Source organism: Zingiber officinale, chromosome 6A (genome assembly GCF_018446385.1).
Source record: "Zingiber officinale cultivar Zhangliang chromosome 6A, Zo_v1.1, whole genome shotgun sequence".
Lineage (NCBI taxonomy): Eukaryota > Viridiplantae > Streptophyta > Magnoliopsida > Zingiberales > Zingiberaceae > Zingiber > Zingiber officinale.
Window position 1 is genome coordinate 142,864,633 of NC_055997.1, and position 144,179 is coordinate 143,008,811.

A 144,179-nucleotide genomic window follows, 5' to 3' on the forward strand; every position below is an offset into this window, starting at 1 on the left:
TATGCTTGACCCTTCCGGCGATGATTCCGGTGAAGAGCGGCCTCGCTCTGATACCACTTGTTAGGACCGAAAAGTAGCTAGAGGGGAGGTGAATAGCTCTTCGCGTGCTCGTTGCTCGGCGTTGCTTGTTTCTTCAAGGATGCGCAGCGGAAATACAAAGAAACAAATACAAACACGCTAACACTTGGATTTTACTTGGTATCCACCTCCAAGGGAGGTGACTAATCCAAGGATCCACACAACGCACGCACCCTCCACTAATGAAACTCTCCTTTATGGTAACTACCAAGGGCGGAGAAGCCCTACAAGACTCAATACAAGAAGAGAAGAAAGGGATACAAGAAATACAAGCTTACAAGCTTACAATGAGTGCAAACCCTAACCCTAGTTTCTTCTTCTTGGCTTTGATCCGCCTCTTGACTTGGAGAACTTCCAAGATCCTTCAAGAACTGGCGATCTGAGCTTTGTGAGTGCTGTGGAGGAGCTGGCGAGAGATCTAAGATGAATCTGTGAAGTGATGCCGAAGACAACGCTCGCCTGCGGCTCAAATACGACGCAACGGTCGGATCCCAATCGATTGGATTGCTCCCAATCGATCGGGGAGGCTTTGGATCGATCCACGGATCGATCCAGAGCTCCTCTGTGCTCTGGAAAAATGCCTGGATCGATCCACGGATCGATCCAACGCTTATCGCGCGAAGCAGCAGCGTTCCAATCGATCCACTGATCGATTGGGACCTCTGGATCGATCCACTGATCGATCCAGAGGCTTTCTGTTCGCTGGGAAAGGTCTGGATCGATCCACTGATCGATCCATAGCCTAGATCGATCCACTGATCGATCCATAGCCTGGATCGATCCACTGATCGATCCAGAGCTTGGTTTTTGCCCAAAACCAAGTCCCAAACCTCCCAAACCAACATCCGGTCAAACTTAACCTGTTGGTACGTCATGCCTAGCATCTAGTCACTCCCTTGACCTGCTAGGACTCCCTCACCAAGTGTCCGGTCAATCCCTTTGACCCACTTGGACTTTTCTTTCATGCCAAGTATCCGGTCACTCTCTTGACCTACTTGGACTTTCACCTAGCTTCACTCACTAGGGTTTTCATCCAGTCAGGTATACCTACTTGACTCTTCTTCATTCACACTGATCAGCCCCTGATCAGAATCTCCCCATATGAACAACTGCACCTGCATTGTCCATGTGTCTACATGTATTGTCAAACATCGAAACTATGACCAAGACTCAAGCTTGGTCAAACTAGTCAACCTTGACCTAAGGGATATTGCACCAACAAGATTAACTTTTATAGTTAATATTGTTGGTTCTTCATGTAAGAGTAATGATGAATTGAAGAATGCTCATGCGGATGACATTGCACATTTGATTGCAATAAATGAACTCGAGACAGGGCGTGGACTTAATCAAATAGGTACTTTACAACGAGCTGTTGATACACGCTGGAGTTCTCATTTGAGATCATTGAAAGGCCTAATTAAGATGTTTAGTGCATTGTGTACGGTATTGCTCAAGGTTATGGATGATGGGCTTCCTTCTCAACGAGCAGATGCAACATCTGTTTATGATGAAATGACTTCTTTTGATTTTGTATTCATCTTGCATCTTATGAATGAGATTATGGGGATCACAGATATTCTTTGTCAGGCTTTACAAAGTAAGTCTCAGGATATTATAAATGCAATGGAGCTGGTATTATCTACTAAGAATTTACTTCAACATATGCGAGATAACAAATGGAATGATTTTCTTGCAAAAGTGAAATCTTTTTGTGAACTTCGAAATATTGATATTCCTGATTTCAATGCTTCGTATATTGATAGGCGAGGACGAGCCCGCATTCGTCAAGACAATTTCACCATTGAGCATCATTATCAGGTAGACCTCTTTTATGCTTCTATAGATTCACAGTTGCAAGAAATTAATGGGCGCTTTAGTGATGATGCTATGGAATTGCTCATTCTTAGTAATGCCTTAAATCCTCAAAATGTGATGGAGTCTTTCAAAATTGAGGATATTTGTAAATTAGTAGAAAAGTTTTATGCCCAAGATTTTACAAGAGATGAAAAAGAGCAATTGGAGATGCAATTAAAGCATTATGAGCATAATGTAGTCAAAGAACCCGACTATAAAAATCTTTCAACCATTTCAGAATTATGTCAATGGTTGGTGAAGACTAACAAATCTGTTACATACAACCTTATTTTTAGAGTGATTATACTTGTGCTTACTCTTCCGGTTTCCACTGCTACTACAGAACGATCATTTTCTGCGATGAATATTGTGAAAACAAGGCTTCGGAGCAAAATGGTGGATACTTTTCTCTCGGATGCATTAATGGTATATATTGAGAGAGAAATTGCTAGAAATATAAGCATAGAAGATATCATTGAAGACTTCGAAAATTTAAAAGAACGTCGAATTCCTTTTAGTTAGAGGATTGTATTTGATACTTAATTGAATGTACATTAAGTCCATGGTTTGATCTTTGACTATGAGACTAATTTACAATTAGTTTTATGCCATTTCATCTATTTGAAAAAAAATCTACTGCTCTGTAAATTCAGCAAGTTTGTAGGTATGTTGGAGGTAGTTAATTCCTATTCGTTACTGCTTTGTACAATCTGGTGGAGAGTTTGGCTGTGGTGTAAAATCTTGGATTCCTATTTGCTCCCTATCTGTCTATAAAATCTGCTGCTTTGGGAAATCTGCCGCTCCTATTTGCTGCTGCTTTGTAAATTAAATTTAGCAAGTTCTAAAAAAAATCTGCTTCAAAAGTTCTTATTGGAGGTTTGATAAAATACATTTTAGAATATCTTATTACCTTGCTATTGATTTTCTGTTACACAACTTATGATGGTCTTGTTACTTTATAGGTTTTTCATTTGGCACTGAGGATTGAGTTTAAAAGAAGCATTTACAAATTATGAAGTTGTTGATGGTAAGTCGTGATTGTTTTTCTGATTTCTTTTTAATATTTGCAGTACATTATACTCACTGGTATTTATGCAACTAGAGTCATTATTGATATGGAAAGTGGAAGGTCTAGACTCTAGAGGGTTTGGTTTTATGACTTTTACATGCAGTGAAGGAGCTTCAGTTGCTATATGTGGCATGGATGGGAAGGTAAACATGTTTTTCTATTCTTTTTGTTTATTTTAGATAATGTTAATAGAATATGTAGATGTTGTGGCATCATTCATTTTAAAAAAATATGAAAGTGATGGGCACTTTATGGGATGCATAGTACAAATTAGTAATCTAATGGTACGGAGTTTCATATAGACACAGTGATTATATTATGCTATGTTAGATTTCTTAACTAAGGACTATAAATACTAATTTAGTCATTTTTTTTCTTTTTTAATCATTCAAGTGTTTAAGATTGTGCTTAGGTCCTTGATAAGTGCCTTCGGAGGGTTTCTGAGTTCGAAAGAGCATATAATTTTCATTATATGGCCCCCTCAAATATAAAATCTTAGATCTGCCCCTGCTCTGACAGGTACAATGGCTGTCAGCAAAGGCAAAGACAAGCTCCCAGCTATTCCTTCTCCTCGCCTGCACTATGTTCCCAAGCTCCTGAATAAAATCCTCAGTAGAAGTTCTCCATCAGCCGTGAGGCGGAGGCGGAGGAGACCCACCCACTTCAGTAACCAAAGGCTGAGGAGACAATGCATAGGCCGGCCCTGCCTGCCCCTATGCCGCCGCTCTGCTAATCTCTCTCAGTGCATGATGACATTATTGATCGACAATTAATGCATGTATGAAATGATCTACCAGTTGAGAATTAAATTCTGTTTTCTTGAACTGGAAGTTAGAGCTCGATCGTCAATTTTCACTGGGAATCATTGAACAAGTACTGTGTCGAATCAGACAAACAAGTTTTCCGCGTGAGGCGTGGCTCTAGGAAAAGGAACTATAATTAAATCGAGATTTTATGACGCGGTTTTTGTTGACGAACACATCGATCTCAGACATGAGACACTTCCATCATCAAGCGAGATCCTGTCTTGGAAAGTGTACATATCAAGCAGACCCTGTCTTGCTTTTTTTTTAAAAAAAAAAAAAGAGGCTAAAATAAGGATTTAGTTAATTAACAAAGGCTAAAATAAACTAAGGAACAAAACGCATTAGTAGGAAGATTAGCACTTGATATGAAACATGTTTGTGTATCAGATGCTGATTAAAGAGTTTGTTTAGCGAACACTTAGCCATTGGTGGATTAATTAATTAATTAATTAATAATATCATGGTAGGATCCACACGCAGTGCCCATTGTCTCTCAAACGCAAGTTAATTTTATTTTCTGCTTTTTTTGGTCTGCTTGATTAGAAACATATATGATGAGTTGAAAACAATGTTCAATTCATTCCCCGACAAGTCGGGTCCCACGTATCTTATTTATTCTTTTATTCTTCTGTTCATAAATTTCACTGTCAAAAGTCCACCTTTTTCACTTGTTAGTCAATTACTTGAAAAGCTTTATTTCACTCTTAGGTGATTGATGATTCATTCCTACCATTCAATGGTGTTCATATGAGGCCAAACCATTTTATTGTTGAGGGAGAAAAGTAAATAAGAATTTTAGATATAAATTTGAAAGATTACTGAAAAAAATATTAACACAAAAGTTTTTATGCATAAAAACATTATCTTGGAACATCCATTAACATAATCATATATAAGAAGTTTATGCTGCTCTTGCAGATAACAAAGACAAACTTAAATTATGCAAATTATTCGATCGAACTACATACGCAATCATCAGATCACCTTTTTCCTTGATTCAGTTCTTTCGAAAGAACTGAATCAACGAACTTAAGATGCTCTTCAAGACTGACCCTCGCTGCGGCGGCGGCGAGCGGCGAGCGGCATCGCTGCGTCGGTGGAAGCGGCCGTGCCGCCTGCTGGGGGTTGGGCTCTGATGAGACTTCACCCTCCATGTAGAAATTGGCTGCAGAAGCAGGCGGTAGCTAGCTTGTGTTAGCTACAAGCAGATGGGAAGGCTGTTTAATTTATAAAGGTTCAGAATTGCATGGATGCTCAGACCGTGTCTTCCGGATTCGTAATTTTATAATTCTAAATTTATGGTTAATGTCATCATCTTCTCAATCGAACGCGTTTTTATTGTTTATTTTTTGTTTCAGTAAATCCTTGTCGGCTCTTGGAAGCAGGTGTTTTGGGAGTATCGGAATCTGTCAGAATAAACGACCACTTTGTTGCTTGCAGCGAGTGCCATCGTCCAAAACTGCGACGACTTCTGAAAACAACGCATGTGTTTAGGATGAGATATAGAGTATTTTACTAAAAGTATATTATTATTAAAAGTAGACTTTCAATAGATGATTAAACCCATTCAAGAGAAAAAAAAATAATGTTTTCCAAGTATATGGCTTCCTAGATTGATATGATTAGGTGATCAGCATCCATTTTATTTCTGCTACTCTTTTATATGCTTGTTATCCATAAAAGATGCAGTTTGATTGTCATTAAATATCTTCAAATCTTAATTTAGATCAAATCATATTGCCTTCTGTTCATGTATTTTTTTTTTTTTTTTTGAAATAAAGAGACCAACTTTCTCAATATGAATCTGTTGGTGCTATGAGATTGAAAACTTGTTTATTATTTAATAACTCTATAAAAGTAGGCAATTATGGATCCATACACTGGACTCACATTTTGGCACTTCCAAGTATCATGTCAAATGTTGATAGCCGTGTGTTTTCATATTTACAGGAAAGAAGCCATTCATTTACAAGTGATTAATTCAATAGAAAGACAGACTCTTTAGTTATATATGGATTCTCATCACAGAGCTGCTTAGTATGTTACCTCCAAATGGAATCTATCTTTACTACACAAGTTGCTTTGACTGTTTATCACCATCTATCAGTACACGGACAGTATCACACTTTTTACCTCCTCACATATGGTTATGGGGCCGCCGTGTGAGGCCGTTGGGATGACGAATTTCATTTATTTTTTTTTTTTGTTTTACTACCATATAGAGGTTGAGAGGAATGAAATATGTTGGACCAAGATTACCTAACTAATGTAAACATAGCCCCAGTTTGGACTATGACAAACTAGAATATGAAGATAAGAAACAAAGGATCTTCCCTTTCAAATATTGTGAAAAAGGAAAACTTGAAATTAGAATCATGGAGGAAAAATTCTAGAAATTAAGGGGGCGTTTGGTTTGCGTTTTCTACGCTGTTTTTTATTTTCATTTTCTGAGAAAATGGAAAACGTGTTTGGTTTGCGTTTTCCACGTTCATTTTTAAGAAAATGAGAGAGTGTTTTCTAAGAAAACGAAAAACGCAGAAAAATCATTTTCTAAAAAACGAAAAACGCACATTTTTCAAAAAATAAAAATGAAAATGGGACAAACCAAACGCACCCTAAATGTTTTAAGAAGAACTAGAATTGCATATCATAAGACGGTAAATCTTAATGGTATTACATGCAATCTTAATTAATGCATGACAACTAAAAAAATAATATAAAAAGTTTCATTCTCGCTGACTAAATTCTGATTATTTAGTATTGTTCATCATAAGATGCAGTGTTAATAATAAGAAAAAAAATCATGATGACAGGTAGGATGGATGAACATAAAATTCATATGAAAAGCATAAAAAATCTTGAATTAAGCATGCAATAGAAAATGGAATACTGATGACAATATTATTAACAAGTAAAACATTGTAGAAGGAAAAGTGTTTCTAGAGCATTAGGTTGTCATGTGTATCTTCAGTTAGGTGAATTCAATTGTCAGAATAGGTGTAAAGGGAAGGGGAATAAAATATAGCAAGTTATTGTAACAAAAAAATATGATTTAATTAATTTGAGTATCACTAGTGATACAATTAACGTTGCATAAAACTCAATGGAGGAATAAGATCTATGGATGATGACAATGATCACCTTTCAAATTAATAATGATAAAAATGTCATCCATTAAGGAAGTAGGAAGAAAATCATTGCATGAAAAGAAAATAATACCAAAAAAAATCATTGCTTGTGGTATTATGTTTTGATGAAAGTTCAAAGCAACCAGTCCAGCCTCCAACTTCATTCTGAGCGGCAGTATCCTCCCCCGAAATGTTCTGCCTAGTCTGTTCATCTTTTTCAAGCCAGGATGACCAGCCCAATGCACCATCTTCGCCAACTCTGGCAGCACTGCTTTTCCAAAAGTGTTCAAAGAGCCTTTGCTTACTATTTGAACTGAGAACCAAGGATGGGCAAAACAAGCTGTATTCCATTTCAGCTTGAAATAAACCAGTCGCTAATTCCTGGTAACCTACTTGCCACTCAAACCTACAGTAGCTTAGAAAAATATCAACCAGGCCAAGTTCTAGTTGAACAAAAGAAGAATCAACTGACTGTAAACTTGCAGATCCCTGCAACAAATAGAACACACTAAAGGAAGTCATAAATGACTACAAACACAAAGTATGCAAAAGTGATAACATATAACTTTCTAATAACAATGATGAATAAGCAAATTAGAATTCTGAGTTAAATTTTAGCGTCAACGCAAAAAATTTTAAAAAAAAATGGAAACAAATGAGGAGTTAAAAAAAATGGAAAAGAATGAGGTGGAAGAGGAGTTTTTTTTCATCCCAAGAGTCTACTTTGTCGTCTATAATCTAGTTACTGTCCTTCTGGCATATCTTCTTATTTCAATTATACTGGTCTTGCTTGGTTAATCAATTTATACACATGAAATGCAAAATCCAGCATATTTTAATTTCAGATATTTAACTCTTGGATTATAAAAAAATATATTTCTTTTTTAATTTTTTTTATTAAAAAATATTATTATAATGAATCACAAACGGAGGATAATAAGTGGCTGCGGCGGCTGCGTGCTTATTTACAAGGGCTGCAGTTCTTATTATGCCATATTATTATAATATTTAAGCGATAAAAAATAATATAAAGTAAAATAAATATTTTTTGCAAAACTTAAAATTGAATAAACTCTAAATAATTAAATTATTTGATATAAAAAATTACGCATATTTTTAAAAACTAGATTAAATGTGTATGTAAACCATGTTATATTATTTAATTTTTTATTTTATTAATAATGTTTTACCATTTAAATTTTTTTTATTAATTCAAGTATCAAGTTTTTTTGAACAAACTAATACTAATCTTAGAGGTGAAATCGACCTTACTAAAATTTACTACCAATCACTGAGATAAATCTAGAAACATAAATGGTGAGTGACCAAACAATCCAACATCATAGATTTTTTAAGTAGATTTTTCATACTAGTTAAGAAAAATATCCTACAGAAAATTAATTAGATTTTTCATACTACTCGAGAAAAATATCCTACAGAAAATTACATGGACATTCTACCACTACACCGTAACCAGTAGCATTTATAAACAAATTGAATAGTTTAGAGACGTAAACAATTGTCCGGCTTGCAATGGCTCACGATAAGCAATGGGTTTCCCATTTGTCAAACTCGCAAAGGGATTAAAAGTTTATAATAAGAAACAAAGCGAGGTGATTAAAACAAGAGAGTTATGATACTCTTTTGTAACAGTGGTTTATCCAGTTTTCATATAAGCCAACATAACTAGCTTGCTACAACTATTAGAGGCATCGAAAACAATTTTACAGGATTAGAAAACTTGTAAATTTTTGTAAAATCTACACCTTTTATCCAATATTGCTCAGATAATTTACAGTAAGTGAATCGTGCACATGAAAAACCAATCGATCAGATTAACAGCAGACCTAAGGGAGCAGAGATTTAAGTGCCAGTCGCAGGTTAAACAAGTCACACTCGGCATCCAATCGTATAATGGCCATTGTTCCATGGAGGTGGAAACTTTCTACAGGTCTATTGTCACAGAAGTAGAAGAAGAATGCTAGAAAGCTTCTTCAGCCATTGTGGTGGCAAAAATGACATCATCATGAAGGCATCTCATCTTGCAAGAGGATTTCATAAATATCAGTTCTCAGGTTCAGCTCCTTATCGCGCATGACTTCTTGGAGATCAGATAACTCCTTTGCGGACAAGACGTTGCTTAGTTTCTGAAATCCATCCAGCCATAACCTTTTTGACCTGGAAATAGAAAATGAGTAGATGAGGTATGGTAGCCAAAAAGGATACTGGCAAAACCGATGGGTTTCCACGTAAGAGTATAATATTAACCACAAATCGATAATTCCTCATGCGGAGAGGGCAACCTTGGAAATATTTTAGCAATCTCGAAGCATTGGTACATGGACAGTAATTAAATTAGCAATTGTGTATGTGTTTCCTAATAAATTATCTCAAGAGGAAGCAAAGTTATCCTGAAACATTTTTCAACATTGAAGTATGTCAGTTTGCAACTCTACAGCAAGTTATACGATTTTTGAAGCTTATCAATTTGCGATCCAATCTTCAGCCACAGTAAGCATTGGTACATGGACAGTAATTAAATTAGCAATTGTGTTTCCTAATAAATTATCTCAAGAGCAAGCAAAGTTATCTTGAAACTTTTTTCAACATTGAAGTATGTCAGTTTGCAACTCTACAGCAAGTTATACGACTTTTGAAGCTTATCAATTTGTGATCCAATCTTCAGCCATAGTAAGCATCACTGAAGGTTGACTCGTGGAAAATTGATAATTCTCGAAATTGACCTCTTGAGTGAAAAAAGGTGTATTACTGCACCCTCTCACCTCAATCTAGAGTTAGAACCCCACTATATTGACGCATGTAGGGCCATATTAATTGCAAAGTTCAGACAAAATAGTCCACTGTAAATCAAACACGCTACTTAGCCAAGGGATATGAACAAATGGTATTGTTTGACCAAAAAATAGCAACACTTGTATCCAAAAAGTAGTACTATAGCTTGAGATTAGATTTATTTTTTTTTTACTAGAGTTAGTATTTCATTTATTTTGTTGGATTCTTTCTACAAAGGATAAATAAAATAAAAGAATCAAGTGAAAATTTTAAATCATTTATAATAAGAAATTAATTATTTCAATATTTAGCATAACATTATAATTCAATAATATTTCTAAAATGCATGTCAATTTTTTTTTATCTCAGTAGCTGTAAGTGAAATCAAACTTTAACTAAAAAAATAGAATGTGTGAGCAGCATCTTCCCTGCTCAATAGATGGACTGTAGATGGCATAAAAGACTGATTCTTATGAGTAAGGACACTGAAAAGCAAGCAATGCAGATAAACATGCATGATAGATTCATACAACAATAAAGAGGACAATCAGTATCATGAAGGAAATTCTAACTAGGAGTGCAGATTTTGTAGCAATAGTACGTCAAAAAACCATTATAAATCAGTTTAAGCAGAATACATACCAAGGACATGCATGAATAGCTCTAAAGAAAATTCGTCTTGCTGCTGACAGGTTATGTGCTATATTTGCTTCATACTCCAAGTAGCATCGCCATAATAGCACAGACTTCTGTAATTTTTCATTAGCTAGTGCTCTCTCAAAAAGACTATGGATTCTGTGATATGAACCGGCCGCACCAATTTCAAACGCCAGCGCAAAAAGACACATAATCACAGATGGATACCTGAAAAATTAGCAAGCAATACTTATTTGTGATACACTACACATTTAGACAATGTGATAGATCTTAAATAGGGTTCCTTCTTGGGATCAAAAGAGAGGATCGAAAGCTTCATGGTTATTGTGAATATCATGCATCAGATTGCAGGTGGTCAGCCAAGGATCTGTTAGCCACTTGAAATGGGCACTCAAATTTGCAACGTTAGGCCACATTTTATTGTTCAATTTTGTTGATATGAACAACTTACCAAGATACACCAGATATATAGGGATGTTTTTGCCAGTAACGCACAAGAAAAGTGCAAAATGGAATCAACAGATTCCAATCGGTTCATGCATAAACATGTGTTGCACATTACCTTCTCTGTTATTTTGGATTATAATGTTCACAACCGTCATAGCACCAACATACAGATTATATGTTCAAGGGCCTTGACAGAGAAACATAAGAAAACTATAAAAGCCAATCAATTATGACTATTTTATTTTAATGACAGAAGCATGCAGTGTGAAGGGGAGCCTTAGCGCAACGGTAAAGTTGTTGTCATGTGACCAAAAGGTCACGGGTTCGAATCCTGAAAACAGCCTCTTGCAAAAAGTAGGGTAAGACTGCGTACAATGGATCCTTCCCCGGGACCCCGCATGGCGGGAGCTTCGTGCACCGGGCTGTCCTTTTTTTTTTTTTTTTGACAGAAGCATGCAGTGTCCAAAACAATAACAATAAGCTGGCAAGTGTAGGTTGTGAGAACACACCAAGAGGACATTGGATGACGTTGATAGGTAGCAAACTAGGCATAGAACCAAACAAGGTGGCAAGGAGATCAAGTTGGTAGATCAATGAATGCAAGGTTGTCAGATTAACAAAGAGGTTGATAGATATGCGAAGGAGGGGTTGACAGTTCAGTGAGGACAGGTCATGTTATGGGATGGTAGTTCAAAGTTGAGTCAGGAGTAGGACAAACGGAGATGGGCGCAGTGCGGTTTTAACTATTAGGTTATTTTATCTTATTGAATGTTTATAATTATTAGGATTTTATATTCATTGCTAAGTTATAAGATTATTAAACAGACTAATATTCAGATTATTAATTAACTATAAAAAAGTAAGGTTTTATCATTTATGTTTATATTATGTTGACTATAAGTCAGTTACAAATTTTATTGTTTAATTGATAATACCAGTTGAAAATGTTTTGTTAATTATTTTTTTATATACTTTTACAGTTATTATATAGTTAATTTATCATCAACTATCATCACATTCAAGTGAAGTATATTTAATTCAATAGTTAGATAAATATTTAGCCAACTTCAGATAATTGGGACACATGAGTTAAGAATATGATGATGATGAGCTAACCTAAGTTTTTTATTTAAAATCATAATTTAATTGCGTTGTTTCAAGAATTTTATAAGTAAACAAGTCAAAAGGAACAGGATTAAAAGAGTACAACCATCTTAAAACTATCTCTGCATGTTTCAAAGCAAGTTGGGTGTCAACACATATGGTTGTGAAACAACTTAGTTGGACACTGAACTCTAACATATAAGGAAACTTCAAACCTTGAACAAGGGAATACTTTGGGCTGAGATAGTTGGCAAGCACTTGGATAAATAGCAACAATACCACTATGCATCATCCATGTTAAAAATTAGACAGCCATATTAGGGCCTGGTGTGGAGCAAAATAGGACACAATTCTTACAATTGCTGTGGGTCAACACGCCTAAAGAAACTAATCTCTGACAATATTAGTATGGCCAGTTGTAATTCTTTTACAATTAGAGCAACTGTATGCATCTCCATTGCACGTGGATAAAAGATTTTAGTCCGATCATCAAGCATTCTTTTGTATTAAGATTTTACAGAAAAGTTAGGTGAACTATTATAGAAAATGGTCTTAAAATTAAGAGCTAATATTTTTCAAGCTTCAATAAAAATACAACCAAGATGCATGTTCTTACTACTAGTACCTATATCAATTTTTTTTCCTGAAGCTTCTTAATATACTCTTTTAAAAGTTTAATAAGAACAGACTTGTCTTTATTTATTATACATATAAAAAGAATATCCAAATCTCTAGACAACTTCTCCCAAACATTAGCAATCTAAGAACTGATTTTTTCTTTAAGGTTTTGGCACAGCCAATAGGAACTTAATAAGAAGCCTATGGAGGAAAGAATATTCCTCCCACAATCAATCTGCTCAAGTTAGCAATGTTTACACGAATATTAAATGCATTAAAATATGTAAACCAAATATGATTTACTGTCTAGTTTGCAAGTGAAATAGGAAAGAAGGCTTGTTGAGAGTAAGAAGTGTTACCTTTGACAACATTCATCAAATATCCGTCTTACTTTGCTGGACACATTATAGAGGTAGCTCACTTGTAGTATGGCTCTAAAAGATTTTGGATTATAAGGATATGTTTGATATCCTTGTGTTGTCGTCTTCCACACCCGTGAGAAATTCAATTGCTTATGCCGTTCAAGCATTTTAATATAATAAACCCACAGACATTCAAGTTGCAAGCTCTGGCTTCTTCTTTCTGAGAAATTAATCACCAATTGACAGTCAAAAATAAGTCAAAGTAGAATTGAGACATCGTGCCAAGATAGAAATCCTATGTTTAAAACCAGACAAAAAAAAAGGGGCCAAAATACAAGCACTTTAGGCTAGTTATCGAAATCACACATAATATGAAGGTTAAGAATCATAGTTGCTAAAGGCTCAAGGTGCAGTGAGTCACCAAGTATGTTTGAACCAAGGAAAAAAGCTTAATGCACACAGAGAACTAAGGCACATTTAATGCAAGGGTCCAGGAAGCAATGCAATTCAATTTTAATTTCAAAAAGTTCAGGGTATCTTAACAAATGTCAATTGCTGATTATTTAAAGCTGTAATCACACTACATTCGGTGAACAAAAGGAGGGACTATAACAATGAAAGAGTATCTTTATGGACTTAACAACAACATATACGGAAAGATAAATATAAATGCACGAATTTAAAAAAAAATAAAAAATCAAACTTAGCTTGTGAAGATCATAGACTACATCGTGACACATCCTTCTCTGGTTGACTACAACTCTAATTCTTATCCTTATTTTCCTTTCTCAAAAACCAGACAAGTCAACTCTAACAATTAAATATGATCTCAAACTTTTATCATATAAATTTAGTTTTAAAAAAAAATCATAAAACGATTAGGAGCATAGACTATAAATAGGGTTCCTTCTCCAGAGACTTTGTACAAATAGGTGCATTGTGTATTAGCCAAGGCTTGCTTGAGAAGGCCTTACTTATGCTGATAGCCTAGCACCAATAATAAAACGTATTATTAATTGGACAAAATATGCATCTAATGGAAGTACATCACCAAGATTCACATTTAGGAGATGGTAGTAATTCAATATAGCACTTCATCTTAAACCAAGTTAGAATGTGATGACAAATTCTGTGCCATCTAGACATACTGATATAATATGATAAAACATTATTATCCCAAAAAAGAAATAACTGAATAAAGAGATAAAGAATAATAGTAGATGAATAACCTGGAAGTACCATTGAGAAGGCTTCCTCTATAACTTGAATGCCAGTGAACCAATCATTGGTTAAAATCTCAAACAAAGAAGCTGCACAAATAATAGCAAGTGATTGTTCCCCTATAGAACCACGAGCACACACAGGTCGTAGGCTTTTAATCAGTTCTTTGAATCCTTGACGTGCTCTCAAGATTTGAACCGGAGATGGTTGACTACTAAAAGGAGTATACTTGACATTGCCTCCTAAGCAAGACAAAATATGAATAGCACGCTGAGAGGATAACTCAGAATTGCTATTAGAAGTGGACCTAGCTATTTCCATGTCTGCATACCAGAAGTACAGAAGCGGAATATTTTCCTGAAGATCCTGAGCCATTAATGTCAATCAGAAAGCATGCTTAAAGATGAGAATTGACAATAGAGAGTACAAAGGAACCCTTTTTAGTTCAAGAAATTAAAATTTGAAAATCACTAAAAAGGGATAAACTTCCCAGGTAATGGAACAGGTTCAAAATGATGAACTGAACGTTAAAATAAAACTAAAAAACTTTCCAGTTCAAGAAGCTCAAACATCCAAATGTCATCCATCTTCCATCTGACAGATTCATGAAGGTAGAAAACACATCAATATCTGAGAAGCAGTATGCATGTAGCACCTAACAAATCATGCTAAGTAAGAAGGTTCCATTGTCATTCACACAGTCAATTTTGTAGTACAAAAATTATGTTAGCTTGTATAATCTCTTCCTTCTTCAGGTATTGCTTCAGCTCCTTAAGAACAAAAACGTAAGCCTACAAAAGAGTAAGAATCACCTAATGCACATAAATAAAGTGGTTCCAAACTTCAATTTGGAACTGCACTGGAAGAGTCAGTGAACTACTTCATCTTGGAAAATCCAGCCTTGTGCCCTGTCTATGAAAGGTCTAGTTAATGGAACAACAAACAGTGGAAAATCTAAATGATCTGGGATTGGCTACAAATTGCTGCTGCTGAGTGGGCAAATGTATGGAAATGTATCAAATACTCTTATTATGTATGTCACCTTGTGTAATGTACTTTTGTAATCACTAATCTAGTGAGCAAATGTTGAGAGACAGCTGCTGCCATTCAAAGCATAGAAACATAGTTCTGATTACAAAGAAGAAATCAATGAGCCCTATCAATCAGTATTACACACAACTAGTTCAACTCTTCATAGAAAAACTTGGGATGTGCTATCCCTGGTGATATCTTATCCTTCCATGTATCCAGTTGTATCCAGCACAAAAAATTGGGATTACATGGCTTGTTGATGTTAAAATTAACCATCCTAATGCAGGTAATTAATTGTAGCTAAATCACAAAATTCTAAGCAACGTCTTGTCACTTGCCTAGCTTATGCACCTTAAGCATCCTCTCCATTGAACAAGGGTCTTGACAGCTGAACCCGATTCCAACCAGAAGTGGGTGTTCATGATCAAAAGTGATGCAAGGAAGTATGCAATTCAAAATCCTTCCAATTGCAGATAAGCATCTAAGGTTACATTGTTACGAGGCCCCAGCTCATGCAAGCATACAACAATCAAGGCAGAGGCAGATAGCACATATTAGGCTAATTGCAGGCATGACAGATAAACACACTTGCTGTATAATTAATCAATAGAAAAATTAAGGAGTTTTTTTTTTTTTTGAGAAATTACCATAGGCAACGCATCCATAGACAACAATGCCATGTCAAATATTTTCCTTGCCATATCCATATTCCCATACTTAGCTTCAGTTTGTGCATAGACACCACAAAGTAGCAAGTCCTTTTTAACAAGAAAATGTCTACGTTAGCATATAACTAAAGAAATTCATTAAAGTCAGACAGATTAAAGCTGATAAATATATTTCACAATCAAAGTTTAAAGACAAAGCGTATTTCAGAGGATGATAGCACTAAGGAAGAATTTAGAGGCGAGCAATGAGATTATAACTCGGTGCAATATATAAGCATTTTGACTTCTCAGAGAATATGATTACATAGTGACAGTATATCGCACACGAAACGAACAAGTTGAGACTCCACCCATTAACCATTAGAGGGCGCATTTGTGCCAAAAAGTGTCAACCAATATATGACCAAAATGTAATGCAGATTAATTGTATTAGACTAAGATTGTCAAATCAAGACCTTGTTAATCGCTTTACTGAATTTTCATTTTTCAGATTATGAATCATAAAGTTCAGATAAAAATATAATAAAATGTGCGAGATGAATTCTACTTTCTTCAAAATAGTCTTGACATCCACAAATGTAGCATAGTAAGTTGATGTTTATTCATTACAAAAATATATATGTTCAAAACAATGTACAAATTATTATGGATTATCATTCAGCTTAGAATTGAAATGAAATGAGCAAATATGAAATTTCATCACCAAATGGTTTAACCTAGAAAACCATGTCATCAAATAGAAGACGGCTTTAATATAACATAAAACTTTTAAGTCGTCAATGATTTAGACCCCACAATCAATTTGTATATTGATAGAGACAATATTTCCTCTTCTTAGTCATTATTAGGTGTCGAGGCCCCCTTGATTATCACTTTGTCTCTGTGCAATAATTTTTTTCCTATATAATCAGTAAGTTCAAGGTGGCAAAAGGCGAATACGCTCGCCCTCAGCGCCCCCGCCAACCCGTACCAGGACCAACACGGAGGAGGTAAATCACGGGTGCCTACTAGCCTCTGGAATAGTGACTAGCACATAAGGGAGGAATTTACCTCAGCTTTGCCGAGATTTGAACCCTAGACCTCATGCGCTAGCCACTAGACCGTCCCGAGGAGGCGCATATCTTCTGAAAATAGAGCTCATCACGACAATAGCCGGCCATGAGACGAGTTATTTCAGTAAGTCCAAGACTCTACTCTATGTAGCCTTTAAACTTCTATTTCTTCTTCTATAATGATTTTGACTTAATTATTAATTAATGGAATTTAATTTAGTTTCTTATTGGGCTAGATTACTTCCAACTAGATAGAATTAACTTTCAATGGTTTTCTTCCTTATTGTTAAAAGTTAAAACTATACAAACTAAGATTTGTATTGAATCATATTGAATTGAGTAGAATCATCATACTTCTTTTCAATTTCAGTTTATAGTTCATAAGTAAGAATAATATCATTTTACAAAAGAATCATAATTTATCAAAATATACAAATCAAGGTTTGAAAATTTGTCCCATGATTGTCGGTGCAAGCAAAAGATACTCAAGGCCGCAATACAAAGAGAGGGCTTCTGTTGATCCACAAGTAATGACTGTTGGACGTTGGTACTAATAATCAAACTCAAATTTTGATGCATGACAAAAGGTTTAAAAGGAGATGAAGGCTCTACGTTCAAGAATAACAATTCTCTACTCTTAAACTCTGCGCTCAAAAGACAACAAGGTTCTACAATGACAACCTTCAGGGACAAGTGAGGACGGTGGGTAGGATTTGTGCAACAAGGTATGTTGATTCCTTCCTCTTTTCTCCTTTCCTCTTGTTCCAAATCTTTCCCTTCTCCTCTTTCTCCTCCTCTTCGGTGATTCCTTCCTCCTTGGTGCCTCGAGCACTACATAACGGCATGCCTGACACAAACCAGTACTATATCATTTTGGTTGAGACCAAAAGTCCCCACCAAAACTTCAGCTCAAATGATATTTCAAGCTATGCTACAAATCGTGAACCAAATGATTCTGACAACTATGTTTTACTCTTGACTCATTCTAGAACATAATATTCAGGATCAAGATTTGTTCATCAAAAATTGGAGAGAAAAACATGAGGCACTTGTTCTAAACTAATGAAAAAGGGAAACTAGAAGAATAAATGATTACTAATGAATCAACATTCTTGTCATAAGCCTATATATCCTCATGTATAAATTGATGACCAGAAGTGACAGAATTGAAGTGAGAACCTGTCGATCTTTCTTCAATAAGCTTTTGGCTAGAGCTCGTGATGGATTGATTGAACGAGTAGAAGAGTTCATGTTGGACCTGAAGAACTCTTCAGCAAAAAGCAGTGCTTCTTGTAACATATGATTTCGTGGAAGAACATCAAGACAAAGTAATATTGCATTTCGAAGGAACTTCATCATGTTAGTTTTTGATGAGGTACTTGTGTGGCTTAAGAGAGTCTCCAACATGAAATGACTTGAATCTTGTTGCTTATTTACCAGTTGAAAAATAATCCTCAGATCATCTAAAATAGCATGTGGTACTGCCTCTAAGCTGAGAATTCGCTCGATCCAGGTTGATTTGTTAGTGTTTGTCCTAGATAAAAAAAAAAAGGTTAGTGAACAAGAAAATAGCATATATAATAACTCAGACCAAAATGAACAAACTTGAAGGATTCACTTTTAAAGACATGGAAATAGGAACTAATATGCATACCAAAATTTAAAATTCTGGATTCCTTGCAGCTAGTATGAAGATGAATTTGATTAGTCCAGACAGAGGCAGTTGGCAACTCAAAGCAAACTTGATACTTTATCTATCGGGCTTACTGAGTGACCTTACATCATTTGCCATCACCTAAGCAATGTATTTCATATAGTTAAGGTGGAGAGTATATGTATGTACAACGGTGATTCCTACTAACTAGAGGATTTAAGTCCAAAGTATTAAAAATGGCTCCATGCAATGGACGATTGGCTTGCTAACACACACCTAAGTAGGGAATTAGGCGGTCAACATTAAAAATATTACTAAAATAGGATTATACACTGAAGTTGATGGAAAAGAGGATAAAGGTACCTAGTTGTGAGGAGAGGATGACCATGAATAGAAAAATAGTAAAAAGAGGAGAAAAATAGTCACAAATCTAAAAAAAATCAAAGGCTAAGCATAAATACTGAAAAAAAAATTAAAAATATAGGAATAAAAATTAATCAAGGGAGAAGAGGTAAACCAAACCTAGAAAACAAGAAGGAAGAAAATATGGGCAGGCAATGGTTGAAAAATGGGTACGTTTAGACAAATAAGGAGTCTCGACATTGCTAAAACAGTTGGCAGTGAGGTGCTAGGCAGCAAATTAGAGGATTTAAGATTATTTTTTTAATAGACAAATGAATCCATGACTAGCCGATAACTTTTTTACCCTAAATCCACATGGACCATCTAGACGAAGTGCCTATCACCAAGAGAGACGCCTTTAAAAATAACCGCTTGCCAAGGGTTGCCTATAACAACCTTTAGTCAAAAATGTTTAGGTGACCATCTAGTGTGCTTTTTAAAACATTTTAAGTGGCAACTCCAATACATAGAGAACCAACCTTAACATGCTATAGAAGTATAGAAAGCAGATAAAATTTTGCATGTGTAACCAAGAGAAAGACAAAAATCAATTAAGAGTCATGAAATTGATTCTCATGTTAGATACATTTCTATAGGTGGCAAGGAGCAATTGTCATAGCATGAACCTCGATCACCCACTTCAAGTCGAGCCATGTCAAGCCTAACATAGCTTCTAATAACCATGTTAAACGAGGCAAGGATACTGTCAACTAGGCCCAAGCATGGACACAAGCACACTTGTCCATTGTTGTGACAACCAGTGAAGTAAGATTTTATAATAAGAAATATAAAAACATAAAATTTCTACATATACAACAACAACAACCAAGTCTTCCCACTAGGTGGGGTCGGCTATATGGATTCTTTTATACCATTGAACTCTATCCCCTATTATATCCTCATTTATATTTAAATAAATTTTATTTTATTTTATTTTATTTTATTTTATTGTTGCTAATTAAGTCTTCTTTGGTCTTTCTCTTCCTCATTTGATGTGCACATTTGTTATAATTTCACATCGCTTATTGGTCGTCTACATATATGTCGATACCATTTTAAACGTGTCTCCCAGAATTTTTTCTCAACCCAACTTTCTCTCGAATATTTTCATTTCTTATCTTGTCCATCCTTATATATCCACATATCTACCATCTTCATTTCTGCAACTCTCATCTTCTGCTCATTTGCTCGAGTCATAGCCCAATTTTTTTACATATAATAAAATAATATGAAAATGTCAAAACAAGGGAATATTAAATAATTAAGAAATTTTTAAGGGTGAGTTACTAAGACTTTAAATTCAATTTAGTAACTTTAAGGGTATAAGGGTAATATATAAAATTTCATCAATTCAACAAAAGAGAACATGGGTCATGGTGGGCTTATTATTAGTCATTCTTGGCTTGGCATATGGGTTGTGCCTAACTTGTACTCATGTCGGACCTAACACGGGTCGTCTTCATGTCAAACCGAGACTGATGCACAGACCCAAAACTTCACACATAACACAAGGCCACAAGCCTCTCCATGTCAAGCCAAGGTAGGCCCATCTAGGATTGAGTCATGCTAGACCTAGGAAACGTGCCCCACTAGACACCTCTAGCTATCTCAGTAGATGATTAACCCCATTCAAGAGAAAAAAAAAATAATGTTTTCCAAGTATATAGCTTCATAGATTGATATGATTAGGTGATCAGCATCCATTTTATTTTTGCTACTCTTTTATATGCTTGTTATCCATAAAAGATGCAGTTTGATTGTCATTAAATATTTTCAAATCAGTCGGGTAATCCTATAATTTAGATCAAATCATATTGCTTTCTCTTCATGTATTTTTTTTTGAAATAAAGAGACCAACTTTCTCAATATGAATCTGTTGGTGCTATGAGATTGAAAACTTGTTTATTATTTAATAATTCTATAAAAGTAGGCAATTATGGATCCATTCACTGGACTCACATTTTGGTACTTCCAAGTATCATGTCAAATGTTGATGGCCGTGTGTTTCATATTTTCAGGAAAGAAGCCATTCATTTACAAGAGTGATTAATTCAACAGAAAGACATACTATTTGGCTATATATGGATTCTCATCACAGAGCTGCTTAATATGTTACCTCCAAATGGAATCTATCTTTAACTACATAAGTTGCTTTGACTTTTTATCATCATCTATCATTACACGGACAGTATCACACTATTCATAATGTTCTATAGAGGTTGAGAGGAATGAAATATGTTGGACCAAGATTACCTAACTAATGTAAACATAGCCCCAGTTTGGACTATGACAAACTAGAATATGAAGATAAGAAACAAAGGATCTTCCCTTTCAAATATTGTGAAAAAGGATTAAACTTGAAACTAGAATCATGGAGAAAAAATCTAGAAATTAAATGTTTTAAGAAGAACTAGAACTGCATTAATAATAAGAAAAAAAATCATGATGACAGGTAGGATGGATGAACATAAAATTCTTATGAAAAGTATAAAAAATCTTGAATTAAGCATGCAATAGAAAATGGAATACTGATGGCAATATTATTAACAAGTAAAACATTGTAAAAGGAAAAGTGTTTCTAGAGCATTAGGTTGTCATGTGTATCTTCAGTTAGGTGAACTGAATTGTCAGAATAGGTGTAAAGGGAAGGGGAAGAAAATAAAGCAAGTTGTTGTAACAAAAAAATATGATTTAATTAATTTGAGTATCACTAGTGATACAACATTGCATAAAACTCAATGGAGGAATAAGATCTATGGATGATGACAATGATCACCTTTCAAATAATGAGAAAAATGTCATCCATTAAGGAATAGGAAGAAAATCATTGCTTGGAAAGAAAATAATACCAAAAAAAATCAAGGAACCTCATGAAACATGGTCTTGGTTCTAGTTAGAATGAAAGATAATAATTCAAGGACAACTAACCATTGAGAAATCTTGCCTCCGTAGAAATCAATGAATTGGCACACTAAGGACAGATGTGCCTCCTTTGAGGACAAAGAGAATAGGTAATCACAGACATCTTCAAAGAGGATAACTCTTGAAAGTTGTTCACCATCATCCTTGCCTGAATTATCGTTAGAATGAGGGGAAGCCACCATTCCAGTTTCATCTACACATAGAAATCTGAACGAGTTAGAAATTAAAGTGCAAAGAGGACATATCTCACAACACTCAAAGTTCATCAATCGATGACAATGGAAACCAAAAATCAACAAAACCAACCAGGATTTTCATGAACAGGCATCCACTGCTCATCATCCCTTATCAACTCCTCCTTTGACCATCTATTCCAAGTTTCTGAGTCTTTGACCTCATTATTTGGCTCAGCATCTATGTCGATCCCAAGTTTTTTTAGCAATGTTTCAACATCATCTGCTGGAGGAATCTCTTCAGAGTCAAGGTTCTCTTCAAAGTCAAGGTTCATTTCGGCTGCTGTATCATCTACATCTGGATCTGCTGATATTTCTGGTTCTCTGCTTGTGGTATTATGTTTTGATGAAAGTTCAAACCAACCAGTCCAGCCTCCAGCTTCATTCTGAGCGGTAGTATCCTCCCCCATAATGTTCTGCCTAGTCTGTTCATCTTTTTCAAGCCAGGATGACCAACCCAATGCACCATCTTCGCCAACTCTGGCAGCATTGCTTTTCCAAAAGTGTTCAAAGAGTCTTTGCTTACTATTTGAACTGAGAACCAAGGATGGGCAAAACAAGCTGTATTCCATTTCAGCTTGAAATAAACCAGTCGCTAATTCCTGGTAACCTACTTGCCACTCAAACCTACAGTAGCTTAGAAAAATATCAACCAGACCAAGTTCTAGTTGAACAAAAGAAGAATCAACTGACTGTAAACTTGCAGATCCCTGCAACAAATAGAACATACTAAAGGAAGTCATAAATGACTACAAACACTAAGTATGCAAAAGTGATAACATATAACTTTCTAATAACAATGATGAATAAGCAAATTAGCATTCTGAGTTAAATTTTAGCGTCAACGCAAAAAAATAAAAAATAAATAAATGGAAACAAATGAGGAGTTAAAAAAATGGAAAAGAATGAGGTGGAAGAGGAGCTTTTTTCATCCCAAGAGTCTACTTTGTCGTCTATAATCTAGTTACTGTCCTTCTGGCATATCTTCTTATTTCAATTATACTGGTCTTGCTTGGTTAATCAATTTATACACATGAAATGCAAAATCCAGCATATTTTCCTAGCTTCATGTCATAAATGATAAAATTGCAACAATAATGGATATGAATCCAGATATGTATGAATACCTCTGTCTCGTCTATATAACTGCATGAACACCATAATCTTAAGAGCAAAGCACATTCCTAAAATTTATCAATTTACAGCATATCCTATTGAGGGTATGCTGGACCCAATCCAGTCCTAGCCTCCTAGGCTTTCATAATTTGGTTTAGAAAATTATTGATACAGAGTACAGACTACATGATAGTATTAGCATAAACTCAAAATTTGGAACAAATCTTATACCTCTTCAATCTAATTTAGTTGTGTTTATCAGGGTGTCATTATTTGTGACATTTTTCCTTGAAATGTTGCAATGTTTCAGGTGGCTTGATGGGAATATGCTTACAAATCCGAGTCTAATGCATAATATAGAAGGTTGCTTGAATCTCAAAAACTTGAAATAGTAAATATTGTTATTTTTGTTGTATCTTGGACAATTTACTAGAACATGCACCCTCTAATTGGTTTTTACCAAATCACACCCCACTAATTGGGTTTCTCCAAATCATGCCCCTAGACAATTAATCCATTCGGATGTGAGAGCCCCAAAATGATCATTCTAAGTACAAATGGACTCAAACAAGTCAATTTTAAGTGAAACTACTGCAAGCTAAAATCAATTCGAACAAATTGTGGACCATTCTAGGCCAAGACCCATACAAGCTGATTATGGCATTCATCTATATTTATACACCATTAGGATTTGAAAGACTCCAAAATAAAATTTCTAATGAAATCATGTTGCAAGGAGAATTGGAAATCAACATGTAGGCCATTATGTGCCAGTTAGACTCATGCAAATCAACTTGCATGGGCATTGATCTATTATATTTATGCACCTCTATATTTTTGCACACTCAAATGTGAGGGACTCCAAAGTGAACATTTTGGGCACCCAAAAAAAACTCAAACAAACCAACTTTAGGTGAAAATCATACCATGGTTAAACATGCCCCTCGACAATTGGTTCATTAGGAAGTGAAGGCCCCAAAATGAACATTCCAAGTGCAAATGAACTCAAACAAGTCGATTTTGAGTGAACCACGACGAGATGAATCCAGCTTGAACAAATTGCAGACATTCTATGCTAAGACCCCTACAAGCTGATTCTGAAATCAGCTTGCATTGGCATTTCATCTAAGTCTTATGAACCATTACAATGTGAGACTCCAAATAAAGTTTCAGGTGTAAACGAACTCAAAAAAACTGATTTTTAGTGAGATCATGCTGCAAGAAGAATCGGAAATCAATATATAGGCCATTATGTGCCAGTTAGACCCATGCAAACTCATGAACGATAAATTATTCTTTAAACTTTCTGTTTATAATAGTTAACTTGAGAACAATGAGTTAATAATGATATTCTCGATTTGAATTAGTATGTTATGACAGAATACAAAACATTCCTTCCAGAATAAATAGATTGATATTTGGGTATCCTATGTGAGTAAAGGAATGCAGAGATCCTGTTGGTTTTAACCTTAAAGTAACTTATGCAATGCAGCAGGTATGATTTTAACAAAGGGACCTCAGTGGTTATAGATGAGATAACAACAATGATACAAGAGTTAGACATAATTAATTTGATTGTTGATTACATTTAGCATGACATGCAAATGCAATAGAGATATGATATGCATCAGATTTTGGGGATTACAACAGCTGAGCCATACAAGTACAATGTGTTGAAGGTTAATTTCGCTAACAGTTATCACCATGAGACAGAAACAAGCAATGTTGCATGTAAAATCAGAAGGAAAATATTTTTCATATGCATAAAATCCAAAATCTGGTCATTATAACAGAACACATATATAGCAAAATAAAAAGGCAATAGGTAGATGTAAATATTGTAAAAGAAATCAGGGAAAAAATGAAAGATAACACATAGAACCTGCCTACGTTGTTTGTCAAGGGCTGCAGATAAAGCTTGGATTGCATGAGCATAAGATTTCCTTATTTTAGAAACCTTAAATTGAGAAAAGTCTCCTTGACAGAAAAGTAGAAATTCTTTCCACAATTTACAACTGTCAGAATGCTGGATGAGTATTTTCTCCCATTTTTCCATGGCGATATCAATGGTATCCCTATTTAGATAAGTCTTCAAAAGACAAAGTAATAGTTCCTCACTATTTGGATTAAACTCCACTGCTTTCTCCAGTATGCTAACTTTCTTTTCGAGCATCTGCAATCGAGCTGCCTTTTTAGTTAGAGTGCTTGCAACCTTATCCTGCATGTGGTTGAGATAATTTACTTTTCCGCCAAATCAAAATGTAAAAAACAAGACTTAAATTACAAGCAGAACAGAAGAATTGAAAAATATAGGATACTTAAATTCGTGCATCCTAGATGGATTACTGACTTTTGAATATCATGAGTCAGAATCTCAATGCCAAAGAATTCTGGAAGAGAAGGCAGCTAAATACCTGAAACTCAGCAAAGGATAGCCAAACTTTTTCATCATTAGGACGATCCCTGGAGATTCTGTTGAACTCTCTTGTTTTTCGAATCATTTCATCTTCCCAAGACTCCTCAAGCTCATTATTTACAGAAGGACCATTTTCAGCGGAAGAATGAGATTCTGGCAGAGGAAGAAAATCTTCAGGCATCACTGAAGATATCTTATTGACAAACTTAATATTCCTAAAAGCCTTATTCCTTTCGATCATAGTAAATTTGGCTGAATAATATCGGCCTTGTGATTTTTGCTTGTTGCCTAGAGCATCATTATCTCCCTCATTATTCATATCCAGAGCTGAAGTTCTCAAGTGATATAATGCCCAAAAGTTAGTCCCAGTGGATTCACCATAATTCTGAGTCTTATATCGAGCGATGTCCATTCTGCAATTTTTATTATACAGCAATGAAAAAAAAAGAAAAAGCCCATATAGATGAATTGTTTCATTTATACATAAACAGAACCAGACAAATATAACAGCAAAAAGATGCATGGTTAGAATAAGAAAAATGCATGTTGAGAACTAGAAGATGACCAACTAAAATAAAAAACATTTAAATTGTTTTTCTGCCCTTTAATGGCATAATACTAATAGTAACACAAGAGCCAAGTGCTTCTTCTTAACATAAATATATTTTAGAAAAATATTCAGCAAAAAAAAGGATTTGACAAAAAAAAATGTAAAATATATTCCTCATTGTCAATTGATTGAACATCACTGAACAAGGTGGCAGAACAATGTAAAGGAAATAGCAATTAAAAGACCAAGTTAGGAGCCGAAAAATATTTGCTATTGAATCATTAGAATAGTCAAGAGGAGAGAATTGTTAAGATCTGGCTTCTGACCTATCCCACTAAGATGTCATTGTGATGAACTTAAAAAAATATATAGGAACAAATCAAATTTAAATTGAATGTGACAATAAGTTGTTCCAGTAAGTTAGCAATTGATCAGAGGCAAAGGATAAGTGGTTAGGAAAGAGATAAACAAATTGAATTAATGAAAAAAGGTATAGAGAGGATGGAGGATACAGGAATGGTCTGATTGTACTCTCCCTCAAACAATCATGTAGCTATTTCCCTTTTTCAATTGCTCAACTTTCAATACAAATGGGTTTGGACCCTATCGTTTCAGTAAAACTCTTCAATTACTCATTTTATGATTTGGTGATTTGGTAGTACAAAGAAAATACTAACATATTAAACAGGGTTGACAATATTCTTGTGACTTCTTCAATAAAAATAACGACTTTAAAATGAAAGTGATGCATGTCCGTGGTTAAATTAGAAGCAACATGAGGTAAGACGAGCTTAAATCATTCATCCATAAGTTTGCCATAATCATGTCTCCCAAGATTTAGTACTATGTATCACATAATTCCATCAAGGCTATCAAGGATTACTAAACAACATGAAACAACAAGAAATAAAGAAAATGACGCTGTTTACAACACCTGATTAAGGCATTAGGTTGTTAGAGAATTAAGGATGGTTGCAAAAACACTTGTTAATCACTGGAAACTGGAAATCTTAGGATACAAGAGAATGAATTGTGCCACAAGTGTGAGTTTCATGAACATGACATGTCTATCTGACTCCCAGTGTAACTCCGAGACCACAGATCTACTATTTCCATTATAGTAGTATGTAGTATTGTACTTTACATAGATTCTCAAATATACCAATAGAAAATCAACCCCCCCTCCCCCCCCCAAAAAAAAAAAACATTTTTCTTGCATTGCCTTCATCACGTCATAGTTAACTTAGGGGATGGTAGGAAAGAGATTGTAGCTTATATAATGACAGCTTTATGAGCAGCTACATATGATTAGGAAAATCCAAGTAGATTGAATCCAAATCTAAAGTTAATACAGAAATTTGCAACAACAAAAAAAACACTATTTTATTTGCTGTAAGTGTTGGGCCATAGGACTAAATTGAAAGAAGGATGAATACTTATATAATTCGTTAAAGATATCCTTGGAGGATCATGTCTGCTATAAAAGTAAAATTAACATGATTGTCAAAAAAGAATTAGAGTTAGAAATTCGATATAAAACTTGAACATCTGATGAAACTTAATAACATTGCTCCTCTCTCCTTTTAGAATAGCAATAGATGAGCCCAATGCCTGCTAGCCTATGGACAAATGCATATATCACACAACACAAGCCATGCAAAGCTGATTTCCGGCATCTCCCCCATATGATCAAATTTCTATATCAGTCACCTGTTGGAATGGTATGCATTATCCATGTCAAGCAATACCTACTGTACCGTTAGTCTGGACGAGGGAGAAGTTAGCATATAAAATGAATAACAGAACCACATTCAAATCTTCTAGAACTGATTGCGCCATCAAATCAAAACCTGGACATCTAAACTTAAATTCAGATTTTAAAACATAATGATGACATATCCGTATGTAACTAAAGGGCGTTGCAGTTAACATTTTGGCATTAGGAGTATCCATTTGCCAATGAAGTTAGCGTCAGAATGGCAGCTGAGAAACACCATCGGCCAAAGGATGGATTTAAACAGAAGTATAAAAAAAACGAAGCTTTGTAGAGAAGTAGTGGACCTGTAAAGGGATCCAAAAGCCAAATTGTCCTTGTCACCATCAGCATCGAAATAGTAATCCTTTACGGGCTTCATGACCGATCCAGACCACGATCGAACCGCTGACTTCCTCGGAGCACCATCACCTACCCCCTCTCTTTCCCTCTTCCTCTTCTTCCTCCTCGCCTTGCGCTTCGAGCGCCGCTCGTCCTCCGAGGAAGTGACCGACGGCGAGGACGGCACGAGGTCGTAGGATGGCGGAGGAGGCCGCGCGGCTGCGGGGACCTCATCGTCCGAGTCCAGGTTTGCCGGCTCCTCGCGAAGAGCATCCCCGGCACCGCTTCCGACAAGGGAGGAGACGTCGAAGGTGAAGCTGGTGTTGGCGAGCCACTGGGAACCACTGGAGAAGGGCGGATCGGAAGGAGAAGAGTTCGATGGGAGGGGGAAGAGAGGAAAGAGCGAGGGTTTGGGAGTGCTTGGATCTTCCCCTTCTTTTGCTTCTCCGCCTCCCGCCCGCTCCGCCTCCATTGTGTTCGATCTTCAACAGAAGAGGAACGCGAAGGCAATGATATCGTGTAATCCGGCCACAGGATCGGGAAAATATTCATGATTCCCCTTGGCAGTTTCATTATTTTAGTTTTGCCTCCCACATAATTTTAAAATATATATATATTAATATACTTGCTTTTTAATTAATAGTTCAATTGTTCTTAATGCTTCAAATTTTATACAATTAGGAAGTTTTTTTAGTTTCTTTTAGCAGTGTATAATATTTAAAAATACAAGAATAAAACCAAAAACTTGTAAAGTAGGAGAGGGGGAAATAAAATTTTCTCCTTATTGTTTATTCAAATTTTATTTATAGAATTCAAGTAAATATTTTACTAATTATTTAAATGATTTTCACATAAAGCGATTGCTTCAATAGGAGTCTTCTTTGTTGGTGTAACCTTAGGTCATAGTTGACCTGGTTGACCTGACTCGAGTTGTGTTTTGATGTTTGACGATGTTTGACGAGAAGAGAGTTGTATTCTTGATGTTTGACAAGAATAGGTGTTTGGGAGATTGTAGGTGCAACCTTAGGTCAAGGTTGACCTGGTTGACCTGATTCGGGAAAAGTCCAAGCAGGGAGCTTGGCACGCGAAAAGTCCAAGTATGGAGACTTGGCACTGGAAAAGTCCAAGTACGGAGACTTGGCACGGGGAAAAGTCCAAGCAGGTAGCTTGGCACGCGGAAAGTCCAAGTATGGAGACTTGGCACGGGGAAAGTCCAAACAGGGAGTTTGGCACGGGGAAAAGTCCTGGTGAGTGAAGCCAGGCAGTCGGAGAAGTCCTAGTGAGTGAAGCCAGGCAGTCGGGAAATCCTGGTGAGTGAAGCCAGGTGAAAATCCTAGTGAGTGAAGCTAGGTGAAAGTGGAAGTCCTGGTGAGTGAAGCCAGACATTCGGGAAAGTCCTGGTGAGTGAAGCCAGGCAGTTTGGAAGTCCTGGTGAGTGAAGCCAGGCAGATTGGAAATCCTGGTGAGTGAAGCCAGGTGAAAACCCTAGTGAGTGAAGCTAGGTGAAAGTCCTGGTGAGTGAAGCCGGGCAAGGGAAAATCCAGATGGATCAAGGATGATCGGACATCTGGTGTTGAGAAGGTCAAGTAGGTCAAGGGAGTGACCGGATACTTGACATGAAGAGAAAAGTCCAAGTGGGTCAAAGGGATTGACCGAACACTTGGTGGGGAGTCTTAGCAGGTTAAGGGAGTGACCGGATGCTGAGCATGATGTACCAACAGGTCAAGGTTGACCGGATGTTGGTTTGGGAGACTTGGGACTTGGTTTGGGCAAAAACCAAGCTCTGGATCGGTCTGAAGACCGATCCAGTGATACGTTTGTGTATCTGATCGGTCTGGTGACCAATCGGATAACAAACAGAAGGGATCTGTAAGGCTTCTGATCGGTCTGGAGACCGATCAGCATGGAGTCTGATCGGTCCGGGACCGATCAGGACGCTACCCGACGGTGGGATTGGTCGAGGACCGATCAGATTCCACAGAGAGTTGGGCAACTCTGTGAAGCCTCCGATCGATGGGACCGATCGAGCCGGCCTGATCGGTCCCCACGACCGATCAGGCAAGGCCCAGACCGATCAGGGTGAAGCCTGATCGGTCTGGATCTAGCCGTTGTGAGTAACAACGGCTAGGTTCTGCATCTTCTGTCTTCGTTGCAGGTTCTTCGCAGGCACAAGTAATATAAAGAGGTCGAGGGCTACAGGGCTGAGTCACTCTTCTTTCTCTCCTTCTTCTAGCTTGCTGCTGCTTGCGATCTGAGCTTTGTTTGAGCTCTCCCCAGTAAGCTTCGTGTGAGCTTCCAGTCGACGGTCAGCTGCTGCTGTTGTCCAAGAAGTTGTTGCTTCACAGGCAGTCGACGAGAAGGCGAGTTAGTGTTTGTACATTGTTCTTGTCTTTCTACTTGCTTTCCTTGTACTCCTTTCTTGTTGTTACAAGAAACATTGTGGCGAGGTTTCTCCACCCAGAAGGAGTATATTGTATTAGTCGGTTCTCCGGGGACTCATCCACCGACGGATTGGTAGGCTTCGTCCACCTTACGGACACGCCGAGGAGTAAGAGTTCATCTCCGAACCTCGTTACATCCATCGAGTTTGAGGTTTGATCTTCTCACCGTTTCCTTTCTACTGTTTTATTTCCGCTGCTAACTCGATTTGTAGAAAGAAAGCGAATTTGGGGTCGGCTATTCACACCCCCTCTCTAGCCTCCGTACGAAGGATCCTAACAAGTGGTATCAGAGCGAGGCGCGCTCTTCGTCGGATTAACACCCGTGGGAGCACAAGCTAGAGAATGGATCGACTCGGAGAAGACATTACGTTTCCACCCTTCTACGAGTGCTGCGACTTCGCGTATTGGAAGGTAAGAATGAGGTATTTTCTTATGTCTAACCTTGAAAATTGGAGTTGTGTTCAATTAGGTTTCAAGCCTCCGATGGACAAGAAAGGAGAAACCCTAGAGAAGAAGGAGTGGACCAAGGAGCAAATCCACCAATCAACCATCAATGATGAGGTAACGAAAATCATTGAATTCTCTTTACCTAATGATGTTTTGTGTAGGATAGGTGGATATAACGATGCCAAGGAGTTGTGGAATAACTTGGCAATGTTCCATGAGGAGAACTCCACTTCAAGTCATGAAGAGGAGTCAAGTGAGCCAAGGAGTTCACATCATGGAGGAATGGATTTAGAAGTTGAGGGCCACTCAACATCTAAAGAAGAAGAGGAGAGTTCTTCTTCAAGCTCGGAGCAAGAAGAAGAAGCTTCTACCTCCGGAAGGGATGAAGGAGAGAGCGTTCATCCATCCTCAAACCTAGGTAACTCAAGCATTTTAATTTCTAGCAAATTACACATAATGTGCTTTGAGTATAGGGAATTTGGGCACTACAATAGTAAGTGTCCAAAGAGGGTTAGAAAGTCTCCACCGGCGCCAAAGGTCAAGAAAGCCGGAGTCCCGATATGCAAAGGCAAAGAGCACGTGGTGTGCTTTCAATGCAAGCGAAGGGGACATTATCGAAGTCAATGTCTGAGGGGGAGGAAATCTCACAAGGACAAGAGACCGAGCACGTCGATAGGGGGAGCTAAGGCAAACCCTAAGGTAACATTTAAGGCACATTCTTGCAATAATAATAAGACTCATGCTAGTAGTTTTATTGTAATTGTCAAGAATGATAAGCATGATAATCTTAGGAATCAATATATGTGCTTAGGTGCCAAACATGTGAGCCTAGATAAGGATAACACTAGGAAAGCCAACCCTAGAATTAACTCATCTAAGGCTAAGGAAAACCTAGGTAGGAATCCCAAATCGACTAGACACATGCCTAGGAATGCCTCAAAGAACAATGACAAATTAAAACTTGAGGTATTAGAGAAGGAGAATCAAGTCTTGAGGTCAAGACTTGATACTTTGGAAAAGGCTCTTAAGAACTTGGAGAAGTCATCTCTAGGGTTTAAGGGTCAAAAACCAATGTCCAAGGACAAGAAAGGTTTGGGTCACAAACCTAGGTCCCAAGTGGTCAAGCCCACTTATCATAATGTTCCATTCGATTATGGAACAAAATCTAGGGCTAGGAAGACCATCACCAAGGTCACAAGGGGAGTCACCCCTAGAGTTGATCTTGATGAGTCCCAAATGACCAAGGCTTTAAAGCCTAAGAGGGTCATTAGGAAGGTTGCTAGGGAAGTTATCCCCAGTGAATATTTAGTGAACCCAATGAGCTCAAATAGGTATTGGGTTCCTAGGAGCATCTTCTCTACCCCATAGATGGGTTAGAGAGTGTCAACTCCGATTAGAAGGGTAGTTAACCCAACTTTGAGGAAATTGACGCTCAAGGAGCATTTTCAAGGTTTTTGGGAACCTTTGAAAATGAAATGGAATATTTACTCCTTGGAAGAGTAAAATGTGTCATCATGGAAAATGATGATGTTAATTTCAATTGACACAATTTGGGAAAATCTAGAGAACTCTTGAGGAAAAATGAAACATGCCAAGATTTGAGGATAAATTTGATCTTTAAGTGGCATGAATGAATCTAGAGTTCAAGAAGTGTCAAAATTAGGATTTTGGCATATTAGGGCAATCAAGGGTTAAAGCTTAAGTATTAGCTAAGACTAAGGATACTTAGATAGGTAATCTAGGTATGTCTTATTCATGCTAAATCTTGCCATGATTATTTGCCCTCACATGTCATGACATCATATTTAAGTTTATCTTTTGAAATGTCATGATAATGCTTAGGTTAGTTTTATGTCATGTTTATTTAAGTTCCAAACTTTATGCCATGACATCATGACATTGGCACATGCTTCTATTTATGATATTATTTCATGTCATGTCATCATCTCTTGCATTAATGATCAATTTAAATTGATTTAAGGATAGAAACACAATTTGATATTGAGATCAAATTAGTGTTTAGAAAATGCATGAGAACTTAGCCTAAGATGACCTAAACCCATATCTCACATCAAAATTGACTTGGATGTGTTTGATACACTTTAGATGTGTGTGAGATATTATGATCATGAGTTAGGATCAAGGTGCATAGTTTTTGTACCTAGATGAGCCTAATTCAAGAAATTGAGGATCATAGGGAAAGCCTATGTACAAGTCATGTACATTTAGCCCTAAGATTGTGATCCTAAATTAAAGGGTTAAAAATCATTTCAAAATTGATTTGAGAAACCTTGATGAAGCCATTCTAGTGATAGCATTCATCATTGAACATTGTGATACAAAGTTTACTTAACTTTGAACTATTTCAAAGTCTTTTAAACTTTGTATCAAGATTGAAAAATGGAAGTTATTTTCATAGAAAACTATTTTTCCTTGACAGTATATGGTATGAGGAATGTATCCTCAAAATTTCACAATTTTTTGAATTTTCTAGAATTTGTTGTGAGTTTCTGAATTTCGGGAGAGAATAAATCAGAAACCGCCTGATCTGAACTTAGATCGGTCACTGGACCGATCCAGGGACCGATCCAGAGGGGTCCTGATCGGTCCGGTGACCGATCAGGAGTGCTGAATTTGCTGAATTTCGACTGTGGTCTGAAATTTCAGCTGTGGGAGTTGAGTTTCGGGTTTCTAAAGGTTTGAAACTCTCCAAGACATTGTTGGTGCAATGGTCAAGGGGGAGTTGACCTTTAGGGGGAGTCTTAACTAATTGTTAAGGGGGAGTTGACTTTTAGGGGGAGTTTTTAAGACTTTTGAGGATCAGTGATATGGGATTGTCACTAAGTTGAGTGTTGAGTTTAGTATCAAGGGGGAAATTAAGGGTTTCAATGAAAGGTATGGGACTTTCATTAGGAAGAAACTCTTGACCTTGATTCCCTCTTTTTTATGTGTGTCAAAAAGGGGGAGAGATGTCCCAAGGGGGAGAGTGTAGGTTTTGGAAGAATGTTCAAGGAAGAACATTGGAAAACCTAAGTTAGGTTATCGGGTTAACCTAACTTGATTTTGGATTTTGTCAAACATCAAAAAGGGAGAGATTGTTGGTGCAACCTTAGGTCATAGTTGACCTGGTTGACCTGACTCGAGTTGTGTTTTGATGTTTGACGATGTTTGACGAGAAGAGAGTTGTATTCTTGATGTTTGACAAGAATAGGTGTTTGGGAGATTGTAGGTGCAACCTTAGGTCAAGGTTGACCTGGTTGACCTGATTCGGGAAAAGTCCAAGCAGGGAGCTTGGCACGCGAAAAGTCCAAGTATGGAGACTTGGCACTGGAAAAGTCCAAGTACGGAGACTTGGCACGGGGAAAAGTCCAAGCAGGTAGCTTGGCACGCGGAAAGTCCAAGTATGGAGACTTGGCACGGGGAAAGTCCAAACAGGGAGTTTGGCACGGGGGAAAAGTCTTAGTGAGTGAAGCCAGGCAGTCGGAGAAGTCCTAGTGAGTGAAGCCAGGCAGTCGGGAAATCCTGGTGAGTGAAGCCAGGTGAAAATCCTAGTGAGTGAAGCTAGGTGAAAGTGGAAGTCCTGGTGAGTGAAGCCAGACATTCGGGAAAGTCCTGGTGAGTGAAGCCAGGCAGTTTGGAAGTCCTGGTGAGTGAAGCCAGGCAGATTGGAAATCCTGGTGAGTGAAGCCAGGTGAAAACCCTAGTGAGTGAAGCTAGGTGAAAGTCCTGGTGAGTGAAGCCGGGCAAGGGAAAATCCAGATGGATCAAGGATGATCGGACATCTGGTGTTGAGAAGGTCAAGTAGGTCAAGGGAGTGACCGGATACTTGACATGAAGAGAAAAGTCCAAGTGGGTCAAAGGGATTGACCGAACACTTGGTGGGGAGTCTTAGCAGGTTAAGGGAGTGACCGGATGCTGAGCATGATGTACCAACAGGTCAAGGTTGACCGGATGTTGGTTTGGGAGACTTGGGACTTGGTTTGGGCAAAAACCAAGCTCTGGATCGGTCTGCAGACCGATCCAGTGATACGTTTGTGTATCTGATCGGTCTGGTGACCAATCAGATAACAAACAGAAGGCGATCATGGTTCTGTGGGCTTACTGATCGGTCTGGGGACCGATCAGCATGGAGCCTGATCGGTCCCCGGGACCGATCAGAGACGCTACCACGTGGGATCGGTCCAGGGACCGATCAGATTCCACACAAAGAGTTGGGCAACTCTCTGTGAAGCCTTCTGATCGGTCTGGGGACCGATCAGCACAGGGCCTGATCGGTCCCCACGACCGATCAGGCAAGGCCCAGACCGATCAGGGTGAAGCTTGATCGGTCTGGATCTAGCCGTTGTGAGTAACAACGGCTAGGTTCTGCGTCTTCTGTCTTCGTTGCAGGTTCTTCGCAGGCACAGGTAATATAAAGAGGTCGAGGCTACAGGGCTGAGTCACTCTTCTTTCTCTCCTTCTTCTAGCTTGCTGCTGCTTGCGATCTGAGCTTTGTTTGAGCTCTCCCCAGTAAGCTTCGTGTGAGCTTCCAGTCGACGGTCAGCTGCTGCTGTTGTCCAAGAAGTTGTTGCTTCACAAGCAGTCGACGAGAAGGCGAGTTAGTGTTTGTACATTGTTCTTGTCTTTCTACTTGCTTTCCTTGTACTCCTTTCTTGTTGTTACAAGAAACATTGTGGCGAGGTTTCTCCACCCAGAAGGAGTATATTGTATTAGTCGGTTCTCCGGGGACTCATCCACCGACGGATTGGTAGGCTTCGTCCACCTTACGGACACGCCGAGGAGTAAGAGTTCATCTCCGAACCTCGTTACATCCATCGAGTTTGAGGTTTGATCTTCTCACCGTTTCCTTTCTACTGTTTTATTTCCGCTGCTAACTCGATTTGTAGAAAGAAAGCGAATTTGGGGTCGGCTATTCACACCCCCTCTCTAGCCTCCGTACGAAAGATCCTAACATTCTTGCTATGTATTTTGTTTTAAATCCAAATGTTCAGTTCTTGATATCTGATTAATTTTAAAGGTTTCCACAAAAATTTCTCACATATCACATGCAATAACTTTTTGGTACTTATTCATAGGATCATAATTTATTAACTAACCAAAATAGAGAAGGATATAAAAGAAATTTTTAAATCTGATTAAATAATCAGGTATTTGGGTATGAATATTTTTGGATTCAAGATGGATATAGTAAAACCTTACTCATACCCTATCTGATATCCGATATATATTTTTATTCAGTAAAAAAAACTTTAATTTGCTTCCCGTATTAAAAAAAACTTAGTTTGTTTCTTTATCCAGTCATCAACACGTATCTCATTTTCTTTTCTACGAAAAATCTTCACCCAATCAAAGGAGTGAGAGACGAGGAAGAATAGACTGGTACAATAATTTAATAAAGTTTTATAAGTTTATTGAAATATTTTTTTTAAAAAGAATGGTATATAGTAATAGAATGATTGATAGTATGAACAAAGCAAATAATACAAATAGAATGCAAAAGACAACACAAAGAGAAAGAGAAAGAGGTAGCCGCAAAAGAAGGCTAGTGAATTGTATTACAAAAAACTTAGGTTTACAAAGGAAAAAGAAAATATAAATAAACAATACAGTAATAACAAAAGACTAATCTACTCTTATATATAATAATTTATCATATACTAATATCCCCCCCCCCCAACTCATGATGCATTAACCGAAAGTATTGAGAGTTTGTTAACCAAAAATTGAGACCGTGCAGCGGAATGCGCCTTGGTGAGCAAATATGTAATTTGCATAAAAGATGAGACCGATGGCAAAGTGATGATGTCATTCTGATAGTGATAGCGAGTGAAATGACAATCAATTTTGATATGCTTGGTGCACTTATGAAAGACAGAATTGTGAGTAATTTGATTAACACTGGAGTTGTCATAATGCATTGGGGTAGGGTTCGAGAGAAAAATACCCATATTAATAAATAGCCAACGTAACCAAACAATTTCAACAGTAGCAGAAGCCATAGCACCGATATTCTACTTCGGTAGAAGAACGAAAGGCGACATCTTACTTTTTACTCTTCCAAGAGATAAGGAATCTCACAAGAAAGCACAAAATCCTATAGGAGACTTACGATATGTAGAATCACCACCTCAATCTACATCTAAATAGGCACGCAACTCTAAAGTAGAAGTGGAAGAATAAAGAAGACTATAAAACTAGGTACCTCGAAGATATTGAAAGATGTGAGACGCAGCTCCCCAATGTATTGAAGTAGGAGAAGTAACAAACTGACTGACAATATGTACAACAAAGTAATGTCAGGTCTAGTAATGGTGAGATATACTAGGCTGTCAACTAGAATACGATATAAAGATGGATCTAGCAAGGGAACACCATCAACATAGAAGAGTACAGAGCATTAACTTCCAACGAAGTATCAACAGTACGAGTGTCAAATAGATGAGCTTGCTCCAGAATGTCACCAATATATTTGGATTATGAGAGAAGATAGTCACGGGGAGAATAAGTCAGTTCTTCAACTCCTAAAAAATAACGCAGAGGACCCAGCCAAATCTTTCGTATAAAACTCACGAGTCAAATGCAATTTCAACTCTTCTATTGATGGTGTTCCCTGTTGGAGAACTTTTTGGATGTTAGGCAAAGGGGGAGAAGTAAAGTTTAGTTAGAAAAATCTGAAAATACCTTTGCAATCGTAAAAATCCTAGCTCGGGAGCATAGGTGTAGGGGGAGCCTTGTGATAGGTTCTTAAATAGCCCTGTGGTAAAATTCCTAACTCAATGGGGAGCTTAGGTGTAGAGGGAGCCTTGTGATAGGTTCAAATGCATGTTGCATTGTTTTTGATTTGGCAGTGTAAGTCCAAGTGTGTAGCCTTGGCAACGTAAGCTCATTCGGCAGTGTAAGTCCAAGTGTGTAGCCTTGGCATCGTAAGTCCATTCGGCGGTGTAAGTCCAAGTGTATAGCCTTGGCAACGTAAGTCCATTTGTTTTAGCATGTTTATTTGCTATATGTTTTCCCTAACTTAAATATATTGCCAAACACCAAAAAGGGGGAGATTGTTGGAGCAATCCCAATGGTCCGCGGGACCATGTGTTTTGGTGTTTGGGCAAAGGGTTTAAGTTAGGTTCACCCTTATATTTGATATGTGTACTTGAGTTGTGCAGGACTGCAGGATACACATGTGACTCAGGTTGATGGCTTCGGATCCGGTGAAGGATGGAGCATCCGAGGGACCGTAGACAAGGCAGCGAGGACAAGGCCCGAGGGAAGCGACTTCGAGGCATACGCGAAGGATGACATTGGGGGCGAGCCGCGGGCTTGAATGCATCCGAGGGACGAGAGTCAAAGGAAGTAGGCTTGAAGGCAAGAGGTCAAAGCTGCAAATGAAGCGTCAAATGAGTCATAAGGGTGAGGGTACGAGTGCATGAGAGATTGTACTTGAAGTAAAATCCTAGTTTTAGGATTTTACTGTAGCAGTATTGTAGCGCTGCTGTAGTAGTACTGTAGCGCTACTGTAGCAGTCGACTGCATGTTTTAGCAGTCGACTGGTGCAGTCGACTGGCAGCGAACAGAATGTCTCTGTTCGCTCGGTTAGTGTGGAATCGAGCCGTTGGGATGTAACGGTCGAATTTCCACATAGGGCAGTCGACTGCATGTTTTGACAGTCCATTGGTAGGCGGGGTTTTCAACCCGCGGCCTATATAACCAAGGCTTGGAAGTTTGGTTACCCCTGACTAAATTAGACTTGGTTAAGGTCTAATTAGTAGTCTACAAGTGCTCAAGAGTTCCCCTTGTGTCCAAGAGGTCTTGGTGAGTTTGTGGTGAGGTTTCTCCACTCACAAGGAGATTTGAGCTAGCCGGAGGTCTTCCAGGGAGTAATCCACCGACGGATAGAGATCGTCCACCTTACGGACACGCTGTGGAGTAGGAGCTTTATCTCCGAACCACGTAAATGATCGTGTAGCTTGGTTTGCATTTCTTGTCTTGTATTTTGTTTAGCTTGTTTATTTTTGTATTATTCCGCTGCGCAAGCTAACAACGTAGGAAGCGAACGATTTGGGGGCATCGTCTATCCAACCCCCTTCAAGTCAGTCACCGATCCCCCAACATTCCCTTGCCAGATGCATCTTTATATCGTACTCTAGTTGGCAGTCTAGTATATCTCACCATCACTAGACCTGACATTCCTTATGATGCATATTGTTAGTCAGTTTGTTCTCCCACTTTAGTACACTGGGGTGTTGTGCTTCGCATCCTTCGATATCTTTAAGGTACCCAGTTTCATAATCTTATTTATCCTTCCACTTCTATCTTAGAGTTACGTGTCTATTCAGATGCAGATTGGAGTGGTGATTTTTCAAATTGTAAGTCTGCCATAAGATTTTGTGGTTTTTTTGGGAGATTCCCTTATCCCTTGGAAGAGTAAAAAGTAAGATATTGTCTCTTATCCTTCTACCAAAGCAGAATATCATGCTATGACCTCTAGTACTACTGAAATTGTTTGGTTGCATTAGCTACTTGCTGATATGAATATTTTTCTCTCGAACCCTATCCCTATGCATTGTGACAACTCAGTGTCGTTCAAAGTACTCGCAATTTTATCTTTCATGAGCGCACTAAGCATATTGAGATTAATTATCATTTCACTCACCATCACTATTCAAATTACTCCACTGAGACACCTTTATATTATTCTATTATAGTAAAGTTATGATTACAAAGATCACGCACAACTCTCATTTGTTGCTCCTCGTGCGTTTCATCACCAAGTTCTTTAGCCTCAACCACCTAGACTGATCTCATCCTCCGCCTCATCTAGTCAAACCTCCCTCTTGAGGAGAGTCTGATTCGAACATGTTAGTATATGATAAATTATTAGACAGAGGTAAATTAGTCTTTTTATTATTTTTTTATTATCTATTTATATTTCCTTTAGAAGTTAAGTATTTTAAATGAGAAGAAGAAACATGTCTAAAACGAGAATGCCATAAATAAAAATCAAAAGAAATACAGCTTAACTAAAAGAATGACAAATCAACAATAGAAGCTGTAATATCCGGAACTTTCAACTCTTCTAATACATATTATCTCCTTGCCTACGTCCTATCCCAGTCAGCTTATGGGATCGCAAATCCTGTACATAACATGGAGATGAAGTAAAAGAAACTGAGAAATCAGAATCGCAAAATTGACCGACCGAGATAAGATTCAAAGTAAGAATAGGAATATAATATACATTAGACGTAGATAAATTAGACGTACAAATAGAACCAACATCAACTAATGACATGGGAGAACCATCAGCGGTCATGACCGACACAAAAGGAGATGAATTTATAGATATAAAAGAATTAACATTTGGTAACATATGATGTAAAACTCTAGAATCAAGGATCCAAATAGGGAGATGAATACCTGAGGTACCACTAGAGGACAAACTTATGTGAGAAGAGGCAGATATGTCATGTGGCTGAGATGCAAAAAACTTCTGAAACTGTTTGGTAGTAATAGCACCAAATGTAGGTTGACTGGATTGACTGAATGGGGTTGTGGAACCAAAGAGGCTGCTCCTAAATGTTGGTTGTGTTGGCTGAAATATACTGCTAAATGGACTTGATTAGTTTGGAGATGAACCAAAAGTCCCAAAGGCTAGCTTCTGTCCAAACAAAGAAGAGCCACCAAATGAAGAGGAAGTATTGCTAAAAGCAAGAGTTGATGATGCACGAAAGGCAGGCATTGAGCTCCCAAAAGCCATAGTTGGTGAAGCACCAAAGGTAGGTGTTGATGGTTGTCCAAAGACCCCAGTAGACGTGTCTCCACAAATCAAACTCTCATTCTATGTACCAAACAGATTTGGGCTTCCAAAGAGTTTGGGAGTAAACAGATTAGTAGCAATATTGTTTGTTTACCCAAACATCGGTTGTGAACCAAATGGAATAGTTGAAGATTGACCGAAAGTATTGTTGGAACCGAACATGGTTGTAGAGTGACGGAATCTCACAGGTGACCGGATAACAATTAGGGTTCCTACAACACCACGAGCATAGCTTACAAAATGGCTGAGAAAAATCGACAACCAAGATGGACAAGGAATGCCTAATCTGTCGCATCACTTCACTCGATTGGATCGCCAATATCTAGGAGAAATTTGTAGCCTAATAAAGATTTTTGTGCTTGACTACCAGATTTTCATGAAGATGGCAGAATCAATAGTCATATTTTTTTTTATCATCAGGTGGATTCAAAGAACTCAAAATATGATCTCCACTGTTCAAAATGTAACCCTGGATGTGAGGAACGTTGTCTCAAAGTGATTCAACGATTGAAACTCAAGAAAATATAATTCTTCTATAGATGCCTCAAAGAATTCTGAAAATAAAACTATTCCATAGTTCAGCAAGAGAAAAGATGAGGAGATAGATTGACTCTGATACCGTGTAAACAAAGCAAATAATGCAAATAGAGTGTAAAAGTCAATACAAAGAGAAGGAGAGAAGGTGGTAGCCGCAAAAGAAGGCTAGCAGATTGTATTACAAAAAATTTAGGTTTACAAAGGCGAAAAAGAAATATAAATAGACAATAAAATAATAACAAAAGATTAATCTACCCTTATATAATAATTAATCATATACTAATAGATATGACATGGATAGTCGATCTTTCGATGGAGATAGGAATGATGATAAAAGTTAAATACCCAATGGATATATAAATAAATATAAAAATGAATATTGATACAGGTTGTATCGAGCAGGTTTCAGAGAAGACAGGAAGATTCTGGTTAAGGTAGTGTGGTGATTAAAATTGAGATAGGAAAACAATCCCCATATGGTTCAGTTGATCACCTAATTATCGGGTCTCGCTTAGATGACTCTAATGTAAAATACTGGGATGGGGTAAACCTAAACGAATATTAAACTTCTCTATCAACACTAGGTCGGCCAAAGCCCAGACGGACACAGAGATACTTAACCTTATATATAGTTCTTGATATGCGTTCGGTCGGGTAAAGACTAAACGGGCATAAGGTTCTCTGTGAACACCTGGCCAGGTAAAGCCCGAACGGACCAAGAGATACCTAACCTTATACATAGTTCTTGATACACGTTTAGCATGTAAAGGCTGAACAGACATAAGATTCTCTGTGAACACCCGGCGGGGCAAAGCTCGGACAAATCCAGAGATACTTAACCTTATATATAGTTCTTGATACGCGTTCAGCCGGGTAAAGGCTAAATGAGCATAAGATTCTCTGTGAACACCCGGTCGGGCAAAGCCTGGACGAACCTAGAGATATTTAACTTTATATATAGTTTCTGATACGCGTTTAGCTCGATAAAGGCTGAACAGACATAAAGTTCTCTGTGAACACCCAGCTAGGCAAAGCCCTGACAGGCCCAAAGATAATTAATCTTATATATAGTTCTCGATACGCATTCGGTCGGGTAAAGGCTAAACAGACATAAGGTTCTCTATGAACACCCAACCGGGCAAAGCCCAGACGAACCCAAAGATACTTAACCTTATATATAGTTCTTGATATGAATTCGACCGGGTAAAGGTTGAACGAACATAAGATTCTCTGTGAACACTCGACCGAGCAAAACCCGGGCGGATTTAATAACATTTTGTCTCATAAAAATTCTTTATACATACACTATCATTCGAATGAGAATAGATTGAGCATATGACTCTCTATATATGCCTGGTTTATCAAAGGTCGGGCAGGTTTAAATTACCTGAAGTTATAGTATCCCTATAATATAGTTTTAGTATACGTGCTTTATTATATGACTCCTCAAGTGAACTTATGACATAATAAGAGTATTATATTAGTTTCTGAGCAGGTTTTTACAATATTTAATGTATGGCCAAGCAGATTAATACAATAACAAGTAGGGCGGTCGACCTGGTGGAGCGGCTGAGATGCATTTAGCAGGTAAACAACAGACAATATTTTGATAGTCTGTCATAATTGTCGAAAAATATTCCCTTGAAATCTCCTTTGAAAACTAATTAATTTACCATTAATAAGTCAGTTATAACAATGTTTTCCTTCAACAACTTCAGTAATAGTGTGGAGCATAAACGACAAAAGAGGTACAACTGTGGGTAGAAAAAAGATTCTTCAGAACCATCATGAAACATCTAAATTACACTTTCTTTCATCGCCTAACAAACTCTAACAAATCAGAGCATGATATGGAGGTTATGTGAGGTGGTATAAAAAGGAAAATTTTCTCCGCTAGGAAGATACGTAAACATTTGCATCTAAAGTCCTACTTTCTACTACTTTCTCTACTGTTCTTTTTCTACTTTCAAGAGAGAAGACTGACTTGAGCATTGGAGGGTCTAGCCAGGGATTTCTACCACAGTCTTAGGTCACTAACACTTTGTTAGCTCGTCTGATTATGCACAGGATCCCTTCAAATCGTTAGAAGCTTATTATTTTTCGATCAACTATCTATCGGAGTCAGCGCGTCATTTTATAGTCTTGATCAAATATAATAGATGAAGATGGAAAATCTGACACAAATTCTACCTAACGTTATCCCCTATTTGTTTAGCGTATGCCTGATTCAGTTTACTAACACAATTGCTACAAGTTTACTAACACAGTTGCTCCAAGTTTAGGAGATAGCTGAATCACCTGTTCAAGCTTTTTATCTCCAGCTGGAATTCACAGTGCATTCACATTCCTGTTCAAGATATTTTCCCCCAAAAAATAATAATAATAAATAAAATGAACATTTTTTCCCCATAACATATAATCTGATTAATTAACATTAATTGATTTTCGGTAATAAGAAGCATCAAATCAACCAAACAATACAGTTGAGTGTAGTAAAACACCATCTAACTCCGACAAGCACAGGCAACAGCTAGCTTTTATATTAATTCCTCGTGGGGGAATTGGAAACGCCCCAGCAGCTTCTCATGTTCCATCTCCACTCACATCTTCCGTAAGTAATTAATTTCTTGATTTAATTCATATTTTTTTCTCCAAATAATTGTACAATTACGTACCCTAATTACATAACCATTACCCACTAATCGTATCTTAATGATTTGCCGAAACACCACCATCATGCGATGATCTCGTCCGGCAACGCCACGAACCTCGTCCTCTTCTGCAAATCACAAAATAAAGAAAAAAATTAATTAATAATAAAAAAAAGGGAAATTGAATTGTGATTTAATGCACAGTGTGGGATCGTGGACTTATTTAACAGCCTCGTTGACCTTTTCTACGGGTCTACATTTTTGTAACACAGTATTGTTATTGTATCAAACACGACTTTGACACGCTGCTTTAAATTGATTTTGACTTCCCCATTAATCACGGGCAAGCTTTCCTTTCGCTACACTTCATTCATTTAATTTGAGGAATTCACGAGGAAGCTTCTAATTCTAAATATTTTTTTTATCAGACAAATTGTTTTTGAGACTAGAATCCAGACAATAATTTCATGATTTACCAAATTTATTGAATTAAAATTATTTGGTAGTTTGATCGTTTGAATAGAATTGTGTGTGTGTGTTTTTTTTTGTGTTTATCGAAAATATTGAGAGGGGAAAAGGCATCAAATTATCAGCATTTTGAGGTTTCTTATCTTATCACTTACCTCCGTGCGTGGAGTGCGAGGGGTGCGCGGGGTCCGGAGCGTCGGAGTCGGCGGCTCCGGCGACGACATGACCGACGACGAGGGCGTCGGGGCCGCGCTTTCCCTGGCGGCGCACAGCTGCATGATCCTTCGCGCGGCGTCGGCGGCGTCCTTGCTCTCCAGCATCAGCTTCTCCACCTCGGCTTTCGGCAGCCTCATCTTCAGCCGGAGCCCGCCGTCCTTGGTCTCCTCCGCCGCGGAGATATTAGGCGACTGGCCGCCGGATCCGGCGGGGACCGAGAGGTCCGACAAGGTGCGGCGGGTGAGGCGGAGGCTCTCCAGCCGCTCCTTGGCGCTGACCTGGAGCGCGCCCGACCAGGCGCGGCGCGGCGTGCGGTGACTCGGCGCGCGGGGGAGCTCCACCAGGAAGTAGAGCCTCCCGGGGAGCAGCGGCGCCTCCGGGTCGAGCGGCGGCGCGCGGACGCCGAGACGCTTTACCTCGTCGGCGTCGAGGAGGGTGTAGCCCGGGTGGTCCCTGAGCACGGAGACGGCGTGCGCCGGCGGCTTCATCCTTAGGGTGGTGCCGTCCACCTTCATCACCTTGGCGATCTTCTTCTTCTTCCCTCCCAAACTGTTCCCCATACGAGCGATCGATCGATCTCCTTCTATTGAATTCTAGCTAATTGCAATTCAAGAACAAATTAAAGAACAAGAACAAGCTCTTGAGCAATTTAAAATTGTCGTTGTTGTTATTGCCGTGTTGTGTGAAAGAGAGAAGGAGAGAGGAAGGGAGGGGAAGGATTATAAGGACGGTGAGGTGGGAAGTCAAAGAAGGAAAGCAAATTGGATTTTCAATTGATAATTTAATTTCGATCGATATTGCGAGATGTGCTTGGAAGGTGAACCTTATTATTTTTTATTTATTTGAATATTGTATTTGTATTTTTTTTATAAATTATTTGGAACTTTTCATTTTGACCCTCGAGTTTGTTGTTTGACCATACAGAGAAATAAAGTTTAATTTTGCTTAACTCATGTGCAACCCTTTAATATGTTTTTATTGCTTTTTAGTTAAATAATAATTTTTTTTTTATAAAAAAATGGAAGCATTCTTAAAGTCAATAAACTCGGAGGGCAAAATTGAAAACTTACAAACATAACATATAAATCCTTTTGATATATTCCGCTGACGTAAGAATGATGGACATGAGTCATCATGGTTGAAAATAACGGTCGTTTGGTTGGGCGTAACAGACCACAGGAGCGTTATCTGATTAATGATGCCGATTTGACAGTCACTGAAAGCGATATATTTTCAGAGACGGCTGCCTTGTCGATTTCGGAATTTTATCAGCGTCACAATAAATAAATAAATAAATAAAACGGAATCGGGCGGTATTTGATGCAAATAACGTTATTTTAATATGTCTGTAACAGTTTTCTTTTGTTTTTTTTTATCGATAAAAGAATGTAACGGTGGTGCAATATGCATAAAGAGAAAGCGGGCTTCAAAGCATGATGATAGCAAGTCAAATTGAGACCTAATTTGTCATTAAATAATAATTTATTATGGATATGGTTTGAAATCTTAGATTATTTATTATATTTTTTTATTGTACCAATCTATTTGAGATCCACTTGGGTCGCAATTTATTCGATAATGAAATAGTAAAAGATATGAATGAGTGAAATAATCAAGTTGAGGCTAAAAGATATGGTAATTTAGTGAAAGTCAAATTGTGGCTAAAATTAATCAATTTATTGAAAGCTAAAATAGTTCTTTTTTGAGCTTAAGGTTGGTTTTGTTTAATTTGATTTTGATTCATTTAAATATTATTGAGTTTTAATTTAAATTTATTTTTAAATTTAATTTAAGATTGTCACTAGCTCTATTTATTTACAAGAGTTTTTTTTAATAAATATGATTGATAAGTTTTGTTCACAAATATAAAAAAGTTAAAATCTTTAAATTTATTTATTTAATTTAACGAATTATTTAAATTTATTTAATTAATCGATAAACTTTTATCAAAAGTTTGATTTATTATAGTCTTAAAATAAGGTTCAAATCAGAGTGAAAAGAGATGCCATTAGATCTAAGTAAAATTGGTCTCATTGACTTTAATCATTAATCAAATGACGGCTAAAAATTAATTTTCTTTATCATTTATTTATATTCAAATATTATAAAAGAGATCTTCACATAAAATAATATAAAAGTTCTAATATTTCTTTATGGAGCCAAAATAATGTGAAACGGATCTTTAGATTAGATCTGAACAAATTTAAGGTGATCAATTTTAATCATTAGTCAATTGTGTCTTTTTTTTTTTTTTTTTAATAATTGTTATTATTTGTCATGGTTGTTGTTGAGACAAATTAAGCTATTTTAAAGAAATGGTGGAGAACACTTGCATTTCGTACTTCTCTATTTAGTCGTCAAGGTTTAAATAAATTGGCATTATAGTGCTTGTCACGTATTTTCGAAATGAAAATATAAAATATTGATATTATTATTATTTTTTTCAAACCTTCAAACTCAATTAATAGATAAATAAGTAAAATCCAAAAAATACTATAGCTCGTGACGTCTTAATTTCATTATGTAAGAATTGAATTTTAATTGCTTAAGGCATGTACTATGTTATTTGTCATTGTAACAGAGTTAAATATCTTTTTTATGTGCTAGTCATTATTTTAAATACTAGTAGTCGTTCGTGATTTACCTCTTTCGTGTTAATCCTGAGATAAATTAATGAGGATGCTAAGAACAAACGTATTCATCTTTTGTCATCGTTATAGCGGAGTTATTATTACATATGTTTTTTATTTTTTATTAAATAAGTGGAATTAGTGGACATCAAATAGACGCTTGCCGTCCATCTCATAGAAAAAAGCTTGGAAAAGAGATACGCGACGTGTTGAGTGAGGGCGGTGGTGGAGAGTTAATGTGGAGGCATCAATCAATTTTTATTTTCCATCATGTTTAATATTTGTATTTTACTTGGAAAAAAACAGAAATACTTATCAAAAACATCAAAAACTATTAACGAGGATCAATGTTATTATAATTAACATTCACAGTCCTTATATATAATTTACATAAAATATTTATTTAACTCATGAAATTTACATTGTTTTTTTAATTTTTGATTTATCATAAATAATTTAAGATTGTAAAATTTTATAAATTGGGTATTTAAATAAAAAAATTTTAAAATAAATTGCAGATTGCCAAAATTATAAATTATCACTGAATATTGAATTAATATGCGTACGATCACGTACCACGTGGTCCATTCGGGATACGTAATTTGCACATTAATTTCTCATGTGTTCTCATTTCATTAATTAAAAAATAACTACGTGTGAAATACTTGAGTCAAAATGTATTTTATTAATTTTTAAGATGTCTCAAACTAGTTCATCTATCTAAACTAGTTGTTTATTAATATGAAAGGCAATATTTTTAATAATAGAATAAAAATTTTAAAAGTGTTTTGACAATTTAATATTTTGAAAAAGATGATGAATGTTAGAGGTATTTTGAAAATCATAATATATGTTTTTATTATTATTAAGTTGGAGCTACTAAATGAATAGGCATACTATTGAAAACTCAATTTTGGATATGAAAAGGATTTAATGTGGATCAAAAGAGATTTTATTTTATTTTTTTTTTTAAAATAAATTGCTCTTACATTCATATCTATTAGTGGGAACTTTGACTATACATACCGACGGTCATCTTTTAGTGTGAACTATCACAAAAGTTCATGTAAACGGTCAATTTCATGTGATAGTTTTTTATGCTTATAGTAGAGTCATCGCTAATTATGATTATTTAAAAAAATTATAGAATCATCACATTAACATTAACAGCCCCTAAAATCGATCTTACGAATATAAAAAAAAAGTAATTATGATGATTTTAAGCTCTATCTTAGAGATGACAATTTTTCCCACGGATTCGGAGTCCCGCAAGAAAAATCTGAAATGAAGATAGGGATCTTTGATTTTTTCAGAGATGGGACGAGTTCGGAACGGATATGAGAATACTATCCCCATCCTCGAATCCGCCCCGAATATTATTATTATTATTATTATTATTATTATAAATAATAATAAGATTTTTAAAAATATTAATAATAGTGTTAATATTAATATTAATTTTTTTGAAAATATTATTAATAATATTGATATTAATGTCAATATTATCATTAATAATAATGATAAAAAAAATAATAATAATATAAATTAAATTTATGGATAGGGTGGGGATGGGAGTGGGATGGAGATTTGATCCCCGTGGGTCAAGGTTTAAGGAATCTTCGAACCCGAAAAAATGAGGACGGGACAGGGATGAAGATGACAAACTCGCCTCCACCCCGCCCCATTGTCATCCTTAGGTATATAATAAATAATCATTTTTTTTGTCCTTAGGACATAGCACAGCTGGGGTCGCATGGTTTTGTGACCGAGAGGTCCAGGGTTCGATCCTCGAGGTGTCATTGCCAGGGGTTAGCGTCACGACCATACGCTTTCAGCTGTGTACCTATATTTACCTCTCTCTATATCTATGGGATCGACTCTAGGGAGCCGCTGATGTAGCAGTTCCACATAAATGATCATTTTTTTAATGTTTCCTATGTCGACTATAAGCAAGATCATGATGAACAAATAGAAAGCGGTAAGTGGCCCTAACTCCGTCAAATTGTTACGACTTATTCAAATGAAAAACGAAGACCAATCATCTATGATTCATTCGACTAATATATGGTAAAAAGTGATTCGTTCACTCTTAACACCCCACAAATCTGTTCCTAGGCTAACAAGAAGGAGGTAAATCACGAAACCTCATGGGGGAGGGCAAACTCAGACGTGCTGAATTTCAACCCCAAGATCTCATATGATAGCACCCATGCCTCAACCATCGCACCATCCCAAGAGGACTACACTTTGACTAATATGTGGTAAAAGGCGATTCGCTCGCCCCCAGCACCTCCGCCAACCCGTCCCTAGGTCAACACGGAGGAGGTAAATCACAAGTGACTACTAGCCATTGGTACAAGCGACAAGACATGGGGGGAGACATGCTCAGATATATCAAGTTTTAACCCCAATATCTCATGTAACAATATCTTATATTTTAACCATCACATCACCGCAAGGGGACTACACTTCGACTAATATGCTAAATCTTCACGTTGCTAATGAATGAAATGGACATATTAATTGAACCTAATATGAATGTGATGGCAAAGGCTGCCACGTGGTAAGTTCTATGTTGATTAATTAGTGACATCCATGTTAATTAATTGAAATTGATGGTTTCATAATGATCAAAAAGTGTGGGCTCATCTAACTAAGAACAAAGTGAGAGTGGGCATAATCGAGCCCCTAGTCGATAGGAACGACTCGATCAAAGCATGCTTAGATTCACACACATTGGCCTCCTAAAGATACACATGTCACGGAGAAGTAGTCCAAATTTGATTATGTATCGACATCTTAATTTGACAAAATGTTCTCCATGACATATTGACATTCATTCAAACACATACCTAACTTGGATGACATCAAAAAAAAGGAAAAGAGAGATCTCTTTCGCAGGAAAGAAAAGGCCCCTGCTCTATAAGCTTCGTCTGCCAATCAAGCATGTTAGTCCTATCTGCAACTATCTCTTCTGACTGATAAATGTCGATAGCATAACATATCGATCTTGATCTAACCAATCAGCTTGAACTACGAGTAGATGTTCTCAGGCTCCACAATGATACAATTTTGCCCTCAATCACCACAATCCTGGTGTGCACTATCAAAACTAAGTTGGTATTATGATGCTCCTCAGTAACAGTTGGTCACAGTTGTGCCAATAAAATAAAGAGCCTAGATCAAAGAATATGAACAAAAACTGGAATCTACTTCTAGTTGAATTCAATTTAATAATTCCTAGTCGGGCACGACAAATTGAAGCCCGAGATTAACGGGATAGATGACTAAGTTAGTTAACTAGTCGATTAGGGAGACATACAGCCAATCATGGATGCCACCTACCCAAACTTTGACTCCTCACAATATGACAACCATAATCTCCTTTTAATAAAATGCAGCATATAACGTGGCCCCAAGGAAAAATTGAATTTTGTAGTCCTAACTTTGAAACTGATTCCGTTTGATGTTACCTGTGTATGATGCCAAGCTCCATGCCTGCCCAGACAACCAAAGGGAGGTGGCCCTTGTTCAACTCCAGTCTGAATATATGTTTGGTGCTGTGATCAGTAAATTGTGAAGTTTGGTTCTCATTCTTGTTTTCTCTTTGAACTTTCACCAACCATGAGTCAACGAGTCATCAAGAGTGTGAAAGCATGAGCTGCATGATGATGACTGGAGGAAAATAAAGGAGCAATTTTTTGACTAGTTATAAGCAAAAACACGAGGAGGAATCTTACCTCCAGTTTTTTAATCCTCACAGTGAAGGATAATGTGCATGGTAAATGCAAGTCTTTGGTAGCATAGAGATATATATTATATGTAAAAGAAGATTATCTGAATTAAAGAAACTGTGTTGATCTCATATTTACCTTTTTAAATATCTAGAAAACATAAAGAACTCATTAAAGTATACAATTCATATGACATACAAAGAAGATTTCCATTGGAATAGTTGGGCTATCTAATATCAAAGAGACAATTAATAGCTTTAAATCCAAAGAGGGTCCTTTAATTCATTCACGATATCATCCAATCTTAGAGATCATTTGAATGTTAAGCTATTCTAAATGACAATTTAGGATCAGATATTCAATATGCAAGGTGTTCTTGGTGTAGTGACATTACACTATCAAGTAAGAAGAAGATTGAGATAAAGAAACATTTAGAAGATCCAATAGTGAAGAAAAAAATTGGTATCAACTGCCTGTGAAAATCAATTTCTTGGTGGGATTAATCAATGGGAAAGAAGAATGAGTTAGTTAAGTAGATCTTGTCCATTTGGGACACTAAAATCCAGAAATTCCACCTACCAAAAGTTTGACTGCTACTGGTTAATTAATGCCACCTTCTAATAAAACCAAATATGCCTCATGTTGGTGTGCAATGTCTACCATGGTTGGTGGATTAAGTCTAGTCCTTATCTTTCCCGTCTTTCAGACTGAATCGATCAATTCATTGGCATTTTGATCGAATTGCCTACTGGTTCTCATTCTTTGATTTAATCAGGTTTGGAAGACTCATGGTCCTAGCAGGAGGCACATGCTTAATGTGTTAAAAATTAATCCTTTCACCATGCAAGGTGGCATAAAACTTAAAAGGGATTCTTTTTTTGATTTCCAAAGAGGCTCAGAGTAATCGGTCTTCATGAGTGTGAAACCTTGGACTGTAGGGTGACTGACTGAGGAGCAATCCTTGACTAAACAAACAACAGCCTATAAAATAGTGTTATTTAACCTATGTATTTATATGTACACTTTATTTTAATCTAAAGAAAAAGCATGCTCATGGAAATTGGAATGGACCAAGAACAACAATATGATAGAATTTTGTAAGCCTATTTATCAAACATTGGACAATTTTTTTTTAACAAATTTTGATGAGATTGTATTGTTGGTGTTTTGAGGTATTGCTAACTTATACTAAGGATTGCCACTGTTTACTAGAATGAACAATAAGTCAATTATAACTATTTTGTTTCTTTGCTCATATTCTCCTAGAGACAACAGATTCCTTATGTTTCATAGTTAAATCATGAAGTATGTCAACCATTTTTGGGGTTCTGTATTTGGACCATTCAGAAAATCATAATCTCATCTATGGCGAACCTGAAGTTTGCCTACCTCATCAAAGGTGTGAAACATCATCCTCTTTGTTAGCAATAATTTCATCCATTTGTGTTCCATCAATTTGTGGTTGGCTTAGTTGGAGGAGAATGCACATATATGCTTCTTCGGTGACACTAAAACTGAAGCCTATATCGATGTCATCCCCTTCCCTTGTTTCATAAACCTAACAATTAAAGGAGAAATCCTTGTGCAAAGTTTGTAAGTACATAGTGTGCAAATGCACATGAGTGAAATAGAATCAAATGGGCCTCAAGTTTAGTTTCTTGTATAGTTCCATATTTTCTTGACAAATCAACTGTCAAGAAAAATATATCTCACCAAAAGAATCATTTTGTAAACAGTGAAAGGAAGCTGATTTCTAGTAAAATGCATCATGAGATATAATCTTATTTGTTGATAAATGGACAAACAAACCTTCTTGATCCTCTATGGTCTAACAATATAGGAAACTTTATTCTTTCCATCATCTAAATGCCAGATGTGTTCAAGATGAAATTACCTATATAAAAGCAAGTATCAAAGTTAGCATAGGTGGGAAACCATCCTTGCACATGAAGAAGCTGTCTACTTGCCATAAAATGAAAATGGCCAGTGAATGACATCAAATTTTAATGATGCATGTATTGACTCCAAAAATGCTGGATTGCTGAATCACAGAAACAGGCACTCTTTCACTCAGAAGACAGTATTAACAAAATGTGAAACTTAACTTTGCTTGCAGCTCTAAGGAACACAGACAATACCTGTGAAACTGGAACTTCTCTTGAATACGAAGATGGATGTCAGTGGTCAGCAATGAGAAAGCGCGACTTTCCTAAGGAGGTAGACAGCCAAAGAAGGAAAGAATAAAACACAAAAGACCATGAATCAACTTGGCCTAGGGTTTGCGACGAAGTGTCCACAGCCGATCTCGATCCGTCACCCTCATCAATCTCATATCTTCGACGCAAGGCCAATCCACAAAGGGGAGCAGGAGCTTGTGGCACTGATGAAGGCATTGTGTGCGGGGGAATATAAGTTGGGCCGGCCCACCAATAGCCCTTGAACCGGCCCATTACATTTCTCGGACCTTATCCAAAGCAAATTGAGATCTGAAGGGCGTGAAGCTCGCCAGCGAGAGGGGAGAACGGAGCAGCGAGAGATTGGCGGGGAAGATGCAGTGCGCGAGCCCTGTCACTGCCCAACCCATCCTTCCCGCTCTGCGCCATGGCCGAGTTCCATCCCCCAAATCTCTCTTCCCTTCTCTCGCCGGCGGAGCAACCGTTACTTCCGAATCCAAGGCCAGGGTACGTTTCCAGCGGCGTACACTGTCGGCGGCCGCTGCCTCCGCCTCCGCCCAGGCCGTAGAAGCCTCGTCGGCTGTTGACCAATTTGAGGACGGCGAGCAATCCGCGGAGAAACAGGTAGTTGTGTACTTAGATCTCGTCTTCCTGCGGTTGCCGTTGTAAATTAATTTGGTTTCGTATGATGGAGGGCGTGGCGGTGAAACCCATAGAGAAGCCGCGGCTGGTTCTACGGTTTATATGGATGGAGAAGAACATCGGACTGGCGCTCGACCAGGTGATCCCCGGCCACGGCACCATCCCGCTGAGCCCTTACTTCTTCTGGCCGCGAAAGGACGCGTGGGAGGAGCTCAAAACCAAGATCGAGGAGAAGCCTTGGATTTCGCAGAAGCGCATGATCATCCTCCTCAACCAGGCCACAGATATCATCAACCTCTGGCAACAGAGCGGTGGCAACCTGTAGCACTCCTTCCCCTTCCTCCCCTTGCTTCGACCTATTTCCTTATTCTCCGTGGTATATAGGTTAGTTTGATGTTGTTACTTTGTTGTAGAATTTTGTCTATTATGCATTCACTTCAAAGATATTTATGCTGGATCAACGAAACCTGTAATCTTCCATAATTCAAAGATCTTGTGCTCAAAAGTATTGTTGTTGCTTCAAGTAGCTTAAAGTTTGATTATATGTTCATTGTGACACAAAGGCGAATACGCTCGCCCCCAGCGTCCCCGTCAACCCGTCCCAAGGCCAACACGAAGGAGATAAATCACGGGCGGCTACTATCCTTTGGAATAATGACTAGCACATAAGGGAGGTATTTATCTCGATTTTGCCGAGATTCGATTTTTGGATGAACGGTATCACTTAATTGATAAGAGCATGTGCAGAGATACTCGAACCTGGCATCTCAATCAAAGGGTACAATTTCATAGTCAGAACACCCCTGGTTCGATTATTACATGTTCATGTGGCATGATTGTATTGCATATCTTTTGCTGATCAAAGATAATTTCATTCCTTGATTCTCAAATCTTTTCTTCAGGCTGTTTGTCTAATCTGCGAATATCTGTCTTATTCACAGCTACATATGTTGCATTCACCACACTGATTAGGTTGTTCTTGAGGCCACAGCACTCAAGCTTGTAGATCATGTTACATATGTTGCATTCACCACACTGGTTAGGTTGTTCTTGAGGCCACAGCACTAAAGCTTGTAGATGATGTTACAATTTGTTATGTCATATTAGTTACATTTGATTGCAGCTACAGTTAGCCGTTAAATTTTTTGAAGTTCTTAAGGATTTGTGATTAAACAAATGTATTCCGGAATTCATTATATTATTTTGTTTTTGCCAAAAACAAACTATAAATAGTATTATGATTTATTGGTATATAAAATTTAAGATACTCCTATATAAATTAGTGAGGAAGATGGTATTACTTCGGAGCTCCTATTGCGAACGTGGCAGAGGGAGAAAGGGAGGAGGTTTCTCCCTCGAACAAAAAAAAACGGCTCTGTCCTTACAGAGCCGTTTCTTCGTTGTTTTTATTTTTTTTTATATTTTATTTTTTAAAAAATTAAAAAAAAAAAACACAACGTTTTAATTTTTAGCCGCATGCAACGGTTACCGATTGCATGTCGTTAAACAACGACTAATTTTTAGCCGTTGGTCAACGTTTTAATTTTATTATTTAATATATAAAAAAATCTATAAATATGGGATTAATTTTATTCATTCCATTGTAATATTTGCTCTCAACTCATTTCTCCCTTTCATTCCCTGTTTGTTTGTATTCGAGATGGATGAAAATTTCAATACTTTCTTTACGAATCTTTTGAATTCTTCAACTACGGAAGGAAATTCATCTTCTCAAAATACTCGCACTCCTCCAAATATCCAATATCCTCATGTTTTCTCTCACCCACAATATCCTCCAAATGTTCAAAATATTTCATATGTTCCATAATATTCTCCAAATTTTCCAAATTCCCAAAGTTCTCAAAATTTTTTGCAGCCGTGGAATCCAAGTAACGCTGGCCCAGCTCCATTTGGTATGTATGCATCCCAAGATTGGTCAGCAATGGGTAGCCAACTTGGGATGCCTTATCCTTACGTATTTTCTCCTACTCAACCACCTGTCATACATTCGAATGAATTAAGAAGGGCAACTATTGATCCATCTATCAGCGACAAAGAATCTCTAATACCATCATCTGTTCCTGCAACTCAGTTGCCACCACACTCATTACAAGAGGAGCGTGAAGTTGAGCTGGAGGAAAATGAATCGAAACGAAGATTTTGGTCTCTCGATGAAGATGTGGTCCTTGCGAAGTCATGGGCAACTATAAGCACTGATGCAATCATTGGTAATGACCAGAAGGATCAAGTTTTTTGGAAACGTATAGCTGATTACTACAACAAACATCGGTCCACTAGATCTATGACGAGAAGTTATCATCGGCTGAAATCACATTATTATAGGTTTGCACCAATGGTAAATGAATTTTCTGCAACTTATAATAATTTTTATACTCATCGGCAAAGCGGTTGGAGTGACAAGAATGTGTTGGAGAATGCATTGAATATGTGGAAAGCCAACAACAAAGGTAAAGATTTTAAGTATATGCATGTGTGGAGGGTTCTCAAAGAATATGAGAAATATACTCCACAATCAGTTGCACATTACTCTAACAAGAAAGCAAGGACATCCGAATCAGGGGGAAACACTTCAACATCAAATCCAGATACAAGTGTTGATTTAGATGACTCTGAAGTCCGCATTCGTCCTATAGGGCAAAAGACAACGAAGAGAAAGGGCAAATCTAAAGCCAGAGAGGGCGACACAATAGAACATAGCATCAACAAAGAATGACAAGATATTAAAGAATATCAAATCCAAAAAATGACTTTGCGAGAAGCCGAGATCTTTCATAAGGATTATGAAATTCTTATGAAGGATACCAGTGAGATGACACCAGGACAACTTTATTTACATGAAAAAAATATGGAAAAAATTAAACAGAGACATGACTTGGTGTAGATGAGTTTATGTTTATTGTTAGGACTATTATTATAATTTATGTCTTTTTATTTGATGTACTGTAATATTTATGTATTTTTTTTAATTATTAATGTTGTTTAATGTTACCAATTTATAAATTTAAATTTTATAAAAAATTAATGGTGTATGAATTATGAAGGACAAATGAGAATTATATATAATAAAAAGTGTGGGACCCATAAGGAAGTTGTTGAGAGGTTTTTTGATAGTGGAAGAAGATATGAGGTTTTTAATTTTTGATGTGGCGCAAACGTGACAACGAAGGAGCTCTCAACGGGGTCTATCCACTGTGGATGCTCTAATAAACTATTTATGTAATTAAATTTTCAATTTTATATATATCTATAGAGATTTTTTTAGTCAGAGTGCCCACGGTTGGCGATCACCGTGGGCACCTCTCATATGGGAGGCACCTCAGTTGGCGACCACCATAGATGCCTCTCACATGGGAGACACTTCCTGCATGTGAGAGGTACACACGATAGTCGCTCTCCTCTCTCTCTCTCTCTCTCTCTCTCGGGGGCCCGCAGGGCATAGCGCAGACAGTGGACGCATGATATTTCTGGCGTAATGGCCAGAGGTCGATTCTCAGGAACTGACGACCTGGGGTTTATCCCGCCATGCGCCTATGACCTGTGTACCTGCATGAATCTCCCTCCATATCCGTGGGGCCGGTACTAGGGGGGCCGCTAAGGTAGCGGATATACCTTTTTTTTCTAGAGAGAGAGGGGGGGTATAGGCGTCTGCTTTACAGTGAACCATACACTGCGTGTCTGTGCGTGACACAGTGATCCAGGCGCTGGATTCAATCCAGCTGCCTAGAGTTAATTTTTTTTTTAAATCAATATTTTCTTAAAGATATCCTGTAAATATCTAAAAAAATTTTATCTTGAATATTATAACCCAAGAAGGAAGCATGAATCCTAGATAAAAAATTTTATTGACTTAAATCTATTATAATCAAATTTCTAAATCTTAAAATTTTAAACTCTAAATACATATAATACATCTTCTATATATATATATATATATATATATATATATATATATATATATATATATATATATATATAAAAGGCGTCTGAAAATAAATCTCGACGTCGGAATTCATTATAGTAATTTTTTTTGTATAGTTTTAATTGAATAAAAATGATATTTTTTGAAAATAATAGAATGAGATATTTAGTAAATTGCCCACGTTTATTGGTTAACCCGACCGGCAGCCGAACCAAACAATTAAAAATGATAATTAAAAAAAAAATTAATGAGATATTTAGTAAATGGGCCCCCGTTTATTGGTTAACCCGACCGGAAGCGAACCAAACCGATCCGACGGAGAAAACCGAGGCGTCGAGAACGGAACAGCGAAAGAAGACCCACGCCTTGCCAGTTGCCATTTCCCTCGCCTCCCTCGCGAACACCGAAACGCCAACAAGAAAAACCCGGAGAGAACGAGCGTTTCAATTTTGATTCGATCGAGAGAGAGAAAGAGAGAGAGAGAGTGAGTGTGAGTGAGAACGAAGAAGTCGGAGCTCTTCCGTTTCTTCTCCTGATAAGCCGCACGAATCGCCCCTGTCGCCGCCGCGCTGAACCCAAATCGAATCGACTATGGCTCTGTGGAATTGCTCCTCCATGCACTGAGATTTCCTCTTCGTTCTCATCGATCTGAATTCTCCTTTAGGGTTTGGACTTCGCTGCAATTTTTCCGTTAATCTTGGATTTTTTTAGCCTTTAAACTCCTGGATCTTTCTTAGAGCTGTCAGACGGGCCAACCCGTGGCGGGGCGGGTCGGCTCGTGGCGGGCTAACCATTTGGCGGGGCGGGGCGGGCCAACCCGCCAACTTGGCGGGTTGGGAAATTTCCAACCCAACTTTTTAAAAAATTAAAAAATATTTTATATCTTCAACATTTTACTTCGAAAAAGTTTTCTACAATTAAATATATACATAAACATGTATTTTAAATATAAATGAACACAAATGAATACTTATGTTGGATAAAAAGTACTATTTTTATTTCAAAATTATAACAAAGAAAGATAATAAATTGACCTAAAACTTAACTTACATATGTTTTTCAATCCGCGGGCCAACCCAAGCCCGAGCGGGCCGACCCGCGCGGGTCGCGGGCCTAGGCGGGTTGGCCCACGGCGGACTTGGGTTGATAAAATTGGAACCCAACCCGCTTAAATTGTTTGGCGGGGCGGGCCAACCCGACGGGCCTAACCCAAATTGACGGCTCTAATCTTTCTAGAGAAGTGCTTCTCTGGAGGGGGTCCTGTGTGCGGGTTTAAAGGGTTTGGTAGATTGGTCTTCTGATGATACTGATTTGCAATTCATTCTTGGCCAAGTACTCTATGATCTTTTGAAAGCATGTTTAATACAAAAACTATTTTGATTTGTGAGTTGGTTGTATAGGCTGTCGATAGATAAGAGGGTATTTTCTGTCTATAGATAATGTTCTATACTATAAATGGAGAGAAGTGAGCCTGCATTGGTTCCACAATGGTACAAGTTAGCAAATGGGAGCAGTTCAAACAACGCCCTGCGGATCAGCACTTCCAAACGCCCAGGTACTTCTTTTTCTGCATTCTTTGTGATTCTCATTGTGTTATTTCTTTCAAGTGTTGAGATAGCAAATTTTTATCATAGTCATCCGCCATTCCTGTAGGTGATAATTGTATGACGTTTGGATTAAGGGATAAATTAATCAGAGACCAAGATAGGAATTTGAGGAGTTTGAGTTCTAACAGTTCTATTAATCGGGATAGAAGTAGCTTTGTTAAAACACAGACTTATGGCAATTTCCAAAGGTCTCGTGAGAACAACCAGGAGAAGAATTTTGATCACCTTAATCGTGAAAATAGGTCATCTTTGATTCACAATGGCTTCGACTATCATGATTCATCTAGAGTAAGAGCTAAAAAAGATTACATGAGACGCTCCCACTCTATGGTCACAGGAAGGCAACTCAACTTACCTAAAAGAGAGGAATTTCCATCACTTCAAATTAAAAGGAGGCAGAGCTTTTCAGATGCAGATGTCGAATTATCTATGGGTCCTAAGACTGCTGTCCACAGTCTTCAGGTTGCCACTCCTCTCATAATTGGAACCTCAGCTCTAGCAGAAGCACCTGTAAAATTTGAAACTAATGAAAATGATGTAGCATCTGCAACTAAAAGCACTATGGCAGAGACATTAGCGCATACTCCATCACTGGTTGGCAACAATCTTCAGGTAATGTTAAAATGCGGTAGTTGTTTCCTCTTGTCAGTTGGTTCAGAGCATGTTCTTTTTTATTGACATGACATGTATACACTCAGAGGATTGAAGAACTGGCTATGAAAAAATGCAAGCAGCTGATTCCTGTGACACCTACATTGCCGAAATCCTTGGTAAAATAACTTCCTAACTTCTGCCTCATGGTAAAATGTTTGCTTTCTTAGTTTCATAGTTGCTGTATGTATGGAATCTTTTCCCTCGTTGCTTATCAATTTTTTGTTCTTTTTTATTTATGTTAGTAAGAATTTCTATCAGAATTGCTAAAAGTTTCTTCCAAATATTTGGTTCATGGAATGAGTGAGCAATACGTTTCTAGAATGCGATTCCTCATAATACAAGGAATATCTGTGCAAGATTAACATGTTTGGCCATTGGTAAATTTACATGAATGCTAAATTTTATGTCTGGGGATACAAGTATCCCATTTTACTATGTTGAAATCAATTTTTTTCTCATTTTATTCACTCTTATGCTATTGAAATTAAAGGTTGCACAGTCTTCTTACAACCTCAAACAATGAGATTAATCTTATGCTCACATTTCACTTGGATCATTTTCTCCCATTTGTCAAACAACAATTACACTTCCCTTGCTGCTGCCAAATCACATTGAAAGTATGTATATTATATGATGTTGATTGCTCATACTAGATTTGTCCTGATTGGTTTCTTTCTAAACCACCTAGACTGACAAATTATAGAGGTTATAATATATTTTAAATGGTAGATCTTAATTGTTTGTGGTCTTCATTCTCTTATGTTGACTCATGTCAAGATATTGGTGTCGGATATTTGTTTGAATTGCTCCAATGTAAGACCTTACACCTTGTGTTTACCAACTGTTTGAGGTCAGTTACACACACCGTATTAAACTATTTAACTCGTGTAAGGCTACTCCACGCATACTACCCAGGTAAATTAATTACTGTTTGTATATATTAGTTTGTTGATTTTGCAGTTAATCTTTGTTAGGAAACTGTTTGGTGTTCTGTTTATTGATCAATTATTTGCATTCTCATGTTCAGCTTTCGTTTGTAGAATTTTAACTTATCAGAAAAGACAAAAATAATAACTGCCAAAGGCAGAGGTGGGGATTTAAGTTCTTTTACTAAGGTTGGCCAGCAGATGAACCTTGCTGGTCGGCCACCATCTAGGTCTGATATTACTAAGACATCTCAAGCGGGAAACTTTCAAATTCTTAACCGAGAGAAGAATAGCATCCTGCTTGCTGCCAAAGATGGTTCCAGTGTTAGCAAAGTTATCGATCATGCTGGGTTTGTTCCATCTGTTGCAGTTCCTCCAAAGACCCTAGCTGATCTTAAGCTTAGAGTTGATGACAAGAATGGCGCCTTCACACAGGTCTCCAATGGGGAAAGAAAACTCCTTTCTCGTGCTCAGAACAGGAATGATTTCTTCAATTTGTTGAGGAAGAAATCATTGACTACTTCAAGCTCTATTTCAGACTCGGAATCCATTGATGTAATGGAGAATCTGCAAAGCAATTCACTTGCCAATATACAAAAGCATTATCATCAAGGTCTGGATTGTTCAACAGAAAGTGGAAATTGTTCGAATGAAGGTTTTTTATCTACTGATGGGACTGGTAGACTGTATGTTGACAAAGAAGAAACTAAATTGTGTCTGGATGGCACCATTGACCCGGAAGAAGAAGCCTTCCTACAATCACTTGGGTGGGATAAAAATGCTGGGGAGGATGCTTTGACACAGGATGAAATTGATTCTTTCCGCAAGAAGGTACTTTTGACTTTGCTTTGCAAGCACATCTCCTCATCTTTATATTGCGTTCTGATTCAATATCCTTTTGCAGTACGAGTCTCAGCGACCACTAAAGGCTTCCATCAGCTAGTTTTGCACCTGGATTTGGCGAACAAACGTGAGTTAGTTATTAGTTGGTGAGGAGGATTTGTGTTCTTTTTTGCCTTAATCTCAGAGTGATTAGAATATATAGACTAATCTCCTATCTTATGTTCCATGACTATATATTGAGGTTCCTTATGCCGTGTTTATCGCAAGAATACTTCTGAGTAGACTTTTCTTCGTGCAGATGACAAAGTTTGTTTTTTTTGAATGAAACTAATTGACAAATGAAATGAAATAAACAAGACTATGTTTCCATGCCCTTTTCACAACTTGGAAATTCATTGTCTTTTCTTTTTTATTTAGAAAAAAGAAAATTAGTCGGAGAGTCCTATGCTCATAGTCTGTAAAATCACAATCCAGATTATCATATTGATCGTATGATCTTATGATCTTTACGATTCAGAAGTAAAAAAGTAGTAAAAGTGGCTGTATGCTGTGCTATTAGATGATCAATCAAGCCAAGTCTAATTTTATGATGTTCAAATTTATTTGATAAGATAATCAAGTTAAGTCGAGTGTAAATAAATTAAGTCATTAAGATAATTATTTAAATTTGACTTGATTTAATTTTTTATAAGTTTGTTTAGCTCTCATCTAATCTAAATTCAAACTTTGATTGCTTAAAATTTTACATGTTAAGTTTGGTTGGTTGATTATTAAATTTGATAATACAAATTTATTTATTTATTTTAAACTTTTTTATTTATTTAGAAGGTTGATAAAATTTTTATTGATAAATATTAATAAAATTAACACATATTTAATGTGTATATATTTAAATTTTTTCAGATTATTCAAATTTATTCATTTAATTGATATGATATATACTAAATAAATATAAATAATCTTTTATCAAATCTAATATCAAATTTATTCGGATTCATTTACTCCTCTAAGAACATCCACAATATGAGGGGGTATTTTTCTCAAATATTTGTAGTCTCCATTTCTACATTATCATTCAAATATTTCACTTTTCAAATATCCCAAATTTCACAATCAAATATTTATGAGTCTCATTCATCAAATATTTCATTTCCAAATATCTCTAATTTCATAATCAAATATTTCACCAACTAAATATTTATGAGTTTCATCATTTTATTAATCTACATCTAATTTTACCTTTATATAAAATTAATTATATTTTCCAATTCTTCAATATAATATATTTTATCGATATTTTCTTAAATAGTTTTTACTTAATATTTATTTAGATACGATTTTTTAAAAAATAGTACAATATACATGAATATAAATGTTTTACAAATTCAAAATTGAAATATAAAACTACAAACCACCATGTTAATAAAACACAGAATGATAAACCATAGAAATTAAAAACTATAATTAGTTAATAAAATAAATAATTTCACTATATATTCAATCTTTTCTTCAGTTGCTCATATATCACTAGATGGTTCTATAGTTGTTTATCTGTCAGGCCTCTATGTCGATTATAAGGAGTTGATGTGCTTAGATGAGTTGAGCGACTTTCTTATTATTATTATACTCTTTCAAATATGTTGCTAATTGTTGCACAACCTTATTCAATTCATCCATTAGGCTCATTCTTTCTTTGTCTTTCTTCTTTGTTGTCTTTTGTCTCATTGGATGAGATCAGACTTCTCTATCATCCATATCATGGTTGTGTTAGGATTTGAAAAGTCAGTATGCACACATGATGATTTTGATATCCTTACTTTCTTTGCAGTCCGTCGCCCTTAGGATTGAGGAGCGTACATTGGATTATCTTTCACAATCATCCACACATGTTCAAATTGGAAAGTAGATTTAAAAGTACTCTTGTATTCTTCGTGAGCCTATACCATCAAATCCTCCTCGTTCCATTTGCTTTGTCAATCATTGTATCACTAAAGCCTAATATGATTTTGCTTCATCCTCAATACGCATTTTAGCTTCCTTATATCGATTGATATTATAGTATGTCACTACCTGTTTCCCAAAAAAACTCACTCTTTTGAACATTATCAACTACTGAATCTCCCCTCATGATTGTATACGCTGCTGCTAGGAGCTTATCATATGCTACCGTCCACATTATTCACTTGCTATGATCTTAATCTGATTCGTTGTTTATCTTAGTTGTTTGATAAAAAATAATATTATCAAGCTTTATTTGAGATGAAAATGAAGGAAATTGTGAATTAGGGACTGCATGAGATATTTCTATACCTTTATCACTATCACTTGCATCAACACTAGCTCTTCTCAATTCATTTGATTGAATCTCCATGATTGAAGCAGATTAATTTCATGAGATCGAGCTTGCATAAAATGTTAGTTATTTTGCCAATATTATGGGGACATGTATAAAATGGAGCTTGAAGGTCGTTACTTGAAAATTTTGGATAACTTAAAAAATTATGATAATATGGTGGTGGGAATGGAAAAAGTTAGAAATTTTATGGTTGTTGTATGGGAAATGGTTGTTGTAGATTAGGACGAACTCAAGAATTTTTTCCACTTAAATTTTCATCAATATTTGAAGAATTCAACAAATCCTTAAAATAATGACCAAAATTTCTCCATTTCTCTCTAAATTTTGGATACGTAGTGGTTTTTTAAGTAAAAGATGACTGAAAAAATTATGTATATATAAAAGAAAAAAATGATCATTGACCAACGTTCTACAAATTGAACGTTGAATATAATTAATTAATTACCAACAATTACATTCAACTGTTTGAAAATAATAATAAAAAAATTAACACCTAAGTGGACCCTCCCACCCATGTGGCCCACAACTCAAATTTATTTATTTTTAATTCCAGCTTTTTATTGAACCGTGCCGATAAAATATCAAAATTATTAAATCTCATAGGATAGTTTTAAAATGATAAAATCATGTACCCAGTTCCCATTTTACTCTTATCAGTCAACTGATAAAAAAATTAGTTAAATCAATTTTATTTTTAAAAATTAGTTAACTGATATTTTCTACCCGTCAAATCGATTTGTCTCTATGCCAAAATTTTAAATTTTTGAGCAAATCAGTCGACTTATTTTAAAAATCAATTGACTATTTTTTAATCAAAATTAATTTTGGACAAAATCAATTGATAGACCAAACAACCTAGGATTGACATGAAATTAATTTCTATATGTTCAATTAGTTCTCCTAATTATATCCATGCTGTCAAATATTAATTTGACCCAATATATTAAAAGCAGTGATTTTTTTAACATAAATTAAAATTTTCAAACATATTCATGTTCAAAAAATTACTGTTCTCAATATATTAGATCAAACTGATATTTGAGGGCATGAATATAATCAGGAGAAGTAGACAAACACATATGAATTAGTTTCATATCAATCCTAAGATATTTGGTCCATTAGCTATTTTTGGACATATTGAGAGCAGTGATTTTTTGAACACAAATGTATTCAAAAAATTAATTCGTGTTCAAACAATTATTGCTCTTAAGATATTAGGTCGAATTGATGTTTGAGGATATAGATATAATCAAGAGAACTAGACGAACACATAGAAGCTATTTCATGTCAATCCGATGTTGTTTGGTCCATCTATTAGGGTCGATTTGTAACTAGAGGAGGGAGGGGGGTGAATAACTCGTCGCACTTCATTGCCTTGCTTTGATGATGATGATATGCAGTGGAAATACACACAAAAGCACACTCACAACGCTAACGCCAGGATTTACTTGTATCCACCTCAAGAAGAGGTGACTAATCCAAGGATCCGACCCTCACTCACTCATCCTCTAATAAAACACTCCTTCTCGGTAACTAGCGAAGGCGGAGAAACCTTGTACAACCTCTCAATACAAGAAGAAAAAAAACAAGCTTCTTACAATACAAATCTTACAAGATTTACAAAACCCTAGCTTGCTTCTCCTTGTGTGGAACGCCTCTTGACCTTGGAAGTGCAGCAACAGTTCACTTTAAGAAGCTTCAAGATCTGGTGTGAACATGTTAAAAATTGTCGCAAGAAGTAGAGAGGAAGAGATGCGAGGAAGACGCTCACCAACGTAACGGTCGTCTCCCAATCGATCGGCTGATCGATTGGGGAGGCTGAATCGATCGACTGATTGATTCAGCTTTCTTCTGTGTTCTCGCGTCTGTATGAGAAAACTTGCCCTAATCGATTGACCAATCGATTGGGGAGCATTCTGTGCTCGCGATTTCACTTCCCAATCGATTGGTCAATCGATTGGGCCAACCTTCTTCGCAGCACACCTTCAATTGATCGGTTGCTCGATTGACTTCCATTTGACTTGCTTAACTCAAGTCTAGGGTCCCCAATTCTAACATCTGGTCAACCGTAACCTGTTGGAACTCCTCGTACCTAGCATCCGGTCAAGCTTGACCTGTTGGGATTTTTTCACTAAGTGTCCGGTCAATCTTTTGATCCACTTGGACTTTTCAACATTAGGTGTCCAGTCAATCTTGACCCACCTGGATCTCCACGTGTCTGGCTTCACTCACCATATCTATCCATCTGCCTAGCTTCACTCATTAGGACTTTTCATCTGTCTAGCTTCACTCACCAGGACTTTCACCTAGGGCTGCAAACAAGTCAAGTCGCTCGGTCAAAGCTAGGCTCGAGCTTGATTTTGACCGAGCTCGAGCCAAGCTCGAGCCAGCTTGTTTAGTATTCGAGCCGAGTTCGAGTTGCAATAATACTGGCTCGATGACTTGTCAAGCTTTTTCGAGCCAGGCTATATGTATAATATATGATTTTTATTTATTCATGTAACTATTAGTAAGTTTAGTGCCATTATGTAATTAATGATAAATACTGGATAAAACTGTTAATGTTAAAAGTTTAATTGTAAAATCTAAATCCAATTCTTAAATTCTAATTCCTAAGTTCCTAAATATCATATTTTAGCTACAACCCTAATTTCAACGCTCAAGCCTCTCAACCCTCACCCTTCGTCGCTGCCTTCTCAAATCTCAACCATCGCCGCTTACTTAGTAGTCACCGTCGTTCCTACTCAGTAGTTGTCGCTGTTCCTACTTAGGAGTCGCCGCCGTGCCTACTCAGCGTCTCAGCTGCATCCTCAGTCGGGAGCAAACCTCTTGCGTGCATTTTTTTTGGTGAGTTTTCAGAAAACACTGTGTTCTATGCGTTTCTTGTTTCTTCCTTTTTCTTGATGCCATAGATGCACAAACTTGGTCATTCAAAAGATCCACAGTCCAAAATCTACCGTCGAATCCCCCAACTTTCTTTTGTTGTTCTGATAAAGTCCATGCTTGAAGTAGATAGAAGGATAATCATCTGATAACAAAGAAAAGGTGAATTAATACCTCAAAGTGATTGGTCTCTACCTGATAACAGGTGGTTCAAGGGTAGCATTACTTTTAATCTTAAACTGAACTCATAATTTCACTTATGGATCCTTGTTTTTTCGTGCTATGATTATCATTATCTCATTGTTTAACCTAACTATATGAGGGTGGCCAATTTTTTATACTTTTTATTAACCTAAATAAATCTGATTTGGAATTGGTATGAATAGTCTTGTTCAATTCAAATCTATATCATGTGTTAAATTTGATTGGGCAAACATTATTTCATAAGGTTAAAATTCTTATCAAATGACACAATCGATATTTTCTTAACACTCCTATCTATGGGTGTTGAGATTACAACAAATTGCCTGAAGTTCAATACTCGGACTAGTTTAATTAAGGTTATATTTGTTGGAATTTACAAAAGAGAGTTTTAAGTTTCATTAACATTTCACCACCAAGGGGAGGTCGTCAAATTTCCGATGCCATTTTCAAGTGTATGAAAGAGTGGGGCATTGAAAACAAGGTTTTCACTATTATAGTTGATAATGCTTCAAGTAATGATTTGGCTATTCGATATATGAAAGATACCATTCAAAGGTCAAGAACATTGGCATGTAAAGGAAATTTATTTCATATTCGTTGTTGTGCACATATCTTGAACTTGTGCATTCAAGATGGATTGAGGGAGATTGAAGATATTATTGGTAAAATAAGGAAAAGTATAGAATATGTAAATAGTTCAGAGGCAAGACGTGTGCAATTTGCAGAGTGTGTGCAACAATTACAGTTGAAGGATAAAAAATTGATTCATGATTGCAAAACCAGGTGGAACTCGACTTTTGAGATGTTAAGTTGTGCACTCAAGTTCAAAGAAGCTTTTAAGATTTTCAAAGAACGTGATCCCTTTTATGGTTGCTGCCCTCAAGAAGGAGAATGGAATAAAGCTCAAAAGATTTGCTCACTATTGGAGGCTTTTTGGACAGCCACACACATTATTTCAGGTAGTGAGTATCTTACTTCAAATTTATTTCTTCAAGAAGTTCAAAAAATAAAGTCAGCATTGGATATTTATGTACAACATGAAGATTTGTTGATGGGGTGACTGTATTGGGGTGACTGTAATTTATTGATGGCTACAGCTGCTATGTTAGATCCAACCAAAAAAATGCTTGCGGTTGAATTTTGCTTTCCTAAGCTTTATTCTGAATTGGATGCCTTTAAGTATATCTCAAAAGTTAAGGAGACAATTAATTCTCTTTATGAGGAGTATGTTGTTGAAGAAACTAATAAAGGAGCACCTCATTTATCTGAGTTTGAGAGTTTTGGTTCTTCAAGTGCTAGAAAAAGTCAACAAAGTTCTGTATAATTGGGATGATTTTGATGATTATTGTGCAAAAGTTAAAATTTCGGAGAGTAAGAGATCTGAATTAGTAGATTATCTTGAAAAGGGTCGTCTAAAGAAGAATGAGATTCCTAAAAAATTTTCGTGTTTAGAATGGTGGAGAATGAATAGAATGCAGGGACAAAGATATCAGCTGCTATTTTAGCTATTCCAGTGAGTTCAGTGGCTTCAGAAGCAACATTTAGTGCAGGGACAAGAGTTATTGATTCTTATCGTTCATCTCTCTCTCCAGACACAGTGCAGACTCTACTGTGTGGGGGTGATTGGCTTCGACATATACATGAACTGAAAAAGAAGACTAAAGTAAGTTAAATTTCATTATTAGCTTTCTAAGTTGCATACTAATGTATTTAATTGCTTATCTATCTGATTTTTACTTTTTCAGAAAGCTAAAACTTATCAAGAAATTGTTCTCCCAGTATCTACCACTTAAAGTAAATAAGATTTTAGTTCTTTGTTTAACATGTGTTTCCAGTTAAGTTTAATATCACTTCATATTATTGAATGCAGATTGTGCTATTGTAGTTAAGCTTAATATCACTTCATATTATTGAATGCAGATTGATATCACTTCATATTATTGAATACAGATTGTGCTATTGCAGTTAAGCTTAATATCACTTCATATTATTGAATGCAGATTACAGTATAGATGGTATGATTGAGAATTTGAGATGGAGATGAAGATATTGATTGTTGCAGAAATTTAGTGTTTTGAGCAGTTTGGAACTTTGGATGATTTGAATTTGGAATATCATGTTTTTGAATTTGGTTAATTTTGTTGGAAATTTGAGATGCAATTCGATATTTTGGCAACAAGAATAATATTTTATGAGATAATTGTGTTTTTTATTTATATTTTTTTATTATCTGAGACTAAGAATTTGAGATATTTGTATTGTGAATTTGTATTGTTCAAATAATTTTCTTTTATCTCAGAGATGAATAATTGATGTTTTGACATGATTCCATAATAAACTATTTTATTATTATTTTTTTTAAATGGAAAAAAAGGAGTGAAATCATCGAGCAAAACTATATGCCCGATGATTTCTAATATTCTCTCCAATGGGAGATATTCAAGGTGAGAAAATATTTGAAAAAAATATCCCCAATCTAAATATCATTGTGGATAGAGTCATAAATGAATCGAATGTTTATGAATAAATTTGATGTTCAATTTAATAAAAATTTATTTATATTCATTTAATATACATAAATTTATTAAATGAACCCGCTTCAAAGCCTCACTTCTCCCGACGAGTTTATACTCATTTATACTCATTTATAGCCCAGTAGATGGATGCCCTAATCTAACCTATTAATTGGCGGGATAAATATTCTTTCGTAGTTTAAATTTAAAAAAAAAACACTAGCACAAGGCCGATCTCCTTTTCCTTAAAAAGAAACGAAAAATTAAAAAAAAGTCCTCTGACGGTCTCACCTATCCTGTCATGTCCTGCCAATAAATCGATAAATGCAAAATACCACCAAAAACCACGTCACAAATTCCAACACCTGTCTATCTCTCTCTTCCAGCCTCACTTCTCCCGACGAGAACTCTCTCTCTCTCTCTCTCTCCTACTTTTTGTTTGCTAATGGAGTCCATGTCAATTCCGGCACCCACACCGCTGCAACGCCGTCAGGAGCAACGCAGAGAGACGTTGCTCTTCCTGCTCCTCTTTTTTTAATTATATACGGCGAGCCAGCAGCAGGCAGCAACGACACCACCACAGAAACCCTAGAGCAAGAGAGAGAGAGAGAGAGATAGCGCGGGAGAGCGAGATGGAGAAGGCGACCTTAGCTCTGCTGCTCTTCCTCCTTTCCTCCTCCACGGTCGGCGCCAAGTCCACCATCGAGCCCTGCTCCGGCACCGAATCCTGTCCCGCCCTTCTCGGGTACAAGCTCGACGCCGATCTCAAGGTCTCCGAGGTCGCTGCCCTCTTCCAGACCGACCTGCTCCCCCTCCTCGCCGCCAACGCCATCGACGCCTCCCTCCCCGGCGTCGAGCAAAGCATCCTCCCCGCCGGCCTCTTCCTCCGGGTCCCTGCGGCCTGCGCCTGCTCCGGAGGCATCCGCCGCTCCGTCTCCACCCGCTACACCGTCCGCCCCGCCGACACCCTCGCGTCCATCGCCGCCTCCGTCTTCTCCGGCCTCGCCTCGGCCGAACAGATCCGTGATGCCAACGGCATCCAGGACCCCGCCGCGCTTGACCCTGGGCGAACCCTGCTCATCCCCCTCCCGTGCACCTGCTTCAACTCTACCGACAATTTCCTCCCCGCCGTGTACCTCTCCTACGTCGTCCGCGCCGCCGACACCTTGCCTGCGATAGCCGTCCGCTACTCCACTACCGTCACCGACCTCATGAACGTGAATGCAATGGGGAGCCCCTCGGTCCTGGTTGGGGACATACTCGCCGTGCCACTACCAGGTTAGATGAATAAACTGTTGAGCAGATGAGGTAGCTTTACTTTCTAGAACTTTGAATGCTTGCCTTGTGTTTTAGGGTTTAGGGTAATGAATAGAATAATTAAAGAAATAGAAGAAATATTATATTAATTCATTAATGTGAACAATGTTTGGGGGAGAGAGAGAGAGGGGGTGAAAAACATTGATGGGGCTCTTATTATTAAATATTCTTTCCCAGGGTTAAGATGTATATTTCCTCTTCTTCTTTAAATGCAGCTTGCCCATCAATGTTTCCAAGATATGCCTCGGATTATGGCTTGATTGTGGCTAATGGAACCTATACCATCACTGCTGGTCACTGTGTAGAGTGCAGCTGTGGACCGGGAAATCTCAAGTAACTATCTTTTCTTTCTTTGCTTTCTCCCCTCCTTTTCATACTTTGAACTAACAGCAACCATTTTTTTTTTCAGTTTGTACTGCTCCCCTGCATCCCTATCAACATCATGTTCGAGCATGCAGTGCAGTAACAGCAATCTTATGATAGGAAATTTCACTTCCCAACAGACCAGCGCCGGTTGCAATATTACTTCTTGTAATTATGCTGGCTTTGTTAATGGATCTATCGTAACCAAGTAGGTTTTGGTGTATTTTTTCATCAGTTGTGGAACAAGTTACATGACCTTTGATTTATGTTGCAGGTTGACCACATCTCTGCAACCTCAATGTCCAGGTGACGGCTTCTCAGCCAACTATTCATTTAACACTCGAATTCTGACTTGAAATTTCATACAGGAGAACATCAGTTTCCTCCGGTGATACCGCCACCTACCACGGTGGTTCATGAATCATTGGTTGCCCCTTCACCTTCACCGTCCCCGGTCCAAACAGGTGGTGGTGGTGGTGCCCATCTGACTCCGAAAACATCAGTTCCTGGAACATTGGCACTACCAGGTGCATCTGCTGCTTCCAGCCCCGCTGGGAGTGCTTCTCAGGCTGTTTGCGTTATCCCATTGAGCTACATTTCTGCCGTAGCATTCCCTTTAGTACTCGCCTATTTCTTTTGAATTGTTTTCTTGCTTTTCCATGTTTATACTGGCATGGAATTTTGTCTGTTTCATCGCCAAGCTTGTCTGATTTATGCAGCTTGATGAGGCGCAGAAACGACTAGACTTTCTTTTTCTTATTGCTATCTTTCTCCTTTTGTGTATGCAAAACAATTATTAAATATTAACAAGTTAATGTAATCTTTAATCCTCAAGTCCACTTCCTGTGGAGTTAAACAATGGCAGTGACATATGTACAAAGGCCTCAAATTAATAATCACGAGTATCATAGAATTGAGATGAAAACCAAAAATGGAATGAAAAGTAAACCTCTTATTAAATTCTGAACAATATGAAATTGTGGTACTGAAAATAATCGTTCTGGTTTATAAAATTTCTGCCAAAACAGAAGTAATATGGTTTACTCTCTGAAATTGTGTTCCTTACACAACTAGAAACAGAGTTTTCTAATCGCCTGTCAAAACTTTCTAACAGTATTTATTAAAAAAAAAATACTACAACCTTTCTGCAAGTCGAAATATGTTGTGTACGCTTTAGCAATCAATCAGAAACTGCAAGTATAACAATTATATACACAAGGAGAACGAGAGTAACTATAACATTTACTATGTACACTTGACACAAATTTAGCCAGCATGATGCATCAATGCGGAGCGCAGTGTCAGGGGCTGAACCATTGCCTGATGACACATTAAGATGAAAGCCACCTATGCACACAAGCAATATCAAGAACATTAGACAGCGTTAAGAGTTCAAGGCCTCGATAGACTAAAGTTAACATTGGTGTCCAATGTACAAACTTGGAGCTATTTTTGGAAACTTCCCAAAAAGATTAAACACAGATGAACCTGCATGGATTACAATTGGGAAGAACCACTTATAAAGGAAGAATTATAACCATTGTTTGTTTTGTTTGCCTCAAATTATTTGGATTTCAGTCTGCTGCTTGTGTATTGAATAGGGAGATTAAGATTAAAAAATTTTGCGAGTGAAACAAAGCAGGTACTGACCTGCCTATTAATGCTAACTACAATTGAATCTTGTATCTACAAGCTCAAGTAGAGAGGAGTTTTTAGATTGTTATTTCTCAAAGTTAGAGGGAAAAGCTATAACTCTTCCATATGTTTATTCAGTACTGTCCCACCTCATCAAATGATAATTCAAATGCAAATAAAACAATGAAAAGTTCTAGTGAAAATGATCAAAATATATGATAGTACAAGGGAAAAAATATCACAGAAATTTTATTTTATATGACATGTCTCATACCTTTAATAATAGATGCAGAATAAGAGGATAGCAACAGCAGCTTCACTTATACACTGTGCACTTGAATCGGTATGGGGTTGCTTTATTCATACACTGTGCTTGTCTCATTTCTGATGTTCTTGCTCAGACTGCACTTGCATAATTGAAGAACCACAATCAGATTGCACTGGAACAGACACTTGATTGTCATGGAATCCTAAGCTCTGAAAATTTTCCTCAGAGAACACTCCAGAAGTAAAAGATGCTTTATGTGGGCTATATGGTTGTGGTACCTTCCTTCTCTGTCCTTCCTGCAGAATGTAGTGTGCCATGTTCAAGATTACATGTTATAGGGGTTCATTTCTATACTTAACAAAATATGATTTGCACTATTTACCTTTGATGCATGAGGGCCGTATGCATTTAGTGATTTTTGAATGGATGAATAGACATCAGTAGCTTGTTCAGACCCACGGTAGCACTTAATCATACGAATAGCATTTGAGTCAACAGATCTTGTTTGCAGGTATAGAATGAGATGTGAAGGAAATGATCCCTGGTGATCTTTTTTGCCATGTGTCAACTCCATTGTCACCAAATCGTCCAAAAGAACATCCCACAAGACTGAGCAAGGATCTCTAGCTGGACTGAATTTTCTTTGTGCCATGATATTTGTAGGTTGCTGGTTCAAAATTAACATTCAAACAGGTTTGCAATGAACTATTCGACAAAATTATTATAGATTTTACTGACCTGAAGTAATAGAACTCTTCGGTGAGTGACTAGAAGTATCTTTCCTTTTGGGAGCAAAAAATGATCTTCATAAGCATCAGATAATGCAAATTTCCCTCGGACTTTAAAGAGATCAACTTGGCCAAAGAAGGTACCACATTCAGCAAGTTGCAAGATAGCCTTCAAGAAAATACATGCCAGTCAGGTTACTCCATAGAAATAGGTTGCATGCACAAGTTTGCATGAATAATATATAAATTTGTTATTCAACAAGATGATATGGATATAGATACAATTAATAAAACAATGGGATCAAAGGAGCTTCTTGAGTCTTGAGGGATTATCGTGCACACCTTGGTATAAAGAAAATCTTATAAAAAGTGATTCAAGGGAATGTAGAATTAGTAGAGAGAGTTTTTTTTTTTTTTTTTGGTAATTCATGCCGCTGGATCCAAATATTTAGGATTAACATGGTTTAAAGATGTTGAAAATATGTTATGTAGAGATGCCATTGTTAAAGATGATGCTGTTTATTAATCCACTAAACAGGATTGTCATAAAGGAGGAACCCATATTTCTTGTTGATGAGTTTAATGGATCCAATCATTAAACATTTTCCTTAGTTTAACACCGGCTGATAACTTAACACAACCCTCCTCTTTTATCTAGGCTTGGGACCAGCCATGACAGGGTAATTCATCATAGTAGGTGGACATCCAATTGTGAGAGAGGATGGACAATAATGTACATATACAAGTTTACAGTGTTGAAGGCATTCAAAGTAAGTTTGAAAACAATTATTGGGTTTGGGAATCAAAGAAGTGAGATAACTTGAGTATTCACATAGGTGTCTCCATTTCACCTAAATCAGTTGCATTTAATCCATAAATTGCTAGTGTTAGCAAATCATTGAAGTTTTAAATGGTTACCAAGAAAATATTCATTGCAATGCACTGCAAAGTTAATTTTAAATGTGCAGTCATAAAAGAATATGACAGAATTATTATGGAGCTTGATTCTCCATATCAAATGCCTGATGTAAAGCCATAATGGGACGGTTGGGTTGACTTCTTGAACTGAGCTACAATAAATAACCCTACCCTCATCCAATGTCAAGGTTTCCTCTTCGGTTATTTGACTTATGAGATATGGATTCTATAGTTTAGATTTTTTTTTCCACTTATGTTTATGATGGGTGAGGAAGTGTCGAGGCGATATCTTTTTACACTAGTTATGGATGAACTCACTAGATATATTCAAGATATGTTATCAGTGCATGTTGTTTGCAAATGATATTATTTTTGTCAATGAGACACATGAAGAGTAAATACTAAGCTCGAATTTTGACGGAAGACACTGGAAGTTAAAGACAGAATATATAAAATTTAAGTTTAATAGTAGTAAAACGTAACAAGACAATTGTTAAGATATGAGACAATGAGTTCCTTGTAACCAAAAGTTTTAAGCATCTAAGATCATTTTTTGTATAAGGATGGAATGGTTGATAGAGATGTTTACATAGGATACAAGCAATATGGTTGAAATAGAGCATGTCAAATGTTTTTTGTGATTGTAGTATACTTATAAAGTTTAAAGAATTTTTTTACAAAACAACAATTAGACATGTTATCTTTAGATGAAATGAATGTTGAGCTATGAAGTAAGCACACGAGTAAAAAACGAGAGTTGCAGTGATGAGGATGTTAAGATGGATGTGCAAATATATGAGTATGGACAGATAGGAAACGAAAATATTAGAGAAAAAGTTAGGATCACACCTACAGAGGACAAACTTCGAAAGACACATTTAAGATGGTATAGAAACGTACTTAGGCATCTAATGCATGTCCTAGTTTGGCGATGTGATATGAGACTATGATAAATACACATTAATAGAGGAAGAGGGAGACCAAATAAGACACAATTAATAATGATAAAACATGATAAAATTCATTTAAATATAAAGGGGATATGATAGGGGATTGAGCCTCATGGAATGGGAGCAAGATCCATATGGCCGGCCCCACTTAGTGGGATAAAACTTTGGTGGTTGCTGTTTTTGCTTATGATTGGTGACCATATATCCCAGAAGCTTAAAACCATGAAAAAAAATAAATCAAAGTGCTATTTTTAACACCATGGTCATAAAAACCAGCCACATAAGTCGTGTAGGTGGAACTGAGGTAACACCATGGCTATTTTTAACACCATGAACCTCTATTAGGTTCATTTGGACCAATTAGACTTAATTGACTTGCCAAAAAAAATGATATTCTATCAAATCAAGGTTTATTACCTGTCCTTGTGCTTTATATTCATCATAAGGACGGAGCAAATTATCTCCTCCAATTGCTCGAGGAAGTCGCTTACGAAGCAATTGCTCTTCTGACATGATAGCTGATGCAATACGCATCCTTACAGCATTGGCACCTTCGGTAGTTTTTGACAAAAGATCAAGCACCCCACTCACAGGTTGTGTAGCCGCACCGATTAAACCTTTGCCTACACCCTGGACAAAGCCTTCAACACCAGAACTTTTTGCACCTTCAAGGGGCTTTGTTAGTATGCCTGTCACACCTCTAAAAAGCCCTTTTGCAAGAGCTCCACCACCTTCTCTAATTACATCACCAATGTCTTCTACACCTTTGTTATCCTGGAAGAAACATGATAATATTATATTTTTACTGAGATGACCAGAACTTCCTTCATTCCATGTACAACATGCAACTTCAAATGAAGAAGGCAATGACTCACATAGAATTGTCTTATACGAGAAACACACTAAGACTGTGATGATGCAATTCTTCGTGCAACTCTATCTACTTCAATGCCAAGTTATCATGTGTAACTCTGCCTGGAGTTGGTGCTTTACATGAAACTCTGCCTCCTGGGAAGGCAAAGATTGCTTTATATGGAACTCTTTCTCCTTTGTCACTTAGTTCACCCTTGTTCATCCTCAGAGGCACAACAACAAGAGGTAAGGTACACAGCTCCTCTTCCTACTTGGAGGTGTAGCAACACAAGGTACAAATGTGACTCCTCTTCCTTTTCCATCTAGTTCTCTTCTGCCTAGGATAGATGCTCAGAACAAGCAACATTAGGTGACCTCTTCCTAAACCTAGGGTTGGAGCTCAGTACACTCACCAGCATTGGCACCAAGCACAACCCTACATCGTATTCTAGCCACAGAGCAGCTTAGAACAAGATCTCAAACCTTGCTTTGCATTACTATATATTGAAATTAATATATCTAATAAATTAAAAATACTAATATTTCATGATACAAGATCTCAAATAATGCAATAAAACATAGTATTTCAAGTTAATCCAAAAAATAAAATAAAATGCAAAATATGCCAATACAGAAACCAACTGAAAACTTGGACCAAAAACAACAGAAAAACAATGTGTTATGTTAAAAAAGATATTAAGATCTTTTAGTGTAAAAGCATTAGCTTCTGTAAAGAAACCTAGTTTTACATATTACACCCTTAGCATGAGCAACAGGCCAGAGAAGTAATAGGATGCATAACTAGTATCAAATAAGGCATGATCCACTTTAAAAATTACCTTCTGAATATCAACTCCTCTGTAGTTAATAGAAATAGCATTAGCTGATCCATCTACACTTGCTGGTGGAACTTCAAGTACTTGTCGACCAGCCATGCTGCAAGTTTCCCCAAACATCATAAGATCATACAGCACTTGCAATTTTTCTCTGGAAGTAATTCTGACTTGCTTTCAAACAAAAAGCAAACAAAACTTTGAACCTACCCTAAGCATCTTTGATAGTCCTCAGAAGCTTCAGCCTCCAAAACATACAGATATAGACCGGATAAAACAAGATAACAAGGATGCCACTCAGCCAACGAATTTCCAAGACCCTTAATATAGAGGGAAAAAAATAAGCCAAAAATGGGGCTAAGATATGTATGAAAACTTAGATGAATATCAACCATTTAAGGATCATACCCGCCAAACTAGAGTTCTAGCATTAGTTGCAAGATCAACAGGATGCCAAGGTTTATCACCAGATTGCAGATGGCTACCAAGGTTTTGCTCTATGATTTTACTTGACCCATGCAAAATTCCCAAGAGTTCCATGATCCTGAAATATCTTTCTGGAGAAAAATGAACAAGGAGATTGGGCACTTGTACAGAAACTCTGGTTGACGGATACCTTGGATGGGGTACTTTAATCTTCAAAAGAACATTAGGAGAAAAGCATTAAAAAGGTTGATAATAATCAACAACAAGAGTTAGCAAGTCAGCAGAGTAATATAACTATTCTGCATGCGTTCATTTATCTAGAGTTTTAGAGGTATGGAGGTAGTACCTATGTATAAATAATATATGCTAGAGAACAAAGGAATAAAACCATTTTAAACCAGTGTACATCTATCCATCATATTTTTTTAAGCCTCAAGTTCTACTTAGTGCAAGTATGATACTGCATAACACAGCTTTGATAATCCTCTTGAGTTGTGAAACTACATCAATTTACAGCAGCAATAACCAATAAGCATGGAGCTACATCAATGAATAGATAATGCCAACAATTGGACAAACAAGTAATTTCTACATCATCTTAGCCTCTTACATTCTCATACTTAAGTGTCTTTTCGTCTTGCCTATGTCCCCTACATAGTAATTCTGCATGTCCATTTCTAGAAAGAATTTGTATAGGGGTTTAGAAGAAAAGAAAATTTAACAGCCAAAAAATCTTGAAATGCATGATAGAGAATTTCACAATTCACGTAACTAATACAAAAACCCCATCAACTTAATCAGGAGACCACTTTACCTGGTCAACCACAACTGACATGCCACAACGATCGAGAATAGAATAGAATTGATCGGTGTAATCTGAAGTGGGTGGTAACCTTATTTTGCTTAAATCATTCATAATATTAGCATCATTGTCACCAGAAAATTTGTCGACAAATGAGGCAGACATATCTCTTCCTGAAATATAAAAGCGGGAGTATAGACTCTGTCTTTCATCATGTAAAACATCCTGCAATTTGACATAAATAAACAGATTAAACAGAAAAAGGCAAGAAAAAATTACTCAAGTAAGAACTTGATTCAAACAACTAACCTTGGTATGCAATGTAAAATGTCCAAAATCCAGCAGGAATATACTACCATTCACAATAGACTCACTAGGCTTCAGAGGAACTCTTACTTTTGGAGCATCAATATCAATATCAAGGGCAAATCTAAAAAACAAGGACACAATTGGTTAAAGCAGACATTTCTTTTTCTCACCATAAACCAAATATGCATACCATAAAAGAAATTAGACACCATAGTTAACAAAAAAGAACGTATCTTGCCAACAAGACACTCATAGTGCTAGTGAAGGACCAGCATTTCCCAAACTGTACAACGACCAGGTTCAGAAATGTCAGCCTAGAATTTTGCAGAACCTCATTATCACATATAAAAGGTGTTTGGTGCTCATCTAAAAAAATATGATGTTCTTCCCATGATTGTTATCATTCTTGGTAGACCTTGGTTGTAGGACTTCCCCATCATACAAGATCAAAGAGTGACATATGCTTTTATATAATGGAAGAACCATTAATCTCAATTGATGCAGACATACCCAAAAGGAAACAAAATCAAGACAAAAACAAAAAAAGCAAGACCCTTATCTCCTTAGTCAGACTCAACAAAACAAGATCAGCATTAGCACCCAAGGAGATACAATCTCTCACCCATGATTTAAACAACCATTTATCGATGGTCTGCACGAATGAAACAAATGGTTCCGATCTATCAGTAGGTGAAATCAGGGGAGATGTGATGTCAACAAAAGACTTCCACACATGAGAATTTAAGGCAAGCTGATGAAAAGTGAGGGCATGAAGCTTCCTCCACAATGCAATGTGAGGCGCAACAACTAGGGCTTACCCTCAATCAAAGAATTGGTGTCTTGCCTTTGATTAGACTTGAAAAGGAAATCAGAAATAAAATATTAGCTCCCTTATTAATTTAGAGACATTTCCTAAGATAAATCTTTACATGAGTCCTAAGATAAAACACAAAGACAAACTTGGCAAATTGCCACATTTGAAGAATGTTAGCCTGCTACTGCTTCTATTCCAGACTCATTATTGTCAAATCTAGAACTGTCACAGATGACTAACCCCCTATTTCAATAATGTCTTGCATGTTATTAATCTTAGCTGAGGAAAAGTAGTCAAATCATCCACATTGCTTCATGATAAACAAGATACATATAAGAAATATAGGACTGCTTTTCTCCAAATGGCAAATTTTTTATAATATTTCTATTATCAAATATTACTATGTGCCCATTTCCATTTATAGTACTTATCTTATCAAGCTAGTTGGTCTACTAATTTAATTTCTTTGTCAGTTTTCCTGATAGTTGAGTATATATAAGGCAACCACATCAGTGAAGGAGAAAATTTGCATAAAAAAATATTATAAGATACCACTGCGCCTTGTAACATATAAAGAGTAAAAGATTGGAGACTGTGTTCTTATGTAAACAAATCACAAAAACATAACTAGAACATTCAATTTGGGTTTCATATAATGCTGATATGGTTTTGAAGCTTAATTAATTGAATTATTAATAATAATATGATTAATTTTACTTAATATAACTTGTAGCTTTTAATTAACTTTTTATTATAATAAATCGTTAACTTAATAATTAATTTGATTGCAGCGGAAAACTAAGTAAGAAAACAAACACAATAAAACACAATCGGTTTTACTTGGTTCGGAGCCTTCGGCGACTCCTACTCCAAGACCCAGGTCCCGCGAACCTATATATGAGTAATCCACTAAAATATCTCTTTAGGTACCTCCAGAAAAGGGGATCGAGTATAAAGAAGATAGGCGAAGTATAACACGCTACACTTCCCTTTTTCAGTAATTAAGTACAAGGAAATAACTTCGTTATTGACACATAGGGATCAAAGTGAAAAATGCTCATATATCGGTGTTGGTGTGGCTGCCGCAATCGGAAGTCCTCAGAGCAATAGTTGGGCATAGCAACTTCGCAGCAGAGTCACAGTAAGAAGTTAGAGTAGTTGGAACGTCAAATGAACACACGATAGCTCGTATATCAGTTGTGTGTTGATGCTTGGTCAAGACTGACTTATAAAGGGCATGGAAAGCGCCTTCCATAGCCATTGAAGGCGCCTTCAATGTGGCAAATCTAATCCCGATTTCACTAATTTAATTACCTTGGTCTTAAAAATATTAGCAACCAATTAAGTTTTAGTTTTTAGCTTTATCACCTTTAGACTATTTCCGTATTTCATCTAATAATGATTTACACATAATCTATTGAAGTAGAACTTGGAATAAACAACGAGAAAATGAATACTTTTCTTGATCCTCTATAAAAAAGGGACATGTTTTGCTTTTGAATTCCATTACATCATAGCAATTCTGGATTTGAAGGTTAGAAAGACTTTCAATGTTGAGTATGAAATTTTGTTCGTAATAAACAAATATTTACATGGATTTATATAAGTGTGTTTAGAAGGAGAGCCTTGACGCGACAGTAAAGTTGTTATTGACATGGAGTCACGGGTTCAAGTCTCAGAAACGGCCTTTTGTAAAGCAAGATAAGCCTATGCATAATATACTACCCTTCCCCATAACCCCGCATTAGCAGGAGCTTGGTACACCGAACTGCCCTTCATATAAGTGTGTTTAAAATTTGTTCTTAAGCTTTTGACAAAACCTTTAACAATTACATATTACTTTATTTCTTGTATTTTGTTATATGAAGCTTCAATAAAACTCTTTGAAACAATGAAATAATTCAAAATTTATATCATTTGATTTAATTTGATCTTGTTTCTTTCACATTTGACCGTAAAGTACCTCTAAAACTTCATGGAAAATTCTACAAAACGGCAGTTAGACCTACTATGTTATATGGCGCTGAATTTTCGGCTATGACTCGAGCACATGAACAGAAGATGAGAATTATAAAGATGAAGATGTGTGGACATACGAGAATAGACAGAATAAGAAATGAGAGCATTAGGGAGAAAGTTGGAGTTGCATCTATTGAGAGAAAACTCCTAGAAGCACGTTTAAGATGATACGAACATGTACTTACACCGTCATTAAATGCTTCGGTTAAACGATATGAAACTATGACAAATACGCGCATCAAATGAGGAAGATCAAAAAGACTTGATTAGTAACAACAAAACAAGATCAAATTTATTTAAATATAGATGATGATATGATATGAGATAGAGCCCAATGGTGTAAAAGGATCGATATAGCCGACTTCACCTAATAGGATAAGACTTAGTTGTTGTTATTGCTTGTTTCTTTCTTTCACTTAACTACAATAATTAGTATGAATCAAAAATAGAGACGTTCAAGATTTATTAAATGTTCAGATGTGAATCATAGTTTATTTGAGTTTAAATTAGATCTTGAATTTTTTTTAATTATATTTATTTACTTTATAAGTATTTCTAAAAAATAAAAATATAAACTTCGATACAATCAAATTAAAAGCTTTAGATTTAAGTTTTTTTTAGAAAATCAAATTCAAATTTGAAAATTGTGTTTACCTTCATATTGAACTAAACATTATTGAAAAAAATAATTGAATATGATTGATGCACACATATTACAATTATTATGTTCAATGGCATACCAACGAAATAAACTGAAAATAGTGAAAGAAAAATTAATTAATTAATTTTTTACTTGATTAAATAAAATTTCACTTTATCAAAGATGAATGGAATCCGAGTTGTTCCTTGACACTCAAACCTAAACTAAGAGAAGACAAAAGAGGAGAAGAAGCTTGTCGCGATATCGTTAACCCCTAATTTTCCCATTATTTGCTTGCACAATCTCTTTTGTTCTATCCTGGCATTCACATGAAAAAAAAAAATCAAGCAAAAATCAAAAGGGCACCCCTAATTATCAAAATCATCAAAAGAACACCCTTTCCTTTAAAAAGTCAAAAGGGCGCCCTACATAATTTTAGTACCAAAAACACTTTTATTTCAATGTCGTTGTAATAGCCATGGAGAAGCTGCTACAACGTGTTAAAATAATTTGTTTTACTTTTTAATTCAACTTCGTCAAAAATATTATACATAGAGCATTTTTATATAAAAATTTATTTACCAACTTGATCAATATTGCTTACACTTAATTAACATCGCTTTTAAAAAGTCAAAATCATCATAAAATTGTTATAGCAGGCACTAAGTCGATGCTACAACAGTGTAGCAGCCATTAAGTTTAAGCAATTTACAGTGATTTTAAACATGTTGAAATGATTTTAATCAACTTTAAGCAATCTTGACCAAGTCAGTAAAAACAATTATATAAAAGTGCTCTCTATATAATATTTTTAACCAAGTTGACCCAATCTAATTTAACACATTGAAGCAGCTATGGAGTAGCTGCTACATCAATGCTGAGAACACATTGTAGCAACTATGGAGTAGCTGCTACAACAACTTTGAAACAAGGAAATTTTAAAGATGAGAAATATGTTGGGGCATTGTTTAGACTTTTTAAAAGCAAGGGCCACCCTTTTGCCGATTCTAATAATTAAGGGTGTCCTTTTTTTATTTTACCGAAAAAAATTTTAATTTTTTATATATTTTTTTAAAAAAGTTAATAGCTTATTAAATAAAAGCAAATCAATATTTTAGGTTTTGCGTTGAGAGGAAGGTGATATAGAGTTAGGTGAAGCTCATCAAGTAAACATGGTCATTATGGTGATTAATGTCAAGTGGATTTAAACTAAACACGTTTTAAATTTATTTTGGGTCATTTAGAGTTGAACAAAAGTGCATACATATAGAATATAGTCCACTTCAATCGTATTTAATTAGGATAGTAATTTAAATGGTTAGGAACTATTAATTCCCCTCTCTTTTCTCTCTCCACACTCCTCTCCCCTAATCCCTCTCACTCATTCAAAGTGTCTGTCACTCGCTCTCTCGCTCAGGTACTCCTTTCTTTAGTACATTCTCCCCTCTTATCTACCTTCCTCTTTCTTCTCTTCCTTCCTCGCAGCACCTCAATCCATGAAATAGATTCCTTAAACATTTCTCTAAGAAAGGTTATGTTCCACTCCATTAACCCATGCATAGTGTGTGAAATTTAGTTCATGTTTAATATGTTGACTTTCTAGCCAAGATAAAATTAGTAAAATATTCCAAGATATAGGATTTGCTATCTCATAGAGAAGCATTCAAAACATTGAGAGGATAGTAACTATACACAAACAAAATTTTTGTTTTGTGTTAAATTGCAGTGCTTCCAAGTTCATTCAAAGGGACAACCCAATTAAAGATGGGTCAAAGGGCATATGCCCCAATTCCCTAAAATTAATACCACTTCAACTTAACTTGTCATGAATCACGCGAGTTTTAGAGGTGGAGACTTGTGCAATCAAAAATAAAAGAAATCTGATAAAATAAAAACAAAACAATTCAAAACCTAAAAATTTTGTTTTGTTTTACTTAGCTCCCTGAAAACAATACAACTTCAACTTGTCATAAATCATGCAAATTTTGGGGTGGAAGAGACTTGTGCGAATAAAAAAATCATTTTTAAAAATAATCTTGATAAAATAAAAATAACACGGTTAAAAATATAAAAAAATAATAATTTTAGTTTCTTTCACTTATTTAATATCTTATTTTTATTTATTTACAGTTTTACTATTTTAATTTTAGTCTCACAATTTATCTCACATAAGTCTTATGAGACAAGGCTAATATAAAGTATATAAAGAGACCTCATCTCACATTCTTGCTATAACTAATCCAGTCACAGGATAACATAGTTTTTATTTACAACCGTTACCTTCTCCCACAAAAAGGTATCTACAAGACACCACCCCAAAATCTAGGGTTTTTTGTGGATTGCTCGGTCACCTGCAATGCAATAACTTTAATTCGCTTCTAAAAAATATACCATTCATGAAGCATGTAAATAACCAAAGCCCGTCATCAGTTGCATCTAGATTGCATAGTTGCTAGTAACCCAACAACTCTCATTCATTCAACATGACATCTGTTGCCAACAACCAATAATGGAACCTTCTTCTAGCTTCCATTTTCCTTGGCCACAAAAGTACTAGTGGTTGAGTTGCAACAATTTGAGTTGGCACATTGAAGAAACATAATTCCTAAGGGTAAGATGAGCCTTTTTTGCTTAGCCTTCTCATATATGAGACTTAAGCTATATTTTACTTAGGTGGTTGATGAGAGAATGGCACAAAGGAGGGAATGAGAGAAAGGGAGAGAAAGGACAAAAACGTTCTATTGAGATGTTCACTAACACAAAAAGGGAGACAGAGGTCGAACACAATGAAATCTTCACCAACTCACTTTGTTCACTTCTTCCTTATTTATCACATTCTTATGAGAGAAGCCCATTGTTTCCTTTTCATTTTTTAGATCATTTGTATGCCAAAAAGAGAGCTTGGAGATAGCAGGAGGAGAAGAGGAAATGGCACTAGCACTTCGTTTAGAGAGAACTATTACTCTAGCATATCCCCTTAGTCATGGAGGCAGCCGTAGAGGAAGAATGAGCACAGGTGGTCTTCATTAGTCACCAAGCAAAAATCTGTCAGGCTCATCATTGTCTGCAAGGGAAATGATTGCATACCTCCTAGTGCAAGGAAGGAGGCAACTTAGTGGGTGATCCTCACAACCATTTCATGAGTTCCCTGCCCTGATAAGGCTTCTTAATTTAAGCAAATTCCTGTCTAGCTCATGATTGTTTGTGAAGGAAACAACATACCTCCCAGGACAAGAAGGCAACTTAGTGGGTCATCTTCTCCACCATACACCGGAGTTCCTGCCCTGATAAGGCTGCTTACTTTGAGCAACTTCAAGTGACAACTGGTGCCTCCACTCCTGTGTCACCAATAATTGCATGTTGCATGGCAAATTAGCATTTATGGCATCCACCCATGGTTTAAAATCTCAAACTCCATCAAAGTTTCGGTTTATAACCAGAACGATACGGTTTTAATACCATATTGTGTCGTGTCGATATAGTTTCGATTTTGTTAATATAAAATAAAAATAAATTTTAAATTTAAATATTAAAAAATAAAAATAATAGTTTTTAAAAAAATATGGGATCGTGATGCCTACATATGATAAATAAATAAATAAATATTTTTATTATATATTTTCAAAATTAAAATTATATATATATATATATATATATATATAGGATGGTTTTATTAGGGTTTGGAATTATTAACCTATTTTTCTTCTACATCCCATAGGCGGGCACGCAGCATCCTCGTCGTGACCCATGGAGGTCATAGCAGCCTCCACAGCCCCGTTGCGACCCTATGGAGGTCACCGCAGGATTGCGACACCTCCATGACCCCGCAATGGCCCGCAGTGTTGGTGCCGGGCAGTGGGCAAAATGGTAAATTTTGCACGACACAAAACATAATTTTAAACCATGATCCACCCTTTCTTCTCTCTCCTTATCTGTCCACTTTTATAAAGATTGGTTAAAAAGAAACAAGGTTCTTCCTTCCTCCCTCTTCTTCCCATCTCATTTCATTGGATGATGATTCAATCCCTCCCATCTCTTTCAATTTGTCATATGGAACATCTAGATTCCCTCCCCTAAAGAAAAACACCATCCAACAGCATGTCAATTACTAGAATAACCTTATAATTAATTAACCACCTAGCGCATCAGGTGGTTTAGATTCAGATACCAAAATTGATTATGGAACTGGTATGCTAGATATAACATATGTATTAAAGGTACAATACTAGGTACAACCCATATTCTCATCAAGGTGATGGAAAGTACAAGATACAAGATAAGAAGTTCCTGCATTTCTCATTGATTATGCCGAGGCATTGTCAATAACTGGTTTTAATTATGATAAACATGCAAAATAACATTTCAAATTTAAGCATAGTGAGAAAAAAAAATGTAAGGGCAGTGCAACCAAAACCTGTTTCTCTCTTCCAGCACCATTTGAATTTGTTCTTGGGCTCTTCGAGTCACCTGCTCTAGCTTCATCTGGCCATAGTACACAATAAAATAATAATCCATTAGCCAACATAATTTGAGACATCAGGAGTTCCAGAAACCAACAACATACCTGTAAAGCAGTAGCAGTTTCCATTGCCACAGTTGGGCTAACAGCATTGCTCCTTTTAACAAAATCTAGAAGCTGTTCATAGCTCTCCATCAAGATCTAATAGGCCAAAAAAACAATCAATATGAGAAAATAAGGTAAATTAAAGATCCACTCTTATATTTTTACATCAATTATTGGCAAAGCAATATTAGAGACCAAACAGACAAGAACATAAACCACAATAATAAACCATGGGTAATCTCTTGTAATTCAGAAGATTCTGAAACTCAAAAAAAAATACTATAGAGCCTTTGCTGCAATGAATTCATTGTGTGAAAGATAAGGAAGAATTTGTCATTGAACAAGATGGACCATACAATATCTTCTGTTATATACCTTGAATTACGTTATTACATGTTTAAACAGGGTATTTTATTTTTATTGGTTAATTTTGGCTGAGTTAAACAAATTAAGGTGACGAATAATTTGTACTCTTGAGAAGTTTTCAAGAGATAAAAGTGTCTGCTTTTCTCTAGAAATAACTAATCAAAGTCCGTAAAATCTAGCATTTACAAGTATTGTAAATCCACTTCCGCTGTTCATCAAAACGATATCAAATGATGGGAAATGAGTGATGATTCGAATATATTCTGATACAACATCAACATGCAAGATAAATATAAGATTTTCCTCATTTGGTGATAGGAATCCACATGTATGATAGCAAATGAAATTACCGTTACATGACATGGAGCAATAGTTGCTGTAAGCCGCCAAGCTAAATCTTCACCAACAGGTGCGTGTATAAAACTAGCATCCAAAGCATTAGCCTTCCATTCACTAACAACACTCTGCAATATATTTTTGAACCATGAAGGATAGGCAAAAAAGCAAAACCACAAAATTCATCTCATATATAGCAAAATAACCTCAGCAAGTGACCCTTCAGGAGACGATAAGCCGCAGGACTTTAGAGTCACATTACAGTGAATGCTTTTAGGATACAACATGGTGGTAACATGAAGTTGCTCAAATCTGCTACAAATAATTTCTGTTTCATAGATATTGACAATTCGTGTAGATGCCTTCCCAACAGAAACTTCTATGAGGTATTGCATCATATTATGTAAGTCCTTTCCTAAATGGGCATTGGAATCTTCATCAGGCTGATAACTCAACATTTCATTGATTGCCAGCCATTCTTCTTTGGTTAATTTTTCCTCTTCAACCAACTGTGTTTCATTTTCTTTACTAGCCTCCGAAGAAACTCCAGAAGCTCGCCTATGGTTTCATGAAAGTAAAAGAAAAAAGAAAAAAATAATAGTCCATGTCTTAAAAAGTCTGTCTATGCAGAGTAAATTGCGGAAAAGGTAAAGTGGCATTTTTTCCAGAAACACAAATAATAGACGGGAATTGTTCCTACAATCTACCTACCATCTGAAAGACCACCAACTTTTCTTCAAATTTTCCCGCTGTTCTGATGCTTCTTTTGACTTGGCATATCCAAATTTAGCATGTGCTAGCAACCTTAGTAATATGGAAGTTAATAATTCTGTTTAATTATTAGATAAACTCACCTATTTAAAACCCACCTCCACAGTAATATCACTTTGGAATCAAGGATTCTCTCAATCTGCCGAACTTCAAGAATATCCACATTGGATGACTGTTGCAAAATATTTACATACAGTTGGACATAGCGTCTCCGGAGCTGGCAATGATGCCTTATTTTATCCCATGAGAACCAATAGCTGAAAGCAAGAAAAAACGGCATTTCAGTTAAACAAGGAAATGGAACAATCAAAGTGAAACAAAAGACATTCTGATCTTTCAACATTAGAGAACTTATATCATCCATAGCTTATGATAGTCATCAATATATTGGCATAGAAGATTATATTAGCTCAATTAGCAGCCTGAATATAAATGTTCTCGATGCAAAAGAGGCACAACATAATAACAGACTTACCACAGTTTCCTTTGCTGCAAGACAGCTAGCATAGCAAACCGCCACCAAGCCAGAGGATCTTGTGAGATTGATACTACAGGCCTCAAGTGTGATATATCAACACGTGTTTTATATCTGGAAAAGGTTTCTAGGAGCTTTATCCCATCATAATATTGAGACTGTGAGAAGCAAGAGAATTAACATAGAAAATGATGATATTATGGACATGGACAAAATTACTCAAGCAAAATGTGCAATACCTCAGAAACAGAAACAGAAACATCACTAAGAACGAGCGAAGCTTTCTCAAAAGGTATGTCAGGGTCATGCCTTTCTTGCTTTCCAAGACGATGATATTTAAGAACTCCATTAATAGGTGATAACAAGTACCTCCGACTGAATGTCTGAGTTGTTGCTCCATTTGGAGAATGTTCATTGATCCCCTCTTGAAATATCTGCCAAGAGAAACAAAATACATTATTTCTTTTTCTTATGGTAACATAATGCACAAAAGTGAAAGTTCATATTAAGTAGATTAAACATAAACCTCAGTCCATTCTTTAGGGGTCAAATCCTCCCATTTCTGATTGAGCTTCCAAGGAGTGCTGTCAGAATCATGATATAGAGCAAGCCTCTCAAGATGCAATGACTGGCATTAAGAGTTTCCGTACGTTAAAATGCAAGTTATTAGCAAACTTATACTAAAAAAATTCATACTTTGTGGAACAGAGGAACATCCAAAATTTCAAAGAAACTATGCTCAAAAATTGAGCCATAAGAAGTAAAATGGACCAACATTGTAAGGAATGATGAGAAATTAAGAGGCCAATTCATGCATATACATACAAGTTGGCCGTTAATTTAGTCAAACGTGGCACATAATAACTGGACTTCCATAATGATATATGGATTCATCAAAAAGATATAGCCCAAAGTTGATCCATGTCGATCCATCATACAACTTGATTTAAGGAACTAACATAATTTTTTTTAAGAATGTTAATTTGAATAAGACATGATGTCAAAGGACATCTAACAAAAAACAAACATAATAAATATCAATGACCAAGGCTTCTGCCAACACAGAGCATCTCAATAGTCAATGCATGCAGTGTATTTGCTCAAGGTATTAGGTATTAATCTGTTTAAGGTATTAGGTATTATGATTATTGTTGTTGAATTTAATCCCACATTAGATGTTTTAGGTTTAGATTGATATCATGAGTCCTATGTATATATGTAATTGTCCTCATACAACAATAACAATCAGTACAATTTAATGTCACCTTGAAGGAGGCTGCCAATTTCATCAATGACACCTCTCATCCCTTGATTTTTCTCTTCTTCTCCATGAGCCATTTCCACCAGATCTCAGATGAACCCCTTCTACAAAGGAGATGAACTTGCATCTGCAACCTGTGTCTCCTTCTAACTAGTATGCAAAAGGGAAGGGTACAGAAACGGACAACAAGAAAGTAGATTGATGTGCTAACTCCATTACTCTCTCTTTTCTCTCTCTCTCTCTATTTTCCCACCACTAGATAGGAGTTCTTTGGTCAACAAATACATTGTGAATCTCTCCTCTCAGATCTCTTGATCTTCTTCATTAATCCTAGCAGCAACCTCTCCCTCTCAACTTTGAAACTAAATTATTCATTAGTTTCCTTCAATCATTCGGTGAGAAGCTTCCTAGGACCTCAATTCCTTTGTTCCACCGTCACTACAAGGAAAAGGGTTCCTTCATTAATCTCCTAAGTATCAGTTCTTTTTGAAATGCCTTCTCGTCTTTTTCACAGAATCTCCCTAACTTGCATCAGCTTCAACCATCTCTATGCAAGGAACCTTTGTTTCTCAGATCTCAGAGATCCTCTCTTGTGAACTGCAACTCCATGAGGCTTCATCTCTTTCCTTCTCTATCAATATCCCAAGTGCAGGTTATTCTAGAATCCCTTCTCTTCTTATTGTTGGGAATACAATCAAAATCCCACATTAGAAAGACATGAAAATGATCATAGGTTTAAAAGGATGAAGATATCTTTATTGGTATGAGACATTTTAGGTAGAGCCCAAAAATAAAACCATGAGGGCTTAGGCCCAAAGCGGACAATATCATACCATTGTTGAGATATGTGAATTTTTTTGACCCGTACAAGTGGTATCACAGCCATGGTCCAAACCGGATGTCATGTGGGATGGACTTGAACGAAGTTGAGAGGAAGCTCGTAACAGGCCAAAGTGACTGGATGCTTTCGAGGAGGCCCAAACCATGAGAGTAATGGTAATGGTGGTCCTTCATTTGAGGGGAGGATTGTTGGAATACAATCAAAGTCCCACGTTGGAAAGACATAAAAAAGGTCATGGATTTAAAAAGATGAAGATATCTCTATTGGTACGATATCTTTTGGTATAGCCCAAAAACAAAATCATGAGGGCTTAGATTCAAACTGGACAATATCATATCATTGTTGAGATATGTGAATTCTTTTAACCCAACACTTTTCACATTAGCATCCCTGTCATTTGCATCATCATAATCCATCTCTATGAGAAGCACCCCGCACCCCTTCCTTCTCATATCTCCAAGATCCCTTCATCTGCTACAGCTGCAACTGCACTAGATTGCATCTCCAACATGATCTCTAAAACAGCACTATATCAGTGTTCACCAATTTGCATTTGCCATCAAATCTACAGCATAGATGACCGACCCTTCTTCATCATAGATGACCCTTCTTCTCCCATGTCTCTATGAACTGATCTGCAACCCAAATCTACATAGAGGTAAAATCTCTTTGATTCTGACTAACCATATTTACCATCATAGTTTAAAATTTCATACCATACCGGACAGCATGGGCAGAATTTGCCGTTCTGCCCACTGCCCGGCACCAATACCAGCACCGCGGGGCTCCGTGATCCCAATTGCTGCTTCTATAATGCTCCAATATCATGGTGAATTGTGGGGCTAATAGTTTTATAAGCTTAGATGAGTTAGTTACCGTTATCTTAAGCTTAAGCATTTTGAATCAGCAGTTGTGCCTGGTAAGTTAATGGTCAGTAATCCCATCTGAGCGCATCATAACAACTTCCTTTCCTGCCACAACTTCCCTGAGCACCAAACCCCAATTTTTCTCATTTCATTGTTAATCTATATTGCCAAAGTAAATCACTCGTTACGTCAACTTGCAGTATCAATCGTCTTTGGCAGCAAGCACCCATCCTCTTGTGGTTGTTGCATCTATTAAATCCAATAAAGTCATTCAAAACTATCTCCAACCTTCCTAAGTTCTACTTCTTTGTCACTTTGCTCCTTTTCAGATATGTTATCCCAACTATTTCTTCTTTTGACACTTCTTCAGAGATAAATCTTTTATCTCCTTCCTTCTTCCTTTCTTGCATGTCTTCTCCCTAGTCATTTTCAACTTTCAACATCAAGAGGTAATCACTGGGGTGGAGATCAAGAAACAATCAATATTAGACCATAATACAACAATGACCAAAAGTTATTTTTTGTTTTTGTAATTACAATGATATAAACAATTGTGAAATAAAAAAAATACTAACTCTCATAGAATTTCATGTCATTTTAAATGGAGATACAGGCCTATAAATTATACTAAATACATAATTTAACCATTTCCCTAATTGGGTAAAAAATAAAAGCTATCCTTCTTCTGTAGTGTTGAACTAGTAACAACATGTTTTTTTTCTCATGATAGACAGTTGAGTATTGCTCACATATGGTGAATTTCATCTGTTGTCATTCAAATGAACCCTTTGACCTCAAGACCACCCTAAATCCAAATTAACTACACAAAAATCACTAGAGAAGATTGTGTACTGACAAGTGAATACCTAAACTAAAAGATAGTTGATCAAAAATCATACTCTAAAAACTAATAGGAGCATACCTTCCGCAGCTTATCAAGAGCACCACTGGTATCAAATGTTTCATTACCCTCTTCATCCATTGTAACAGCAGCAAGCTTTGATAAAGTAAATCCAGTACAAAATGGATGTCCTGGATTGCTGAGATGATAAGAAAGTTTACATTAACTCATTAAAAATATATGAAGAAGACAAAATATCAAGCTTAATGACATAAATGATGACTGTGCATACCTGATAGTGTCTTCATATCTGATATGGACATTGCTAATACTAACTTTAAGGTTACCAATTATAGTGGAAATAAGAGAGCCCAACCATGAGTTTCCACCAGTTGCCTGAAACAATATTATCAGCATGGATCAAGCCAATGACCTCCTTAATAACCAAAGTTATAGAAATACCAAAAACATGATAGTTTAGCCCAAAAAAATGCCAAGTAAAGATTCCAATATGGAAAATAAATCACAAAAATACCAGACCCACATAAAAACAATGAAAGAATAAAAAATGACAAAGTACTTCGTAGCGTTTCTTTGTATCCATTAGTACTGTATCAAAGTACAAAAGAAGCATACATAATCTTCACAAGGATGTCAATTTTACTATTTTCATCGACAGCCAGACTGTCAATAACTTCCCAACTGTCTGTCTAAAGACCACAACTCATCTTCATAGATAGATGCAAAGATATTTCACAGTTATACATTTCCATTTATAATTACAAAAGAAATATTTGTTAGAACTTCCCTGCTAAGAATGACTGGAGAAAATTTACAAAGGATACACAACCTTGTTCTCTTTATCATATAAATTACACAAGGAAGAGTTAAATTATCAAAAGGATGCAACATCAATTCAGGACTCAAAACAGCATCAAAAGACACCAACCATCTGGCCAACTACTTGAACATAGCAAGGTAATCAATCAGGAATCAGAAATTATCACAGGGAGTAAAATCATACACTTCCTGCTCGTGATCTCCTTGTTGCTTCAAGGGTTGTCAACTCTGCCTCCTGCGCACCAAAACAGCAATCATTTAAATAGCATTGGACCCAAATCATAACCACAGAACTCAACACAAAACAGCATTAAGTTATCCAAGTTCCAATATGGAGTTAATAAATGGAAAATTAGGGAAGTATCCCAAATCCCAAAATGAATGACAGTATTGACGATCACCTACACTTGAATAAAAAGGTGATTTACCCTATAGAAGAAACTAAAGAATACAAACTTGTAATCTGATTAAAGAAATAAGAAATCGTAAGATTGAGTAGTAACTCAAAATACATACATATAGGTGAATTTCAAAAATGTTCAGCAATATTGCATGGCTAACATATGTATGTAGAAGAGTATGCAAAATGCATAAAGATTATTCATATGCTAATGATAGTGAAATATGGTGGAAATATAAAGGGAACCCAAGGAAACCATAGCAATGCAGCCAGAAATCTGGAATGTCAATAGCGGCATCAGCATTTTAATTGAAATGGTAAAAGACTCAAAAGAGTAATAGAAGAACTAGGAGAAAAGAGATCTGTTTATTGTCAAATAATCAAATCAAGGTCCATGTAACAAGGAAATCTTGTGCTCAAACTGAATCATAGGTAAACTAATATGAACCTCAATTTGCTGCAGCTTAGCTTGAAAAAGTTTTTCTCTATCTTCATCCTGGAAGGTGAAAAGGGCCCTATTAGATAGATACACAATAAGAGACAAAAATATATTAGAGAAAGGAATAGAAATATGAAAAGACATACGCTAAGTGTTTGCCTATCAGGAGCAGGATGAGCCAGAACAAAAACACGATCAATAATAACAATTACAGGTTCTTTTCCAAGGCCTTTCCACGGAACCTGCAATCCTAATTTTCAATTAGAATAGGAAACACATTGACAAAGCCTAAGACAAAGCTAATGGATACATAAATAGTGAAAGCAAAGACATTAAGCAGTCACGAAAACAACTTTCCAACAAATAAACATGTAAAAGTTGAGAATCTGAGGTTGCCCCTACCAGGAAATTTTATAGACCACTAATCAGTCGACTCCTAAATGTAATCCATAATAGCAGACAAGGAATTGATTCAAGAAAACCAAGCACAATAGAGGGATTTTGAGTAGAACACTAAAGCTGGGTTTGATAAAAAAAAAGTGTATGGAACAGTCAGTCATTTGCTTTACATGATTTATCAATAAACACAAACACAGCCACACAATGCAAGCTTTATGTTAAAATTCACAAATATACACTAGTAGTCACACAAAGTCATAATTAATTGGAAAGTTAATTTGTGGTATATAGATCAATACTATAAAGATTGATCATAATAACTTTATTTTTATCAACTAATAAATAAATGATATGATCTATTGGAGGTTATATCTTTCTCTTTTGATATGATTAACCATTATTTGATTATGTTGTTGATTAATCATTATTTAATGTAACTCCGCCAGTCCCAAGCCCGGATAAAAAAAGGAGAGTTGCGTTAGATTGTCGGCCAACGTTAAACTATGACAAATGTTCAATGAATGGATTTATTAAACTATTGTGCTAATGCTATGTTGTTCCCCGGAAAAAACGCGTTGCGGATCCGACTGTAATGTCTCGGCAAGGACTCCTACATCTCCAGAACTATGGTGTAATACTAAATATGCAAAAGTTCGCGTTACAGGGAGTTCGCATTGCAAGGTCCGATTGTAACGTATCGACAAGAACCGCTAAATCTCCATAAAAACTTGAGTGTAGTGTTAAATAGGCAAGAGTTCTCACACCATAGGTTGGATAAGAACAAATATTATAGAAAAACTAATAGTCTAAGATTTGGAACATGGAACATAGGAACCTCACGGATAAATCAATGAAGATAATAGATACAATGATTAGGAGAAAATTAGTATTTTGTGTGTACAAGAGACAAAATGGGTAGACGAGAAGGTAAAGATGATAGAGAACTCAGATTTTAAATTATAGTATCCAGAAAAGAGTAAAATAATAAATGGAGTAATAAGTATTATTGTAGATAGTTGTAATTAGAAAAGGGGATAGAATTATAGATCTTAAGATAATAGTGGCGAAAGAAACTATGAACGTAATTAACATATATGCAACGCATGTAGGATTAGATGAAGCTACCAAATCAAGGTTTCGAGACAACCTCGATGAAGTATTAAAAAACATTATGCCAAATGAAATGATTTTAATAGGAGGTGATCTAAATGGGCATGTCGTGAAAAATGCAGATTTTGCAATAGCATATAACCTTATATTAGCTAATACATTTTTTAAGAAAAGAGAAGAACACTTAGTCACGTAAAGAAAGATAGAAAGATTTGTAAAGATTACAAGGTCATCCCCGAGAAAGTTTAACTACCCAACATAAGTTAGTAGTGTTGAATATACGCCTTAAGCATAGTATCAATAGAAAGAAAATATATATGACTCCTATAATTAATTAGTGGAAGTTAAAGAAGAAGGTAAGAGTACATTAGCTAAAATATATGGTGACTATAATATGACATGGGATAAGATAGTATCAAAGTTGAAAATAGTAGCCAAGAGTGTACTTGGTAAGTCAAAGGGACATGCACCACCAAGAAATCTTGGTAGTAGAATGAGAAAATATAAGAGAAAGTAAAGAAAAAATCAACCGCTTAAAAGAAATTATATATTTATAAGAACAAGAAAAACTTAAAAAAATATACACTAGCCAAAAAAAAAAAGGCTAAGAAAGTAGTGAATGAAATAAAGAATGAAACTTTTAACCGATTATATCAAAAATTAGATTAAAAAAAGGAGAAAGAAGCGTTTATAGAATAGCTAAAGTGAAAGAACGGTAGATAAGAGAACTTATCCAAATAAAATGTATTAATGATGAATGCAATAGGGTACTAGTAAACGATGACAAAATAAAAAAACGGTAGAATATGTATTTTTATCAACTTTTTAATGAACTTTTAGGTGATCAACATAACTTAGATAATTTAAGTAAACCAAATGAATATAAAAATTAAAATTTTTATCATAGAACAAACTTTAAATGGGATGCACAATGGAAAAATAATTGGATCAGATGATATTCCGATAGAGGTATGAAAATGCTCAGGAAAACAAGAAATTGAATGGCTTATAAATTATTTAACATGATATTGAAAACTAAAAAAATGTCTAATTAATGGAAGATAAGTACTCTAGTTCTCTTATATAAGAACAAGGGAGACGTACAAAATTGTGCAAACTATAGAGGTATTAAAATAATGAGTCGTATCATGAAAGTTGGGAAAAAGTAATAGGAAAAAAGATTAGGAAGGAAACATGACCAAAAATTCATTTGGATTCGCTTGGAAAGTCGAGAATAGAAATTATACATCCAAAAATATTAGGAGCAAAAACAATATCTGCACATGGTATTCATTGACTTAGAAAAAGTTTATGATAAAAGTATATGGAGAATTTTAGAAAAGAAAGGTGTTAGCATAATATATATTAAATTAATTACGGATATGTATGAGGATATAACGACTAGAGTAAAAACTTCAAGCAGAGTAACTGAAACATTTCTAATAAAGATAAAGTTATATCAAGGATCAACTCTAAGTCCCTATCTTTTTAGACTAAATATAAACAAACTCACTACACACATTCAAGACACATGACCGTGGTGCATGTTGTTTACAGATGATATTGTTTTGATAGATGAAACGCGTAAAGAAGTAAATGGTAAACTAGAATCTTTGCAAAAAACACTAGAAGGGAAAGGTTTTAGACTTAGTAAAATAAAAATATAATATGTAAAACTATGAGAAACACGTACATCAAACGAAAAAAAGGAAGACCAAAAAAATTTGGTTAACAACTATAAAATAAGATAAAATTTATTTAAGTATAGATGATATAATAGGGGATAGAGCCCAATAGCGTAAAAGGATCCATATAGCCGACCCCGCCTAGTGAGACTAGGCTTGGTTGTTGCTGTTGTTAATTAATGTACTGATTCTATAGAGTTGTGCAATTCAAGAGCGATGACGGTGAAGGAGATATTTAAATCAATAACAATTGACAATTGATTTTGGGTGATTCAAGAGAGTATAATGGTTGGAGTCTCATCCATGGGCTTCCCATTTTCTAAAGAGAAGAATTGAGTATGCACTTGCAGTTTGGGTTTTGATTTGAGAATTAAAAGTGGTTGACATTGTTTAGAATGTTTAGCCCATGGATTGAACACATGTGTAGGGTTGATTGGAGCTTAAACCAAACTCAACAAAGAATCTAAATTTACCTTAATACTCTAAATTTGTTCTATTTATTTTGTTCATTTCATTTGAATTCATAATATGTATTATTGATCACGGGATAGACAATCTATTTTAAGTCTTTAAGTATAGTTATTATGGTGCATGTTGATGGGATATAATCAACTGTAGATATATGTTTCATAATCATTGTCTACCATACTAATATCATCTTGTTTAGACGTGTTATTTCTATCGTTGCTAGTTAGTATGATAATATATCATAACACTTTCATTCAAAACTAATGCAAGTAATATACTAATATCTGTATAATAATGTCATTATATAATCTAAAAATTTTGCCCATGCTTTTCTTAGAATCCATGGCATTCAAGCCGTATATATTAGCCATTCATTTAGATAGTAAGGGAGTTGTTGGGCAAATACAGTTGTGTATTGTAGTGGGTTCAACTGCACCCCTACTAGGTGAAGACTAAGGCCCACTTCGCATAAGACTGCCCAATTGATTTTTAATCCATGCTCGTTTATGACTCACATGATTGTAGTATGTGCACCATAATTATTAATCTCACATACAAACATTAGTCTCCTATTTGAAAGGTGTTTAGATTTTCATTAATATTTTAGTTGATCATGCACTCTTGCGGGTGGTTGTATAGTGGTTAGTGTTCTCATTGAAGTTGTAATTAATTGTGAAGTTGCATTAATTAGGTTCATAATGCATCGATTAGTAGTTTGTTTGTTGCATTCATGATGATCCTAAGTTTGTTGAACTTCATACTTACGATAATACATCCATAAACTAAAAGCTCATTTATGCCAGGTTCAGCTAAGCATATTTGCACTTACTCCTCATTTTGCCTTTAATTCCCGGAGTGGATGTTAAATTTATCCGATGAGGATATAATTTTGTTTTACCACATTCTGTCATACCGCTAATCGTTAGCATTGCTGTATTAAGATTATGTGGGTCCACATGATGTCTATCACTCGATAATTGACCCTACATGGGATGTAACAAAAGGTTGGTAGTTGAACATAGTTGTTTGTGCAAATAAACAGCAAAACAAATCTCACAATATATGATAGGACTTTACAATGTATTTATTCAGCATATGTTTAAAAGATAAAACTGCAATACAAATATTAAGGGAAAAGGGTGAGAGATCTACTTGAATACCTCTGTCCTAATGTATTTATATGCAGGAATGTAAAGTACTACAGTGCAGACTTACCTTTAATGTTATTGATCCAACAAAACCAGCTTTGACAATGACAGGTAACCTCAAAGAATTCAATGCTTCAGCTTTCAGATTCAAATCCTTAAGCACAACATCACCTTTATAATAAAAACAAATAAGCAAACAAACAAATGACAAATAAATGATGTGGATAAATAACAAAATTTGAATATATAGAATGAGAAGTGCAAGATACAGATGAATTGAGCACTACCTGATGGCAAAATGTAATCATTATACACAAATAAGATTTTCAATAAAAAAACTAGATGAAGTCATTAGACGTGAACCATGAGCAAGATTATGCAAAGATTAATCCAGTAGTTAGTCGATAACTCTGTTAACAGGAATATTATGCCTTGTGCCTGTGTCGACACCATAGTCCGTCAGAACGGACGTGGAACGGCCGGAACCGGCACGGGAATGCCCCATGACGTTCCAAAGTTCCGACATATAACGTGAGTTGCTTTGGGACGCCATTCTTCAGCGTTATATAACGGCCAGAACGAAACAAACATCTTGATTATGGATTAAAAAGCTTTGGATTCCCATTTTTGACTTCTGACGTTGCTTTTTATTCAACCAGCGCGTGATTAAGAAACCTTGATTCCATTTTTACGCTTGATTAATTGATTAAGAAACCTTGATTCCATTTCTTATCACTTTGCTTTTCATTAACCTCTTGATTAATTGATAAAAAGCTTTGGATTCTATATTTTTTTTACCAGATTTGCTTTTTCATTCCATCTTTTACTGTTTTGTCTTTATTGAAAAAGAAAAAACACCATCACATCACTATCACATCTTTTTTTCTTTCAGTCTTTGCCAATACGAGTACCCTCCATCTATTAATTGAGCATCTACTATTAGCGTTAACATTTGCATTTTTTTTTTTTTGCATGGTCATCAGTGTCTTTCGTTTCACTTGAATAATTGAGTTCTTCTATCATTTCCATCGTATTCGCAAACAAGGTAAGTTTTCTAATTTTCCATCAATTTCTATTAATTAAGCATCTAACTTAAATCAGAGTATACAAATCTTTTTACTTATAGTCATCAACTCCTTCATTAATTAATTTCTTATATCATTCCCATTATATTCACAAACACATAAGTTTTCTAATTTTTTAGTTTAATATACTAAATTATTCACATCATTTTTTCTCAGCCCTTTGAAAACAATGCTTGATTGCATGAATACCCTCCAATTCAATTAATTAAACATCTACTATTAATTTTAATATTTGCATTTTTTAGCTGTTGTCATTAGCTCGTTTCATTTGATTAATTAATTTCTTATGTCATTTCTATCATATTCACAAATAAAGTAAGTTTTTAATTTTTCATCCAATTCTTTTAATTAAGCATCTACCTTAAATTTTAATATATGCATCATTTTTACTCAAGGTTATCAACTCCTTCGCTAATTGATTTCTTCTGTCACCTCCATTATATTCACATAAATTTTCTAATTTTTTAGTTTAATATACTAAGTTATTCACATCAGGTTTTTTTCCAGGCCTTTGCTAAAAATATTTGACTGCATGAGTACCCTCCAATTCTATTAATTGAGCATCTATTATTAATTTGAGTATTTGCATCTTTTGGTTCTTGTCATTAGCTCCTTCATTTGATTAATTGATTTCATCTATCATTTCCATCATATTCATAGACAAGGTAAGTTTTCTAATTTTTTTACCAGTTTTATTAATTGAGTATCTACTATAAATTTGAACATATGCAACTTTTGGCTCACAGTCATCAGTTCCTTCGTTTGATTAATTGATTTCTTCTATCATTTCCATTATATTCGTAAATACATAAGTTTTCTAATTTTTTAATTTAATAAATTAAGTTATTAAGAATTGTTTAATTTTAGGTGCTTCATTATCATTATCATGATTTTTATCATTATCATTAAGTCAAAATTATTTATTATTATTTATTTGTTTAGAATGGCACCAAACCTTGATATTGGTTGGCAATTTGGTTAAATTGTGGGTGATAATATAAAACAATACGATGCAAATTTTGTGGAAAAGTTATAACTGGAGGAATTACAAGATTAAAACAACATATTGCACATGTTACTGGAAATGTTGAAATATGTCACAAAGATCCTAAGGAAATATCATCAATGTTAAAAAAACATCTTCAAGACTCTTAAGCTGCGTTTGGTAGGGCGTAATCTGCCTTGTAATGTAATCCTGATTACATTACAAGACAGATTATTTTGTTTGTTTCACTTTTAAACTTGTAATGTAATGTAATCTGGATTACAAAATGTAGTGAAGTTTTGTAATCTGGATTACAAAGCAAATGCTATGTAATCCGATTACATTACGAGGTCACCGTCCCACCAAAATTTAAATACCGAATATACCCTTAGTCCACCGTCGGCCCCCGCCCCCCACCGCCGACCGCCGCCGCCGGCGGTCGGCGGGCGGCGGCGATGGTCGGCGGCGATGGTCGGCGGCCGGTAGCTGCTGCAAGCTCCGGCAGAAGTGCGACGACCGTCAGTAGAGGTCGTAGGACATTTTTGTCATTTTATAATAATACAAATTACATTCCTGATAAAAACTAATAGATACCAAACAAAAGAATGTAATCATCCTTGTAATCAAATATTACATACATTACATTTCCAAACGTAGTAATGTAATCAAGATTACATTACATTACATTACAAATTTGATTACATTACAAGTTAGATTACATTACACCCAACCAAACGTAGCCTTAAGGCAAGTAGAAATTCAATGCAAAGAAAAAACAAATAGCCTTAGATTCAATTACACAAAATATTTGTGTATCAGAAAGTGGTAGTAGTGGTGGAGATGACATAGAAGATATAGAAAATCGAGAAATACAAAAAGCCATCAAAGAAAGTCTTAAAATAAGAGCGGAGCAAATGCATAATCGCTATGGTCAGGTAAAATATATAAATAATATTTTAAATTTATGTGTATATATCTTATCAATTTAATGTACTTAACTACTCCAAATTTTATAATTATAGGATTTTCTGGTTCATCATCTAGTTTAGATCCTAGTTTGAAAAAAGAGATGTCTCGAAGCTTTAGTGTAAGAGAGGATTCTTGATTACCATCAAAAGGAATTGACTCTTTTATGTTTCCCACAAAACAAAAGAGTCTCAAAAACTGGTTTGGTGCTGAAAAAGTAAAAAATGTTGGTAAGGCAATATCGAAATGGTTTATATATAATGTTATTCCATTTAATGCAGCAAATAGTGGTCCATACTATCAATCCATGATAAACAACATTGTTGAGGCACAATAATGTGGATGAGGTGGATGAGATAAATGGATATTTGAACACTTTAAAATCAAAATGGTCAAAGTATGGGTGCACAATAATGTGCGATGGTTGGAGCACACACAACAACCATCCAATCATAAATTTAATGATATATTGTGACCGCAACATGGTATTTCATAGTCCGTTGATTGCACCAACAAAGCAAAGACATCTGATTTTATTTTATCTTTATTAAGTAAAATTATTGACAAAATCAGAGAGGAAAATATTGTGCATGTAGTCACATATAGTGAACGTGCAAATAAAGCCTCTGGTGCCAAATTGATGATAGAAAGGCAACATTTGTTTTGATCCCCTTATGCAACATCTTGTATTGATCTCATGCTAGAAGATATTGGTAAGATGACAAAAGTAAAAAAAAGTGTGTTGAGAAAGCCAAGCAAATAACGAGCTTCATATATAACAGCGATAAAGTTTTGAATTTGATGAAAACATTTACAAATGACCATGAATTATTGAGACTAGGAATAACCCGATTTACGACAGAATTTATTTCAATTGAAAATCTTGTTCGGCATTCTTCAGATTTAAAAAGAATGTGCACTTCTGGTGATTGAGAAACATACAATAATACAAGAAAATGAAGGGAAAAAGCATAAAACATTGCAAGCATCGTAATGGATGGAAGATTTTGGAAGAGAGCTCATGATATTTGTGCTGCAATTGAACCATTAGTAAAAGTTTTGAAATTAGTTGACCAAGATTAAAAACCAACAATGTCAATTATCTATGAAGCAATGGATAGAGCAAAAATGGCAATAAAAGATAATACCATAGATTGGCAATCATATTGGGATATTATTGATAATCGATGGTATAATCAATTACACCAACATCTACATGCGCAGGAAACCATATAATTTATTTGCTTAAATTGTAGAGTACAAAGTATGTCATCAAAATCATTTACAAATTCCTCATTTCTAATTTCATATTATCTTATTGATATTTCAGCATATCTCCTTAATCCGTTACTTCAAATTCTGAAACTTGTGTTTATAATGATGAAGTTAAACGAGGATTAAAGGTTGTAATTAAAATATTAGAGCCAGACTTAAATGCACAAGCTTCAACCATCAGTCAGGCAATTTTTTTTATGTTCCTATATTTTTTTCCAACCATAAACAATAATTATTTATTTTTTCTTGTAATTTTCAGAATCTGCCGATGCCAATGATAAAGAACATTCGATTGGATCTTCACGACAGCATATAAGTGTTGAAGAACATATAAAACATTTGCTTTTGAGAGGGAACCAACAAATTCCACTAAGAGATGATTATGGATCAAGAAGTTATAATTGGGAGTCTCAAGATATTGGGCATGGTCCAATTGGATATCAACAGGTGGATATGGATACTATAGTAGCAATCAACCCAGATATGATTCATATGACAGATCATCTGATTATTTACCATCCTATACAAGTGGAATTAGACATCATAAATCTGAGGGTTATTTTGACAATGCACAGAGTGTAATCCCAGATTATTCAACGTCTCTTGGGAGTAATATTGGACATCATAGTCGTGATCGTGAATCGTCAAGTGGTACTGGTAGTTCTATTGGGTATCATAGTTTTGAATATTACAATCATCGTGATAAAACATTATTACAAAGTTAATCATCTATTTCTGAATATATTTCGTCAACTCAATCAAATGAATATTCATATGGACAATTTAATCCAAATTTATATCAACGCCCATATGTTGAAGATCAATTTAATCAGCATGATACTCAAGGAGAATATAATGAAGATTTGGTTCCTCCCTGTCACTCTTCGTGGTATTAGCTTTGATTACGTATAATTATCATTATATTTTTTTTATTATGTTATATTATTGTAGGATAATTATGCACTAATGTATTGATTTTGTATGGCTTCGTGTATTTTATTTTTTATTACTAGTTTTATAAATTTTTTGTGATTTTTTGATAAATCCGTGTTGCGACCGTTCCGCGAAATGATATTGGAACTTGAATGGTAGTGTCCGCGACGACGGCCGCGATCGTTCCGACGAACCATGGTTGACACAGCAGAAATAGTATGCTATGTCAAGCACTTAGATCATTATGCCACTTGATAATTTGTTGTGTTTCATACCTCAAATTCAGACCCATCTTGGTTATCCTTAGCTAAGTCCGAGTAGCATAGATAGCAACCAGGACTTGCAAATTACAATATCATCTTAGGATTTCTTTTTGATAGCCATGAAACCATTTATCACAATTTTTTTCCAACTCTCAAACTCTAGACAAAACTCTGCCCATGAAAAAACCAGTCATGTCTACTCTCAAGCCCGAATAAAGGAGGAGGATTGCATTAGGTTGTCATCCAGTGTTAAAACTATGACAAATATTCAATGAATAAATCCATTAAATTATTGTGCCAATGCTAGGTTGTTCCTTGGAAGGAACACGTTGCAGGATCCGACTGTAACGTCTCGGCAAGGACCGCTTCATCTCCAGAACTTGGATATAGTGCTAAATATACAAGAGTTCGCGTTGCAGGGTCCGACTATAAGGTATCAATAAGGACTACTACATCTTCATGAGAACTTGGATATAGTGTTAAATAGGGAGGAGTTCTCATACCATAAGTTGGGTAAAAACAAATATGAAAGGAAAACTAATAATCTAAGATTTTGAACATGAAATATAAGAACCTTCACTAGTAAATCAATAAAGGTAGTAGATACAATGATTAGGAGAAGAATTAATATTTTGTGTGTACTAGAGACAAAATGGATAGGCGAGAAGGCAAAGATGATAGAGAATTCAGATTTTAAATTATGATACAGGAAAAAGTAAAGCAAGAAATGGAATGGACATTGTTGTAGATAGTTCATTAAAGGATGAATTTGTTGTAGGAGTAGTCGGAAAGGGGATAGAATTATAACCTTTAATATAATAGTGGCGAAAGAAACTATAAACATAATTAGCGTATATGCACCGCAAGTAGGATTAGATAAAGTTACCAAATCAAGGTTTTAGGACGACTTAGAAGAAGTATTATAAAACATTCTGCCAAATAAAATGATTTTAATAAAATGTGATCTAAATAGGCATGAAAAATGAGAAATATGAAAGGGTACATGGGGTTATGGGTTTGAAACGAGAAATGAAGGGAAAGCTATATTAAATTTTGTGATCGCATATGATGTTATATTAGCTAATACGTTTTTTAATAAAAGAGAAGAACACTATGTTCAAAAGTGAGAATAATAAATCGCAAATTGACTTTCTTATAGTTAAGAAAAAGGATAGAAAGATTTATAAAGATTGCAAGGTCATCGAGAAAGCTTAACTACCCAACGTTAGTAGTAGTGTTGTATATACGTCTCAAGCATAATATCAATAAAAAGAAAAAATATACGACTCCTAGAATTAAGTGGCTAGAAGTTAAAGGATGAAAAAAATATATATTTAAGGAGAAGGTAGAAGTACAAGCATTAAGTGAAATATATGGTGACTCTAATACGACATAGGATGAGATAGTATCAAAGTTGAAAATAGTAACTAAGAGTGTACTCTGAGTCAAAAGGACATGCACCACTAAGTAAGGAATCATGGTGGTGGAATAAGAAAGTATAAAAGAAAGTGAAAGAAAAACGAACAACTTATAAGGAATTATATATTTGTAAGAATGAGGAAAACTTAAAAAAATATACAATAGCCCAGAAAGAGACTAAGAAAGTAGTGAATGAAGCAAACAATGAAACTTTTAAACGATTATATCAAAAATTGAAAACAAAAGAAGGGGAAAGAGACATGTATAGAATAGCTAAAGTGAGAGAAAGGAAGACAAAAGATCTTATTCAAATTAAATGTATTAAAGATGAATATAATAGGCTACTAGTAAACGATGGAAAAATAAAAGAGCGGTGGAAGAAATATTTTCATCAACTTTTTAATGAAAGTTTAGATCACTAACTTAACTTAAGTAATTTAAGTAGGTCAAATGAGTATAGAAATTTAATGAGTCATACCATGAAACTTTGGGAAAAAGTAATAGAAAAAAGATTAAGGAACCCACGGTGACTAAAAAACAATTTGGGTCCATGCCTGGAAGGTAGACAATAAAAGTTATACATCTTCTTAGACAACTAATTGAAAAATATCAAGAGCAAACACAAGATCTGCACATGGTATTCATTGACTTAGAAAAATCATATAATAGAATTCTAAGAGAAATTATATGGAGAATTCGAGAAAAGAGAGGTGTTAGCGTAACATATATTGAACTAATTAAGGATATGTACGAGAATGTAACGACCAAAATAAAACTTCAGGTGGAGTAATGGAAGCATTTCCAATAAAGATAGAGTTGCATCAAAAATCAGCTCTAAGTCCCTATCCTTTTACACTAATTATGGGCAAACTCAATACACACATTCAAGGTATAGTACCGAGGTACATGTTGTTTGCAAATGATATTATTTTGGTAGATGAAACACGTGAAGGAGTAAATGCTAAACTAGAATATGGACGGGAAACATTATAAGGGAAAGGTGTTAGGCTTAATAGAATAAAGACAAAAAATATGGAATTTAAATTTAGCAATATTAGACATAATGAGACAATTGTTAAGATAAGAGATGATGAGTTGCCCGGAACCGAGAGGTTTAAATATTTATGATCATTTTTGCAAAACGATGGAGGGATCTTACACAAAATATAAGCAGGATGATTGAAAGAGAGCGTTGGGTATTTTATGTGACCGTAAAGTACCTCTAAAAAAAACTTAAAGGAAAGTTTTATAAAACCGCAGTTAGACCTACTATGTTGTATGGAGTTGAATGTTGAGATATGACTAGAGCATATGAGTAGAAGATGAGAGTTGCAGAGATGAGAATGTTAAGGTAAATATGTGGACATACGAGAATGGATAGAATAAGAAATGAGAACATTAAAGAGAAAGTCAGAGTTGCGTCTATTTTGGGAAAACTCCAAGAGACGCGTTTAAGATGGTACGGTAAATGCTCCAATTAGGCGATGCAAACTATAACAAATACGCATATCAAACGAGGAAGAAGAAGATCAAAAAAGACTTGGTTAGCAACAATAAAACAAGATAAAATTTATTTAAATATAGATGATGATATAGTAGAAGATAGAGTCCAATGGCGTAAAAGGATCCATATAGCCGACCTTACGCAGTGGGATAAGGTTTGGTGGTTGTTGTTGCTGATTGATCATTTTTAATATCAAAAAGTAAATTTTCCCCTTCAACATGAAAATTTAAATATTATATCATCTTATGAATCAAATTATATATTTTTTTAAACCGGGCATGTATTCAGACCCGATTATTCTGGGAGATGAGCGACTTTCCCCCAGTTAGCCCACTGGGTAAATATGGAAGCGCTCACATCAGTAGTCGACCTCCATAGCTCACCCCATTGTAGAGGCGCGTATGTTTGTTAATTGAGTAATCGTACATTGTGTCGTTGGCACAGCCGCTCCATCAATTATTAGCTTTGTTGCATGCCCCAAATGGTTCAAACCATGGTACTCTAAGAATCCATCAAACGCCTTACCGCTGCACCATGCTCGAAGGCACTTATGAATCAAATATTGGTTGTTTAATATATAATGTGTGATGTGTGATTATTGAGTGGTGTCAGATTCATAGTTAGTGTGACTCCAAGTGCATAGGTTTTGGATAAACTATAAACCTGTTGGATGGGCAAATTTGAGGGTTCACTTTGATTTGACTCGGTCCCGATGACTTAAGAGTAAAGTCTCATCTAAATGTGAGTTAGATGGAACATGACTTAAATGAAGTCTGACAAAGAACCTCAATTTTTCTTATTGCATCTTCTGTTTGGCTTGTTCTAAATTAATTGTACTCTTATATGCATCCATTGCTCATGCCATAAGATTGCTGATTTTCATTAATTTGCATTCATGTGGAGTCACATGATCTATGTTGATTATAGTGATTATTATACATGTTCTCAGGATTGTAATGCATTGTGGCGGTGTATCATGTTGATATTGGTGAATCATGATGTCATGTTTGCATCATACTTAGTTGTGTTGGTTGATATGTGAGGATTATTAATGGTAGTAATGTCATGATCAAAGACTTTGGCCATTTTGTTTTTGGAACTGATTGTTTGGCTTCCAATCCTTATATATTGATTATTCATATAGATATTCAATTCGATGTTTGGACACAACAGAAACTGACAATAGTGTGTATATTTATACTCCTGTTGGGCTAGCATGTACCACTCCAAAGGAGTGAGTGGGTAAACTTGATTAAGATGTGTGCAAGAGGTGTTTGAATTTTTCATTCCGTTTTTGTTTATCATAACACTCGTGTAGGTTGGTTGTAGTGATATAGTGATTAGTGATGTAATGCACCTATTAGTTGCTGAGACATAGTGATGTGTGGTAACATTGCTGATGGTGTTGATGATGTACCCATGTTGATGATCATCTTCTTGTTGTATTTCTATTTGGCATATTTGTGCTTAATCCTTGTTTTACCTCCAATTTCATAATAGGGTTAGTTGCCGCATAGAGATACTATCTGCCTTTATATTTTTCTCTAATTAATTATTAGTAATTGTTGCATCAAGATTATGCACACTTAGGCATGTCTACTAGTTGGTAGATTGAACCAAAAGGAGGATTATTTACTGCTACAATAACAACCAAGCCTTATCCTACTAGGTGGGATCGAGAATTATTTACTAAGAATTAAAAATAATATCAATTGAAAAGGTAAACATAAAAAAATATATGTAATAGCTAAGGGTGGCATGAAGCAGTGAACATATAATCTAAGTCCAGTTCAAATAAACAATATACAACAAATTTAAAGCAGGAAATGTAAGCAACTGAAGTAGAAGGAAACCATAGAAAGCGATTTTGAAATACACAGCAACGAATTTATAAATGATTTTACCAACCTTTCCAAACACTTATTCTTAGAGCATCGACAGAAAGTCCCTCGACGTACTCTCCCAAATATTTCCGAAGTAGATACAAAACCTAGAGTAGTTAAAAAGGGGGGAAAAAGTGAGAGCTTGTCGACTTAGAATTTTAACATGAACTAGCATTAGAATATGATTAATCATCCAAGAAATGGAATGAACAATAGTTACTGTTCTAATAAATGGTTCAGTAAAATGCTCAAAATGAAACCAGTGAAAATCTGTTAAACATATGCTACAAAAAAATAAATAAATAAATAACTAGAGGAGCCACCCTTCTCTCTATGATCAAGGTCCTAACGTGCATATAAAGTGGTTACATGTAGGGGGGTGCTTGGTTCCCGGAAGGGAATGGGAATGATAGAAGTGGGGAATGGGAATGGAGGGGTTTTCATCCCCTCCCCCCCCCCCCCAATTTTGTTAAGTAATGGCTCATTCCCATGATTGGGGGATTGAATCTGTGGGACTCACCACCAATTCCCCGAACCAAGCACCAATTTTCCATTCCTCACTCCCATACCATCCAACCAAGCACCTTGTAAGTGTTTAAATAAGTGACAGGGTACAACCTTATAACAGATTTTTGTTTTTATCAACCTTTACATTTCATGAAAATGCTAACAGACCCTGCAAATGCTTCAGTATATTGTTTTTATCTAGTATCACCAACTAATCTGATTGTAGATTTATAAAAAACAAATGAAAAATAAAAATGAAAATCAAACCTGTTGAGAAAGTCATTGTTCTAACAAAAATGTTTTAATCTAAAATTCATTTCTCAAGAGGTGCAAATTACAAATATAATTTCACACAATCCCTTTTATATTATTCACTTATCTATTTCTGTGGCTTGCCTCAGAATCTTAACTCATAGCACAAGACTATACCAAAGGAGAACATAGTGTTTATTCCCGCCACTGACATATTTTTGTGCTCAGATAAATAACCTCTAGTGCAATAGATTTCGTAAATTGATTGTTATACTGTTAATAAAACAGAGTCTAGATACTGTTAGCTATTTCTTCGTTGTAATTTTTACTATAACAAAATCAGATCCATGTCAACTTGAGGCTAGGTATAAACACTCAATTAGATCAAAATAAATAAACTAGATTCTATAACTAATCAAAACAAATAATTTAGATTCTATAACTAACTCTGTCTCGACCCCTGGCCAATGATGAAGTTCAGTATTTACATTTTTGTTACTAGTGACAAATTACTAATGATGTTGTAGTAAATGGAACGGGACGTGTTTGTATTTCTGATCCGAGGTGCCCTAACTGCACAGTCCGTCGCCCGGAAGATGAATAAGTAATAGAAACCCACAGAAACCGATAAAGAGCAGAAACCCCGCTGATTATTTCCCTTCGTCGAGAATTCTGGAAATAAATCACAAAATAACTGAAAACGATCGAGAAAATTCTTACGTGAGCTTCAAACATCGTGCCTCCTGAAGGAACGGATTAATAGGGCACGCTAAACATCCATGCCCAAGAAGACTACGATCCATGAAGTAGGCGAGCGCTTCACCAAAGCGGGGAAAGAGTATGGCGGGATGGCGATCCTCGAGGTTCCTGATGGCGGCGGCATGGATCTCAAAGTGGACAAGGAAGGAGCGGGAGACCTAGGCCAGGGATCGAAGGACTCAAAGACCTGATTGCCGGTGAAGCGGACGAACTTGAAATGAAAGCGAGTTAGTAGATGATCTCGCAGACGTCGACGGCGAGAGAACGGGATCGAGAAAAACAAATCTCGCTAGTCGTGGAAGCGCAGCGGAGACGGAGGCGGGAGAGGCGACGATCTAAAGGCGAGAGAAAATGGTCGAGAGAGAGAGAGAGGAGGCGTTGAGGAGAGGAGAGGAGAGGATTAATGCCGGATTGACAAAATGATGCTTGAAGCAAATATTTAAGGAAATAACACATAATAAAACTAATGACTGTTTGCTTGCTAATGTTAGTAAATTAAAATAGTAATTTACGTATTATTCACAATTGTTGAAAAAATTCAAATATATCGATTAATCAACACAAACTAGTCAGAATTGACTAGGTTACGTTTACCAATATGTTTATGAGTCAAGGTCATAAGTAAAGATATGTATTAGTTGAACATAAATTGGGATGATAAGAAATTATAATACTCATATATTACAGCAATTATTTTTGTCTAATAAAAAAGTGTTTATACATATTGTAAAAATATAGTTGATCAAAAAAAAATAATGAAACTTTAATATTACGATAAAGAAATCAGTTCGGACTCATTTTGATCTTAGATTTATGATGTGTTTTTCTATTTGAGCCGTGATGAAGGTCAAAATGAGACTCAGACTCTTTATAATTTTGATATTTATAAATAAATATTGAATAAAGAATAATAATAATAATAATTGTTCCTATTTGAGATCGTCAGCGAGTGAGTCACTAGTGAGTTGTCTTGAATGTTGACCGAGTTGTCGAACTTCAAGGAAGAACATGGAGAGAGCTAGATCAACAAAACTATCTCAGGGAAAAGGAGAGCTAGAATGGAGGTTAGGATTGCTCCAACTCGATCACCTGAATGCTCAAATTAGTTTCTGACGGGGGAGAGGGAGAAGATGTAATGGTTATGTGGGTATATGCGTGAGCGTGTGTCCTTGGCCTATAGGAGCGAGCTCCCTTTTATATCACTATTGGAGAAGGAACAGTGTCTCTTTCCTCATTAATTGAATGTCATATCATAATAGGAAAAATGCCTTGTTGTATCGCCATCGTATCATACAATCATTCGCCCACATTCTATACTTATAGAAGATCTTGTGGAGTCATGCTTCAATAATTACATTGTTACACTTGTTCTGACAACTCACGTGTTATCTCATATGGCATGCTAGTCCACGTGCTAGGCCAACCAACATAATATTGAAATAGTTTAGCCAAAGGGCATGACTTGTTAAGCAAAAAAATGTCAAATTGATAAGGGTGAAATAATTAGGGGATCGGTGAAGACGAGCGAATAAAGATGAGATGAGTGGCGTTGGCTTGTCAGATCGGTGGAGCTAAGTTGAGCGTCGGCTTATCAGATAGCTAGAGCTAAGCTAAAGGAGCCCGAACTAAAAAAGTCAGGGGAGCATATCCCAATGAGTTAGGTAAACCGAACTAAAGGAGTTGAAGGAGTTGATCGAGCCTAAGGAGTTGGGTAGACTGAATTGAAGGAGCCGAGGGAGCTGAGCCCGAGGAGTCGAGTAGATCAAACTGAAGAAGTCCAGATAACTGAGCCCAAGGAGTCAGGTGTCAAGAGTCCATTTTGACTTCCATCTCTACTTGACCATTAACCAGGCAACTAGAATGAACCTTGTCACATGTAGACCTCTACTATCCTCCACATCATAAGTCTCTCCATCGAGTCTAGTAGTAAGAAGTCTGTGTCTGACTAACTAATTTGCAATGTGATTTGTTCCACCAGTCCATTTAATCTCTAAGTCTAACGTGGTTGAAAAACCTTATCGCTTCACTGGTACTTGCCTAGAAAATCTGCAAATTATGTGTCGTTAATGTGAGTGATATATGTAATGGCATATCTAGATCATGATTAGCATGCCCCATCGACCATCAATGTTGACCCATCCAAGGTTGACACGTGGTAACATCATGCCTAGGATATCAACTCAAGGAGTCTGTTGAAATTTTATGGATTCGAGGGCTTGATCTAACAGCTCCATATAATATCCCGCCTTTTTCACTTCTAAATTGGTTGGCTAAGGACATAGGCTCGGGCTTTATTAAGGTTACTGAGGGGAGAATGTCGTCGTATTTTTCTTCATCGTCTTCAAGCCCCAGCAGCAATGCCCATTTACATCTCCATGGTTTTTCTTCGTAGCTATGAGTTTTCTCATGACCCTAGTACTTCGACCCTTGATGCTCTATTATTTTCTCTTGTCTATTTTATCTACTCTTCTATTCATGTCCATGGAGAGTGTTTCCACCCTTTGGTACACGTAGCCGGAGTAAGATTTTAATAGGGGATTTAGACCAACTGCGATTGCAGTTCGAAATCCCGACTGACCACTAAATGGTAATCCCGAGTGTCATTGAACGACCGCATCCCCCTCCTCCCGATCTCGTCACTTTTTTTAGGGGTCGACTGTTAGGCGGCCTCCGATTTTCTGTCTCGAATTTCTTTACAGAGATCTCCCAGTACTTTCATATCTCCCTCCAACAGCTAGCATCCAACTCTTTTCAATTGCTCTAGGGGGTGGTCAATACCTTCCATTTGTACCAAATACCCCTCACACCCTAGGCCTTTTATTATTTCTTCTACCCAAAGAAGATGGGTGTTGGGATCTTCTACTTCACATTCAGACCTCACTGTTACTTCATGGTTGAACTACCGACCTCATATAAGGGATAGAAATCTCATTATGTATTCATCCAACCTCCTACTCCCTTTATATTACCCACCAGTTAGCAAATGAAATTGCCCAAGTGCAAAGATTGAGCGATTATAAGTTAGGGGACACTTATCTAATAGTAATGGACAGTCTATCTGGCCTTCAATTCGACATCAAGTTTTTGTTCAAGGAGGGACTTCTCTTCTGCTTCGAGTTAAGCCCTATTGACGTCGAGCTCTAATTTTCTTTTGGTAAGAATTTTCTATCTTTGCTTTATATTATAGCTAACTTAAGATTTTCTTTTTTATGTGCACATCAAATCATGTGAAAAGCTTCTATGATCAAGTCTTGAAATTGAGCAACACCGAGTTGGAATAGTGTGTCCCTCACTCGACTGGTTTCTCAGGCGACGTTACGGCTAACACAAGGTAGTTGTCGCCACCCCGTCCTTCAACGGGGGTTGGGCAAGTGTCTTTTGATAATTCGAGGGAGCGTCTAAGGATAATCCAAAAAAGACTACCACCACGAGAGCCCCCGACTGACCCCAACTTGCCAACCGCTGCTCCAGCGCCTTCACACTCCGATAGAGCGAAATCTCCATTGGTTGCACCGAGCGTGCAACAAGTAGAAGTGAGTTCAGCTCCTCCACCCGTCGACCTGAGTTCCTCCCATCTACCTCAAACTCTTATATCCTCGACTCCTTCACGAGGAGTCCCCTCCTAAGGTGATTGCTCGAACGTGTCCCAGGGGCAGGACCTCCTGCCAGAACGTTCGCCTGTCATGGTAAGACTGACCGATTATATGACACATATGTGGACTAAATCTAATGAAAATGGTGAATTACATAACTTTCTATGGGTTAGCAAAGTCATTATCCCTAGACTTGATTGATGTAAGTATTCATTCAAACTGTAGTATGTTGGGATGAGGTGAATATTCCAACCTACCACACTTAAAATCTAATACTCGTTGCATGTATGGACCAAGGGCATGGAGCAATGTTCCCAGCTCAATGACTTCTTCAGTCACAATGAGCCATGCAAACAAAGTTGGAAGAGTTGGAGACCCAGCAAATCCCACTCAGTAGAGAATTGGAGGAGGTGAGGACTGTGTTGGAAAATCTAAAAGTCAAGGTCTTGGTTTAAGCAGAGTAGCTATGCCAAATGACACAAGAGTCGGGCATGGCTAAGCTTGAGGCAACCTCCAAAATAGTCTCCTTAAATAAACATGCATCTAAGCTCTAAGTAGGTGTGAAAAAGGTTGACTCTCAAGCTTCTATTGAGAATAAAAGTGAAAGAAGGCACTTGTTAAGTTAGAAGTGAAGAAAATAGAGTGATCAGTGGACCGAGGAGGAATCAGTTTGAAGGTGTTTCGATGAAAATCTTGTTGCAAAGCAGCATTCGGAAAATGTTGATCAGTGGGAGGTTGAGGGTGGGACTTATGTAAATGAGCCGAACCGAGCCGAACAGTATTAGGCTCAAGCTCAGCTCGTTTAAGTTATATTCGGGCTCGAGCTCGAATTGAACTTTTATCACAAGGCTCAAGCTCGGCTCATTTTTGAATTATTAAGCTCGCGAACAGTTCGAGCTCGGCTCATTATAAGCTCGATTATCAAAGTTAACGAGCCTAACTCGTTAAGCGAGCTCGGGCTCATTTTCGGGCTTGTTTATAGCTCATTTTTTGACTAATTTTAAAGCTCATTTTAAGGCTTGTTTTAGAGCTCATTTTTTTTTCTCGTTTTAGAGCTTGTTTTTTGGCTCGGTTTAAGGCTCGTTTTTTTGCTCGATTTAATGCTCGTCTTTTTTGCTCCGAGCCGAATATCCTTAAGCTCGAGCTCGGCTCGATAAAACTGTCGAGCTCGAAATTGAGCTCGAGCTCGACTCGATAAGATAAACGAACGAACTCGAACGAGCTTTTTACCAAATCGAGCTCCGAATAGCTCGCGAACCGTTTGGTTCATTTACATCCCTAGAGGAACTGCAGCCGAGGCGAACCCTCACCTGACTCACTAACCTTTTGTTTCTTCCTAAACGATGAGGAATGAAATGAAATGCACAATGCCACAGGCAACACAATGTAAAAAAAAATGCAATGTCGTGCATATGATGCATGAATGAAATGCGCCAAAAACACAGCAAGATTAGAAACATGATTATAAAAGCAAAGTTTAGAGAGAAAGTAAAAGAAAAGTGAAGGATTTACTTAGGATTCAGATTCCACACCCAGGCGTGTGAGTTTGTGACGAGGAGACGAGGAAGCCAGTGGACCGTGAGCCCTGTCCACCTAGAGGAGAAGAGCGGAAGTGGGAGAGGAAAATGAGAGCACTCGTTGTCGGTGAAGACCGTCGGAGAAGGCAGCCGACGAAGGTGGGAGAATCGCCGAGGAAATCGCCCAAATTAGGGCACAGGACGAGTCGAGAAGGAGAAAATTTGAAATGAGAGGAGACTTAGGTCAACAGTATTTTAAGTTGGATTTCGAATTCCCCAATCGATCGCCCGATCGATTGAGAGTAAGTGCAGCGATGCTATGTGGGTGAGATGCTAGCTTCCCAATTGATTGACCAATCGATTGAGATTTCTGATAACACTATGTTGGATCGTGGAAGTCACTAGAGGGGGGTGAATAGTGATTGAAAATTTTGAATCGAGTATGCAGCAAAAAAATAAACGACACAATGCTAACACAAACCAATTTTACTTAGTTCAGAGCTTTTGTCGACTCCTTCTTCAAGGTCCGCACTCGTTGAGTGCTTTCGTTGGGCAATTCACTAGCAGTTCATAAAAGATTACAAAATTAAGTACAAGAATTCTAAAGGAAATACCGACAACAATTGAAAATAAATTTGAGCTGCAAGTTATCGGAGAAGCTTCGCAGCGTAGCAAGAGTGTCTTGGAAGCAGCGTGCACGAGAGCAATCATGGAAAAAGTTGTTTTTTCTTGCTCCAGGTGGTGGCTTCCTTATATAGGAAGCTCTGGGCGCCCAGATCCCTTCTAGATGCCTAGAGCATGACGTCGGGCTAGCCAATCAACATGCTCTAAGTTGCATCGGGATAGAATTTGCATTCCGGGCGCTCGAACCACCATTTTTCAGCAACTCAATTTCCTGCAAGAAAATATTAATCCGAGATAAATACAAATTATACTACCCTACAAAACAAAGTGTTAGCACAATTATAGAGTAGTAATTAGATTCTGTCTCACCAAGATCGAAATCTAGTTATGATTTCAACTTAGATTTCCGAAATAGTTCTAAGTTGAATTGACGCCTACTATTTCCTCGAACAGGGAAAGTGTCCTCACCAAGTTACTCCCGTCTAGTGACTTACCTTAAATTACCTGCTAGACATCCGGTCAGCCCGTCGACTTGTCTGGACTTTGTGCCAGTTATCAGGTCAGCCCGTCGACCTAGCTGGACTTTGTGCCAGACATCCAGTCAGGTCGTCGACCTATCTAGACTTCATGTCAACTATCTGGTCAGCCGGTCAACCTAGCTAAACTTCGTGCCAGCTATCCAGCCAACCCATCGACCTAGCTGGACTTCGTGTTAGATAGGACGCGCACATTTATGTACGTGGTACAAGTCGGGATCCCCTCTTATGTTGAGATTATGTTTAAGTATTTATGCTATACGTTTTAAAAAGACATGATGCATGTTTTAAAGGTTCACCTTGCACATACTTTATGAATATGCCATGATGAATATGATGATCACGTTATGATATGTCATGCTACCTTGTGTTTATGCTATGATTATGCCATGATATCTATGATTGTGCTCACGATATATATGATGATCATGTATGATATGTTATGATACTTTATGCTTTGATATAGATGCTTTGTGATTGTTGACATGCTATACGGATTTTGTGAGTAGGAAAGGAACTTACTGAGTCATGAGTGCTCACAGCTTACTTTCTTGTACCACAGATAAGGGCAAAGGTTGGATGGACTAGGGGAGCAGCAGGAGGGGCTAGCAAGATGTGTGGGGTAGTGACTGGCTAAAGAAGAAAAGACCTGCTTTCATTAAATATGAATTATGCTTGGTTGATATTTTTATGATTGTAACTCCATGACATTTTATCATGCTAATTCCTATATGTCTTGAAATAATATAAGGTATGACATATGGATTCTATGTTTCAAAAATTTACAAGTAAGGCTTCCGCTGTAATAAGTTAATAAGTTGTTAAGTAGGGTAGAGTAACCCCCGTGGCCTTAGCAGGAGGGGCGGGGCGTTACATATATAAACAGAAAATAGGTATGCTATATGAAGCCAACATGCTGAATAAGGTATGTAAACGTATAACATACAAAGCAGGTAAACATGGTAACTAGTATCCATATATCCAATATCTAACATCTAATATCAAGTATCTAATATCTGGTATCTATTAAATATCGTAGATAGCAACATGAGACTGTATAGAAATAGAAACGAGTAGCTCAAAACTTGAGTGGAAGTATCAAACGCAGGAAAAATAAGAGTGGAGTCAAGATAAACATAGTATCTATCTGAATATAAAACTCATGCACTAGGGTTACAGTACTAAAGAGATAAAGCAAGAAGTACCCCAAACCACTGCAGTTCTGATTATTTTCAAAGCCGAGTTTCATAAATGTAGAAATAATTATACACTACTCCAAAAATCATGAAATTTTGGGTAGACACTACGTATATCTTCTATTGTCAGGGAAAGATAAATTTTGACGAAAATGGTCCTTGTTGTCGAAGATTGACATGTAATTTGAAATCGTTTAAAACTTCAATAATTTTTGTAAGTTCGTAACTAACTATGCAAGAGTAACTCTTATCCAAACATAAACTTCAACAGGATTTTTCAAAAATGAGTTTGATATGTATCTCAAAATAAAATTTTCAATCATAATCTTTGGGCTAAATGCAGATGATTTGTACACTTGCTTTCCCTATGATTGAGCAAATGAATGTTTCATATGAAATCCAATTTTCTTGACCAAAATAATGCATCATAACAAGCATTATGACCAAGAGAATTGTATGTAACCTCTTACCCCATCTAAACATTTTCAATAGAACAATCCTATGTTCTTTTTTGTGAGAGATAAGATAAATGTTAAGAGAACTTCAAGAGCCTTACCTTTGAAGTGATCATGGGGGATGTGATTTAATCAATACAACACATTCCCAATTCCCTTCTAAGAAAGCTAAATTCAACTTCTGGAAGAGGTTTCGTGAAGATATCGGCTAAGTTTGATTTTGACTCAATATAATTTAGAACAATGTCACCTTGAGTTACATGATCACGGATAAAATGATACTTAACCTCTATGTGTTTTGTTCTTGAATGATGGACGTGATTTTTTGTCAAGTTGATTGTACTCACATTATCACAAAGAACTTGAACATTGTTATAGGTAAGTTTATAGTGCTCTAGAGTATGGGTCATCTACAATAATTGTGATACACACTCTCCCATAGTAATATATTCCGCTTCGGTTGTGGAGAGAGTTACACAATGTTGTTTCCTACTTGACCAACTTACTAGAGAGGATCCTAGAAATTGATAACCACCACTTGTACTTTTACGATCCAATTTACATCCGACATAATCGGAATCGGTATATCCCACTAGGTTAAAAGTTTCGGTTCGAGGATACCAAAAGCTAATATTTTGAGTTCCCTTGAGATAAAGGAGAATTCGCTTAACGACACTCAAATGTGACTCCTTGGCACAATATTGATACCTTGTATGCATACACACGGTAAAAAGTATATCGGGTCTACTAGCCGTGAGATAAAAAAGACTTCCTATAGCACTGTGATATACCTTAGAGTCAACCTCTTTCCTCTCAAGATTTTTATCTAATTTAGTACTAGTGGTCATGGGAGTAGATATATCTTTTGCATTTTCCATTCCAAATTTCTTAAATAACTTTTTGACATATTTAGATTGGTGAATGTAAATTCCCTCTTTGATTTGCTTAATTTGTAAACCAAAGAAAAATGTTAACTTGCCAACTAAACTCATTTCAAACTCACTCTCCATGTGATTAATGAATTCATTTAAAATATCTTTATTTGTGGAACCACAAATAATGTCATCTACATATACTTGGGCCACAAATTTATCATTACCACTATTTTTCAAAAATAAAGTGGGATCAATTTTCCCTCTATGAAACCCTTTTGATACTAAGAATATTGATAATCGTTCATACCAAGCCTAAGGAGCTTATTTTAGCCCATATAAGGCATTTTTAAGTTTATATACATGATTTGGACACTCTAAATTTTCAAACCCCGGCGGTTGCTCAACATATATCTCTTCTTTTATAATATCATTTAAAAAGGTTGATTTTACATTCATTTGGTACAACTTAAACCCCTTATGGGCGGTAAAGGTCAACATCATCCTAATGGACTCCAATCTTGCTACGAGTGCATAAGTTTCATCATAATCTAACACTTCTACTTGATTGAAACCTCTAGCAACTAATCTAGCTTTGTTTCTCACAATCATCCCCTTATAATCAAGTTTATTTCTAAAGACCCATTTTGTATCAATAATTAATTTGTTGGTAGGCCTAGGAACTAAATCTCAAACTTGGTTTATCTCAAATTGAGATAGTTCATCTTGCATTGCTAAAATCCAATCCGGATCAAGCAAGTCATCATCAATGATTTTTTGCTCTATTTAAGAGATTAGGGTTACTTGACTTCCTTCATTTCTAAAGTAAGATCGAGTTCTCACTCCTTGAGTGATGTCTCCTACTACTTGATCTAAGGGATGATTTACATGAATCTTAGTAGGTCTTGATTCTTGATTTGTTACAATTTCGAGTTCAAGTGGCAAAGTTTCAATTTTCTCACCATCACTCTCTTGGTTTTCTCCCCCTTGACCATTTCCTTCGTTTAGTGTTAATTTCTCTAACTCAAATTATAATTCTTCATCGTTTGTTTTTATAGGGTTAGAAGGAGGATTTTCTTCAAATACAATATTTAATGATTCTTCGACTAATTTAGATTCTTTGTTGTAAATTTGATACGCCTTGCTATGACTTGAGTAACCTACAAGAATGCCCTCATCCGCCTTAGCGGAGAATTTTTCCAAATGATCTTTGGTGTTTAGAATATAAACCTTACATCCAAATACTCTGAGATGCTTAATTATAGGTGGTTTACCAAATCATAACTCATGAGGTGTTTTTCTTAGAAACCTATGTATTAAAATTCGATTTTGTACATAACAAGCCGTATTAATTGCTTTGGCCCATAGGAAAATATGAAGTGAATATTCATTTAACATGCTCCTAGCGGCCTCTTGCAAAACCCTATTTTTTCTCTCAACAACTCCATTTTGTTAAGAAGTCCTAGGGGTGAAAAATTCATGTTTATAATATTTTTCCATACAAAAACTTGTGAACTTATCATTTTCAAATTCACCTCCATGATCACTTCTTATTTTGTTTATCTTATGATTTTTTTCATTTTCTACCCTTTTACAAAAAGTAATCAAGGTATCTAGAGTTTGATCCTTATGTTTCAATAAGAACATCCATGTATATCTAGGGTAATCACCTACAATCACAAAGTAATACCTACTACCATTTAAAGAAATATATCTACTACTATTAAACAAATCCATGTGAATGAGCTCCAAAGCATTTGAGGTACTTACAATATTTTTGCTTTTATGGGTAGCTTTGGTTTGCTTACCCATTTGACATGCATCACACATTTTATCTTTTTGAAACTTCAACTTTGGCAATCCTTGCACCAACTCTTTCTTCGAAAGTCTTTTGATATTCCTCATGTTGGTGTGAGCAAGTCTCCGGTGCCAAAGCCAAGTCTCCTCTTATTTAGACATGAGGCACTTATCAAACACATTAGTAGCACCAACTAACTCAACTTGATAAATATTTTCTCTTATATGGCCTATAAGAATAATGGTGTTTAGTTCACTATGCTTGATTAGGCATTGAGATGAGTTAAACTCAACTCCATAACCCGAATCACATAGTTGACTAACACTTAAAAGATTAAAGACCATGTCTTTCACTAATAACACATTTTTTATCACAATTTTTTTAGAAATTCTAATATCTCATATTCCCATAACTTTTAATTCACCACCATTACCAAAGGAAATGGTACATTTACTTTTGTGTCTGAATGATGAGAATTTTGAAGAGTATCACATTATGTGATCATGTGCCTAGAGCATCCACTATCTACGAACTATATTGTTGGATGCTCCCCCTCAACACATGCTTGTTTAAACTATTGGATTGAAGAGTTCGATAGAGGGGGGGGTGAATATCGATTAAAAATATTCGAGTGAGTAAATACGTAGCGGAAAGAGTAAAGCAAAACGAATGACACGAGTAATTTTTTACTTGGTTAAGAGCCTGTGTCGACTCCTACTCCAAGGCCCTCACACAATGATGTTTTCGATGGGTAATCACTAATAATTTGAAATATGGATTACAAAAGAAGTACAGGAATTATTAGAAAATAAAACAACCGACAATAAGAAAGAATACAAACAAATTAGCAATTTGTCAGAGAGCCTTCGCAGTGTCGCAAGAGCACAGAAGAGTAGATCGTGAGTTGTTGTCATGACTCCAGCCTTTACCCTCCTTATATAGGAGGTTCGGGGCACCTGGAACCTTCAGGGCGCCTTGAATAAGATGTAGCCGAGCCAACCAGGGCACTCCACGTGGCGAAATGACGTTGCAGATGAAATTTTACCTCCGGGCGCTCAGACCTCCAAGCACCCAGATCCCTTCCGAGCGCCCGAACCACTCTTCTCTAAAAAATCCTTCTCCTGCAAGAAAGAGTTAGTCTGAGACAAAATGCAAATAGTATTATCCTGCAAAATAAAGTGTTAGCACAGTTTAAAGTTTAACAAGCATAGTATTAGCTAGATTCCGTCTCTTCGAGACCAAAATCTAATCACGATCTTGACTTAGATATTCGAAATGGGTATAAGTCGGATCGACGCCTAATGTTCCCTTCCCGGGAACACATCCTCACAGTCACTCCCCTCCAGTGACTTACCTGCCAGATGTCCAGTCAGCCCTTCGACCCGTCTGGGCTTCGTGCCAGCTATTCGGTCAGCCCGTCGACCTAGCTGGACTTCGTGCCAAACGTCTGGTCAGCCCATCGACCCGTTTGGACTTCGTGCCAGCTATTCGGTCGACCCGTCGACCTAGCTGAGCTTCTCCTGCACACTCGATCAGAGTGTTAGATAACAACGAAACTAACTTAACCTATTTTGTCATTCATCAAAACTTGAGTTAGACCGTTAGTGCTAACCGTACCAGCAATATCCCCCTTTTTGATGCAATGACAACCTGGTTAAGTTAGTAAAAAATATGCAAGTAAAAGCAAGCATAAGTTTGTTAAGCTAGCTTTTAAATTTTGTTGTTTTTGTTGGTTGTTTAACTAACTTAAACCACTTAACCCTCCCCCTTTGGCATTCATTAAAATAATTAACATAGAACAACTTGCAACAAAAGAATGCAAGGTAAAAAAATTTAGAAATATAAGTCAGATCATCTTGGGGGAGTTTAAGCTAAAAACATAGAAAGATAATTTAAGCTTTTAACTTTTATCTTTTTCAAAAAGTAGCTACGTTTAACTTTAGAAAGATAACTGTAATTTTAACTTAATCTTTCGAAAAGAGTGTTGCAATTTGGAAACATAATTTGCAAAGATAGCATTTAAAAAAAATATTAGGGTCAAGTTCAATTTACAAGTCAAGTTTTTTTAAAACTAAGTAAAATTTAGTTTGTAAAACTTAACTAAGTAACATTTTTTTTTTCAAATCTGAGTCTGTAACCTCCAATTTTCCAAATAAATTTTCAAAAGTATGTTTTTAAACCTGAGTAGAATATAATTTTTAAAATGAAGAGTCTAATTTTCAAAACCAACTTTAAAAACTAAGTTTAGAAGGTATCAGTTTCAAAATTAAATTTGAAAAGTTTAAAGTTTGAAAATACAGCTAATTTTAAAAAATAATTTTAACTTTCAAAATTAATTTTGAAAAATCCAAAGGAATTTTTTTTAAAAAAAAATCATAGATTAATTTTAAAATAATTAACCTCCCCTGAACTTGATATTACAAAATCTATCTAATCAGTTAGCTACTCACTGACTATTAGAGGATAGCAGCTTTCACTTGGTTAGTCAAGTTAAGTCTAAGCATCAGTTAGTGTTTGACTAAACTGAATGACTTAACTTGATTAATATCTGTTTGGTATTTAACGCCCAGACTTATATCGATCCACTGAAATAAGCATCTTAAGTCCAGACAATTTGCCTATGCATCTCACCCCTTTGTATGTTTGGTAATCATAAACAAGGGAATCCTTGGGTGTTGGTGAGATGCTCAAGTACTAGCCCTAGGGGGACATGCTTTCTAAGGGATTATTCTAGTCTAAGGTTAAAACTGATTTAAAATTCTAGAAATTGAAGATTTAAAAAATATAAAGATTTTATCCTAGAATTTAAAAATACTATTTTTGAAAACGGGTTTTGCAATTTTAGCATCCTAGTCTATTAAACGCATTCTTAGTTTTCTGCGTAGATTACTGAACTCACTTTCAGGGAGGGATTTGGTAAATATGTCAGCTAAGTTATATTTGGACTCAATGAATTTGAGTTCAATGTCTCCTTTAGTGACATGATCCCTGATAAAGTGGTGCCTAATTTTAATGTGTTTGGTTTTGGAATGATGCACAGGATTTTTTGTTAAATTAATTGAGCTAATATTATCAATTAATACTTTTACATTTGTAATGTTTAAGTTAAAGTCCTTTAAAGTGTGCATCATCCATAGTAGTTGGGCAACACATTCACCTATGGCTATGTATTCTGACTCAGTTGTAGACAGAGCAACACAGTGTTGCTTTCTACTAAATCATTTGACAAGTGATGGACCTAGTAGTTGACATCCACCACTTGTGCTCTTGTGGTCTAATTTGCATCCAGCATAATCTGAGTCAGAATATCCTATTAATTCAAAATTGTTAGTCCTAGGATACCAAATCCCTACATTTGTTGTTCCTTTAAGGCATCTAAAGATTCTTTTGACTTGAGTTAAATGAGATTCTTTAGCACAGGTTTGGTATCTAGCACACATACTCACTGCAAATAGAATATCAGGTCGACTTGCAGTTAAGTACAGTAGGCTACCTATGACACTCCTATAGTATTTTAAGTCAACTGATTTTTCATTTGGGTCATCATCTAGAATAGTGTTAACTGCCATGGGTGTTTTTATTTCTTTAGCATTTTTCATTCCAAAATTTTTAAGTAATTCTTTAGTATATTTTTGTTGATAAATATAATTTTCCTCATTTGTTTGTTTGATTTGTAATCCTAAAAAGTAAGTTAATTTTCCTACTAAACTCATTTCAAATTTTTGTTCCATTAAGTTTGTGAATTCTTCTAAAAATTATAAATTAATTATATCATCTACATAAATTTAGGCTATAAATATGTCCTCTTTTATTATTCTAACGAATAGGGTCGGGTCAATTTGACCCTGGTTAAGCCCTTTGGATGTAAGGTAAGAGGTTAACCTTTCATATCAGGCCCTGGGTGCTTGCTTAAGTCCGTATAAGGCTTTCTTTAATTTAAAGATATAGTCAAAGTGCTCTGGACATTTAAACCCAGGTGGTTGGTCTACATAGACTTCCTCTTTGATCAACCCATTTAGAAAGGCAGATTTAACGCCCATTTGATACAGTTTGAACCCTTTATGGGTTGCATAACCGAGTAATATTCTAATGGACTCTAGTTTAGCTACTGGGGCAGACGTTTCATCATAGTCAAGTCCTTCAACTTGACTAAATCCATTAGCGACTAGCCTAGCCTTATTCCTGGTAATTTCCCCAGTTTCGCTTAGTTTATTTCTAAACACCCATTTTGTTTCTATTATTTTCTTATTTTTGGGTGATGGTACTAAGTCTCATACTTCATTACGTTCAAATTGAGCTAATTCTTCTTGTATAGCTATGCCTCAGTCTAGGTCAAATAATGATTCAGCTACGGTTTTAGGTTCAATTTTTAAAATCAAAGAAATTTGACTTAGGTTCCTAAAAGATGACCTAGTCTGAACCCTTAAGTCTGGATCACCAATTATTTGGTCAATTATATTGGATGATTTGGGTTGACTCTTATAGTTCTAGGAGGTTGATTTTCTAAAGGTTCTTCTTCTTCTTCATAATCATTGGTTCCTTCTTGATTACTATTTTCTTGAATAAATTCAATTGGTTGAGGTTGGGTTTGTCGTTTGGATTCCTCAAATTTTACATTAATAGTTTCTTCAATTCTTAATGTAACCTTATTATATATTCTGTACCCCCTATTGTTTAGGGAGTATCCTACAAAAATTCCATTTTCTATTTTAGAGGTGAATTTTTCTAAGTGCTCTCTTATGTTTAAGATGAAGGTTGGACACCCAAATACTTTAAAATATTTTATATTTGGTTGTTTATTATAATATATTTTGGAAAAGGTTTTATTGTGTGTTTTGTTTAGTGTTGTTCTATTTTGCACATAGCATGCTGTACTGACAGCTTATGCCCAAAAGTAGTTGGGTAAATTGTATTCATTTAGCATAGTTCTAGAAGCTTCAAGTAAGGTTCTATTTTTCTTTCTACTATTCCACTTTGTTGGGGAGTTTTAGGACACAAGAATTCGTGATGATATCCATTTTCAAGATAAAATTTATTAAAGTTATGATTTTTAAATTCTCCTCCATTGTCACTCCTAATTCTTTTAATTTTAAGGTCTTTTTCATTTTCAACTTCTTTGCAAAAGTTTGTAAAGATTTTAAATGCTTCATCCTTATTTTTTAAGAATTTTACTCAAGTGAACCTAGAATAGTCGTCTATTATTACTAGACAATATAAACTGTCATTTATTGATTTGACCCCATGAGAGTCAAATAAGTCTAGGTGTAAAAGTTCTAGAATTGAATTAGTTTGAGTTTGATTAGTTGGTTTGTGAGTATACTTTATTTGTTTACCTTGTTGACAAGCATTACATATTGTTGAGACTAAGTTTGGTAATTTTGGTAAACCTCTAACTAATCCATTTAATTTACTTATATTTCTGAAGTTAGTGTATGACATTCTTCTATGCCATAACCAAGTTTATTCTTTTTGTGTTAAATAACACTTAATTGAAGATGTGATTAAATTAATAGCATAGATGCTATCTTTTCTAAATCCTTTTAGACTTATCGTAGGATTATCTAGGTGTTTGATTAAGCATTCTAAAGATAGGAACCTAACCTTATACCTAGTGTCACACAATTGACTGATACTTAGGAGATTATATTTGAAATTTTCAACAAGTAAAACATTTGTAATAATAAAGTCAATTTTAAGCTCAATATTACCTATACCAATTACCTTGAGTTTGTCATTGTTTCCAAAGGCAACTGTTCCTAAACTTTTATAGGTAAGTTGAGTGAATTTTGTGTGATCTCCAGTCATATGTTTGGAGCAACCACTGTCCAAGATCCACTTGGTTTCCTACAATATGTAGGAATTGAAGGTTAGTCTAATTTTGTTTAGGTAAGAATACTAGTAAAATAATCATTTTTATTATTATTATTATTATATGTGATTATTCAAGTAACGATTTTTTTTAAAAAAATATTTTTTAAAGTAATTTTTAAAGTTTTTAAAAGATTTTTAAAAAAAAAATTAAAGTTTTTAAAAGAATTTTTAAAATATTTTTTTAAGTTTTTAAAATAATTTTTAAAGTTTTTAAAATAATTCTAAAATTTTAAAGTTTTTAAAAGAATTTTAAAGTTTTTAAAAGAATTTTTAAAATAATTTTTATTTTTTTTAAGTTTTTAAAATAGTTTTTAAAGTTTTTTAAAATAATTTTTAAAGTTTTAAAAAGAATTTTAAAAGTTTTTTAAAAGAATTTTCAAGATAATTTTTAAAGTTTTTTAAAAAATTTAATTTAATTTAATTTAATTTTATTTTAATTTTAATTTTAATTTTAATTTAATTTAATTTAATTTAGTCCTTAGTCATCTCACCCGATTTACGTTTTCAATCGGGGAATCTTATAATTTTGTGAGATGAATTAGGTTCAGTTTTAGGGTTTGATTTAACTTTGTGTTAGATTCAGGTTTAGTTTTGGGCTCAACAAATAGACATTCTTTGGATAAACTTCTGGGCTATGGTGAGTCACTTGGACATTATTAGAGTAACCATGCCTTTAAGGTTTTCTAAATAGTCCTATCCACTGAACTTAATACAAAACCTTGGTCTAATTGGTTAGAATCCATAAAGGGTAGCTTCGGTTAGTTTCACTTAGCCAAATGCACCAGGTCGAAGCCATATCTTCCTATACATGCATAGACTAAGCTTTCCTAACGTAATATCATCCAAAATTTCACCAGTACCAAAGGTCAAGTTAAACTTGGTTCCTTTCTGATTAGTCTTAATTACCTTACCGGGTAGGTTAGTTTGGGTTACCCTGTCGGGTAGGTTAGTTTTGGATGTACCAACTATTCTGGAGCCTCCCCCTAAATTATTGGTCTTTATTTTTGATTTTCAGTTCTTGGTTTATGTCTGTTCTTTTTATAGTTATAATTGACTTGATGATATTCTGAGTCTTGGTGGAGTTTAAAATGTCTAGATTTTGAATTTGTTGGTCTGGGTTTGTATTTTGTTTTTTGATTTGATTTATTTGATTTTATATAATATATTTTTTCTTTAGGTATGTAGTATTGGTTAAGTCCTACTTGCGTGGTTAAGCACGCTTTCGGAACCCAAGCTTTACTTGATTGTTTGTGCTGGGTTATTAACGATTTAAATGTTTTATTCGAACTTGACTTGTAGCCAAGTCCAGTTTTGTTGTATATTGCCTTTTGATTATTTAAAATTATATCTAAATTCTTAGATCTTGTTGTAAATTTTTCTAAGAGATTTTTTAATTTATCAACTTCTATTTTTAAATTTTCCTCCTCAAGTGTTGGGTCTTGAGTTGGCTTTGAATTTTTTATTTGTTCCTTGAAGTTTTGATTTTCATCAAAAAGCAATTTATTCTCTTTTTCTAATGTAATTAATTTACTATTTAGACATGCAATACTTTTAAAGAATTTTCTATTTAAATTAAAATTTACCTCATCGGGACCTTCGGAAACGAGTACGGACTCATGGCTCGATTCGGGTTCGGACCTGCCTTCCGATTCTTTATCCGATTCTTCTTCGAGGGCCATCAGCACGAGGTGACTCTAGTGTTTCTGATCTTCGGCCTCAGATTCGTCTGAGGAAGAGTCGTCCCATGTCGCTTTGAGAGCCTTCTTCTTGGATGTCTTTGTCTTGTCGCTCTGCAGTTTCGGGCACTCGTTCTTGTAGTGGTCTTTCTTGTTGCATCCGAAGCAGGTCACGTTCCTCGGTTCGTTTGGAGAGTTGATCTTTTACAGGTCCTTCTTCCTGAAGCTTTTCTTTCTCCTGGTGAACATTTTCCTTACCAGGTTCACCAGGTATTCTTCGTCTTCAGAGTCCTGGTCAGACTCATCCTCAACCTCAGGCTTGTTCTTCGTCCTTTCCTTGGATAAACCTGCAAACAAAGCTACACCTTTCTCGGTCCCGACGTTAGTTTGCTCGTGCAATTCTAATTCACAAAATAGCTCGTCTAATTTTAATTTTGATAAATTTTTAGAGATTTTGTAGGCATCCACGATAGATGCCCACAAATTATTGTGCGGAAAAATATTTAAGGCATACCTTATTAAATCCCGGTTCTCCATTTAATGGCCTATTGCGTGGAGTCCATTGAGGATGTCCTTGATCTTTGTATGAAGCTGACTCGTCGTTAGAGCTGTCAAACGGGCCAACCCGTGGCGGGGCGGGTCGGCCCGTGGCGGGTTAACCATTTGGCGGGGCGGGGCGGGCCAACCCGCCAACTTGGCGGGTTGGGAAATTTCCAACCCAACCCATTCTAAGGCGGGTTGCGGGTTTGGCGGGCCAACCCGCGGGCCCATCAAAATTTTTTTTAAAAATTAAAAAATATTTCATATCTTCAACATTTTACTTCGAAAAAGTTTTCTACAATTAAATATATACATAAACATGTATTTTAAATATAAATAAACACAAACGTGTACTTATGTTGGATGAAAAGTACTATTTTTATTTTAAAATTATAACAAAGAAAGATAATAAATTGGCCTAAAACTTAGCTTACATGTGTTTTTCAACCCGCGGGCCAACCCAAGCCCGAGCGGGCCAACCCGCGCGGGTCGCGGGCCTAGGCGGGTCGGCCCACGGCGGACTTGGGTTGATAAAGTTCTAACCCAACCCGCTTAAATTGTTTGTCGGGGCGGGCCAATCCGACGGGCCCAACCCAAATTGACGGCTCTACTCGTCGTCTCTCCTTCCTGCATTTTAATGTTAGATAATCTATTTAACAAAAGATCGCGCTTCGTTACCTTGGCGTCGCTTGTCCCTTCGTGTAGTTCGATCAGTTTATCCCACAGTTCTTTTACATTCTAGTGCGGTCCAACCTGGTTCAATTCTTCCTTCGTCGGTCTGCATTGAAGCGTGTTGAGTGCTTTGAAATCCGTTGACGCTTTCTTCTTCATGTCCGGAGTCCACTGTTCTGGTTCCAGTGGAATTCCGGAGTTGTCGACCGACGCCTTGTAGCCTCTGGTGACGCTGAACCATTAGTCAAAATCCGTCTTTAGATAAACCTCCATCCGCTTCTTCTAATACGGAAAGTCATCCCCGTTGAACAGGGGAGGACGTACTGTGCTGAAGCCTTCAATTTGATGCATCCTACACACAAGTAAAAAGAATAGACAAAAAAAAGTCCCAAGACTAGGTCTTGGATTAGTAGTGTGGGATAAGATAGAAATAATTTAAGAATTGAATTAATGTTGCACCAATTCAGATAGATTGCAACGAAAGAAAAAGTTTCCAAAAAAGGTAATAATACCAGTTTGGAGAATTACGAAAATCTGAAAACTGAAAGAAAAAAACAAACTAGTTTCACCCCCTGTCTGATTGGTGGTTGCACCAAATCAGAGCGGTACCTGCTCTGATACCACTTGTTGAATCGAAGTGTTCGATAGAGGGAGGTGAATATCGATTAAAAATATTCGAGTGAGTAAATACGCAGCGGAAAGAGTAAAGCAAAAAGAATGACACGAGTAATTTTTTACTTGGTTCGGAGCCTGTGTCGACTCCTACTCCAAGGGTCGCACACAAGAGTACTTTCGATGGGCGATCACTAATAATTTGAAATATGGATTACAAAAGAAGTACATGAATTATTAGAAAATAAAACAACCAACAATAAGAAAGAATACAAACAAATTAGCAATTTGTCGGAGAGCGTTTGCAATGTCGCAGGAGCACAGAAGAGTAGATCGTGAGTTGTTGTCATGACTCTAGCCTTTACCCTCCTTATATAGGAGGTTCGGGGCGCCCTGAATATGACGTAGCCGTGCAAATCAGGGCGCTCCACGTGGCGAAATGACGTTGCGGATGAAATTTCACCTCCGAGCGCCCGAACCTCCAGACGCCCGGATCCCTTCCGGGCGTCCGACCCACTCTTCTCCAGAAAATCCTTCTCCTGCAAGAAAGAGTTAGTCCGAGGTAAAATGTAAGTAGTATTATCCTGCAAAATAAAATGTTAGCACGGTTTAAAGTTTAACAAGCATAGTATTAGCTAGATTCCGTCTCCTCGAGACCAGAATCTAGTCACGATCTCGACTTAGATATCCAAAATGAGTCTAAGTCGGATCGACGTCTAATGTTCCCTTCCTGGGAACACGTCCTCACAGTCACTCCCCTCCAGTGACTTACCTGTCAGACGTCCGGTCAGCCCTTCGACCCGTCTGGGTTTCGTGCCAGCTATCTGGTTAGCCCGTCGACCTAGCTGGACTTCGTGCCAAACGTCCGGTCTGCCCATCAACCCGTTTGGACTTCGTGCTAGCTATCTGGTCGGCCCTTCGACCTAGCTGGGCTTCTCCTGAACACTCGATCAGAGTGTTAGATAACAACGAAACTAACTTAACCTATTTTGTCATTCATCAAAACTTGAGTTAGAGCGTTAGTGATAACCGCACCAACATAAACACGATAAACCAAATGTTTTGATACCCAAACTTTGGATCTGGTAGCATCAACAACAAATTGCTTGGGTACCCAAGCTTGAACAAACTTAACCCTTGAGGCATGATTTCTACTAATTAGAGACATGAATTTGATTTTCTTATGTTGTGATTTAAACTCTAATCCCGCTTTGTTGTACACATCCTCTTTGAGCTCCTAGAATCATGTCCAAATATTTTGAGCTTGACAAAGTAAACTTTTCTAAAATACCTCTAAGATCATCAACTTGTAATTTTAAAGATGCATTTTCCTTTTTAAGATCATTAAATTCATTCATGTCATTTTCATGAAGCATGCAAGTTTCACATGACACGATTTCATTCTTAAGGAATTTCAATTCATTTTGCAACTTTTTAACCATGCCTTTTGAATTAGCTAGTGCATTAGTTAAGCATGCAATGGTGGCATCCATCTTATCAAGCTTGGGAGAAATTACCTCATCATCACTAGATGATGACTCACTTGAAGATTCCACATCCTCCTCATGACTATCTTCATTTTCACTATCTTCTAAATGTCTTAAGGCCATGAGTGCCATGTGCCTTGAGTTCTTTCTTTCATCTTCTTTCGATGAGCTTGAAGATGAGTCATCCCATGTGGCTTTCAAAGCCTTCTTCTTTTTCTTGATTTTTTCTTCTTGCTTCTTCAATTTTGGACACTCCGTTTTATAGTGCCCCTTTTTCTTGCATTCATAGCAAATTATATCAGTCTTAGTCTTTGAATCCACAAGAGATTTACCTTTTCCCTCGTCATCATTGAAGATCTTCTTGACATCCTTCTTGTCAAACTTCCTTGAATGTCTCATCATTCTTCGAACAAAATTTACCATTTCACTTGATGATAGCTCTTCATCACTATCACTATCACTGTCTTGCTCAGATTCTGAAGATGACTCCCTTTTTTTCTTGTGTTTTTTTTTGCTCTTTTCATCTACAACCAAGGCTATACCTTTCTCTTTATAGCTTGTGTTAGCTTGCTCATGCAATTCAAGTTCATAAAATAATTCATCTAATTTTACTATTAACAAATCCCTTGAAACCTTATAGGCATCCACCATAGATGACCATAATGAATTTCTTGGGAAGGATTTTAGTGCATACCTTTTGAGATCCCGGTTCTCTACACTTTCTCCAACTGAATGGAGACCATTTAGGATTTTCTTGAATCTCCCATGTAGTGAACTTACCGTTTCTCCATCCTTCATTATGAAATTCTGAAGTTGATTTATTAAGAGATCTCTCTTTGTAATTTTTGAATCCTTGGTGCCTTCATTTAGCTCAATGAACTTATCTCATAAATCCTTGGCACTCTTGAAATGTTAAACCTTATTGAGTTGCTCCGAGCTCAACCTACACTGAAGAGTCACAATCGTCTTAGCATTTGCTTGAGCCTTCATCTTTTATTCAATGAATCAACGATCCACCTTGATGATTCAAGCATTTTTCCATCCTCGATTGGCATCGCGAATCCCTCCATGATTGAGAATTACATATCAATTTCGGTCATGAGATAGTGCTCCATGCGGCTCTACTAGTAAGCAAAGTTTTTGCCTTCATAGAAGGGTAGTCGTGAAGTACTATGCCTCTCTTTCAATGACATCTTGTAGCTCTTAACTTGTGCTTTCTTGGCGATGAATCCTCAAAAGCAACCTCGCTCTGATACTATTTATTGTACTCAAAAGGATGTTCACATATCTCCACAATGACATGATATTACCCACTTTAGGCCTAGACTCTCATGGCTTTGCTCTTGGGCTCTACCCAAAATGTCTCATGCTAATGGAGATATCCTACATCCTTTTAAACTCATGATCTTTACCAAATCTTTTCAATGTGGGACTTTGATTGAACCCGAACAGAATGAAGCTCTTAAAGGAAAGTTCTGAAGGATGGAGAAACATCTTAGGAACGCATGACTGATGGAGGAGGCTAGAAGACAATGTCAAGGTTATGTTAGCGAGAACGAGTGCATGAGAGATTGTACTCGGGAAAAACCCTAGGTTTAAAGTTTATCAATCAACTGGTGGGAGTGAATAGAATGTTTATGTTCTTCCAACCAAAATAGACCAGCCAACTGGTATCAAGCCATTGGAGTGTAACGGTCAAGTTTTCTATAAAGGCCAGTCGACTAGTGACTTTACTAGTCAACTGATAGTGAAAAAATAGTTTGGATATTTTCCCCCAGGCTCTATATAATAGAGCTTGGGATGACTAACTTAGGTGACGAAATTAGAAGTGGTTAACCCTTAATTAGAGTCTCCAAACTCTCGTTGATCCTAGTATTCATGATCAAGATTGTAGCGAGGCTTCTCCTTCAAGAAGAAGTCGTTCACTGGCCGAAGTTTGTCAGGGATTGATCTATCGATGAATTGAGAGATAGTCCACCTTATAGACACGCCATGGAGAGGGAGCATCATCTCCGAACCATGATAAACAAATGTGTTAGGTTTTGGTTGTTTTCTTTCTTATTATTGGTTTTTGTATTCGTATTAGTTTTGCATTTCCATTGTGCACCAACGAATACGTAGGAAGTGATTGAAATGCATGATCAACTATTCACCCCCCTTTAGCCAATGTCAAAGATCCCAATAATTGGTATCAGAGTAGAGTTGCTCTTCATTGAACTAATCGCAGGGAGGAGTAAGTGCTAGAGGAAGAAGATGGAGACAGAAGGACCATTAGGATGAAATATTCGAATCTCACCTCCATACAATCGAGAAGATTTCGAGTATTGGAGAAAGATGTTTGAGACTTGACTTTAAATGGATTGGGATCATTGAACTGTGTTGGAAGTTTCTTTCGAAGCTGTAATGGATAAAAAGGAAAAGTGCCTCCGGCCACGGTATTAGACTGAGGAGCAAAAGCTACAATCGGACACAGACAAGAAGGTAATTAAAATTGTATTGAATTTATTACCTTTTGTGTCACATGTAGGTGAGTACAAGTGTGCTCATGAGCTATGGAGCAAAATGGTTGCTCTTTGTGAAGATCCTACACAATCATGAGAAGTGGATGAGCCCAAAGGGAATGACTCATTGGTCCAAGAGGAGGAGAAGGATAGGGCTGGGAAAAAAATATCGAAATACCAAAAAATAGTACCGAAAAAATATCATATATACCAAATTTTTTGGTAATGGTAACTATTTAAAATATTTTGATATACCGCAATACTAACAAAACTCATATATTAATTTAGATTCCCCTTAAACCAAACCCTAAACTGCTAAACTCTTCCCCCAAACTAGATTCATGTCGTAATTCTTCTCCTTGCACAACCGACCACCAATCGCAATCGCTGAAAAAGAAGCACAACAGCTTAGAAACTTCTTTCTCCGACCCTAACATTTATTTTCCTACATTGAATCTGATAGGGGTGAGCATTTGGTTAATATTGGCTAACCGAATCGAAATTTTATTAAAACTGAATTAACCGAATCAAATTAAAAATTAGTTATTTCGGTTAACACTGAATTAATCGAATTTGTTTAAAAAATAATTATTTTTTTTACCAAATTAATACTAAATTAACCGAATGCTCGCCCTTATAATTTGAAGAAATCTGAGCACTAAGCTCTGTTCTGAGAGATATGCTTGTGCAAGTCCTTGTCCGATTTTTCGATGAGTTTTAGCTTCATCTCTTTGGTGGATTTATGATATTTTTAGTAGAGATTGAAGCCTATATGTTTCCCTTGTTTTTCCAGCTAGCATTTAGCTATTTCCGGCAAAATTTCGATGAGTCTCTGGTGAGCCACCACCCTAGGACCACTAGCTACTAGTTTAAGCTTTAATCTTGCATATTTGAGTATGAAATCCCAACTCTTGTTCTTATAAGGAAGCTGCCAAAACAATTAAATGAAGAATATAAAAATCAATCAATATAGAGCTTCTTCTTCTACTACTAGAGCTTCTTCTTAACTGATAATACTTACATTAATGCATTCTTTTCTTGAAAGAACCATATAATTTATACTGAATCGAATTCGAGAGAAAGAACCTTGGAAACCCTAAAGAGGAGACAATAGTCGAGAGACAATACCCTAAAGATGGTATTTTACCGATATCGTACTGATATTTCAGTATACTAAAATATCAATACAGTATCAGTATCATTTATTAGAATACCTATTTTCTCGGTATGATATACGATACTCAGTTTTTGGTATGATATATCGTATCAACCCAGGCCTAGAGAAGGACCAATCGGACATGAAGGCGTGTTCAACATTCAATAAGGAGGAAGAAGTGGAATCAGCCACATCTTCGAAGGGGGAACAAGTGGAACTGTCCACGTCTTCAAAGGAGGAGGAAGAATCCAAGACAAGTGAAGAAGAAGTCTTGGAAGGTCAACCCTCAACCTCATTTATTGAGGAGAGCAGGAATAACCACATTAAGTGCTTTGAGTGTGGAAAAATGGGACACTACAAGAGTAGGTGTCATTCAATCAAGAAGATAAAGGAGATAAATCCTAAACCCATTAAAGTTCATTTAGAATATAATGTGGATTATAGAAAGGATGGTGTTAAGAAGAAGAAGTGATACATTATTTGCTTCATGTATGGTGAAAGGGGGCATTACCACACAAAGTGTCCAAGGAAGGGAGTGCTCATGAAGATGGAGCAATTAAAGAAATGGAGGAGAATGAAGCTATGTGGATGCTCGTGTCAAGGGGGAGCTCCAACGGTAGATAGGAAGGTAATCCCTAACTTGATTTTTAATTCGAATTTTGATTCAAGTTTTAGGGGCATGCATACTAGAAATAACAATGCAGGTTATTTACCCATACACAATTATAGATTTAGGTATAATGTTAGAAATAGAGTTAATATAGTTGATAACCATAGAAAATTGAATGTTAAGGTCAAACCGAACCAAAAATAATCTACATTGCCTAAGGAGAGAAAAGTAGCAGAAAACAAAGGCATTAATCCTAAGAAAGGGAGACATATACTTAGGAAGGTAGATAGGTCTAAGAAAGTCCATGGTGTACAAGTGGATTCTATAGTTAGAAACCTAGAATTAGAAAATCAAACTTTAAAGGAAAAGTTTGATCGGTTAGAGAAATCCCTTGAGATATTCAATGTTGGATCTATGTGTTGGTTAGTCCTAGGAAAACGTACCGGTTCTACTGTACAAATTTTTTTTGTACAAGTGTCGAACCTTTCCTTAAATAACCTATTGTGTTCTTTAGAAGTTAAATTAGGAATCGTAGACGGAACTTAACATCATTGATTCCAAATTTAACTTATTTGTTCTTAATGGTTTAGATTTGAATCGCAAGCAGAACTTAACACTATTGATTCAAATCTACCTATGTTATTAATTTCATTAAATATTAATTTTCAAAATTGGCTTCCAGGACTGCATGGCGAGGCACATGACCTTCTTGTATATGGGAGCAACCACCACCGCCTAGACAAAACCTTTTAAGGAAAGTTAATATTTAATTTCCTTAAATAACTCTAGATTAACCAAAAAGAATAATCGAATCACAAATTCGAAAAAGAAGAAAACTCAAACTCGAAAAATAAATTTGATAAACTAGATCTAATTGCCTCTTGTATTTAGAATTCTTACAAAGAAAATAACTAGTATGATGCGGAAGAAAACTACTAGTTATACCTTCTCTTTGTAAGCTAATGACCTTAAGATCTTCTGCCGTATTCCTCGCCTCGCCTTTGACGTCATGTGGGCGACGATCCTCCAAGATGAACACCACCCAAAAGCTTCTTCCTCTTCTTCTAAAATCCGACCACCACCACCACCAAGGAGAAGAGAGCAAAAGGGAAAAGAGAAGGGAGAGAGAGGGCCGACCACTTGAGGTTCTCCAAGCAAGAGAATAAGAATTGTTCTCTCATGAGGCCTCCTCATCCCTTCTTTTATATTACTTGCCCAAGGCAAATAAGGAAAAACTTTTGACAAAAAATAAAATCATTCTCTAGTTTTTCCTTTTTATTTTTCCTTTTCTTTCCTCTTGATTGAATCAATCACCAAATTAATTAGATTATGATTTTTTTTTACAATTGGCCGGCCTCTTGCTTGGGCTCCAAGCAAGGTGGCCGACCACCACATCAAGAATAAGGAATATATTTTTTTAAATTTTACAAGAAGAAATCCTCTTATAAAATTTACAAGCTCTCTTTTCTAAAGTAGGAGTTAAAAAATGAAAGTTCTAAAAATTAAAAACATGTTTTAAAATTTAAAACTTCTCTTATAAAATTTCCTTTTTTAACATGGTGATAGAAGATTTAAATTTTAAAACTTATCCTCCTTTTTTTGCTTAAACCATGAGGATGGTTAAAAAAAGGAAAGTTTTAAAACTTTTAAAACTCTCTATTAAAACATGTGGCCTAATTCAAATAAGGAAAGTTTTAAAAATTAAAATATCTATTTTAAAACTTATAGTTTTCTACAAAGAGAAGATTTTAAAAATTCAAAACAACCCTCCCTTTTTGAATTATTGTGGTCGGCCCCTTCATGCTTGGTCACCAAGCAAAGGGTCGGTCCCTATAGAAGAGGATGTGGCCGGCCCTTGCTTGGTCACCAAGCATTGGACCGGCCCCCTTCTTGGACACCAAGAAGAGCCCTACATTTGGATGGACTTTAGGCTATAATGAGGCTACGACAGGGACTTAGAGGAGAAATTAGTTTTGACCTTCCGATGAGCTTGAGTATCTCGTGTTCGCCCCGAACACACAACTTAAGTTCATCGATAATAACTCATTCCACTGAGAGTTATTACCGCACTGCTGCACCAATCCCAAATTATATTATGGGCTCCTTCTTATCATGAGTGTGTTAGTCTCCCTGTGTTTAAGATAATGAATGTCCACTAATTAAGTAAGTTACTGACAACTTTCTTAATTAATATCTAGCTCCAAGAGTAGTACCACTCAACTTCATTGTCATGTCGGACTAAGTCCACCTGCAGGGTTTAATATGACAATCCTTATGAGCTCCTCTTGGGGACATTCTCAACCTAGATAACTAGTGTATGGTTAAGTTTAGGCTTTCATTACCTATGGGAAGGTCATAGGGGGAGAATGAAAGGACTCATGAAAGGGAGTAAGTTAGGCTTTCATTACCTAGAGGGAGTTTGCCCTCTTAGGGGGAGAATGAAGAGCTTAATTTATGCTTTCATTACCTAGTGGCATGAAGAAGGAGGCTATGGGATTAGCCTAACTTACATATGGGATTGTAAGTGTTATTGTAGTATTGTCAAACATCAAAAAGGGGGAGATTGTTGGTGCAATATCCCTCAGGTCAAGGTTGACCTGGGTAACCAAGCTGAGTCTTGGTTTGGGTTTAGATGTTTGACAATAAGATATTGATTGAAGAAGAGTCAAGTAGGTCAAGGTTGACTGGATACTTGACTGGGAAGTCCTAACTGGGATGTTAGGCAAAATGAAAGACCTAGTGAGTGAAGCTAGGTAGTATGAAAGTCCTGGTGAGTGAAGCCAGGCAGAAGAAAAGTCCTGGTGAGTGAAGCCAGGCAGAAGGAAGTCCTAGTGAGTGAAGCTAGGCAGATGGAAATCTTGGTGAGTGAAGCCAGGTGAAAGTCCTAGTGAGTGAAGCTAGGCAGATGGAAATCCTGGTGAGTGAAGCCAGGTGAAAGTCCTAGTGAGTGAAGCTAGGCAGATGGAAATCCTGGTGAGTGAAGCCAGGTGAAAGTCCTAGTGAGTGAAGCTAGGCAGATGGAAAACCCTAGTGAGTGAAGCCAGGTGAAAGTCCTAGTGAGTGAAGCTAGGCAGATGGAAATCCTGGTGAGTGAAGCCAGGTGAAAGTCCTAGTGAGTGAAGCTAGGCAGATGGAAAACCCTAGTGAGTGAAGCTAGGTGAAAGCCCTGGTGAGTGAAGCCAGGCAAGGGAAAATCCAGATGGATCAAGGATGATCGGACATCTGGTGCTGGGAAGTCCAAGTAGGTCAAAGGATTGACTGGATACTTGGCATGAAAGAAAAGTCCAAGTAGGTCAAAGGGATTGACCGGATACTTGGCACAGAGAAAAGTCCAAGTGGGTCAAAGGGATTGACCGGACACTTGGTAAGGGAGTCCTAGCAGGTCAAGGGAGTGACTAGATGCTAGGCATGACATACCAACAGGTCAAGGTTGACCGGATGTTGGTTTGGGAGGTTTGGGACTTGGTTTTGGATAAAAATCAAGTGCTGGATCGATCAGTGGATCGATCCAGGCTCTGGATCGATCAGTGGATTGATCCAGAACAGAGAGCCTCTGGATCGATCCGTGGATCGATCCAGAGGTCCCAATCGATCAGTGGATCGATTGGGACGCGGCTGCTTCGTGCGATAAGCGCTGGATCGATCCGTGGATCGATCCAGGCGCGTTTCCAGAGCACAGAGGCGCTCTGGATCGATCCGTGGATCGATCCAAAGCCTCCCCGATCGATTGGGAACATTCGAATCGATCGGGATCCGACCGTTGGCGTCGTTTATAGCTGCAGGCGTTCGATGGCTGCGGCATTGCTTCTCCGATTCACTCCAGAGCTCTCGCCAACTCCTCCACAGCGCTCACAAAGCTCAGATCGCCAGTTCTTGAAGGATCTTGGAAGCTCTCCAAGTCAAGAGGCGGATCAAAGCCAAGAAGAGAAGCTAGGGTTAGGGTTTTGTACTCATTGTAAGCTTGTAAGCTTGTATTTCTTGTATCCTTTCCCTCTCTTCTTGTATTGAGTCTTGTAGGGCTTCTCCGCCCTTGGTAGTTACCATAAAGGAGAGTTTTATTTAGTGGAGGGTGTGTGTGTTGGTGTGGATCCTTGGATTAGTCACCTCTTGTGAGGTGGATACCAAGTAAAACCAACCGTGTTAGCGTTGTGTGTTTGTTTCTGTATTTTCCGCTGCACATCTTTAAAGGAACAAGTGGTATCAGAGCAAGGCCGCTCTTCACCGGAATCATCGCCGGAAGGGTCAAGCATAACAAGAAAAGCTAGAGGGTGAAGAAGTTGGAGCAAATTCTTCAAGTTCAAGATTCTATCAAGCTCAACTTCAAGATGCAATTCCAAGATGGACTTGGATTTGACACAAGGGTGGCTCCACCATATTCATCTACAAGCTTCGATTCTTGGAAATCAAGAATCGAAAATTTTCTTATGATGGAGATAGAGCAATGGTTTGCTCTCATGGAAGGTTTTGAAGCTCCCACAAATTCCAAGGGCAAAGTACTCAAAAGGAACAAGTGGTATCAGAGCCAAATGGTGAAAATTGTTTTTATCTTAAAATGGCACAAACTGGGAAAACCATAAGAACTATCAAGTTGGGATTTTGGTATGTTCTTAGGCAATTTAAGGCAATCTGGGCCTTAAATTTAAAAGTGCTACTCTTGAGGAAAAATGGAATATGCCAACATTTGAGGACATGTTTATTTTCAATTGGCATACATTAAATCAAGGAAATTAGAAATGCCAAATTTAGGCTTTGGCATTCTCTTGTAGCACTTTAGGGCAATCTAGGTTTAAGGTGTAAATTTAGCTAAGACTTTAAGGATACTTAGATAGTTAATCTAGGTATATTTTATTTATGTTAAATCTTGCCATGATTGTTTGCCGATCATATGCCATGACATCATGTCTATTTTTGCATTCATGTTTTATTATGAAAAATCCAAAAAATACCATGTCATGACATTCATACATCATGTAGTAATAGGATATTTTCTTTTGAAAATTATTTTCTTTTGATGTATGCCATAACATAATCATGCATTAAGTTTAATTCCTTGTAATTAAGGACAAATGGCATTTAACGACACTTATTGACAAGTGACATCCTAGGTGGATGTCTAATATTTCTAAAATGCCTAGATAAATATGCATGATCCCTAGATTAGGGCAAAAACCAAATTTTACATCTCACAAAGACCTCTAAGGTGACTTGTATGTGTTTTAGTGCATATTATATACAAGTGAGATGTTAGGATGATGAACAAAGCTCAAGATGTTGATTTAGTGCATTCCTTTGAGTTTTAAATTCATCAAAACACATAGTTATGTGTTTTCCCATCATTGGGAAAGCTAATGTACAAGTCATGTGCATTAAGCCCAAGGAATGTGATGGGATATTGGTTTTGGAAATGTTTTTAAAATGTTTTTGGAAAACCTTGGTGAAGGCTATCTTTTGATAGTAATCACCATTGAATAGTTAGACACAAACTTGAAGAGAAACACTAAAGTTTTTGCAAGTTTTCAAGTTTGTGTCAATATTTGAAAATATGATGTATTTTCATAGAAAGCTATTTTTCCATGATTAAGTATGCCCTAAATAATGTCTACACGAAATTTCATAATTTTAGATTTTGTAGAATTTTCTAGGGGTTTCGAAGTTGACCGAAATGGAATTTCAGCAACTATCGAGTCTCGATCGATCCATGGATCGATTGGAGTTCTGAATCGATCCATGGATCGATTCAACGGCAATTGCAGCAAGCCTGGATCGATCAGCCGATCGATCAGGGATCCAATCGATCGTGGATCGATTGAGAAAGGTTCAATCGATTGGAACCCAACTCCAATCGATCAAGTTGTGATTTTGGCTGGGAAGGCTTGATTTCAGCATCTTTGAACCTCTTTGAGTCTAGGTAACCATTCCAAACCCCTTAAATACATTTGTATACATACAAAGGGTGTTTTCATGTTGAAAACAAGGATGGATTGGTTAACGAAGACTAAGTAGAAGTTTAGATTAAGGTTGTTTCAAATATTGAACATTTAAACCTCAAAACTTCTAAAATTTGGGTTTCCTAAAGGTTTAGGGATTCCAAGTCATTGTTGGTGCAATGACAGAAGTTACCACCATGTCTTTAGGGGGAGGGACTCTTTAAAGACATGAAAATTATTTTTCATGAACCTTGGAAGGTGGTTAACCTTCTGTTGTGAACTTGCTCAAGGTTGAGCATTTAAACTTGAAATGGGGAGAAATGGGGAGTGGATATCCTCATTATTTCAAGTGGACACTCAAGTGGTAGATAATGCTCAAGGTTGGGTAGTTGTCTACATTGAGGGAGAAGTTAAGGATAAATGAAGGGTATGGGACCTTCATTATCGTGTTGATCACAACGAGTGATGTTGTGAACAACGATGAGCAACTCTTCAGGGGGAGAGTCTTCAACAAATGGATTTGTTGAAGTGTGCCCAGAATTGGAGCATAGGTTGATGTGTGTCCAACGATGGGTTGATGTGTGCCAATAGGGGGAGAATGTATGGTTAAGTTTAGGCTTTCATTACCTATGGGAAGGTCATAGGGGGAGAATGAAAGGACTCATGAAAGGGAGTAAGTTAGGCTTTCATTACCTAGAGGGAGTTTGCCCTCTTAGGGGGAGAATGAAGAGCTTAATTTATGCTTTCATTACCTAGTGGCATGAAGAAGGAGGCTATGGGATTAGCCTAACTTACATATGGGATTGTAAGTGTTATTGTGGTATTGTCAAACATCAAAAAGGGGGAGATTGTTGGTGCAATATCCCTCAGGTCAAGGTTGACCTGGGTAACCAAGCCGAGTCTTGGTTTGGGTTTAGATGTTTGACAATAAGATATTGATTGAAGAAGAGTCAAGTAGGTCAAGGTTGATGGATACTTGATGGGAAGTCCTAGCTGGATGTTAGGCAAAATGAAAGACCTAGTGAGTGAAGCTAGGTAGTATGAAAGTCCCGTGAGTGAAGCCG

The 144,179-nt window shown here is 36.4% G+C and overlaps 8 protein-coding genes and 1 long non-coding RNA gene across 11 annotated transcripts; 5 read left to right on the plus strand and 4 right to left on the minus strand.

Annotated features, from left to right (window-relative positions):
• Positions 1-8,521: 8,521 nt before the first annotated feature.
• LOC121998430 (nuclear exosome regulator NRDE2-like) lies at positions 8,522-28,775 on the minus strand. 2 transcript variants are annotated; one of them, XM_042553365.1, is made up of 11 exons: positions 28,247-28,775; positions 25,634-26,048; positions 25,102-25,437; positions 22,177-22,813; positions 21,877-22,063; positions 18,072-18,426; positions 15,820-15,930; positions 14,149-14,506; positions 12,917-13,139; positions 10,374-10,595; positions 8,522-9,116 (listed from the first exon to the last, which is right to left on the minus strand). In XM_042553365.1, the coding sequence occupies exons 1-11, from the start codon at positions 28,750-28,752 to the stop codon at positions 8,963-8,965; spliced, it is 3,504 nt and encodes a 1,167-aa protein (XP_042409299.1). In that variant the 5' UTR covers positions 28,753-28,775; the 3' UTR covers positions 8,522-8,962. The 2 variants fall into 2 exon arrangements, with proteins under 2 accessions (XP_042409299.1, XP_042409300.1); XM_042553366.1 differs by lacking the exons at positions 8,522-9,116; positions 10,374-10,595 and having other exon boundaries at positions 12,927-13,139; positions 14,159-14,506.
• A 15,150-nt stretch (positions 28,776-43,925) lies between these two features.
• Positions 43,926-45,554, minus strand: LOC121998431 (uncharacterized protein At1g66480-like). The gene is made up of 2 exons (XM_042553367.1): positions 44,791-45,554; positions 43,926-44,295 (listed from the first exon to the last, which is right to left on the minus strand). Exons 1-2 carry the CDS (start codon positions 45,409-45,411, stop codon positions 44,251-44,253), a joined length of 666 nt encoding a protein of 221 aa, XP_042409301.1. The 5' UTR covers positions 45,412-45,554; the 3' UTR covers positions 43,926-44,250.
• Positions 45,555-50,187: 4,633 nt separating this feature from the next.
• LOC121998433 lies at positions 50,188-53,708 on the minus strand. Of its 2 annotated transcripts, XR_006116497.1 has the most exons (3): positions 53,354-53,708; positions 53,025-53,256; positions 50,188-52,773 (listed from the first exon to the last, which is right to left on the minus strand). It is a non-coding gene; the product is annotated as an uncharacterized LOC121998433 (long non-coding RNA). The 2 variants fall into 2 exon arrangements; XR_006116496.1 differs by having other exon boundaries at positions 50,188-53,256.
• Positions 53,691-54,536, plus strand: LOC121998432 (30S ribosomal protein 3, chloroplastic-like). Its single transcript, XM_042553368.1, has 2 exons — positions 53,691-54,013; positions 54,084-54,536. The coding sequence occupies exons 1-2, from the start codon at positions 53,765-53,767 to the stop codon at positions 54,354-54,356; spliced, it is 522 nt and encodes a 173-aa protein (XP_042409302.1). The 5' UTR covers positions 53,691-53,764; the 3' UTR covers positions 54,357-54,536.
• A 1,437-nt stretch (positions 54,537-55,973) lies between these two features.
• LOC121995414 (glutathione S-transferase T3-like) lies at positions 55,974-56,765 on the plus strand. The gene has a single exon (XM_042549160.1). It carries the CDS (start codon positions 55,974-55,976, stop codon positions 56,763-56,765), a length of 792 nt encoding a protein of 263 aa, XP_042405094.1.
• Positions 56,766-58,291: 1,526 nt separating this feature from the next.
• LOC121998435 lies at positions 58,292-62,267 on the plus strand. The gene is made up of 6 exons (XM_042553369.1): positions 58,292-58,636; positions 59,408-59,526; positions 59,625-60,190; positions 60,277-60,348; positions 61,273-61,989; positions 62,063-62,267. The coding sequence occupies exons 2-6, from the start codon at positions 59,427-59,429 to the stop codon at positions 62,099-62,101; spliced, it is 1,494 nt and encodes a 497-aa protein (XP_042409303.1). The 5' UTR covers positions 58,292-58,636; positions 59,408-59,426; the 3' UTR covers positions 62,102-62,267.
• Positions 62,268-67,898: 5,631 nt separating this feature from the next.
• LOC121995415 (zinc finger BED domain-containing protein RICESLEEPER 3-like) lies at positions 67,899-69,469 on the plus strand. The gene is made up of 6 exons (XM_042549161.1): positions 67,899-68,403; positions 68,542-68,762; positions 68,916-69,107; positions 69,190-69,222; positions 69,315-69,325; positions 69,445-69,469. Exons 1-6 carry the CDS (start codon positions 67,899-67,901, stop codon positions 69,467-69,469), a joined length of 987 nt encoding a protein of 328 aa, XP_042405095.1.
• Positions 69,470-70,296: 827 nt separating this feature from the next.
• LOC121998436 (lysM domain-containing GPI-anchored protein LYP6-like) lies at positions 70,297-72,471 on the plus strand. The gene is made up of 5 exons (XM_042553370.1): positions 70,297-71,235; positions 71,490-71,607; positions 71,684-71,845; positions 71,912-71,943; positions 72,006-72,471. Exons 1-5 carry the CDS (start codon positions 70,590-70,592, stop codon positions 72,275-72,277), a joined length of 1,230 nt encoding a protein of 409 aa, XP_042409304.1. The 5' UTR covers positions 70,297-70,589; the 3' UTR covers positions 72,278-72,471.
• A 248-nt stretch (positions 72,472-72,719) lies between these two features.
• On the minus strand, positions 72,720-111,894 carry LOC121995416 (vacuolar protein sorting-associated protein 13C-like). Its single transcript, XM_042549162.1, has 27 exons — positions 111,434-111,894; positions 109,980-110,061; positions 99,709-99,812; positions 94,978-95,073; positions 94,841-94,888; positions 94,177-94,227; positions 93,445-93,548; positions 93,234-93,351; positions 89,870-89,971; positions 89,583-89,777; positions 89,344-89,501; positions 88,967-89,125; positions 88,809-88,901; positions 88,304-88,655; positions 88,112-88,225; positions 87,396-87,491; positions 87,246-87,313; positions 79,359-79,479; positions 79,062-79,274; positions 78,230-78,457; positions 78,032-78,141; positions 77,828-77,924; positions 76,554-76,910; positions 74,279-74,437; positions 73,923-74,207; positions 73,547-73,836; positions 72,720-72,984 (listed from the first exon to the last, which is right to left on the minus strand). The coding sequence occupies exons 1-26, from the start codon at positions 111,446-111,448 to the stop codon at positions 73,651-73,653; spliced, it is 3,711 nt and encodes a 1,236-aa protein (XP_042405096.1). The 5' UTR covers positions 111,449-111,894; the 3' UTR covers positions 72,720-72,984; positions 73,547-73,650.
• Positions 111,895-144,179: the final 32,285 nt, after the last annotated feature.

What these genes read in the sequence shown, in the direction of transcription:
- LOC121998432 (XM_042553368.1), top strand. Translation starts at nt 53,765, where the DNA reads ATGCAGTGCGCGAGCCCTGTCACTGCCCAACCCATCCTTCCCGCTCTG. An exon ending in AGCAATCCGCGGAGAAACAG is followed by an intron (nt 54,014 to 54,083) that starts GTAGTTGTGTAC and finishes CGTATGATGGAG; the next exon opens with GGCGTGGCGGTGAAACCCAT.
- LOC121998430 (XM_042553365.1), bottom strand. Translation starts at nt 28,752, where the DNA reads ATGGAGGCGGAGCGGGCGGGAGGCGGAGAAGCAAAAGAAGGGGAAGAT. An exon ending in GCTTTTGGATCCCTTTACAG is followed by an intron (nt 26,049 to 28,246) that starts GTCCACTACTTC and finishes TAAAAATTGCAG; the next exon opens with AATGGACATCGCTCGATATA. An exon ending in TATTGAAGAAAGATCGACAG is followed by an intron (nt 15,931 to 18,071) that starts GTTCTCACTTCA and finishes CTTGTTAAAAAG; the next exon opens with GACTTGCTACTTTGTGGTGT.
- LOC121995416 (XM_042549162.1), bottom strand. An exon ending in GTGCTGGAAGAGAGAAACAG is followed by an intron (nt 79,480 to 87,245) that starts GTTTTGGTTGCA and finishes CTTGTTTTTTAG; the next exon opens with ATTTGCCCTTGATATTGATA. An exon ending in CTAGAACTCTAGTTTGGCGG is followed by an intron (nt 78,142 to 78,229) that starts GTATGATCCTTA and finishes CTCTATATTAAG; the next exon opens with GGTCTTGGAAATTCGTTGGC.
- LOC121998431 (XM_042553367.1), bottom strand. Translation starts at nt 45,411, where the DNA reads ATGGGGAACAGTTTGGGAGGGAAGAAGAAGAAGATCGCCAAGGTGATG. An exon ending in CTCGCACTCCACGCACGGAG is followed by an intron (nt 44,296 to 44,790) that starts GTAAGTGATAAG and finishes TGTGATTTGCAG; the next exon opens with AAGAGGACGAGGTTCGTGGC.
- LOC121998435 (XM_042553369.1), top strand. Translation starts at nt 59,427, where the DNA reads ATGGAGAGAAGTGAGCCTGCATTGGTTCCACAATGGTACAAGTTAGCA. An exon ending in TGGTTGGCAACAATCTTCAG is followed by an intron (nt 60,191 to 60,276) that starts GTAATGTTAAAA and finishes GTATACACTCAG; the next exon opens with AGGATTGAAGAACTGGCTAT. An exon ending in CTACATTGCCGAAATCCTTG is followed by an intron (nt 60,349 to 61,272) that starts GTAAAATAACTT and finishes TTTCGTTTGTAG; the next exon opens with AATTTTAACTTATCAGAAAA.
- LOC121998436 (XM_042553370.1), top strand. Translation starts at nt 70,590, where the DNA reads ATGGAGAAGGCGACCTTAGCTCTGCTGCTCTTCCTCCTTTCCTCCTCC. An exon ending in TGTGGACCGGGAAATCTCAA is followed by an intron (nt 71,608 to 71,683) that starts GTAACTATCTTT and finishes TTTTTTTTTCAG; the next exon opens with TTTGTACTGCTCCCCTGCAT. An exon ending in AATGGATCTATCGTAACCAA is followed by an intron (nt 71,846 to 71,911) that starts GTAGGTTTTGGT and finishes TTTATGTTGCAG; the next exon opens with GTTGACCACATCTCTGCAAC.
- LOC121995414 (XM_042549160.1), top strand. Translation starts at nt 55,974, where the DNA reads ATGGGTAGCCAACTTGGGATGCCTTATCCTTACGTATTTTCTCCTACT.
- LOC121995415 (XM_042549161.1), top strand. Translation starts at nt 67,899, where the DNA reads ATGAAAGAGTGGGGCATTGAAAACAAGGTTTTCACTATTATAGTTGAT. An exon ending in GAAAAAGTCAACAAAGTTCT is followed by an intron (nt 68,763 to 68,915) that starts GTATAATTGGGA and finishes GAGAATGAATAG; the next exon opens with AATGCAGGGACAAAGATATC. An exon ending in AACTGAAAAAGAAGACTAAA is followed by an intron (nt 69,108 to 69,189) that starts GTAAGTTAAATT and finishes TTACTTTTTCAG; the next exon opens with AAAGCTAAAACTTATCAAGA.